Source organism: Sphaerodactylus townsendi, linkage group LG11 (genome assembly GCF_021028975.2).
Source record: "Sphaerodactylus townsendi isolate TG3544 linkage group LG11, MPM_Stown_v2.3, whole genome shotgun sequence".
In the NCBI taxonomy this organism is placed as follows: Eukaryota; Metazoa; Chordata; class Lepidosauria; order Squamata; family Sphaerodactylidae; genus Sphaerodactylus; species Sphaerodactylus townsendi.
This window is the reverse complement of record NC_059435.1, coordinates 56,358,380-56,480,275: the sequence shown is the minus strand read 5'-3', so window position 1 is coordinate 56,480,275 and position 121,896 is coordinate 56,358,380. Positions and strand designations below refer to the sequence as shown.

General features: G+C 46.1%; 3 protein-coding genes and 1 long non-coding RNA gene across 7 annotated transcripts; 1 reads left to right on the top strand and 3 right to left on the bottom strand.

Moving 5' to 3' along the window:
• Positions 1–22,069: 22,069 nt before the first annotated feature.
• Positions 22,070–70,500, bottom strand: SPAG6 (sperm associated antigen 6). 2 transcript variants are annotated; one of them, XM_048511619.1, is made up of 11 exons: positions 70,203–70,440; positions 69,598–69,693; positions 51,998–52,164; positions 48,292–48,475; positions 44,417–44,622; positions 43,104–43,277; positions 39,304–39,456; positions 33,665–33,856; positions 30,412–30,528; positions 29,165–29,310; positions 22,070–23,024 (listed from the first exon to the last, which is right to left on the bottom strand). In XM_048511619.1, exons 1-11 carry the CDS (start codon positions 70,225–70,227, stop codon positions 22,958–22,960), a joined length of 1,527 nt encoding a protein of 508 aa, XP_048367576.1. In that variant the 5' UTR covers positions 70,228–70,440; the 3' UTR covers positions 22,070–22,957. The 2 variants fall into 2 exon arrangements, with proteins under 2 accessions (XP_048367576.1, XP_048367577.1); XM_048511620.1 differs by lacking the exon at positions 43,104–43,277 and having other exon boundaries at positions 70,203–70,500.
• On the top strand, positions 23,253–27,359 carry LOC125441211. The gene is made up of 3 exons (XR_007245797.1): positions 23,253–23,331; positions 26,110–26,260; positions 26,366–27,359. It is a non-coding gene; the product is annotated as an uncharacterized LOC125441211 (long non-coding RNA).
• A 21,619-nt stretch (positions 70,501–92,119) lies between the features above and the next one.
• Positions 92,120–103,704, bottom strand: BMI1 (BMI1 proto-oncogene, polycomb ring finger). Of its 3 annotated transcripts, none has more exons than XM_048510895.1 (10): positions 103,585–103,704; positions 98,142–98,287; positions 97,796–97,892; positions 96,800–96,855; positions 96,656–96,706; positions 96,256–96,364; positions 95,975–96,020; positions 95,391–95,489; positions 94,271–94,351; positions 92,120–94,176 (listed from the first exon to the last, which is right to left on the bottom strand). In XM_048510895.1, the coding sequence occupies exons 2-10, from the start codon at positions 98,251–98,253 to the stop codon at positions 93,823–93,825; spliced, it is 1,005 nt and encodes a 334-aa protein (XP_048366852.1). In that variant the 5' UTR covers positions 98,254–98,287; positions 103,585–103,704; the 3' UTR covers positions 92,120–93,822. The 3 variants fall into 3 exon arrangements, with proteins under 3 accessions (XP_048366852.1, XP_048366853.1, XP_048366851.1); XM_048510896.1 differs by lacking the exon at positions 103,585–103,704 and adding an exon at positions 102,832–103,404; XM_048510894.1 differs by lacking the exon at positions 103,585–103,704 and adding an exon at positions 98,964–99,967.
• A 2,794-nt stretch (positions 103,705–106,498) lies between these two features.
• COMMD3 (COMM domain containing 3) lies at positions 106,499–110,841 on the bottom strand. The gene is made up of 8 exons (XM_048510897.1): positions 110,339–110,841; positions 108,869–108,980; positions 108,689–108,752; positions 108,547–108,581; positions 108,156–108,216; positions 107,999–108,055; positions 107,832–107,891; positions 106,499–106,908 (listed from the first exon to the last, which is right to left on the bottom strand). The coding sequence occupies exons 1-8, from the start codon at positions 110,478–110,480 to the stop codon at positions 106,849–106,851; spliced, it is 591 nt and encodes a 196-aa protein (XP_048366854.1). The 5' UTR covers positions 110,481–110,841; the 3' UTR covers positions 106,499–106,848.
• Positions 110,842–121,896: the final 11,055 nt, after the last annotated feature.

The following is a 121,896-nucleotide window of genomic DNA, read 5'->3' as shown; positions in this document are numbered from 1 at the left end:
GCACTATTAAGTCTGCAACAAATTTCCTGTTTTGTTTATATGAAGCCCTTTCTGTGTATGTCTAGCCTTTCTATTTTCTTAAGTTTCATATGATGAAAACCATTTTAAAAGATCTTTGTACAATATGTATTTCAGCTGCAAACCTTCCTTGTGTTTCATTATCTTTTGTCTGAAAATTGCGGGAAGATTTTTTTCCAACTCATTTAAAGGCTCCGGAATACAAAAAAATATTATTACCAAAACCAGCATTTTTCACATGGCCTCTGCAAAGTCCTTTCTTCTTCTGAGTTGGACTCTTTAGAAGGAGAACAAAGTATTATTAAATTTAATGGTAGTTTGGCCTGATATAATTCCCAGGCCTTAACCCCCTTAGAGAATCTCACGTTGTAAATTTCACGTTGGGTGTTTCTACTATGTTTCTTCCTGGAATATGACTGTTCATCATTCCTCATATAGAAAAAAAAATCACTCTTACGAATCACTTCAGACATTATGGTTTTCCTTCAGCAAACAAGGCAATGACAATATATTGAAGCTTGTATAGTTTATTAGATGGCCTCTTCTAGAATTGCATAAGCAAAAAAGGCAGATCTGTGCCCCAAGGAGCTTATAATCAAATGTTGACAGAAGGAGCAGCAGGCAAGGCAAGGCCAGTCCGAGGGCAGGTGTAGTGATAAGGCTTTGTCTGAGGTGGGGAGTGGGGACATAGATTTCAGAGCACTTTTCCTATAGGAAAAGCCATATCACTTATCACATGTATTAACTGCCCATTTATGCAGTTCACTGCATGTACATTCTCTGGAAAGCTTCCCAGTACACACAGTAAACTATTCACTTTTAATTGTAATGCATGATAATGTTGCTGTTCATCATTTTACACTCACATCTGACATGGAAATCAATTCCCATCTGGCTGCATCTCGATTCTCGCTTGAGCTTGTTGAACTGGCTGAAGGCATCTTTGAATGAAGAGAAGGAATGTAGCTTCACTGCTAGATCTACCAGTCACTGGGGTTTTTCCAACTATCCAAGGACTTTTGGCAGCTTCTCCCTCCTGCTGCAGCCCCCTCCCCATTTTGTTCTTCTCGGCAGACCTTTAGGAACATTATTGAGCGAGTAGTGGGGGTCTGCAATGAGAGGAGGAATTGGCGGGATTCTCTGCCTCCTCTTCCGCAAATGGAAAATGCCATTTGGTTGGCGGAACTACATGGCTGGATACACCTTTGTTATCTGTGGCATGAGTTGAATCAAGGTTACAGTGCATAAAGTGAGATATAATGGAAGGGTGACTTTTATATTTTCATGCAAGTTTGAGGAAAGACTATCAGTTTTTCACTTGTGTTTTATTTGAGTCTCTCTCAGAGGTTTTTAAAACACCCTGTTTCAATAAGCAGATTTTTAAACCAAATGTTTTTCTCTCGATTTAGTCAGAGTTTCCTCTAGTGTGAACCAACCTGACATCTGAGATCTTTGAATGTGCTCTCCCGTGTTGAGGCAAGATTGGCCTCTAACCCAAAGTAGAATAAATTTTTGTTCCTGCCCCCACACCAGTTTCCTCAGGAAGCTTGCTTGGTCCTCCCTGCTCTCTCTTTCAAAAGCAAGTAAAACCTTTTAAATTTTCATTGTGCTTAAGAAGATTAATATTTATTCCACTGTGAACTTTTATTCTATATTTTAAAAGCACCTTGTAAATGTTTTTTTTTAATGAAAATGGTGTGTATGTATGTGTGTGAATGCATTTTAAAATGTTAGTTCATTTTTCAGGACAATCCTGAGAACGCTTTCCTGGAAATAAACCACAATGAATAGATCTGAGTTGGACTCAGAGTAGGCTGGCTTTGGATTGCTTTGTTTGTCATTTGAAGCCTGACAGGAATGCTTCCTAAAAAACTGATTAGTCATTTATATTTTACTCAGACTAATTAATACTAGTGCTGAGTTGTTGCAGTAAAGTGTCTCCTTCATACGGAGAAAATGTCCATATGAAAACAAATGTTTAAAAATGTATGAAAACGCTCATCACACAATGCAATAAGAGATCTATTTGAATAACAAAGCAAGTAGAAAGATGGCTTATGAAAAGCAAATATGCAATTATTTGCTCTACCCATTTTGTTTTTGAATGGCTGTACATTGGATAAAGAAATCATATACATTTAGCACTCAATGGAGCGTTATGTATACACCACGAGAATCATTTCTATAGGTGAAACTGGATTCATGTATGCAGCTGTTTTTAGAGCAAACCTTTATGCTGTTGAATGCCTTTAATGAAACTTTTAAATGGTAGTTCCTAGTAATCTCATGTTTTTTCCTTGCAGATTTTGAAATGTCTCAAATTAATGATTAATTTGGAATTACAATTGTAAATTGTTTTTTCTTCAATTGACACAGTTCATCACTTTTTAATGCTGTTTTTTTCCTGTTTTTACCTCCTGCATTCATTGATATTTGAAGAATTTTAATGCTTTCAGCTGGGTTTTTTTTATGTAACACAACTTGACACTAGTCAACTATAGCCGTGATCTTTGGCTCTCACCTTTATTCAGAATTAGCTGAGGAACACAGATTAAAAGAGAAGTTGCTTTATTATCTTGTTTTTACATTTAGCACTGTTTTTTTTATTATGAAAAGGTTCTGTGATCTGAATCTAAAGCTTTCACATGGTTGGATACTGAAAGGAAAATCAGAAAAAGTGTTTGTTTTGCACTAAGGAAGAGAGCTTATTGTGAAGGACCAAATCAATGTGCCTTTGGAAATGTTCCTTAGCAGGGTGGTAACTTAGCTAAGATCACTACACTTTAAAAAAATCAAGTAACTTCACCAACAAAAGCCCTTTGATACTGATGCATGTCATGCACTAATTAAATATGTTATTTGTTTTAAAATAGCTGCAAAACACAGGGAAAGAAAAATATAAATTCATTTCCCAGATGATTCAAGAACTTGCACCTTCAATATTATATCGAAAGCCCACATAAAGATAGGAAGGGGGTTTTTTTTAATTGATCATCTGGGCGGCCCGCTATTTTGAGTTTTGTAAAATCTGGTTGCATGAGTCTTTTGTTAATTGTGCAGTGTGAGTCTAGCTCCCTCTTTTGGTTTTGGCCCAGAGTTGCATTCTCAGATGGTAATCCAGGGGTGTGCTGTGGGTGTTTCCCAGTGCAATCCACAAAACAACACAGCCCCCTGCTAAACTCATTGACTTAGATGGCATTAGTAGAGTTTAATTTTGTTTAGGATTGCACAGTTGGGCACTCACACTGTTTCCTAGAGGGCTAGGAAGATGCAAAAGGTCTGGAATAGCTGTTCAGCTTTTACTGCTGTCAGGCATTTTTGCCCTGTAGTCCTTTATGGATGGGATGTGAGATTTGCATAGCTCTGTAATCTGCCTGCTTGTCTGGCCAAACAAAAATGGCAAGAACTTGAGTGACTGAGTCCCATAGGTCAGGGGAAACAGCTGGAAACACTCCATCTTGCCCTGGGGCTCATTTTGCCTTGCAATCCACTCCAACGCTTTCTCTCCCCACCCCCACCCCAGACAGGTGAATCAACTGAAATCTTTTTGACTGAATGATAAATTGCCCTCGATTTAATCAGGCAACAGATTTTTTAAAAAAAAATCCTGGGTACAAGCATCTTTTACCAAATAAAAGGCAAAACTACCACATCAGCTAATAGAGGCCTCTCCTGTTGTCTGACACAAAGGAGGAAACATATTGTAAGATGGTGCCACCTGGGAGACTTTTGGTGTTTTTAGCACTTGGGTGTGTGTTTTTTTCAGACTTGTATTTTTATAATTTTAATTCCCATTTGTCCTCGTCACAACCTTGTGAGGTAAGTTCAGGCCAAAACACTTCTGGTCATCCAGGGAGCTTCATGGCAGAGTAGAGTTTTGAATCTGGTCTCTTTCTTCTCAATAATGATACTGTAACCACTACACTGCATCACCTCTCATTTATAGTTAAGTGTGGTGTAGGGATAAGAGTGGTTAGTAGGGCAACCAATGGGACAGGAACGTGAGTGGGGACCCTATCAGGTGCCGTACTGTCACTTCTGGGAGAAACCTAGAAGTGATGTCAGTCTGCTCTAGGAATTGCTAATTTTACCATAGAGTTTCTGGCAGTTCCTAGAAAGGCATTCCTAAAAAACGTTTGCGGATGGCTCATTTGTTTTTACATTACTTTTCTCTCACTGGCTGCAGGAATGGTGGCAGAGAACAGTAGAAGGGAACTTGGGAGCTTTTGTGATTTGGACAGGGATTTGGGAGACTCAGATTTGAATTGCTATTTTGCCATAGAAACTCCTAGACACCTTTATACCATATACACCTTTATACTATATAGGTGCATACTCTCAATCTGATGTGTCTTACGTGGACCAGGTTATTGTGTGGATAAAATGGAACAGAGGAAGAAAAAATTCCTGGAGCTTTGAAGCTTTCTACTACTTGGAGAAGTGAGGAGGGTGCAACATGACTTTAGTCCACCCAGTTTTTCCTCGGTCATTTTGTTGAAACTGTATCAGGTTAGATCTGAGTACTTTGCTGGCTCAGAGAGTATCTCTGGCTGTCAGAATGTTTACACAAAGAAGTAGTGGTACTGGTGTAGATGCAGGCCCAGAGAGTGATATTCCTTACCATGATGGGGGCTGGAATAGACATTCTCCATGTGCTGCCACTCCCCCTGCTAATAACTCCTGCCATAAGTAAACATGCCCGACCTTCTTTGACAGTAGCTAATAACACTGGGGGAACATCAACAGTGTTATAATTACCCTCCAAAAATATGACCATGTGTTGGTGACCTTACTTTAAGTCAAGGCTAGATTGACAGCAGCAACCTAGAAAGGAAGCTCCGGGCAGCTTTTAACCAAACCCCTGCACAATAAATTCTCCCTGTCAGGATGCTATAATCCAAACAAATTCCTGGAAGGTTTCAAGGTTTGGGAGATTGCAGGCTAGGTAATCATCAACCCCTAGAGATGGCTCTCCATTCACACATTACATTCCCTAGTTCCAGTGAGAAAGCTTAGTCCTCATCTCTCGCTTCCCCTCAGCTGAGATTTTAGAAAGGAACCGTCAGCTGACTGGCTTTTAATTATTGTTTTCAGTGACTTCTTTTCTCAGGAGTCCATCCTTTGCCTGAATCCTTCTGTGACAGACTGTACAGAGAGTGAAAGACACTCCAGTCTCCAAGGGAACTGCCGGAGCTTCGAGGAGCGACTTCTGCCACATCGGGGACTCTCTTTTGCTATTACTGTTTTCACAACCTTCGGCTTGATCTGTGCCTTGGGTGACAGCTGCTTGTTTAATTGGTTGTTGCTGACATTCCTTCAGGGATATCACAAATGAAGAGGCTGAGCCCATAGACAGAATATTGTATGTCCTCTTTCACTGCTTAAATATGGGCCTGACAGTTGCCTTCCTTATTCCTTCTGGTCCCGCTCGAATGTATTTCCCGCACGCAGTTCTTGGGGGTTGGGAAAGCAGCAGAATTTTATAAATCACAATGCCACTCATAAAAATGGTGTGATCACACAGGCCAAAGGAACAGGATTCAAACAGAGATAGGGGTATGTGGGTGGTGATGGCCGTGAGGAGAAAGCCTCTCGGAGCAGAACGGGCAAACAGGCCTGCATTTTCATTATGATTCCAATATAGGCGTTATCACAAAAGCTTGGCAGTTCTAATGACAAAGTGCTGTCATGGCATAAAGCATTTTAAGAAGTAATAAACCTCTCCTGAATACCGGGGTGAAGCATATTAGGATTCAATCCCTGAATTCATTAGCAAAATCAAATAGTGTATGGTGGGAATATATATTCAGAAATCTATTCAACATAACTTGATTCTCCACTGACGGGAATAACCGCTGGCGAGCGGCTCTCTCCTTCCGTAGCTTTCCAACCATCACACGGCCCACTCTGCCCTTTGTGTGTCTAAGCCTGTAGATTTGCATATCATTTTAGATTTGCATATTTTAATTTTCAGGCTTGCTTGTATTTCACAGTTGACAGGTCTGTGTTGCTTCCCCCCCCCCCCCACACACACACACATATACACATTAGTCCCTGATACAGAAGTTTTAAAAAGGCTGTACAAAATCCAGAAATCAAACATGGTTCATTTATAGTTGTTAACACAGAGAAGTTCTGATGCTGGTGCCATGTGGCTTACAAGGACTGAAGGCTAATGGGTTGTTGGGCTGGATGGGTTCTCCTTTCCTCTGGAGGCAGTTAGTGAAGGCAAATGGGTTGTAGGAGGGCTTTGCTATGTTTGCAGAGCGCAGTCAGGTGTCCCTTTGCAAGCCTTCAAAAGTCCACCCTGGGACATTCAACTGGGCCACGATGGAAATCTTGCATGATGGATTCATCAGGAGCAAACTACAAGCCAGGGTTAAAAACATAAAGCAGACTGTCTTTTTCTCTTCACTTTTCAGTTCGGTGCTTCTAGAGCAGTCCTGATCCTGAGCTATCAGTTTATTTAAAGTTTTAAAAATTGCCCGGCTCACGAAACAATACCTTTCCATCAGTGAGTGACAGTGCCCATACACTATCTTAAGCTGGCCTGGAGAAAAATGTGCTGTGAAGAAGAGGAGGTTTTTATATCCCTTTTTTTCTGCTTTCAGGAGTTTCAAAGCGGCTTACAATTGCCTTCCCTTGCCTCCCCACAACAGTCACCTTGAGAGAATTCAAAGAGAACTGTGACTAGCCCAAGGTCACCCAGCAGGCTTCATGTGTAGGAGTGGGGAAACAAACCTGATTCTCCGGATCAGAGTCTGCTGCTCTTAACCATGACACCACACTGGCTCTCATTTAAAAGAGGATTAATGTGATATTATTTACCGGGTGATGTTATTACCGTCATACCATTAAAAGTTTCAACTTCCAATTTCTGCACATTGAGGGACAGGGCCTTTTTTTCCCTAGGCCTGTTAGCAAAGGAATCTTCCTCCAATGTGAGGGTATCTTCTGTTGAAGGAAGAGCTGCCTAAATTGGAGGAAACCGTCTTAGATTGGAGGAAGAAATGCAGACCAGGCGCTTTGGAGAGCTCCCAAGCTCTCGTGGCCAATGGTACCGGAATAAATGGTTCAGGACAGTGTACCACTGTTGGGACGGTCATTCAGCCTGTTGCCTTTCTTCTTCTGTGTGATGTTCATCTGGTGAAAAAATACATAAGAAGAGCATAGAACCAGTGCATCATTGCAAATTTTGAAGACACCTTTGACAGAATTACCCATCTATGATCCTGGATCCCAATGGAATTCTTCCACTACATATAGCAAATTGCAAGTTAGATCTGTTGTTTTAAATTAACAGATTCCTCCCCATACTCAATCATCTTCTGACCACCTTTGATGCCCTAAAAATCTTGTCTCAAACATATATTCTAGAAACTAACTTTAGTGAAGGCTTTCACGGCTGGATTCAACTGGTTGTGGTGGGTTTTCCGGGCTGTGTGGCCGTGATCCACCAGACCACGGGCACACAGCCCGGAAAACCCACCACAACCAACTAACTTTAGTGATTCAGATTGTCACGTTGTTTTGCTAAGTGGTGATATGTGAGATGCAGTGTCTGTTGCATATTTCTACTAAATGTTTATATTGGTTTTATAGTATTTCATGGTAGTGTTGCCATCTTCCAGGTGAAGTCTGGAGTGCTCTCAGAATTATGGCTGATCTCCCGATCACAGAGATCCATTCCACTGCAGAAAATGGCAGCTTTGGAATGTGGGTTCTTTGGCATCAATTCCAACTGAACTTCTTCCACATACCAAATTCTGTCCTCCTCAGGCTCTGCCCCCAAATCTCCAAGAATTTCCCTGCCCAGCATGACTTACCCCAAAGAATCCTGGGAATTGTAGTTTAAGTGTTTGATACTTCTCTGCAAGAGAGTCCTTAACCTTTCACCAAATGACATTTCTCAAACTTGCCTGGGAAGAAGGAACAGCTGTTGAACAAGTTCAAGTCTGTTGTAAAAGTATCCCCAACTACCAATTCATCCAGCTGTTTGCTGTACATGATAGGAGATAGTGAGAGATAAAATAGTTCTTAAAAGTAAACAATGAACTAGTCCAATTTAGAAACCAACCTCCCTGCCTTTAAAGTAAAGAATGTGACATTCCAAATATCTATTTTGGCACAGTAATGATAATGGAAATGGTGTTATGTTAGAAGGGAAACAATGGCCCATAGTCCCCATTCTGCAAAGCCATACGGTAACTTGATTCAGGGTCTGTCTTGTTTCTTTCTGCAGTGACTCTGGGGAAAATGCTAGGCTTATTACTTCTCTTGCTCTGCCACACTGTGAAACCAGACACCTTAGAAGGGACCCCAGGACAAAGAATGGAAAGATTAATAAGAATATTGCTCAGCATTCAGGGTGTAGTCATGAGCTACCTTGCCATTGGCTCATATTACCTTTGAGCTTTCAGAAATACCCCGTTTCCAGCAATAATAGCCGAGCTTTTATACGGACAAAAATGAGGCTTTAAAAAGGCCTTGAGAAAAGTCCACGTTAGCTGTTGTTTTCCTCACAAAGGCATTAAAATGGAGTGAAGCAAGCATGTATTACAAGCTTATCTGAGCCTGTTCTTTTTAGAGTTGCATACTAAACAGGTATTGAGACTTTTGAAAATACATCCCAACAGTTCCATCAGAACTCTCTCAGCCCCACCTACCTCACAAGGTCTGTTGTAAAGAAAGAAAGGGATTGCGATTGTAAACTGCTTTGAGACTCCTTAAAGTAGAGAAAAGCAGGGCATAAAAACCAATTCTTCTTCTATGTCGAAAATATTTCAGAATTTTGAAAAATTCTTATTTTAAAATAGTGTTGGCAAGTATGTAGATACTCTGACTAGGAAATACAAGACAGTTTCTTCAGAATTAATAAGTGACCTGATACAGCTGTGGGCTGCAAATGGTTTTGCTCATATAAACCAGAATGACTCTTCTCAAAACTTTCTGTTTACTTATAGGAAATGGAAATCTGGATTTACCAGCATTTATGTTTTTATTCTTTACATACTTTGGGGTGGGGGAGTCTTGGGAAGCTGCCATATGACTGAATTCTTCGAAGAGGGATTTCTTCTGCAGCCCACTGGCAAAATTTGTAATCCCCCCCCTTACTATTAACCCAACCCTGACCTGGATTGCCCAGGCTAGTTCAATCTCATCAGCTCTTGGAAGCTAAGCAGGGTCAGCCCTAATTAATATTTGGGTGTGAGGCCACCAAGGAATTCCAGGATGTTATGCAGAGAAAGGAATAGCCTGAAGAACCAATAGGATCGCCCTAACTTGACAGCACTTTATACACTCACACTTTATCAACTTGCAAATGCTCCTTAATTCCATTGCATCTTTTCAGCAAGACTTTTGGAATGTACAGATAACTTCATCTTGTTAAATAGGCATCAGTTGTGGCAGTCTTCTCCAGAAATCAATGCAGGTAAAAGGGGGGGGGGGAATATTCGGTAAAATTCGGATTCGGCTTTATTCGGGTGTAAAAGTATCTGTATACCTGAATGAGCTGAATTTCATAGTCGGTATACCCGAATATATTTGGGTATCCTGAATAATTGGGGGCCGTCCGATTTTATTGTATTTTTGGTGGGGGGTTGGTTTTGGCCTGTAGAGGGCGCATTTGTAAATCTAGTGGCACCAAAATTTCAGGGTGTCTTTTGGAGACTCTCCTAAGGATACCACCCAGGTTTGGTAAAGTTTGGTTCAGGGGGTTCAATTATAGGAACCCCAAAAAGGATACCCCATCTCCCATTGTTTCCAATGGGAGCTAACAGGAGATGGGGGCTACCCCTTGAAAGGGTCCATAAAATTGGACCCACTGAACCAAACTTCACCAGATTTGGGTGGTATCATCAGGAGAGTCTCCTGAGGATACCCTGAAATTCTGGTGCTGCTAGCTTTAATAATGCGCCCCTGACAGGCACCCCAAGGTAACTATTGGTGGGGATTGTCTGGGTGGTGGTGGATTCTTTAGAGTTTTTTCCTTTGTTTAAAATCCCAGGGGTGTGTGGACTCTTCAATTTGTTGTTTTCTGTCTGTAAGCATTGTCTTAAGGGATTTCACTCCCTTGAAACAATGCTTACAGTTAGAAAACAGCAAACTGAAGAGTCCACACACGCCTTCCCCCGGGAAGCGGCTGCAAGCAAGGATATTTTACAAGGACAGTCCCAAATGCAGCTAGTTCCTGGGGGGGAGGGGGGACTCTTCAGTTTGCTGTTTGCTGTCTGTAAGCATTGTTTCAAGGGATTTCACAGAAAACAACAAATAGAAGAGTCCACAGAAAACAACAAACTGAAGAGTCCAGCCCCGCCCCCCTTCCCCCAGGAAGCGGCTGCATGCAGGGATCATTTAAAGGATCCTCAAAGGCCACTGAATCCCAAATGCCCATACAAGCTGATCTGAATACTTTGCATTCGGATTGGCTCGTATTTGGGCATATTGTATTCAGGCCGAATGTGGCCCGAATATGCCTGAATGTGCTGTGATTCAGCCATTTTAGCTTGGATTAGAAATATCTGGTTTCAAGTGCTCAATCTGCATTTTCTGAACTATATGCACCCATTATTTATTAAAGTACATTTTTATCCTACCCTTCTTTCAAAGAATTCAGAGTGGTATACTTCATTCTCCCCTTCACCTTCTCCTGTTCATCTTCACAATAACCCTGTGAGGTAGGTTAATTTAATAGAGTGACTTGCCCAATATTACCCAATGAGCTTCATAGCAGAGTAAAAATCTGAACCCAGGTTTCTCAGGTTCTAGTTCAAGAATACTATGGATCTTCTGGAAGGTTATTCCGCAAATATGGATTAATGTGTATTAACATAATATTAAAAATAGCTGAGACGACTGAAATTGTTCTTATGTTTTAAGATTACTGCAGGCAGACTGTTGCCAAAATACCAAATTTTATGTGCCAAAGTACTGAGAACAATCATGGTTTATTTCTTTATTCCTACGTTTAATTTATTGATTCTCTGTCTTTCCTCAAAAAAGCTAAAGCAGCTTATGCCATCCTCTCTATTTTATCCACACAGATTAAACCGAGATAGTAACCAGCCTGTGGGGATTCAAATTTGCACCTTTCAGACTCTGGTCAATTTGACTGTGAAAATTTTTAACTCCCGGCTTCAAGGCGGTTCACAAACGTCAAACACAGTTTCGGATGTGGCTTGTTGCAGCCTGTTATATTCCACCAGTTTCATTTGCCAGCTCTCGTTTTTCTCCCCAAACGGCGACTTCAGCTGTAGGGACCGGTCTCTGACGAGGGGGGGTGTCTGTTTCTCCTGGTCTGTTTTCTATGTTCCACAGTTTGAAATGCAATCTGTCTGCTGGCTCTCTTGCTTTGAAAAGTGAGATCATGGAGGATAGTCGAGTGATAGTTATGTTTATAATTCTTCCCTGCCTTGAGCTGAATTGTCATAAAGATGAGAAGCACATGTTGTGCGCATTGTGTGGAGAAAATATAAGGCTAGTAGCCGGAATAGGGTTGTCAGGAAAATATATTCCAACTGTGGAGGTTCCAGCAGACAGAGTAGAGTGTCTCAGCCATCTTTTGTTCTCACATCCTTGGCAAGAGGAAGCATGTGGGCCTCTTATGTTTCAAGGAAGGGTGCATAAAACGGCACCTGTGCCTCGTGCGGTTACTCGTTTATTCTGGAGGAGAAGTCTCTCATTGCTAGGAGCTAGGGCACTATTTAAATACGAGGCTGATCAGGCAAGAGAGTGCCTCGGTGGGAGTTGGCACGAGCTCCACTTCTCATTTAAACCCAAGCAATGCAGCTACCTGTGATTTGCTCTCTGAGATCTGTAGCTCTTCCAGACACTGTGCCGGCGCGCTGACTGAGCACTTGGAACTGCTTTGCATGGATTGCAGCACAGCTGAAGCAAGACACGGGCCTCTGTAAAGTCACAGGGGGGAGGTCTCTGCCTCACCAGCTCGCCACTTAAATCAGCTATTAGATGACGGCCAGCAGGAGAGCTGAATGCGTGGCTTTCCCTGAGCTGCCCCTTGCAGCAAAACATGCAGAGCATCACAGGATACATGTGCAAGATGGCAAACCACCCCTGTGAGGCTTTGCGGGGGGAGGAGAGGCAAGCGCCTTCTATTCCATTTGTCAATTTCAGTCAAGTGACAGAAGGAAAGTCTGTTAACAGAGGGTTTAATATTCTCCCCTTTCCCCCAAAGTGTTTATTGAAAATCCAATTTGAAGTAGCTGATTCATACGCTAATTCAGACAAATAAGCTTTCGGCCTTGAGGTGTTCATGAGATGTTTGTATGCACTTGATAGTTCTGTCGGCTCCTACAGGGCAAAGGCAATTGTGTTGTGGGACAGAGTTGTCTTAAGGGAGTGGCCATTGTAGTCACAGGGAGTGTATTCATGAGGCGTCAAAGGCTCAAGCAAGCCCTATAAGTAAGTTAAACTATTAAAATAGAATCAACTATTGGTGCAAATGTGTCTGATTCAAAGAAACAATAATGTGTTGCCTAGATCAGGGGTCAGGAACCTTTGTCACCCAGGGAGCCATTTGGACCCATTTTCCACGGAGGGGAGGGCACTTGGAGCCGCAGATACTTTTTGACATTTGAAATGAGCATAGCCCTGTATATGTTTTTTTTTGCCTTTACACTTTGTATAGAGTAGACAGTTGTAGTGTGTTGCTTGAGGAGTCCATGAGGTGCTACAGAGAAAATTGTATTTTGTGTAGAGAACACATTTTGAACATTTTTTGTGGGGGTGCGCGGGGGAAAGGGTGGAGCCTCGTGGGCGCGTGCACTGGAGGGAGAGAAGATGCTGTCTGAGGGAGAGACCCACTGTCCCTCTCTTAAGGGGAGTTTTAATAGTCGGATGCCATCTATTTTTAAACTTAAATTTAAATCGGGTTCGATAGCTGAACGCTGCTGCATTTTAAGTCTTAATTTAATTTATTTGTTTTATTGTCTGTTTAGTGTTGTACACTGCCCTGAGCCCTCCGGGGGAGGGCGGCATAAAAATGTAATAATAAATAAATAAATAAATAAATAAATAAATAAATAAGATGCGGACGTAGCGGATGGCTCAGTGGCGGCAGCTGCATGCCTGCTGTGGCAGCCATTGTGGCCACAGCTTGCTTGGGCAGCTGGGGTGAGGCTTGGGACACAAGGACCTCTGAGTTGTCTGGCACGGAGTGCTCCCTCCCTGCTTTTGTCCTCTTTCTGACTTTCCCTGGCATCACCTCCTCCTCCGTTTTCCCCACCTCGTCCTTTTTCCTTCTCCCGGTCTCTCATGTCCTTCTCCCTCTTCGTCTTGCTACTCAGCAAACTGCCCTCTTCCGCTTTCAGCCCTCCACCTTTTATCCCCTCCAGAGTTTGCCAAGTCCTCTCCACCTCGGCCCCCTTCTGGGCGTTGGGTTCCTCCTCCTGCTTCCCTCCTCCTCGCCTGTCCAGGCGTGGGTTCCGCTGCCTGCTGGTGCCCTCTGCGGCTGTGGCCATCGTCCCGCTGCGCGGGCGCGACTCCCCTTGCGCAACTCCCCTTGCCACCCACCGCCCTGGCCGATTCGGCCAAGTCTGCTGCCTCCACACCACGCCGCTGTCACCTCAGCCCCATCTGGGCGTTGGGTTCCTCCTCCTGCTTCCCTCCTCCTCGCCCGTCCGGGCGTCAGTTCCAGCGCCTGCTGGTGCCCTCTGCGGATGTGGCCGTCGTCCCGCTGAGCGAGCGCGGCTCCCCTTGCAGCCCACCGCCCTGGCCGATTCGGCCAAGTCTACGGGCTCCACGCCGCCGCCAGCGGCCCTGTCCTCCCTGTCGGGAACGTGCGGCTCGGTAGCCGCCTGCCACTCCCCCGCTGCTGCTGACCTTAGCAGAAGGAGGAGGGCTGCCACCAGCCGTCTCCATGGCGCTCTCACTTGCCGGAGAGCCCGCGGTTGGAGGCTGACCTCGGTGAGGTCCGGGGAGGGGAGAGTCCCTGCTCCCAGACAGCTGTGTTGTGTCCGGAGCCGCTGTGCAGGGGCGGGGGAGCAGCATGCGGCTCCCCAGCCACACGTTCCCGACCCCTGGCCTAGATAAAGAGGTTTTATTTCAACTTTTATTGACCTTTCTATTTCCTTTTCCTTTCCTTAAGGTCCACTTCCTAGATATGTAAGGGCTTTATATGCTCATGCACAGTTGGGACTGTGATGACAAGCAATATGCTTGTCTTCACGTATAAGTCAATTGAGCTTCCTGAAAGTGTACACCAGACACCTACTACCAAAACATCCTGACATTTGGTCTAAAAGCACTCCATCATCTGTGACTGTATCATAAGAAATCTTAGGTGTGACTAGGATTGTTGCCTGGCTATGTGTTTTTTAAAAACCCTTACAAATACCTTTTAGTTGATCCGCTGTGTTGATATTATTCATTGGCCCATCACATACATTTCCCAAAAAGAATTAAGCTGCCATCTTAGTTGGAAGGTCACACCTGCAAGCCATCCATCACAAGCATGCTACATTGGAAATGTTGCTGCATGCTTACTTGCTCCCTGACCACAGTGGGGTGAGTACTTTAGAAAAGCTTGAAGCTGCTTTCACAAGTGACATCTTGGTTGGTTTTCCTGTGTGGCCTGTGCCTTTCATCTGAATGTCAAATCTATGGTTGCTGAAGCAAAAAGAACCTTTCAGCTAAGGAAGGAGGCGTGGACTCAGAGTGGCTCTGTGGAGGAAGCTGCACGTAACATTGGGGGATATTTAGAATCGGTTTTGCCCCTAAGCAACTGTCTTCAACAGAAGGAGCTCATGAAAATCAGGGCCACTTTGCTGGGGAAAGTGGTTTTCTTTTCCCTACCTGTACCATTTCCCTAATGAAGAATGCCACCCATACTACTTTCAATCCTGGTAGGGAAAAAGGCCAAGACAAACACAACACAGACTGTTTAGTCTCCCATGCCTTTTGCAACTAAATTAAATGTTCATGGATCCAGTTAAGAGGCCCTGTGTCTCTTGTACCTTGTACCCTTCATGTCTTTTGTGAAAATGCTATAGTTGCCAGCCTTTGGGAGGGCAAGAGAGGGGCAAGGATGAAGGGAAATGACATCATGTCATTGACACAATGTCCCTTCTGGTAAATACCTGAAAGTGCTGTCCCATTGGTCACATAATGCTGGTATGACATGCTAGGATTCAGACAAAAATCTGTGGCAAAATTATTTATCCATGGGAAGTGATGTCATGTCATTTCCCAACTTTGAATTTCCAGGATTTTTTCCCCCTTGCTGCCCTGCTGAGTGGTAGTGGCCAACCTATGGTGCTCCAGATGTTCATGGACTACAATTCCCATCAGCCCCATCAATTGGCCATGCTGGCGGGGGCTGATGGGAATTGTAGTCCATGAACATCTGGAGCACCACATGTTGGCCACCCCTAGGTTAGAGCACCATAATCTAGGAGAGCAAGGCTTAAATACCCCACTCTGCCCTGGCAGCTTGCTGAGTGACCTTGGGCCAATCACTTACTCTTAGCCTAACCACCCTCACATAATTGTGATGATAAAATACAGGAGAAGAGAACAATGTACATGACTTTGCGTCCCCATTGGAGAGAAAAACATGGTATAAATGAAGTAAATCAGTAAATTATAGGCTGGCCCCCAGCGCCCATTTGCTCAATTGAAATGCCTTTTTAAAAAAAAATCAAGGTTCAAAACATTTAGCTCTAAGTCCAGCCCTAATCAGATTGTGCTGCCTACAGTGTAGATGGTTCAGGTTGTGATGCACCTTCTATCAGTCAACCCTAGATGCCTCTACTAATTTCACAGATCACCATGTGGACACTGATGGATCCTTTGGTTCAAGTATTAGGGGTTTTGTTATGATAACCACAGCTAGCAAATCTCTTGCCTGAACCATTTCTGAAAGAAAAGGCGCTTGAGCAGAAGTGGCTTGATTGCATGTCCCATGAAGCCGTTGCCAACCAGTCATATAGTGGGCTATTTTATAAGTGCTTCTCCAGCAGACGGAAAAATAAACAAATGTCAAATATCAAAGCGGAAACCATCAGGAAAGGAACCCTTGCCAAGACGAGGTCCTTTGGAAAAATACAAATTCTAATTATGAGATGTAGACAACTGATGCAACTTCGGCTCCGTAATTGACTTCCTAATTCTTCTGCTGAGGATGTACTAAATGCAGTCTTGAAATGCAATCCATGTGAAGTTCAGTCTAGCATGCCGGAGAAATAGCTGAGGGGTTTGTTCTTCTGGAAGGGGGTCACTTTCCCTCCCTACATCTTGGTGATCAAAAGCAAGCAAGCTGTCAGACTGATGCAATTCGTATATTTGCCTTTGTTTCACCTTACATTTGCCACCATGACAGTACAGCCAAGAATATATGTCCCACGCAGCTAATTGCTGGAAACTCCATCGGAGTTCTTTTAAATCAGATGTGAGCAGGCATTCAATGTATCACATTTATTTAATTATTTTTATTCAGTTAATAAATGTCATACTCTACCTTTTATAGCCTTGCCTAAGCTTCCAATGACCACCCCCCCATACACACACACACACCAAAAGGAATAGAAATATTAAAATCAAACATTTCTAAAACCAGTAATCTAAAAAAGCAATTGTTTAAAAGAACAGTCAGCAGTAATCTAAACGTATAATTAAAATAGCAATAAACATTAAAATATGGTAAATATATTTCAGATCCAAAAATCCACAAGATGGCCAGCTCCAAGTTGGGAAATCCCTAGAGGTTTGGGGGTGGAACCCTGGGAAGGGAAGAATTTGGATATGAGAGAGGCCTCAGTGGTGAAGGTAAAATGCTATAGAGTCTACTCTCCAAAGCAGCTAGCTTTTCTGAGGGAACTAATCTGGAGAGTCTGGGACTTTCAAATGTAGAAAAAAGACAATGAAGAAAATTTTTGGCAGAGGCAGAGGCGTAGCTCCAAGGGGACGGGGGGGCAATGCACCAGGCACGTGCCTCTGTGGGGATGTGACAAGGGCGTGGCAGGGGCGTTCTGGTGTGGGACGGGCATTCCAGGGTGGGATGGGGGCGGAGGACGCACCGGTGCACCGGGTGTTTTTCCCCCTTGCTACGCCTCTGGCCAGAGGCCAGTCATACACTCTTGGCTTAACCAACTTCTCACTAACTAATCTGTTGCAAGAATAAATTGGAAGTGAGGAGAATAATAAGAGCAGCTTTGGGGAGAAAAGTGGGGTATAATTGAAATAATTAATAAATAAAATCCTTGGATCCAGCCACCTCGTTCAGGGCCTCATTCAGATGTTATAGCAAAGGATGGAGGAGCACAAACACAGCATAGTTATTCATTAAAAGATTTACCAGTATTCCCTAGCTGTCCTCTTGGTTCAAGGTGCTTTTTTGAAATAGAGTTTCTCCCTTTCCCCCACCATTTGTATGCAAGTGCCATTGAAGTCTCCCTGGTTTGGGAAGCCTTGAACCAAATGCCAAATTGATGTTAAGTCTGAATGCCTCTGTCTGAAAAAACTGGAGTTTGTTTCCTCTGCACAAATAGAAGTATATCATGTTGGCCAAAAAGAGGAGGAAACGGAACAATTCAACTGATGAGGAAAGTATACAAATATATACAACAAACCACAACATCACAGAAATGCACAGGGAGTCCATGTGGGACGCTAACCATGACATATGGCAAACATGGACCATGATTCTTAAGGCACAAAGTAGCCATGTATGAAACAACTAAGCTGGAGAAGAAAAACAGGTCAGCGTAACATCCAACAGCTTCTACCAAAGCCCTGCTCCTTACCCAGGGTTTACTATACAAAGGCAAGTGCTGGCAAATCACCTCTAATCAACTCCTGCCTTGGAAACCCTACAAGGTTGCCATAAGTTGTTTGCAACTTTCCACCACTGTTACCAGTAGTGAAGGCCTCTTATGATTGTTTAGATCAGGGGTAGGGAACATGCGGCTCTCCAGATGTTCAGGAACTACAATTCCCATCAGCCCCTGCCAGCATGGCCAATTGGCCATGCTGATAGGGGCTGATGGGAATTGTAGTTCCTGAACATCTGGAGAGCCGCAGGTTCCCTACCCCTGGTTTAGATTTTAACTCACAAGATTGACTCCGGGAGTCTTCAGTCTCATGAACTAGATGTCTTTTAGTGTATATATTTACCAGTCACACCCTTCAGTGTTTGGGCCTTCACTTAATACTGGATTAATCCATGTTGCAAATGTCCCTTTTTTAAATTAACTTTACCAATATGTGAGACTGCAGGGGGAAAGGGAATATAATACTGGCCTCCAGCTAACAAATTTTCTCTGTTATCTAAACAGAATACCCAAATAGAAAGAAGGAGGAAGTGCTCACCTATATCTTCAAAACCCCGAACGTTATAAGCAACCTTGTGGTACTTCTTGAGTGGCATCAAGGTTGTTCCCACACAGGAATTTTTCCTTATGCAATTGGCTGGATGCCCATGCTTTTGCAGGAGCTTCCACACAACATTGTGCTCATTCTAAGCATGACTTTGGGGTCTTTTTTACCCCCCCCCCCCAAAAAAAAAACTGGAGCAAAAAACAAAACTCTTTGCACACAAAGATGAAACTGGGGCGGCTGCCGGCAGAGCGATTTGCTGGTTGCTGTTTCTGCAACAAACTTGGGTGGGGAGCAGAGTTAATCTTGCCCTTCAAAATGGCTCCACATGTCCTCCTCTCCACCCCCACCCCCGACTGTTTAATGGGCTCCCCGTCCTTGGCTGTGCCACAGTGCTGCTGTGAAGGCCTGGAGGTGGATTCTGACTGTAGTTAAGCCTCTACTGCATTCATTTCTGGTTCTTTGAACTGACCTGACAGAAAGCGAAGAGAAACTATTTATATATGCCGGCTTCACTCTCTCTCTCTCTCTCTCTCTCTCTCACACACACACACACACACACACACACACACACACACACACACACACCCCATGAAGCTAGCACAGGGGAGATCCGGTCAGACAATCAAAGTTGCCCTCTTCTCAACATGTTTTGCTGGTCCTTATATACATCCTCTAATTTGATCTTTTGTAAACTCTGCACAGTAGTAATAGTCTAATTGGTATTCACAGTAATCCAAATTATAGGTCTGAATGCAGCATGTGGCTGCTTATGCCAGCACCAATATTATTTATGCACTGTTTAAAAGAAAATAAGAAACTATTGATTTTTGTACAATAGAGAGAATACTGGCAGTGACTCTTACATTTATATTGGATTGCCTTGCTTTTTAAAAATACATTTGAGAATGCCAGATAGAGATTGTATAGTTTCCACATGTGTTTCAACTATCTCTAAAGGGGGGGGGGGGGGGCAATAACCAAATCTTTGTAGTGCAAAAGATTTATTGACCGTAATGTTGATAAATTCTTATCTTTGTTTTCTTTGGTGAGAAAGAAATGTTACAGTGGTCTAAATTTCTGCCCAAAGCTAGCTTTCATACAGCAATTAAACATCCTGAATCAAAAATTATTTATGCAAAAGTGGACTTACAGAACTATATAATTGTTCAATTGTGACTATGTGCTCCCACTATTTTTCCACTACCAGTTGGATATGGTTGAAACAGTAGACCAAGTGTTATTGTATTGCCTTTTTCATATGGACATTGAGTGTTCATACATATATCTAATCTTATCCAATTTTCCAGACAGACCTGATGAATTTTATATTTCCTTTAAGGAGGCCAAATTTTGTACCTTAGGATGTTCAGCAAGGAAGCATCTGGTTAAATCTTTTCACCAACCATGTCTGTTCTGCTGAAATCAGCCTATTATGTGACTTTGGAATTTTATTATATGTAGATAGGCTGATGAGACTGTGTGTCAATCTTGCATCTATGATCATAACAAATAAAGATTGTTTGAATGGCCACCAAGAAAGCCATCCTCATATCTCCCCTCCAGGCAGTCACTTGTTCACGGAACTGGCTATAGTAGACTTGCAGTCATATGAAAGATTTGTTTTTCACACCTGACCACAGATGTGTAATAGTTTTAGTCCTATGGAACTTCCAAGAATAAATGTAATTTCAGATTTATTTCTATGCGGGCTAGAGACAGGCATAGGCAAAGCACCTGTGAACGTGCCCTGCCTTGAAACCCATACGAGGTCACCATAAGTCAGTTGTGACTTGATGGCACTTTCCACCAATTAAGTGTGGGCTGGTAGTGTGGTTTAGTATGGAGCTTTATACTGAATCAGACCATTGGCCTATTATACTCAGTATTTCCTGACCTATGCAGACTGGCAGTGGCTCAGACTGGCAGAGAACCAGAATGGTATAGTGGTTAAAAGTAATGGACTCTAATCAGGTTTGTTCCCCCAGTCCTCCACAAAACCCAACTGGATGACCCTTGGCCTGTCATAATTCTCTCAGAACTCTCTCACCCCCACCTACCTCACAAGATACCTGTTGTGGAAAGAGGACAGGAATGTTATTAAAAACTGCTTTCAAACTCCTTAAAGGTAGATAAAAGTGGGGCATTAAAACCTATTCTTCTCTCCAGGATCTCAAGTACTGGCCTTTCAGGGAACCACTACCTGATTCTTTTAACAGGTGATAGCAGGGATCGAACTTGGCCCTTTCTGCATGCCAAGCATATGCTGCACCACAGAATCATATGGCTTCTTCTTCCTCAAAACAAAATCCTGAGAACCTAGAGTGCAATCCCAAGAACACTTTCATGGGAGCAAGCACCACTGAGTAAACATCTGAGTAGACACACTTAGGATTTTATTGCAGGCATACAGATTTCTGACAGCAGCGGTTCCTCAAATAGCCTGTGCAAATTTAACTACAGAAGCAGCCCCTGATTGGTGGAAAGAGATATTCCATCCTACTACGGAGCAAATCAGTTGCTTTCCCATTATATAATCTTCCATATGTAGAATGTGCAAATGTAGATAAATCTATGGTAAATTATGCACATTTTGAAAGTGTTCATTTCTACCCAGCCTGTTTCTTGCCCCCCAGTTGTTCTTAAGAACTAAAAAGGTGTTGCTACCTTGCTTTTCAGCAGGATTTTAAAAATTTATTTTTCATGGGTACAAATTACTGGGAAATTCTTCCATACAAATCATATATAATGCAGTTGTGCCAATCCAAAGAGCCATTTCAAGATCACTTGCACAGGAGAACTTTCCGGTAGATATTTAGCTATGAAATCAACATTTTATAGGAAATAGCATGTTTGTTGAGAAGTTGTAGAATGTACTCCAAGAATATGCAGAATCTGCTTAAATCTTGCTAATTGAAGGTGATGGAATTTAAAAGGAACATGCCTTAAGATTTTCCACCACCCACCCTATCTGAAAGAAGCAAAGAATACACAAATGCAATAAAGCCAGCTGGCACATGTACAGTTCTAATATGGGCCTGCAACAAAGATGAACAACTTCCCGCCCCCCACCTGAAGAGGAGTAATTTTTCTTTTCTTTTCTTTTTGAAATGGTGCTAAAATATCAATCTACAGCTGGAATATTGTAACAGTATGCTTGGGAGGTTCTCTGAATTCCCATCTTTCATTTAAACAAAAAACCAAGGCTCTCTATATATTGTCGAAGGCTTTCACGGCCGGATTGAACTGGTTCTGGTGGGTTTTCCGGGCTGTGTGGTCGTGGTCTGGTGGATTTTGTTCCTAACGTTTCGCCTGCATCTGTGGCTGGCATCTTCAGAGGTGTATCACAGAAAAAGTCTGTTTCACACTGTGAAAGTCTGCTTTCACACAGTGTGAAACAGACTTTTCTCTGTGATACACCTCTGAAGATGCCAGCCACAGATGAAGACGAAATGTCAGGAGAGAATGCTGCTAGAACACAGCCATACAGCCCCGGAAACCACATAGCACCCGAGTAACTTAACATTACCCGGAAGACAGGCAGGTAGGTGTAGGAGATGTTAGGACTTACTGAGTGATCTTCTTGCAGGGCCTGATGGGAATAACCTTCCCATTCCAAGTATCCTTTGGATTCCAAATATTATGGGTGCTTAGACAAACACTGAGACAAATATAAACACAATTAAGATGCCAGCTGAAGAAAACAGAAGAACATTGGTTTTGCTTGGTACTACCTGCAGGGTTTTATTTTACTTCATCAGGTATTACAATTTCAAGCTTGCCAGGATGCAATTTGTTTCTCACAACCATTCCTTTCTCAAAAGCTGGGAGGACTCTGAAGCAGCATTCAGCAAATTTCAAGCAAAATTCACAGCACTGTCTATTCCCAGTTTTCTTTTAACTACTTATCAGTCATTTATTACTGAAGTAAAAGTTCTCCTGAAATCCACTCCTAAAAATTATACAGTTGAAGCTATCCCATCAAAAACCTGGATGCTAAAAGGCCAGACGGTTATTAATTCAAAGGGTTTTACCAGTCACATGTTAGTTCTTCCAGATGCCTGAGAAACTTCTGCTGCGGAGGCCGTGGCAGCAGTTAATTAAGAAACAGGAGAGAGGAAGACGGTCTACTGCTCCTTTGCACATTTGGAGACAGTAAATCCTACTTTCCCAGAGTGAGCTGCAAACTGTACCTCTGTGCAAATTTCATTGTGATGAATGAGAACGGTTCAGTTCCTGACTTACATGCTAACATTCTTATCCGCTGAAACAACTCTTTCATCTCAAGCATCCGATCTGACAACTTCTCTGGCTGCAGTCTAAATGACTACATTTAGAAAAGATGTTGGACTTTACAGTCTCATGTCCTCAAGACATTCTGAGAAATGTGGACCTCTGGACACAGGTACATGATAACCTTGGCTCTTAGAAAAACCAAGTGTGGATTACAGGAGAAAAGGCTGTATCTTCCTATTGCCATAACTAATTGGTAACAGGACAGAAGACTAACTATCTTGCAGACTAGAGTTTCCCAAACTATATAAGCCTGCTACTCAAAAATAGGGAAATAGGGAAAAAAAACCCTCTATAACAAATGCTGAAGAGTTTATAGAACAGGCTGATAATTTTCTATCCTTTCCAGAAGTGCTTCAGAATATCCAGGGGAATAGTACCTGGAAAAGAAACAAGCATGCCTTGATTAAAAATAAAACTCATCATGCAAAATATCAAAGCTATAATCTAGCATGGTCCACTTAAGCCCCACATGGCTGGATTGCGGCCAGGGACTGCATACAGTACATACTGACATATTTATGGGGAATAAATTAAAGAGGCTCGGAGTTTGCCTGAAATAGTTATGTAATTATCCACTGATTGATTCTTGATGTCATGGTTTCCAGGTGATTGAGACGCCTCCATGCTGGTTTCCTTAGACTGGAACAAAGTAACAATTCAGGACCAGGATTCTTCAAACGGCAGGTGAGACATGACAAGGGCCCTTGGGACTCAGATTTTATGTATACCAGTATTTATTGAAGGCCTAAATTTTCCCAATTTTCCCAAGGCAGTTAGGGCGGGATAGAAATCCAAATAAAGTAAAAATTAAAAAGCTTTCTCAACCCACTAACAGTCAGTACGGGACAGTACAACGCTTCCATCTTAAAAACATAAAGTGTTGCCCTGCTACATCAGGGCAGTGGTCCATCTAGTCCAATATCTTTTATCAGAGTGGCCATTCAGTTGCCCTGGGAGACACACACCAGGGCATAGGGGCAATGCCGTAGTTGATATCCAGAGACTTACTGACTCTGAAGCACACGCTTCCCCACTGGGAACAATTTCTCCTCATTTGTTTGCAATTAAATAGTTAAATAAATAATTGCAGTGAACCAGCCCTCCACCAACCTCTGAAATTATGCTCTAGCATGCTTAGTGCTTTGGTTAGATGACGGAAGGGGGGGGGGGATATGCATAAAGATTTCCCCCCTATAGAATTTGTTTAATGCTGATCATCTCCTTTAAAAAAACTTTACATGGAACAGTTTTACTGATGTCTAAGCTATTGCCTCTCAGGTTGTTTCCCAACGGGCAAAAAAAGCCAGTAAAACAACGATAAAAACAGCGTTATGGGCGGAGACTTTGCACGGCCACTGCTGCAGAAACGACGATGCAGCAATGCTCCAATGGAGCCACAACAGTGTATTCTAAAATCACTCGACGAGCAAGTATTTTCAACAATGCGCTACCTGTCCACGGAGCGGCCGCCCATGCAAATGCTCCATTGCTGCAGTGTTGCCAATAACACTGACGGCACAACACTGTAATTGGCTGTGTAGAAACAGCCTCAGATAGGCAACAGAGGTCCCAGGTTTTCTTAGATGGAGGCCCAAAATGAAATGTGAAGCTGCTTCAACCATTCAAAGAAGGTGACAATGAAAAAATCAGGGAGGAACTCTACTGATAGAACCATATGAAAACTCAGTTTCTTTGGCTGCATTCAGACAGGACTGCAGAGGTTTGTCTGTGATGGATGCAAAATCTATGGTTGTCGCACTCATGTGCCTGCTGGCTCTTCCCCCCATCCCTTCAGGCACACAGCAGGATGGGACCTCCTAGGAAGCATCCAATATGTTTACAACTTTTGTCTGTGAGAGGGAGAACTTCACATTTACTCAGGCATCTGCCTTTGGACACTGCAGTGAACTGGAGCTTGGTTCAAGTTCCCCAAACCTAGGAGACTTCAATTGCATTTTACTCTTCAAGATGAAGAGTATTTAAGCATAGCAACAAGCAGAGTTTGTGACCATCATGGACAAACACCTGTTTCTCCATGGTATCAGCCGTTGCGTAAAACCATTCCTTGTGCTCCTCCTGTTTTTGAGCTAGAAGGCAAACCAAGGTTTAGGCCAGCTTGTCTGCTTTTATTTCCCATCTGTTGGGCCCTTCAGTCTCTAGGTGGAGTTAAAGCAGCGGCTTGCCTACTCAAACAAAATGCCAACCCAAAGTTAGTGAAAATAAGAGGTTTTCCATCCCATTCCAAAAGTGTTCTGGTTTACTGCCCATCACACTAAAAAATAGCTCATTTTTTGTTTCTTCCTTTCTTGAGCTTAATGTGACGACTGACTGAGCCTTCATGTTGCCAAACCACTCTTTTGCCTTTGGTTTCTATCATTTATTTATTATATTGATTTGTTGATGATCTACATACACAATGATGTTTTCCTTTTTTGTGCATGTGTTTGCTACTAAGTCACAGCTGACTTAAGGCGACTCTGTAGGGTTTTCAAGGAAAGAGGCATTCGGAGGTGGTTTGCCATTGTCCTGCCTCCATGTCATGGCTCTGGTATTCCTTGGTGCCCTCCCATCCAAATACTAGCCAGGGTCAGGGCTGGGAGTGTGTGACTGGCCAGTCACCCAGCAAGCTTCCACACTGGAGTGGGGATTTGAACCAGGTCCTAGCCTGATACCTGAAGTTACCACCACACCACAGGGGCCCTCTTTGTTTTCCTGGACAAACATAAAAGTGTTTGTGGCTACAAAGATGAACAACAGACTGACTATATTCCAAGGGAAGCTGTATACAGTTAAATACAAAACTAAAACAGTATTCTTTCATCAGACCAACTTCTGTTGATGTGACTGCATCTCCCCATATTGCCATGCCAAGTCCCTCCGCTCCTCGGAGAAGAACCTGCTTAGGATCCCTGGTCCAAGAGAAATCCGGCTGGCTTTTATGGGCCTGGCCCCTACTTGGTGGAACCGGCTCCCTAAGGAGACCAGGGCCCTGAGGACTTACAAAGTTTCCACAAGGCCTGCAAGACGGACCTGTTCTCCCAGGCATTTGACCAGCCGGGCTGAGAAGAACAATGGCCCTATTCCAACTAGGCCTCCTGTGGGCGCAGGGTCGGGATGAGGGGAGGGGCATGCCGCCATCTGTTTTGTTTATGAGTTTTAAGGAATTTTAATATTCGATATATATAGTATTTTATTACTTAGATGTGAATTAATTTTAATGTTATGAATTTAACTATGGTTAATTGTATTTTAATTGTTGTTCACCGCCCTGAGCCCTTCTGGGGAGGGCGGTCTATAAACAAACAAACAAATAAATAAATGCCTAAGTAATGGAATGCTACTTTACCATTGTTGTTTGAGGGCCCTGTAAATTTAAAGCTTCTTGGATTCACCTGCCCTGCCAGCAGTTTTTTGTCACCTGAGAATTCGCACTGTTATTACAATCAGTGCATCTTATTTCAGAGTAAACACGGGATAAGCTAATAGCTCGCAGCTGAAGCAGCATGAATTCCACCAGACAAAATGGACTGGCAGTTGGACCTAAGTAATCTCACTAGCTGTCTTCCTACCAAGCTGGTATCATAAAGTTTCTCTGACATCAGCCCAATAGTAGGTGAGTCACTGGAAGCAGCAAAGTTTAATTGCATTTTATTTTATATACTGGCCAGGTTCCTCCCTGCAGAACCCAAAACCTCTCTGACAAACTCTTCTGTTCTAGCTGGAGGGAGCTGACTTCAAAGAGGAAAGCCAGTGACCAGCAGAGGGAGCGCAATTGCATAACATCTTTGTGACCGAGACTCTTTGAATGTGGACCAACTTCTGCTGTGTGGGGGAGGGGGCTGGCATCAGCACACAGTGACATGGGAGCTGGTTCATCTTTATACACCAGAAAGTCAAAGTGGGGAAGCAGTAAGAAAGCTGAGGATTGTTCCTGTTTAGGAGATTAGCAAGGTAATCCTAAACAGAGCTGCACCCTTCTAAACAGATTGACTTCAACAGACTTAGAAGGATATCCCTCTGCTTAGGAGAACGCTGCAGGATTCAGGGAACAAATTGGGATGAGGCCACAGAGCCAAGAAACCAAAAGGAAGGGGCTTTAGCTACGCCTTTCATGTCCTGCTCCTATCCTTGATTGGCCACTGGGGGCCAGATAAAACAACATGATAGGCACATGGTAAATGCAGGCCACGGGCTGGCCCACTCTGGTCTAGGAAAATGAGAATGCTGAAGGACCTTTCTTTCTGCAGTCTTCCACTTTAGGACTAACAGTATATGATTCCCAATCATTCCCATAGCAGATTCACAAGGGGCTGTGGTTGGATATTTGAGACACGGGGGAGAAAAATAATTCTAAACATCCCCCATTGTTCTTGGCAGCTTACAATACATTTTTTAAAACACCCAAATTCCCCTGTAGTGAAATGGAATTGTTTAGGAAAGGGACAAGGGTGATAATTTGGGGCACCATTTACTGCCCGTATTTCTTGTTTTCTAATTTCTGTATGCCAATGTTTGCATTTTCTATTTCATGCCCTACACGGCTTTTATTTCAATGTTTTCTGACTTTGTAAGTACAGCCTCAGTACAGCTTTTATTATTTGGCTTATACTGTTTCTACGGCCTTGTGAAAGTTTGTAGCCTGCCTTGAGTCTCGGTGAGAAAGGCAGACCATAAAGTGAGCAATTTTTTAAAAAGACTTAATAAAATGCCTGCCTGCCATCTACTCTCCAGTTCAAGCTCTGGTGAATGAAGAAGCTTTATGAGGTCTCCTAAAAGATTCCAAGGATGTTCACTTCTTCGGGGAGCTGAGTCCACAAAGGGGCAGTGGCAAAAGAGAAAACCTGAGCCCTCAGCAGTGCCCAGTGGGTCACCCCTTTGGGGAGGAAAAGTATGCCTATCTTCTTAGCATGCATTAATACTTTCATCCTTGGGTCTCAGGCCCAGAGGAGTACCAGGGGTAAATGGCGCCCAGAGACAAATTGTCTCCAGGATGCCCCCCAGGCTCCTGCACCCTTCCGCCCTCAAGCTCCGCCCTAACGCCCCACTCCCCACTGCTCCTTGGACTCCAGCCTCCATGTGTCACTATGGACCACACCGGGGCAGGAGTCCTAGGGTGTCCACCTCCCGCCCCAGACTCCCCCTGCCGGCTGGGCTCCCAACCGGCAGCCTGCAGTCTCTTCTGACCTCCCGTCCGGGCTGGCCAGAAGAAACTGCAGTCCCGGCCTTGGAGACCTTCTTTTATAAGCACTGAGGCCAGGGGGTGGGGCTTGGGGAGCAGGAAGGGGTGGGACCAGAAGAGTGGCACCCAGGGACAAGGCCACTGCTCAGGCCTATTTCACAGTTCAGAACAAGCACATACAGCAAGTACATCCTTTTGTGATACAACAGGAGAAAAATGCATGTATACACAGAGGCAGACAATGGCAACCCCCTCTAAACTTCTCTTGCACAAAAACCCTACAGGGTCACCTAAGTAAGCTGCAACTTGACAGCAAAGAAAATCTTTTCCACTAACGCTACTCTCAGGACAGTGCTACAGGTAAAACCGTCTTAAAACCAAGGGCCTTTACCATCTCACTGCAAGATTTGCTCTCTAAAGCGGCACCAACAGCAGCACCAAGACCACATGGCAAGTATAATGTAAGTAGATGAATCGAGTCAGCGTCCAGGGTCAGGCCACGCCCTCTATCCATTTTGCAGTTGGGCCCTGGTCTACAAGCAGTAAGGGTGAGATGGGCTGCGCCATTCAGACTGTGGGTGGGCTACCATTTTGGAATGCCCCCATATTATTTGAAAAATCCTTCAGACAGAAATTCAGCGTAGCAGGGGGCAAGATTACAGCTTTCCGGTAGGCCGGGTCTAAGAAGCCTCAGAGGCTCACTGAAGTTGTTGTGTACCTCCAGGGGGATTTCTTTACTTCTTCCTGCTTTTGAACAGATCCTCCCTCCCTAGCTCATCACAGACTTGGGCTACCAGCTCTGGGCTAGGAAATACAGGGAGATTTTAGGGGCGGAGCCTGGGGAGGGGAGAGACCTCATCAAGATACGCCGTACGAGTAGCCCCTCCAAAAGCAGCCATTCTCTCCAGGGGAACTGCTTGATGTATTCTAAAGATCAATTGTAATGCCAGGAGATCTCCAGGCCCTACCTGGAGGTTGGCAAGCCTGTCACAGACTGTTGTTGCTATTGTTTTTGACACTGAGGTAAGGAGATCTACTCTTCAAGAAAGCCAAATCTAAAACCAAGCCTGGAGCTAATTACACTTTTCAAAATGTGGATCTTGGCAGATCGTTCTTTTCAAAAGGAAACTCACAGAACTAAACTGGATACAAATTAGACACACAGAAATCAGCAGAATTCTTGTGAAACAATAGCAGTCCGCCTGCTGCTTTGCACTCCCAACCAGATGCAACTGTTGTCACTCAGGGCACTTAAAATTATACCATAAATCTCCCGCATTTGAGGGTGGCTTGGAAGAGAGCACAAATTTGGACACCAGGGTTCTTTCCATGCCTCACCTGACTATCTCCTCTGGGTAACAATTGTTAATAGTGTGGATGTACTCTTGAAGAACTGAGCCGGCCTCTGCTTTTATCTCCTGGACCTTTTTCAGGCCGCCACTCGTTACGAAAAGGCGCCGGGCTTTGCTATCGTGTGGCAGAACCTATAAAAGTCACAATAACAAGTTCAGCCTTTCACGTCAAAATCTCTTCTCTGCTCCATTGTGAGTAAGAAATCAAAACAGGGAAACCGCAGAAGGTACCATCCTGTGACGAGTTCTCCTCTGCAAGACGCTGAAATGAAATGGGGGCATGATTTCAACAGGGCTTGTGCAGAACTAATTCCCAGGGGATTATGCCTAGAGAAGGTGGAGAGAGAAAAAGTATAACTATCCTTCAGGGCCTTTTCATACATCAGGCCTCACAGAGAAACGCTCAGCAAGCCTTCTCAGAATTATATTCCATCTCTTCAATTATATTCAGACTCTTCAACTCCCAAGTGACCTGTTCTTAGGATGGTGCTGCATACCACCTTTGGCTAAAATAGTTTTGTCAGGCAAATTCAGAGGGGAGAGGCTGTGGCTCTGGACTGGCCAGGTCAGTATGTGGGGGAAAAACCTAAAATCATGGCTGACTATCCTTGCCCAGTTGACAGAACCAGATATCAAAGAAGAAGAAGCAGCAGCAGCAGCAGCAGCGGAGGAGGAGGAGGGGGAGGGGGAAGAGTTTGGATTCACAACCCCCCTTCCCTTCTGTCCTGTAAGGAGATTCAAAGGAAGTTAAAAATTCCTTTCCCTTCCTCACCCCACAACAGACACATTATGAGGCAGGTGGGCCTGAGAGAATTTTGAGAAAAATATGACTAGCCCGAGGGTCTGCAACCTGCGGCTCTCCAGATGTTCATGGACTACAATTTCCATCAGCCCCTGCCACCATGGCCAATTGGCCATGCTGGCAGGGGATGATGGGAATTGTAGTCCATGGAGAGCCGCAGGTTGCAGACCCCTGGACTAGCCCAAGGTCACCCAGCAGGCTTCATGTGGAGGAGTGAGGAATCAAACTCAGTTCTCCAGATAAGTCTACCTGCTCTTAACCCCTATGCCACATTGGCTCTCTAGGTTCACAGCAACTGATGTCAGAGACCCAGTGATGGAAAGCTCTGGACATGGACACACTCTGAGAGTGGTCGTGTGATGGGAAACCTACCAAGAAGATGGGATCCAAGCATGGAGCTCTGAAGGAGAGGTGGTCAAAGTCCCATTTACCTTACTGAACTGCCCAACTATGTGCTTCAGAATGTTGGGAGGAGCGTCATGGAGCAAAGGCTCAAGAGCCGGCAGGTAGGTGCATTTCTGGAGGATATTCTTTAGTGCTTTCTTAGTCTGCACAAAAAAGAAAAAGAAAAGAAGCTGCTGCTGCTGAAAATTGTAATGTATTGATCTAGTCCACTTACAAAAACCAGGCCTCAGTTATTTCAGAAACTGCCGATTTTTTGTTTTTTGGAATACTTTAATGAAGATCGTTGACATGCTTATTTTGAAAGCAATCCATCCTCTTTGTTGTCACAGGTGGCTCACAACCTCTATATATCTCATCCGTGCGTTTTTCCCATGCCTGTGGATACTTAAGTCCGCAGATAGGGTTACCTCGATGTCTCAGCAACCAGTTGAGGGGAAGCAATTAGAGAGTTGAGGGCCCCCATGAAAAAGACCTCATCTCTCATTGCCTCCCACCTCACTGGTGTGGTGTGGAAAATGCACAGGGCACAGATTTTATAGAATATCTTGACAGGGTCACCAGGCAGAGGCAGGAAATGGCAAACCACCTCTGTTAGTCTCTTGCCTTGAAAACTCTATAAGGTTGCCATGTCAGCAACATGAAGGCATTTTCCACCACGAGTCAGTCCTTCAAATATCCCGGCTCTAGGCCATTTAGTGCTTGAACATTAAGAACCGGCACTTGGAACTCTGCCCAGAAACAAACTGGTAGCCGATATAATTCTTCTTAAACTATGTTTTCTGTAGCCTGTGCAAAACAGCAACAAAACCTTACAGCAAAATGTACATCCGTTAAGATGGAAGGCCATAAAATCATGAACATGTGCACAATCAGACTAAAACAAATTTAGTTGCAACACAGTGTACAGTAATATGCAATTATGTCTCAGCAAAATCAGTGGGATGGAAACAGGCATCACTCTAAGCCAAGGATGGCCAACCTGTGGCGCTCGAGATGTTCATGGACTACAATTCCCATCAGCCCCCGCCAGCATGGCCAATTGTGGCTTAAGTTTTAAAATTTCAGTGAAAATGGAGGAAGCAGGCAGCAGACAACAGCTGAAACGGTGTTTGTTCAGATAATCGTTCATCACATAAAATGAACAGGCTTAAAATTAGTGCATATATGCAATACAATGTTTACCACTAGGAACATCTGGAAATGGAACTCTAATAAGGATAAGGATAGGATATGGGACTGGGAGAGACTTTACAACGTTTCTTTTTTCTTTTCTTTTTTTGCTGACACTGCAAATATCAGCAGGAGCAGATATGACCTCACAGATACTACTTGTTTTCTGCAGTTCTACTCAGTATGTTATGTTGGACTCTAGTATGTTGCACTTTGTATCCTTAAATATTCCAATCATTTCTCCCCTCCTTCCCAGGTTTCTAGTCCTTATCAGGGGTGTACTGCCTCGGGTTCATACACTGATTTCAAGACCTAGTGCCCCCCACACCGCTCCTCCTTCCCTCGGGTCCATACACTGATTTCAAGACCAGGTGCAAAAAACGTTGTTGGGTCATGTTGGGGGAGGAGGGAGAGGGCGGGTGGAAAACTCAGATTTTGCACCAGGCTACATTTTCCCTAGATACGCCTCTGGTCCTCATGGTTGTAAAGCATTCTGAAAATATGCACAGTTTCTGCAGAGGATTTCATTAGTCTCAAGTGGAACTTCTACTGTAGGGATGCCTGTCCCTTCTGCATGACCTCTACCAACTTCAATTAGGTAATGACATGATATTCTATCCCTCTGTACTTATGTTGCAAGTGGATTAAAATGCTACAAACAGCTTGCATCCAGGTTCCCTTTCAAAAAATTTAAGGGGCAGCTGCAAGTGAGCTGGCTACAGCTGGGAGTTTGTCCTTCACGTAATTAACTAATATTTACCATTCAATTAGACTAAAATACTGTGGATGGTCTAGCAGTGACAGACTAAGCAGAGTTACACTTTATAAAACCACTGAAGGCAGTGGATCTAATCCCTGGCCTTACCGGCTTGGAAACAGAGTATACTATAGTGGTAGAGTCTATACTTCATAAGCTGAAGGGTCCCAGAATATCTAGCAAGAAGGGTCTCAGGAAATAGTGCTGGAAGAGACCAGGAGCAATCAGAATAAACAAGACAGCTAGACACAGAGGCGTATCTAGGGAAAATATAGCAAAATCTGAGTTTTCTGCCCCTTCCTGGTGGCTGGGCGGCCACCCACCCCCATGAATTTTCCCCCACGAGCTAACAACCTTTTTTGCACCAGGTCTTGAAGTCAGTGTATGGACCCAGGGGGGGAGGGGTGCTAGGAGTGGGAAGGTTGGCAGTTGGCAAGCAGCTATTCTTCTAAGGTGCACTGGGTAGCAAATCGTCCCTGTGGTGCCTAGGAGTGCGGGAGTGGGAGACACCAAGGCGAGGTCTCAGAGTGTGGAAGGGAAAATGGGGGGAGGGGGTCTTGACCCTCCCAATGGGCAATTCCTACAATAGTCAAGTGGTGGCAGCAGTTATGTGAGAGAGAGAGGGGGGGGAGGGGAGAGAGAGAGAGAAGCCTCTCCAAGAGAAGTTGGGAATCCCTGGGAGAGGAAAGAGGTGGAATAGGGCCTGCAGGTCAGAGGAGGCCTGTCTCACTACATCCCCTAAGGGATTCCTGGGAAAGGAAAAGGCCCTGACCTGACCACTGAACAAGCATGAACACATGAAGCTGCCCTATACTGAGTCAGAGCACTGGCCTGTCAAAGTCATTATGATCTGCTCTCCAGAGGTCTTTCACATCATATACTGCCTGATCCTTTTGAAACTGGAGGTCCCTGGGATTGAACCTAGGGGCCTTCTGCATTCAAGCCACAGCTCCTCCCCTCTGCTGAACTGTGCATAGACTGATGCTGTTGCCACACTTTCAACCATGAATCAAGGTTCCTTGGTCTGCTATTGCTCCAGGTGCAGAACCTACTGTGCTTCCTCCCCTCCCCAAAGTCTGTTGTCCCCAGGTCTCACCCCCAAGTCTCCAGGAAGGACCCAACCCAGAGAAGCCACCCTACCAAGCCTTCAGGAGTTGCATAATTTGAATGCCACTGGATGGCTGTCTGGGGCAGGGCGAGTGGGGTCATTGCTGAGAGTACCCCTCTCCTCTCCTACTGAACAGCTAATGGGTGTAATTAAGAATTTCTGATTAGAGCAATGTTCAGGCAGCCTTGACTTCAGGAGACTGCTGTGAAAAGGGGTAGGAAAGGAGTCTAATAAATATGCTTACCTTGACTTGAAGATCTTCTGAACTTTCAGTTGCCATATACAGGGACAGCAACACAGGTAAGACGTTGGCTACCGCAACTGCGCGAGCATGTTCTGGCGTATGCCTCCCAATCTGTCCCAGGGACCAAGCAGCTGCCGCCTTAATATGATCTTCTGGTTCTTCCAACAAGCACACGGCCAATTGCGGGACCCCCTGCAGGAGTCATCAAAAGAGGTCAAATGAAGGGAATCCAAATCGGGACTGTAGAAACTAGAGAGAGTTGGCAAAAAGGAGGAGGAAAGTTTAAAGCTTCTCTCTTGACACAAAACACCCAGGATGGCTCTCACTAGAACACGGATTATTCTTGAACGTGGTGAATTCAAGCATTGAGAAGAATATCACACCTAGGACCTTCTCTGACATAAGGGCAGTCAAAACCAACACACTGACTACTTCAAAGGGTTCAGAGATTAAGTGCCACAATTTGGGCCGCAAAAGAAAGTAAATCTGGCAGTTTTTATCAGGAATGCCGAGGTTTCGGGTTTCTCTCCCGGGTTTCTTGGAAAGCAACCAAACATTGCCTCTGTGTTCCTCCCCTGCATTTCTCTCAGAGCGGCCGAGGGTTTCCAAGCAAGCCCTACTGAAAATGAATGGACTGGGTGCAGCCATGAAGCTTGGGGGCAGGGGAGGACTTCGTCTCCCGCCGCCGCCACCCCTTTCTCGCTTCTCTCCCAGCAGGCGTCCTTTATATTTTTAGAGTCTTTCCCCCTCTCCTGCTCGCTGCACACAATAAATTTAAACACGTCCTCGTAACAAGTTATTATTCATGCAGGCACTGACCCTAACGGATGCTTATTGGAACTTTCATCAGTTAGACTGGCTTTTAGTAGTGACAATTTTTATAATTAGAACACTTTGCCCCCCCTCCCCAAAATCAATACATTCTAGTATTCCCTGAGACCCATTTCATACATTCTTTTTTCAAAAACGGAGGGAGGGAGAGAAAGAGAATACCATCAATACGTATATTTCAGGCACGTGGCATTGAAATATTAGATTTCTCTCTGCAGCATCAGGCTGTATCACAGAACCCATTTCAGGCTGAAAACACCCAGACACAAAAGCTAGCTTTGCAGTCTGCCCGTCTGGAGTGTAGGAAACCAAAATATATTTTGTTTTCCAGGAAAAGATTGCTCAGCTCCTAAGGCACTTGCAAATTTTGCAGGGCTCTTTAACTGCAAGGATTCCAGAAACTAACTGAAGCATAAACGTTAAGATTTGCTTTGTTGTCACTGTGGGTTTTTTAAAAAATATAATCCTTTTTGCCTCAAAATGTAGCACAGCAGGAAAAAAAACAGCCACCGTGACATGACAAAAGATGGCTTATTTTATAAGTTCTCGTTTTAAAGACAATTAAAGCTAGACATCAAATATTTATTCTAAGAAGCCATTTGCCGGTTTTCCTTTCTACAATTTGTAAAAAGGCAACTCAATTAGCATCTCATGAAAATGCAAAACTGCGCTAGCAAACTAATCCATAACCTTTAAAAAAAACACACACACAACTCCAAGATTACGCTTTGCGCTCCAGACACAACGAACAGGCGCATAACTCAGGTTGCAGAGTGCAATTTCATATAATCATTTGGGGGGGGGGGGGTGTTCATGGGAAGAACATTTTTAACGCACAATTTCCTTCAGAAGCTTCCTTTGCCTCAAAACAATTGTAGGCAGACAATCACGATTATTTTTAAGGACAGAAATCATGGTGGTGGCTTAATAAACAAATTGAACAACCCAGCCATGATTGCCACAGGAGAGACACATATTTCATGACACCTTTGAAAATCAGAGGGAATGAGAAGTATTTTGGCCGGATTGCACCTAAGACAGTCTTCCCGTGGGTGCTGAATACAGAAATGAAATGACTATTTTCTTCAAGAAGATACCATTTTTTTTCCAGGGAGAATTTTTTAAAGAGAAGCATTCTGTGAAGTTTATGAGAAGTGTATGCTTAATAACTACTGTATATACTCGAATATAAGCCAACCCAAATATAAGCCGAGGCATCTAATTTTACCACAAAAAAATGGGAAAATTATTGACTCGAGTATAAGCCTTCGAACTTGACTCAGTAACAGATAAAAACAGAAGATTTGGGAGCAAGATGAGATAGAGCTGCTTAACAGAGTTTGCATTAGGGATGAGCAGCTTTCCAGCACTCTAGGAATATAAACGAACCACTGTTTTCCTCCAAATGTAGAATAATTCTGGGATTCATAGCCATGCCAGCCTAAACTTTGCTCCAAAGAAAGTCTTAGTCTTCAGCAACATCAGTATTTGGCAGCAAACTACTGTATGAAGAATTGTAATCATCTAGAATGCAACACACCAATAACCCTTAGGAGAGAAACGCCTCGGTTTCTTTTAACACACACACACAACCTAGTTGTAATGCTATGCAGGCTGTCCTTACAGCTTGTTTTTTGGCTCTCTGGTGAGTGAGGAAAAAAGCAGCAACATGCTTATCGGATCCCTACAGTAGCCCCAGCTCCGGCCGCCATCTTGGAATTACCGTATATACTTGAGCATAAGCCAAGGGGGTCTTTTTCAGCATAAAAAATGCGCTGAAAAAGTCGGCTTATACTCTAGTATATACGGTAAGTAAAATCCAACCTGACCAGATTCTATTTGTTAAGATAGTTATTATAACTCATCTGAACGTGAGACTTAACTACATTCTGTAATAACCATCACAGGCTGTGAATCCCATTTAACGTCTCCTGGATGTTATCTGTTCTGCAAGGTAGGAGGCAACAGGAAGGGAAGAAGAACTAAGAACCCAGATGCACCTTACGCTTCCCCTGGGCTAGATCACCAATGTGTTCTGGGAGCTCTGTGCCTCCTGAGTTCCTGAGGATCTCATTTGGATTGCGGACATGGTGTGTGGGGAGAAGAGGCTTAAACCTCCCCCCACACACACACACACCACTTCCTTGATCTGAAATAGCCCAAAAGGAAGGACTGTATGTGCCCTGTTGGAAGCTGGATGTACTGGATGACAACAGTGCATCTTATCCCTGTTGTGCCAATACCCTAAGCAAACATTATTTGTTCATTATTAAAATAAATTAATATCCCACTGTTCTTTCAGTTCAAGTGTAAAATCTTTCTCCAGCCAAAAGAGCCTTCCTCCAACTTAAGTGGAATCTTTTCCACTGGAGGAAGGCCACTTAGAAGATTGTTGGATCCACTCAACACTTTCCCCAACAGTGAAAACAGTGGACCACTTCAGGTCAGGAAAATGGCATAAATGGGTTGGCATTCCTGTTGAGGCCTGGGTCTCTGTTCAGAATGATGAGATCAGGAAGGCCGCTGACATGATCGCTCCTGAGTACCCTCATCCCGCTTCTAGAGCCCTTTGGGTCTCATGGAATACGGGAGATCTGAGGGCAATGAAGCAGGAGGGATGATAGCTTGAGTGAAGGGGATGGAAATCATGTTGTGGATCTGATTGGAGCCTTTCGGGGGTGGGCAATTATAATAAATTTAACTAACTAATAATAATACCAGTGAGAGTTATTTAGGGTGGTTAATGGCTTGGTGACTGCGGCCAGGATGCCTCCTGGTATCTGCTGTAACAATAAAGTAACTCAAATCCACATGGGATTGGACTCCACCATCGAACAGCCATCCTGGGGAGGAGTCCACAGCACTGTCTGATCCGGTTTTATTAGATCAATTTCAGTTCTTGAAGTCTGAGGATGTGGACAAGTCACTTGCAGGGAAATGGTCTACTACTAGTCCCCCTGGACCCTTGTTCACGCTGGCTGATAAAAGCTAGCTGGGCGGAGTGTGTGTGTGTGTGGTGGCTGGCCCTGTGGTTTCAGGAGGTGGTAAATGCCTCTTTGATGGAGGGGATCGTGCCAGTGCTTCTGAAAGAGGTGGTGGTCTGTCCCCTTTGGAGCCCTCTTTGGACCCTATGGTGCTTGGAAATTATTGCCCAATGACCAACATCTCATATTTGGGCAAAATCCTGGTGATGGTGGTGGTGGCTTAGCTGCAGGTTTACTTGGATACAACTGATTTTCTGGACCCATGCCTATTTGGTTTCAGGAGTGCTTATGGCACAGAAATGGCCTTGGTTGCCCTGATGGATGACCTTTATCTGGAGAAGGACTGGGGAAATACCATCCTGTTGATTCTCCTTGATTTTTCAGTGGCTTTTGATACCGTAGACCAGGGGTAGGGAACCTGCGGCTCGAGAGCCTCATGCGGCTCTTCTGCCCTTGCACTGTGGCTCCTTGCACTGCCCTTGCACTGAGCCGCCGGCCCCATCCTTGCACCAACTGCCCACGGTTGGCTGGGCCGCGCTGCGGGCTTCCCCTCTCGCCCGCCCCATTGGAGCGGGGCGGGCGCTTTCCCGGTGGCTGGCAAGACCGAGCTGCTGGCTTCATCCCTTGCCTGCCCTGCAGGTAGCAGGGCAGGCGCATCCATGTGCTTCTCAGAATGAGCGGAGTAAAAGGTAAAAAAAACCCAATATATACAGTGTTATCTTTATTTTAAATGTCAAAAATTATTTGCGGCTCCAAGTGTTTTCTTTTCCCATGGAAAACGGGTCCAAATGGCTCTTTGAGTGTTAAAGGTTCCCTACCCCTGCCGTAGACCATGGTATTTTGCTGGACCGGCTCCAGGGAAAGGGGCTGGAGGGCACTGTGGTGCAGTGGTCCTCCATTTGAGGTCAGTTCCAGAAGATAGTCATCAGGGGATTCGAAGTCACGTGTCATCAATATGAGGATGACACACACAGCTCTATCTCTCCATTTCATCAGGGTCAGGAGAGATGCTTTGTGTGCTGGACTACTGCCTGGAAGCAGTTATGGACTAGACGAGGACCAACAAACTGAGGCTGAACCCCAGAGAGACGTGTTTGTTGTGCCTCTAATCACCTCCAACATAGGGATGTTTTCTTTTATCTGTCTCAAATTTGATATGAAGACTCCAATCCCGTGAGGGAGAGGTACAGTACCCAACATTTTATCACAGTTCAATGGGAAACAGGAAAAAGTGCACACGGAAATGCATTACCCAATGAAACCAATTGGGATGAATTAAGATTCCCTACCAGTGAAGAAAAAAAAAGTATTAATGAACGAAATTCACACTAAAAACAAACATCTTGTGCATATGGCTTGTTTGTGATCCCAAGTTCACTTCGTGGGAAGTCAAAGCCACTAAACAAATTCAGCTGATATCAAAGCAAACATGTTTAGGTATCACAGTAACAGCAGAACTCTGCTGCCAGCAGAAATTATATATATTTAGGCAGATATCTACAATGCTGTCCTGCTGATCTCAATGAACAGGTCATCCAAAATGTTAGGACAAGCAAATAACCTCCAGTGGTTTCTCCTCTGAGGTTCCAGTAACAGGAGGGTACACGAAGTGGCTGTGTTGAATTCAAACCATAGAAGAAGAGGAAATCTGTTGTATATTAGTGTCACATAAAAGCTCTTTTGAAAAACAGTCTGGCTCTGTCGGCCTTTGGTCTGCCTCACCAGTCAAGTGAACACATTGTTCCAGTGTTTCTGGCTCACCCAATTACACACACTGGCACCGTCTCCCTGACTTGTATTCACACCAGCGAACCAAGCACTAACCTTGGAGATTATTACCGCCATGGCCAGGTTCTCCGAATGGGCTGCCACGTAGCCCAGCATCATGATCCCAGGGAGCCGGACATTCCCTCTGCAGCTGCCAATGCAATCGATCACAGCAGCGACCCCCCCTGCATTCACTATCAGTTGCGAAAGCTGAAAGCGGATAAAGCAAAGAATTAGAGGTGCTGCCATTTCAAGCACCTGTCCAAATGCTACGGTCAAGTCTCTTTTTATCAGATGCCTTCAGGCCTACAGGGCTGCACAGTCAACTCACTGAAACAGAAATGATTTGAAGCCTCTAATGGCCAGTCCATCACCCCATTACATACCGTGTTTCCCCGAAAGTAAGAGCTACCCTGAAAATAAGCCCTATCATGATTTTTCAGGATTTTTGGAGGAGGCTTAAAATATAAACCCTACCCCCAAAACAAGCCCTACCGGTAGTTACAGATGAGGATGGTGTAATCCTGCAGACTGCTCCCTGCCAATAAGGATGCAGCTTGCATCACACGTGACAGGGAAGCAACGGGGCTGCCAAGAGCCCACCTTGATGAACTGTGAAGGTACTGTATTTCCCCTAACATAAGCCCTACCCCAAAAATGAGCCCTAATGCATCTTTTGGTGCAAAAATTAATATAAGACCCTGTCTTATTTTCAGGGAAACATGGTACTTACTGATGAATATAAATTAGCAAAACATTCTATCAGAGTGGATGCTTCCTCTATCCTACCACTCTGTTGAGTAAAGTGTTTCTAGTTGCTTATTTTTATTTCCATTTCCTTTTGGTTCAAGTTTGAAAACTGCCTCCAGTCTGAAGAGTTTTCCTCCCAAATAAGTGGCTCTTCCTTTGGAGAATGAGCTACTAAAGTTAGAAGAAGGCTACTTGGACGATGGTTGGATACACCCTATTGTCTTCTACTGGATGTGCTGGTGTGAACTCATTTTGCTCAAGGGACACCTCAAGGTGCTTGTTTGCACTCTGATCCTAAAGCCACCATTGCTAAGCAATGAGCAGGAAGGTACATGCAAGAACCATGTCTTGTATGTACACACACACACAGAGAGAGAGAGAGAGACAGAGAGAGAGGTACATGTCAATCTGTCCTCTCACTTTTATATTCTATTCTTCCTTCAAAGAGTGCAATATGGCATTATCCCACAGTTAATTAATATTATTTTTATGGCAACAGATGCCTTGGTAACCTTTAGGAAGCCAGAAAGGCAAGGTACAAATTTTCAAAATGAATAAATCTTGCAAAGCAGATTAAGCTGCAGCACCATCACTTTGAAAGTCAACTTCATGGCTAGCTTTTGATCTGAGCCCAGTTTTTATGTTTCAAGATCCTAACTATGGCAATGGACTCATTTAAACATTGCAACAAGGCTAAGAAAAATAGGTTTGGATCCTATACGGCACAGGTAAAGCTGAGACATACATACTATACATTTTTCTTCTTTTCCCTCCAACATCAGTCTTCTTATAACTCTTAACATTGTGATCCCAAGGGAAAGAGGACCCCCCAAAAACACCATGGGTGGAAAGGAGAAAACAGCTGCAGCGAGAGGGAAGAATTGGTACACATCTCCATCTTCTGCAAGAAGAAATGCCTTCCACAAACAGAAAGGCGGCAAGAATTCAAGTCACGATATTATGTGGTGGCCAGTGCCATGAAATCACAGCTGACATGGCAACACTGTAGGGTTTTCAAGGCAACAGATATTCAGAGGTGGTTTGTAACTGAAAACCAGATGGATTCAGGTTATTGGTATAATATGCACAATCTCTCTCTCTAGTGGGTGTGGGCTAGGGAGATCGGCACCCAGCAGCCCACTGCTGTTGTTTCTGGACTGGTGGCCATGATTCACCAACCAGGCAGAAGTTGAGTTTCTGTAGACTTGCACTTACTTACTCAGAAGCTGAAAACATTTGACGTCGATGGGACCAGCTAAAACAATATGGCATGCAGGGCCACATGCATAATATATTTGACAAATATTCGCAACCTAAGACTCAGTTTACACTAGAGCCTCTGCTCTGTCGCTGCGAAAGAGCCTTCTGATAAGTATAAAACTCATCTCCTTTAGTACTGAGGACTTTTATTCATTCAAGTAAACTGCCATAAGCGACGAGATTTGGCTTGGCATATTCATCAGCGTTCACTATGACTGAAGCCTCTCCACTTCCAGCACCAATTTGGAGCCCCACATACTATGGAACAAATTAATTTCTGAGTAGACCACCTCTGCCCCAGAAAGGAACAGAAGCCACAGAAACAGACATTGGAGCGGCATCAATTCTTCCATTTAGAAAGGGGAGTAGTGTCGGGATTTGCCTCATGATCAAATCCTATGTCTAATTAGAGAAGGGATATATAGGGTGAAAGAAATCCTCAGCTGAAGCACAAGAGCAGATTCCCTCTACGCAGACGGTGGCAGCCTGCAATTCAAACCAACCCTCCCACCCCCCCTCCTCTCCTTCAAATTCAGGAGCTTTTAGACACAGAGCGAGGACTCCCCGCAGAGACTGAGCGCAGTGGCACAAAGGAAGTTTTGACTATGGCAAGGATTCCCCAAATCCTTCTTCCTCCCCCCCATGCCTAGCAGAATCAGAGCTCCCCGAACGGCACCCCTCGGATTCGCCTCATGACAGGGAGGAGGGAGACTCCCAAACACCCCAGAGCACCTGAAATAATTAGAATATTGTATTTCAGTGTGGGGTTCAGTGGCTTAAATTAATAAACACTCTCAATAAGGAGACCCTTGTGTGCTCTAAGTGCATTCAAACCTCAAGAGAAAAGACGCTCTCCGTCTGCTTCTTTCAATGCATCATGACATTGTTGGCTTACTTTGGGCTACTTTTTAAAGCACTAGTTGTTATGTCAAGTTTTGGAGGACCTACTGCAGGGAATGGAGGTTCCGTAAAATCTGCCGAAGGAGAGAAAGAACCAGTGTGCAAAAATCTCCTGAGCTCTGATACACTGATGGGCATGCATGTAGAAAGATGAGGGATTAGCAATTGTGTGCTGTATAAATTCACTTTAGTTCATTCAGTGAAGGGGGAATTGTTTAGTATTTGTTTCTGTTGGTCCCACCAGACTCCATGTACACATACTGAGCATCACTTCACTATGTGGTTCAGAGAGATCTTCCCATCAGTTTGCAATGGAAGCAAGACAAAGCATTTGAAAAGCGACTGTTATCCTCTTACTAGGAAAACATGTCCATGAAAGGATTTTGTGCTGATTTAACATTCTGAGAAGTCCACGAGGCCACAATCCAGCACACTTGTCAAACACAAATAAGCATGGTTGTGGTGGCTTTTCCAGGCTGCGTGGCTGTGGCCTGGTGGATCTTGTTCAAGATCCACCAGACCATGGCCACACAGCCCGGAAAACCCACAACCAGTTGAATCTGGCCGTGAAAGCCTTCGACAATACACAAACAAGCATGTCGACTTTAGGCTTCATTGTACACAATGTGTTTTGGTTGAAGATTTAAAAATTTTGGCACTTCCTAACTGCTTTCCAGACATTAGCCATTCCCTCCTATCCATCAACAATAGTCTCTGCACTGACACCCCCAACAAGAAAAGTGGGTTTTGCCCCATTTTTTTCCTTTCCTATTTGTATTCCGAGCACATCCAGTAAAAGCAACAAACATCCCTCCCTTTACAACAGTGGAAATTCCACAGAGGTTTCTGTCTTTCCTAATGAAAGAATAATGCTAGGGATTTAAAAAAAATATTTAAAGAATAAACACTAATAACATGACCTTGTATTTGCATTCTCAAGGTTTTACCTCAGGCGTATGCCTTGCTATCTCTCTAATTAGAGTGGCTGCATTTTTCTTGACGTATTCATCAGAGTCCTTCAGGCATGTGAGTACAACAGGGAAAATTTCTGCTTCCACCACCATTTCTGCCAGATCCACAGAATGCTTCGCTATCTGGCTGAGAGCGGAAAGCACCTGACGCTGTGGTACATAAGAACCAATCATTTAATAAGCGGCTTATTGGGAAAACACTTTACACACACACACACACACAACACAGGCACATTCAGAACCACCAAGACAAGAAGAAAAACTTCCCTTCTGACTGGAAAGATACTGAACCATTCCGAAGGGTTATAAAATTCACAGTCTAGCCACGGTCTAATTCAGCAGTAAAAAAAAAAAACTCCTTTTCATTGATCAACACTATTCTTCATTTTGCTTCAGGAACACTCTTAAAAAGGAAAACACATTTGCATGATGGAAGGAAGTCTCTTTACATTAATTGCAACTACTTCTGAGTAAACGTAATTTTCAGTCAAAGCAGAAAAATATGCAATTATTATCCTAAGCATTCGAAATGGAACATATGCAAGTTCTTGCTGCCTTTTTGAAGTAGCTAACTGTGTGAGACAATTGTTTGTTTCTCTTTGCACAAATCCCACAGATCAGCGGTTGACGTTACAATTTTAATATTTGGAAATGTATACTAACACACTGCTGTTTTAATTAAATGGTAAAAAAAATACAATATAAAGAACAGTAATTTTGATCATTTTACAGAGTGCTACACTATTGTACTATGACTGTCTACAGAGAAAATCTATGAAAAAAGAAAAGAAGGACATCAGGCACGTTTCACAAACTTGCAGCCAAATCCAAATAAATGCCAAATAAATGTTTTTAGGAATGCAGTAGAGTCACTTGCAGAATATATTTTAAAAAAGTAGTTACTACTTTTCAGCCCAGATGATGCGTGCCGAATGTACAAAAACAGTTTTAGGCAGCATTCAAAAATAAAACTACTGTACCTCAGACTTGCTCCCAGCTCCAGAAACCTGCCGTGCAACCTTAGCCTGGGAACCAAAGGATCTCAACACTTCCCCCAGATTTGTTTCGCTCCTTCCTTTCTCGCTAGTTACACAAAGTCACACTCAAAACAGCCCAACCTCCCTTTTGTTTCCAATAGTTCAGTTAGCAATTTGTACTTGAGGGAAGGGGAGGTAAGACTCCTCCAAGAGCGATGCATTCTGATATCCAATCACAAATCGAAGCCCGGTCCTGTTTCTTGGCCCCGGGTGTGTGTGTGGTGGAGGGGGGGGGGGGATTTTGAAAAGTACCTTCAGTTTAGCATCAGGGTTGAGGATCATCTGAGCCAAGTGAGCAATGGCCCCCACGTCCACCACCGTCTGCGCCAGCTCCGGAGAATGCTTTGAAATATCACTGAGCGCTGAAGCAGCAATCCTCCTCAGGGCGATCTCGGGCTCTTGGATACAGAGCACTAAAAGAGGGATGGCTCCCGCATCCACCACCGCCTGTGACAGTTCTGTGGGTCGGAGGAAAGTAATTAAGCGACTATGGGTGACTGACCCTGGTGCGAGCCATTTTTCACCCTGACAGATCCAGGGGGAAGGGGGAGACGGAAAGGGGTGTGTGGGTGGACTTCAGTGGCTTGACATCTGCATTTCAAATCAGCTCTCCTGGTTTCATAAAACCATGCGGACCAATCCTCGGCTGAAAAGAACACAGGTCAATAGCTGGACCCGCATTTACATGTACACATTTGAGGTAGATTAGGCTGAAAGGGTTGGTTACATTGTGTGTGCCTGTGTGTGTGCCTGTGTGTGTGTTTATAAAGAGTAAGCAGATGTCAGCTGCTTAAGGCCTGACTGTTGTGCAGTGATCAATAGGCAAGCAGGGTTTTGTTTTTGGGAGGTTTTTCTTTTTCACGGCTGACAAAGAAAAGCCAAAATGCTAAAACATGTCCCTCCCCTCCCTACACCACGGCACTTTATCCCACTTATATGACAAGCAGGAAATAGCAGGCCTAGAAGATAGTAAGGCATCCCTTCAACAGCATGCAGCACATCTTGTGCAAACACCCAACATGCTCCTCTTTGACCATCAAAACACCTTTTTCAGAGTACGCCAGCCATTGCTCGCCTTCTCCCCCTCCGCTAAATCAGAGCCATAGACGGTTGCATTAAGCCCCCAGAGCTGATGGCTTGCATCTTAACCCGAGAACCCACAATTAACTGATACAGTTAGTGCACTGTTATTGAAGAAATTCATTACCGTCCCTCCACATATTTGTCATTAGCTTCTGTAGTGAAGTAGAAAATTATGGGATAGCAAAGGCAAAGGGATTACAGCCGGGGTCGTTTTGGAGATGATGAAAAATGAACCCCAAACCCCATCAATTTCAAATAGGCTATTATAGGTTCTTAAATAAGGTTTTGTTCGGACTTCTCCTTGTTATGCACAGAGCCTCTTATCTTTAACATTTAACCTGCCCCTGCACTGCCATGGCAACAAATAGCTGTTGTAATTCAAGGACCCAACTTTGATTTTGCATTTTCAGTCCATCAATCAAAGCCTGCAGTAGAACTTTCTCAATTAGGTTGTTAGAACCACCGACTCAGTACAGTTTCTTCACTAGTGAGCCATGTTCGTGAAGCAGTTAAGGATTATATAATCTAAAATGTACTGGGTGTTTTGTACCAGCACTGATGGCAAACCAGACATTTAGATTTGCTTTCAGTGCCCTATGCACGACAGTCCAGTCTCTAAATCTACCTACTGTACTTAGAATGCATCACTTTTTATCATGTCACCCTGTTCCTACAGTTTATTGACAGGTTGCATGGTATAATGAGAACAGCAAATATATGTACTATGATAACTAGGCATTTCTTACAGATCAAGAAAGTACTTTTTCCCATTTCCAAAATATGCCTGATGGTCCAATACATGCATACATTTATTTATTTACTTCAGTTATACATCGTCTTTCCCTCCCCAGTGGAGATCCAAAATGGCTTCCATTGTCCTCCTTTTATCCTCACCACAGCCATGTGAGATGGGTTAGAATTAGAAAAGGGGGAGGGTGCTGACCAAGGTCACCTAGCAAGCTTCTATTTCACAGCAGGGATTCAAACCTGGATCTTTCACATCCTACACTAACAACATACCATACTGGTTCTCAATATATATTTGCAATAAGATCTTAGGGTTGTTTTTTTTAAGCGTGAGACAATGATTAGAGGATTCAGGCCTTATCTTGGAGACCAAGGTTCAAATCTCTGCTCATCGTGAAGCATACTGGGTTGATCTGGGGCAGATTTTTCTCTGGGAGCTTAACCAACCTGTCAGGGGTCTTGGGGAGGTAAAATGAAAAGATGGGGAACAATACATGCTGTCTTAAGCTATTCAGAAAAGCAAACGATAAAAATGTGATACATGAAGAACAGCCTGTAGCAGATAAATTCTTGCCAAGTAACACTCTGGGGTGGCCAAAGGAATGGCAGTAACACGGTATGGAATTCTAGCACTAGTTTTCTTCTTGGAAACTGCTTGTATAACAAGTATAGGAAGCAGAATAAGATCTTTAGGATGAGCAGTATACCAAATTCCTTTTTTTAAAAAAGACCTCCCAAAATTACCAAATGAAAATCTTACAAAGTGATAATAAGCAGATAGACCAGATCTCTTTCACTGCAAAACCTTTCTTAATTTCAAAATCCCTCTTCTCCTCATTCTCTTGCTCTCCATCCAGATCATGGATATGCAGAAAGAAAAGGAAAAGGATTGGGTTTTTTTCCTGGAAGTGAAAAATTTTTAAGCAACGCATTCTTAGAAAAATGGAGAATCATAATGTGGTATTGGGGGGGGGGGGGGGACCAGATTTTGAAAAAGTGAACAAAAGGCACCAAGGACTTTAAAATTAAATCCTGCTTCTTAAGGTTTAATTCTGTAATGCAGAATGGCCTCACCTTTAGCTGGAAACCAGCTTGGTACCAGGGGAATCTGACACTTTATCAAATGTAACCAAACAGAACTTACAAGCAAAATTTCAAACAAGGGGAAGCAACCAGGAATAGCAAGATGAAATAATAGGGAAAGATGGGACACACACACACACACACACACACACACACACACACCATGATGTTGTTCTTGTGGAGATTCTGAGTCCAGCTTCTGTTAGGGAAACTTTTGAGCGTCTTGAAATGAGTTTCCATCTTGCCTGCAAAATCAGCATTAGGTCAGGAGGTGAGGAATTACAGGCTAAGCCTGTCTATATGAACACTGAAACCACTTAACACCTATTGTGGAAGTCCTTCTTTGAACTCGAAGGTGTGCTTTTCTCCCTGCTGTGATGCCCACACACTACTGGCTGGGCTTATCAAATTGAAGTTTTCCCCAGGAAAAAAACAAAAACAACAGAATATGTGCCTTAAGCCTTCTTTTCGTTTTTGCTAGAACAGTCCTTCTGAGTAATTCTATGCTGCCAAGTGCCTCAATTTCAACCATTTTAGTTTGGAATAACTCTGCATAGGATTGCACCATAATAGAGGCAAACCTCTTTTGAAAGTTCCCTGGTTGGTTTGTCCATTGCTGTATGGAGAATTATCCATTATTAACTGGGATACGTTAAACGAGTATTTAGTGACTAGCTGGGCCCTAAAGCAAATCTGATGCTGCCCAATCAAAGACTGCCATTCCTATGAGGAGGAGGATTCCCCAGTTGGCCATGTGGTTGGCTTTGCACACTGTGTACAGCCGTTTCCATGGACACGACTTCTCTGCATGTCTGAATCGACTACTGCTTCATGAGGAGAGAAGAGATACTGCTCGCTAGAAACATGTTCTGGCAATTTATGATCTCGTTCTAATAAGTATTTTGCCCTGCCTTCTAGACTTCATTGTCTAGTGTGCAAGATAGAAACCTATACCTTTTTTTATGTTCAGATGTACTTGATTTTTCGTTTGTTTGCTTTTCAAAATCATCTTTGCTTTAGTACTTCCATGTTTTGCCCCTACCCTATTTGGATGATTTGACACGGACAAGAAAACCTCCAGCCACCAGGAAAACAGATCATTTCTTACAATACAGGGGAAAGTTCGCAACATATGGGTCGGTCAGGGTTACAGCTACTCTTACTCCAGTGCTGCTTCTAAAGGCATTCTCAAATGCTGGCAGCATTGGTGTCACCTGCATTGTGTCTTGCAATATAGCCAAGAGCCCAGGATGCAGCTTCCTTTACTCCGGGATCAAAATCCTCCAAGCAGATCACCAGCGTGTCTAATGCACCGCAGTCAACAATGGCTTGGGCTAGCTGAGGTGAATGCTTCCCAACTGCTCGCAGGACAAACGCAGCTGCTTTCTTGTAGAAACGCTATAGGAACATGGAGGGGAGAAAGAGGGAATAAACTGCAGTTATTTGAGAAAGAGGGAACAAACTGCAGTTATTTGAGGCTTTATAACTTTACGTATAAACTTATCTGCCATAGATGTGCACTTCATGCATCTGATAAAGTGACCTTTGGTTCACAAAAGCTCCCACTGCAATCAATTTTGTTCATTCTTTAAGGTGCTGCTGTACTTCTGTTTCATCTTAGTTGAGGCAAAGGGATTACCACTCAGAAATACATTAACATCTTGATTATATTGTAAAACTTAAGTGAATGGTTAATTGATTTAGAACATTTCTAGGCTGCCTCATTTGAGGTGTCCCAAGATGTCTTCCTATCCAGAGTTCCGTTAGCAGAGTATGCCCAGGGAAGAACCTCCAAAAAAAGTACAGAGAGCGTCCTCCCAGTGTGTCCCTTGTAAAAGGGGCACCTGAGTGTTTGACAACCCCAGTCACCCACTCCCTCTATCCTGGGGGCTGGGCTTATGGGAGTAGGTAGGGTTGCCAACTCCGGATTGAGAAATATCTGGAGATTTGGGAGTTGGAACCTGAGGAGGGTGGAGTTTAGGAAGCAGAGAGACATCAATGAGATATAATGCTATAAAATCTACTTTCCAAAGTGGCCATTTTCTCCAGGTGAACTGAGCTCTGTCAACAGGAGATCAGCTGTAATCCCAGGAAATCTCCAGCTACCCCCTGGAACTACCACCCGGCAACCCTCGTTCTAGGCCCAATGGTCAGCTTCCTGCCTGGGATCCCATTTCCTCTGCCTCTCCCCTTGGGAAGCCCCTGCTGGCCTAAGGAGATCACTGCAACCCCCTTCCTGTCCCATTATTCCAAAGAAGCCTTCTTGGCTCCCACAACTGATGAGGGATGGGCCAACATCTGGGTGGGTTCTGTGGCTCCTTTGCTTGTTGCCCGGTGCCTCTGCTGATGGTCCTTGAAGGTTGGTTGTTAGCTGGCCCCAGGCTGTCCAGTGTCTCTGGGTGCCGTGGTTAAGCTGGGAAGCTGCTCCTGCTGTCCTCCCTAGATCAGGGCTGTCCAACTCTGGTGCTCCAGATGTTCATGGACTACGATTCCCATCAGCCCCTGCCAGCATGGCCAATTGGGAATCGTAGTCCATGAACATCTGGGGCAACAGAGTTGGACAGCTCTGTCCTAGATGGTTCCTATGGCATGGTTTGGAGGCCTCCAACTCTTCAGAGGTAAATGTAGGGGTGGGAGATGTGACCCTCGGACAGTGGCTTACAATTAAAATAATGTTATCAGTATAAGCAAAACCAACCCTGCTGATTCATTTCTGTTACACTTGGGTGTGAAGTCTAAACTCTGCTTAAGAGCTAGTTTGGATCCCCTTCCTACTGGCACTGCATGGTCCTCTGCTACGCAGCATGGTTCTTTCTTCTCATGCAACATTTTGCGGCTTGCATGCATGGAAAGTGCATGGCCCTTGGACAACCTCTTCCACAATTAATGCACTTTTCCCCCACCACTTTTTTTTTTTTTTGGCAAAGGGGGAAAATCCACACAAAAGGCTATGTCACTAGGGCCCTTTCTGTACGGGTGAAATACAGTGACCCAGGGACAGCAAAAATGCTGTCCCTGGGCTGCTGTTCGCACAGGAGGCCTGGACGCCCCAGAGCGGCGTGAAGCCGCCGCTGTAAACCTTGCTCGTTGAGTGAGGTTTTTGCAAAGTGGCATCTTCCCGTCGACACGGTGCAAACCGCACCAGCTGGAAGGCAGCAAGAGCGCTTTACTTTTCCCGTTGCTTGGATTCTCTGATTTCTCGACTCTTTCTTTCTTCCAGTGTCGCTCTGGAGGGCTGCAGAGACTTGCCCACGCTGCCCTCCGACCCCTGGAGGTCGAAGGGTCAGTGTGGGCTGGTCCCTACAGCCCTCCAGAGTGACACTGGAAGAAGAGATCAGTGGAGGGGACCGGAGGAGAGACGGCTCTGTGCAGAGCCGCCTCTCCAGCTGGGGAGGAAGTTGGGACTGCTCGCACACTACTGTGCGAACAGTCCCGGAGCCTCCACCGGCATAATTTATGGTTCATTTCCGCTGCCGTGTGGAAAGGGCCGAGGGGAGAAACAAAGATGCATGTCCAGTATCATCCCTCAACAGCATCAAGAAGTCAGAGAATACCAAAAATGGACACACACATAGCTTCTCCTTGACTATCTTTAATAACTCTAGCACTGAAAATCACAGTGACAACAAGATAATTTCTTCTGCCACAATAGTGTGTGCATGCACCTGCAGGTGAGGTGAGATGGCTGTGAAAAGGGAAACAACCAACAATGGTGAAGGTGGAACCCAGGTGTCGCAGATATTCTGGATTTTAACAAGGATCACTCAAGGTGTGATTTGAGGTATCTGACACCATTATGTTTGAACAGGACAACACTAAATGGTCTGTTATGGATACTAATTTTGCACTATTACCGAAAATGATGCAGCAGTTATTCATAATGTAAGCAAAAATTAAAGGGTGGAGAAACACACTATGAAATCATTAATGCAAACCGAGGCTTGAAACAGACAACTGCAAGAAATCATTGGTGGCGAAACACCAATGACATTATAAAGACTGAATGTAAAATGATGCAAAAATGTTGTTTCCTACTCAAAGGACAACAATTGAAGCTCACTGGCACTGTTAGTAGGAAGTAGTTGAGCGTGCATCAAAGCGTGCATATTATTACTTTCAGTTAATTAGGCTTTAAGCAGGGGGTTATATTCTCAAGGATTTTTAACATCAGTGGGTAGAATCTGTGGGGAGGATCCTCTGTGTAGTTCCCATTCATTTTGTTGGTGCACAGCTAAATTCCCTATGGACTGCATCCCTTATTGTTATTCAAAACGATCAACTTCTGAAATAATGCACCTTACAAACAGCCGCAGACACAGCGGCCAAAACAGTTTGGCCAATGTGATTCACACGAATAGAATCATCTCTGGGATGACTTAAAAACCTGACAGGAAATAAGTTAACCATGTTTTATTGTGGCGCCAGAAATGAAGTCCATACAGTCTTTACTTTTTATTCATTTAGTAGCCTTTTTCAATTTTGGTCCTGCTTTCTTAATGAATTTATTTATCCAAGCGGCATGGGTATATAAGAATATTTGGCCAACACCGGGCAAAATGAAGAAAGATGTCCAGTGGTACTTCAGATACTGATAAATCTTACTCCAACATAAGCTTTCAGGAGCAGAACTTACTTCTTCAGATGAGTGGTCTTCATTAAACAATTGAGAAAATAAAATTATGAGTAATATACTTCAGCTAATGAATTAAGAATAAAAACCTTTTTGAAAAAGACTCATTAAGTCACAATTATGGATACTTTCTATCCATAGAGACCTTCTATCCAGAGAGATCAATGCACTTACCATATATAACACAGCGATAACCATAGACAAATCTAAAGAGTCTTGTTAAATATCTAATTAAGACAGGAGCTTTGACAGCTGCGAAAGACATGTTTAAGAAAATCATAGTTCCTTACATTCTGTTCAGCCAATGAATAGACAAGTTGAGGAAGAATATCCCCCTTCACTACAGCTTCTGCCAGATCGTCATTGTAATTGGCAAGTCTCCCAAGAGCCAAGGCAGCTGTCTGTTGAATATTCGGAACCACATCTAATAGCAGTGGTCTCAGCAGAGCCATCACACCTGAGTTAGGAGAGAAAATCCACAAAGTAATTAGAAAAACAGCCCCAAAACAATTGAACACTAACTCTAAGAATGTCTAGAGACATTTGCACATAAACCTAAACAGTGTTTACTCTACTAGCCACCAACTGTGTGCCAAATAAGATCAAGAGGCCAATTTTTCTACATAAGAGAGAAGAGAAAAGGACCTTTTCCTGAACAGAGAGTTATCTTCTAGTTTTCTAAAGTTGATCTCAAATATCTGGTACAGGTGGGCTGATGCACCTAGCTCTAGCAGGTAATATTTTCCTTGAAAAATTAGGGCTTCTTGTGTATGACGATATGTTTCTGCTCCTTATGACTTTGAAAAGCCCTAGAAGCATGTGAGTAATAGGGAGATATTTGAACCCAGAGAGGGGGGCTAGCAGGATTTCCAGTGACCAGTAGTTGAACATCATCATCTCTAACAGAAGCAGGGGGCAGAATCAGTGGTGGGATTCAACAGGTTCACACCACTTCAACAGAACCGGTTGTTAAAATGGTGCTTGTAAACAACCAGTTGTTAAATTATTTGAATCCCACCACTGGAACAGGTTGTTAAATTATTTGAATCTCACCACTGGACAGGATCTAATATAAGCAAATCTTTTTAAATATTCTTACTTGCCATACTTTATACAGGTCACACAGTTCAATTTTGTGTAGTAAAAATGTGAATTACCTAGACTAGGGGTGGCCAACCTATGGTGCTCCAGAGGTTTCATGGACTACAGTTCCCACCAGCCCCTGCCAGCATGGCCAATTGTAGTCCATGAACATCTGGAGAACCATAAGTTGGCCACCCCTGACCTAGACATAATTTCTTTTGCAAAACACAGTACGCTGAGCCCTGAGCAAACAGTTTAAAATAAACACTATTCATGCCAAGTTCTTCAATCCGGCAAAGATCCCAGATCTCTTTTCAGCCAATAAGAGCATTTTTTTCATCACAAACACACCTCACATTCTATTGGTTGTTTATTCAGTTGTCAATGGTTCTTTTTTTTAAAGTGTGTGGTGGAATCTCTTCCTGTGTTGCATTCTCCATCGCAAAGCCCCAATTTCCTGACCTCAGGCAAGGTAGGGTCTACTCAAAGAAGGGCCGAAGTTCTGTCCATGCAAGGCATCCACTTTATGTTCCACCCTCCTTTCTTCTCTCAAGATCAATACAAACATTAAGAAGTAGTGCAGGTTTGCTAAACTCAACCACAGATGGCCAAACAGGCCTCAAGTGGAACAGGGCTTTGTGGCACACATAGACAAGAAGGTCCACAGGTTTTGCTAGGGCAGCAAGCCAGGACTGAGCTCCTTTGACCCTGTGCTATGATGTCCTCCTGCCAGGCCTCCAGTTCAGCAGACACCTGGCAAAACCACATTCAAGCAGAACAGGGGTTGTCTCCACACGGATAGCGCTCGGTGAAGGAGCTGAGATGGACTTGTGCCAGAAATGCAAAAAGGATTGACTTAAAATGCACTGTGTGAACACTGAGGCACTGAAATAGTCCTGGAGCAACTTGAGTCAACTGGCCCCTGTATTGCTGATGGGGCCACTTGTCTAGAGACTGGACCACTATGATGATGACCACAGGCAGTAGACTCACCAATAGGCAAATCAATCCTTGTTGTCACTGATGCCACAGTCTGAGTCCAAGCCAAGCATTCCTGGTCTCAATGCAGGGAGTCCTTGGCTCAGCTTCCTTCTGGCTAATGGTGACCCTCCAGAGCAGAGGCCTGCCAGTATGTTTAAGGGCCAGTCTGCCTTGTATTCTGAGGTGAAAGTAAACCAATATAAGCCGCTTTGGAATACCAGTGAGAAAGTGGCACCACTCATTTTCTACTCTGAGCCACAGAAGAGGCAGTACCACTGGAAACTTTCCTCAAGAGTCAATCCTCTCCAGAAAGGGTCCAGGAGCAGCAGTGGCGTAGGAGGTTAAGAGCTCGTGTATCTAATCTGGAGGAACCGGGTTTGATTCCCAGCTCTGCCGCCTGAGCTGTGGAGGCTTATCTGGGGAATTCAGATTAGCCTGTACACTCCCACACACGCCAGCTGGGTGACCTTGGGCTAGTCACAGCTTCTCGGAGCTCTCTCAGCCCCACCTACCTCACAGGGTGTTTGTTGTGAGGGAGGAAGGGCAAGGAGATTGTAAGCCCCTCTGAGTATCCTGTAGGAGAGTAAGGGGGGATATAAATCCAAACTCTTCTTCTTCTTCTTCTATTCGTCCTTCCCAGGTGATCTCACTGTCTGAGCAGATGCAGTCTAGTGTGGGTTGGGAAGCCTCATGGAAGCAGCAAGAAGAACACTGTTCTTATCCTGTAAGAATTAGATCTTCCATTCAAACAGACATTGTGATTTCAGCGAGTGCTTATTGGTTAGAGGTGGGGCAGAAGGCCCATACAAACCAAATCCTTACCCAGAAAAGAAAGAAATGCAAAAAAAAAATGTCTAAGGACATATTGGCAGAAGATCAAGGCTTGTATTCTTTGTTAATTAATTTGAATAGGGACAACCTCCCAGCTGTATACTCACAAACATTAACATGGATATGAATTTACCACTTCACCCATAAACATGTTCTGAAAGAGTGAGAAAAACAGTCCTTTGTGACTTTGACAGGGTGATTAAAGGGTGATTAATCTGTGTTGGTTGCCTTGTGCATGGACTCTCCGGTTTACCTTAGTGGCATCTTGGGCGCTGCACAAGAACCTAGTCCTAGACACTAATTTATCCAACTTACTAGGATGAATCATGAGCTGTTTGGCAATTGTTATAAATTACAAAAAAAAAAATATCAAAGTTTTACAAGGACTCTGCTCTAAGCAAACACAAATGGTAGCCTTACTCGGGGAGTGCTAAACCTTTATCAGCCATTGCCCAATCTCTCAGGACGTTCCTAATGCTAAAGATTGGCCAGATCTGTCACCATAATAATTTCAATGTTCAAGGAAAAGAAATGCAAACATTGTAACGTCCAAAGACATTTCTAAAAGCAGTATTTTGAAAATGGTAAACGATACATTACATCCAACTCTTTTAATATTCCCAGAGCATGTACAGCAACATGCCAATGATGTGTAAATATATATTTAATCTAGCCAAGTAACTTCATTAAATGCAGACAGTTGATCACCTTTTCAAAATGGTGATCACTGGACATAGTTTACTTAAGAAGCATTACAAAAAGAAACAGCATTTTCAGACTGTCACTGGGTTGCTCTTCTGAACCTACAAACCAGCTTTAACCATAAATAAAGGCAGTTTCATCCCACATAGAAGCATATGCAGATAGGTTAATGAAGAAATACAAAAAAACAAAGAAAGAAATTCCACGAAGGATTCCAAAACTTTAATGTGTGCCATATGTTGATTTATCAACCCACCATAACTTCTTGGATGGAATTACATCACGTTATGCTTACGTATATCAGAAACTACTAAGCTGGGGAGCAAACGCTATAATTTATGGCTTTTGGGGTAGCAATTATAAGAAAATGAGTCTCAGGGACTCAGACTTATTTATATGCTTAATTACAGTAGCTCCTGCTGCATTTGTGCTGAGTCAAAACTAGACAATGGTACGGTCCCTTTGTGAGAGCCCTGCTCTGGAGTGCCGGGCTCCGAAACAGGGCATTCTGCTGTTAAGCGAAACCGTCAAGAGAGATTACCCAAATTACTCAGCAGCAGTTTACAGGCAGTTTCTGCTATGTGCATTTCCGACATAAAAAAAAAATCCCCACCGATCAGAGAAAAATAAAAGGCAATAGCAGAACTGAGCACCATGAACAGAGGTTTTGAAAACATGAACAGGACAGATAGGATTTTCTGTCATTCTCTCTCCCCCTCTCTCACACACACAGCTAGAATTCATCCAAGGAAGTTTAATTGCAGTAGATTCGCCACAGACAAAAGAAATGTGGAGACAGCCAGTTGCTTGGATGGCTTCTTAGCCTTCTGTAACTTTCATGCTGCGTTACTGCTGCGCACTTTACATAGGGCCTCCCTTAAAGCTTTTGACAGGTGACGGCTGTTGGATGTACAAAACACTCGACATGTCGCAGCTACACAATCAAAGCAATCAGGTTTACAAGACAAAGCTATAAAATGCAAGACAGAAATGCTCAATGAAATGTAGGAGGACGACGTCAGGAGCAGGCTTGTCCACTGTTCTGTGTGTATTTTTGTGCTAAGATTTTCGAGGCAAGAGACGCTCTAAGGTGATTTGCCATTTCATGTCAAAGTGTGGATTTGAACCCGGGGTTTCCCAAATCCGACCCAGTCCAACTACACCATGCTGAGTGCCAAAGTAATAGTTCACCTAGCTTGCCAACACCCCTTGGGGCCACCACTGCTGCACGTGGCTCTCCAGGGCAATGATCCACTGGGAATTTACTGCCGAAGGCTTTCACGGCTGGACTCAACTGGTTGTGGTGGACTTTCCGGGCTGTGTGGCCGTGGATTGGTAGATCTTGTTCCTAATGTTTCACCTGCATCTGTGGCTGGCATCTCCAGAGGTGTATCACAGAGAGAAGTGTGTTACACACTGTGTCCACTGGGAACTTTTTCAGCAACTTTTAAAGAGTTGGCTGGCCCTGTCTGAGCATGTCTTTGAGCACATACCTTTGCTTCCTCCCTTGCAAGTAAAGGTCTGTCATTCATTCCTTAGCAAACAGTAATATGCTACATTTAGACTCAATATTGAAAGAAGGGCAACATCTACCCAATACCCCCCAGAACATGGGTGATTTTGGAGCTGGGTTGAGGACAACAGGAGGGAAGGCAATAATGCATTGTATTGTCTTTCTCTATTGCACTCAAATGCAAATTCTGCATCTGTGGTGTACTACCCTTCGGGGGTAGGGTGGTTTATCAAATCGAAATAATAATAATAATAATAATAATAATAATAATAATAATAGTAATAATAATAATAATAATAATAATAATAAGAAGAAGAAGAAGAAGAAGAAGAAGAAGAAGAAGAAGAAGAAGAAGAATGTATGTATGTATGTATGTATGTATGTATGTATGTATGTATGTATGTATGTATGTATGTATGTATGTATGTATTAAAAATTCCTTGGTGCTGGAAGACATTATTTTGTTAGGATGGGAATGAAATGGGAACAGGTACAGTTTTTGAAAAGCTGATCTAACCCCAGCCCTTCCTCTTAGTGTCTCATACCCAAAGGCTTCAACAGATGGCTTTGCTGTGTGGGGAGGAACAAGAGAGTGGGATTGTGAGAAGAGACGAGAAATCCTTATTCCTCTCCTGACAAACTTCAGAGAATTTTAGGCATTCTTAAGTCTTCATGGTTCCAAGTTCAGAGAAAAATAAAAAGCAAATGAAAACACTGCCATTCAGTAGGTGGCACCGAGTGGGTTGTGAGCAATACTCTTTTAGCATGAAGACTGGCCACCAGCTGCCTATCATAATACACACTAAGATTTAACCTCTGGGGCTATAACTGCCAAAAACGAACACACATATTCTTTAAAGGCAACGCCTAAAAATATAAATACAGAAACAAACTCAGCGCATAAATCACAACACAGTGGGAATAAAATTTGACAGGCAAATTGCTTACCAATGTCCCAGCTACATTTTCATCTGACGAGGTGTTTTCCCCCCCACCCCTACACACAAACACTCCATATGTCTGGACTTCAGGCATGAAGAGCCCAGCATCTGCAACCTTCTGTCAGTCGTGAGTGAGTGAGTGAGTGAGTGAGTGAGTGAGTGAGTGAGTGAGTGAGTGAGTGAGTGAGTGAGTGAGTGAGTGAGTGAGTGAGTGAGTGAGTGAGTGAGTGAGTGAGTGAGTGGGTGAGTGAGTGAGTGGGTGGGTGGGTGGGTGGGTGGGTGGAAGGAAGGAAGGAAGGAAGGAAGGAAGGAAGGAAGGAAGGCCATTATAGTCAATATCTTTCTAGAGAAGCCAGCATTCTTCTCCACAGGGCATCAAGCTAAGCTCCCAGCAGCATGGATATGAGAACTCAGCAGAATTGTGTTATCACAGAATCCTCTCTCTGAAGCTGCCTTTTTTCTCCCAGGCAAGGACGTAGGAAGAAGGGGGGGGGAGTTTCCTGGGTTTAAACTCCCCCATTACATGTCCAAAGCTCCACCCCCATTTGTGGGGGGTTTTGTATTTTTAAAGTGTTTTTTCCAGTTTTTGGCCTGCAGGGGGTGCAGTTTTTGGCTAGCAGCACCAAAATTTCAGGGTTTTTTGGGAGACTCTCCTGATGATACTACCCAAGTCTGGTGAGGTCTGGTTCAGGGTGTCCAAAGTTATGGACTCCCAAAGGGGGTGCCCCCATCCCCCATTGTTTCCAATGGGAGCAAATAGAAAATAGGGTGGGGATGTGGCCCCTCCCCCTGAACCCATCCCATTAAAAAATCTATATCTACGTCCCTGCTCCCAAGTAACTTATTAGTGTAGTCTGACCCAAAGAACTTTTCACAACCACCACGTAAAGAAACAGCTAGATTCAAGGCCACTAGTACCTTAGGGACCAACAACATTTTTAAAGGCTTTTGAGGGTCAAAGCTCCCTTCATCTGATACAAGTTGGAATGGAGATTCCTGAGTCCTTGTATCCCAGTTAGAAGATGGAAACTCAGGATACATACATACAATGTGGATAGTAATGAACTTGATTAGAGAAGAGAGGAAATACAGAAAATTAGCATCAGCAATACAAATTGTATGCCCCTATTCAGCCCATTGTTCTGATCCTGCAAATGAACTCAAGTTCAGCAATCTCCTGTTTCACTCTGGAAATGCTCATTAAGTACCAGTTATTTTAAAAAATGGAGACATCAAAGACTGCAGCAACTACTGGACCATCACTTTAATTTCTCATGTGATTAAGGTGATGCTTAAAATCTTACAACAAAGACTGTTACCATATATGGAATGAGAATTGCCAGATGTTCAAACTGGATTCAGAACAGGAAGAGGCACTAGAGATCATACTGAAAATTTACATTGGTCACTGGCACATATGTATGCCAACAATTCATTCACAATAAGAAAGGGATAGTTATGCAGGAAGTAATATGTGTGATAACTGGCAGTAGTGAAAAGTGGTTAGAAACAAATTTTATGCCTTCCTCTGACTCACATCATGCCTGGCTTTTCTGTTCTCTTTCACTGTGTGTATTTCCCTCCCCTGCTTGGTCTCTGGAGGGCTTGCATAACCAGCATCCTCTTAGCAAAGTCAAACCATTTGCAATTCTAGAAATGTGATCTCAGCACCACACTCCTGCACTTACAGAGCACCAGACAGCCAGAACGTGATCATCAGAAGAACGTGCACCTTTGTTTTATTTTTCCTCTAAATATACAAGGCCTGTAGAACATGCAGACTGAAAAGTTTTCATTCGCAATGTTTAAAAGTTGTTCACAGCACAATGAAGAATCTCACGGTTTGGCAGATTTTTCTCAAGGTAATGGACAACGGTTACCAACTGCTGCTTGGGAAATGTGAGATTAGGAGGTGGTGCACCCTGTAGAGCAGGGGTCTGCAACCTGAGGCTCTGCAGATGTTCATGGACCAATTGGCCATGCTGGCAGGGGCTGATGGGATTTGTAATCCATGAACATCTGCAGAGCCGCAGGTTGCAGACCCCTGCTGTAGAGGGTAAAGTTTGGGGAAGTGAGAGACCTCAGAAGGGAACAATGCCATGGCTCTCCACAGCATCCATTTTCTCCAGGCAAACTGTGAGATCAGTTGTGATTCCAGATGATCTCCAGCCCCCAACTGGATGGTGACAACTCTACATAGGACCAGAAAAAAACCCCAGCTTCTTAGCATGCATCTAGCTAGCGGATGGAACCACAACTGGTGGATCAGAGCCTTTGGGTTGACTGAAGGGACTGAAATACGGACAGGGCTTCCTAAATTCCTTTTAATGGGAACTGGTGCAGAGGGGGGGTAAGATTAAAAAAGAAGGGTTTCGGTGGCCAATGTATCCAATCCCTCCTCTTTTGGACTCGTGTTATATCCTCTCCTATGACAATTCTACCAAAGAATGAAGAAAAAGATGGAGAGAAGGAGGAGAGTCCTCTCCCATACAAGAGAACAACATGTCATATTACATCGGAATCTTTAAGAAAAGATTAGACAATAGCCAACAGTGCTATTGTGAACATAATATCCGAAGCCTGTACTACAATAGCCATTCTGAAATAATATATGTGAAACGTTCTGAATGCTTGAAAGGCAAAACGTAAAAGCTTGTAAGTATTACTCTTTAATAGACATATGCTGTGGCTGCCTGCCTGCCTTCCCTTGGGGAGATGCCAAAGCCCAAGCTTGGATGTCTCCTGTTCTGAAAATGCTACAAGATTTATTTTTATTTGGGTTGCCTTTTAACTGTTAGGGCAAAGAAGGCACAGGATGAATTTTAATCTGCTATTTAATGCCAGCAGGCTATTTCATTTACTAACCGGAATTTTGACTTTAATATGACTGCCCACCCAAGTTTCTCATGATGGGTGTGTGTGGGTGTGGGTGTGGGTGTGGGTGTGGGTGGGGTGTGGTGTGTGTGTGTGTGTGTGGGTGTGTGGGTGTGTGTGTGTGTGTGTGAGTGAGAGAGAGAGAGAGAGAGAGAGAGAGAGAGAGAGAGAGAGAGAGAGAATCCTTCTACCAGGCTTCCCCCTTCCTCTCCCTGCTTTATTCTGGAATGCAAAGTCCCACAAAGAGACCTGCAGGCGTCCCCCTGTAGGAGGCAACTACAGCTGTTCTATTTTTAAACTCTGCTCTGCTCTTCATACCATATATCTGTTATCACAACCGCCAACTGTTAGGAGGAGGGCAAACAAACCCTCGGCAGGATCCAGTATTAGCGTCCCAAGAAATGTGGCAGAAAACGCAACTGTACACTCGAAGCGCCACTTGGAACAGAATGTAAGCAAACTGTCTGGAAGCTGCTCCAGCAAAGATCCCCTCTGGCCAGCTGCCGATGGCCAGCCAGGGGCGAGAAAAGCAGCAAATAGCCTCAACCAACACATCTCCAAGCATTCATTTCCTAAATGCATTCTAATGATATTGCAACTGTTGTTTAAGAGCCAGTGTGGTAGGTAGCATGTTGGGTTCCAATCTGGGGAACCTGGGTTGAAATCCATATTTACCAGGTGACACTGAGTCAGTGTTTCTCAATCCAACCTACCTCACAGGGTTGCTGAGAGGATGATGTAGGGAAGGGATAATAATGTACATCAGGCTGGGTTCCCTGGAAGAGCAGCAAGACAATAACATGGCAGATGTTTGTGCTGGGTATTGTAGTAGGGTTTTGGCTGGAAAGCAGACATTAATCAATTATGTATCTGACATGCAGTTGCATTTTGTGGTATCATTTGTCCTAAAAAATTTCACCAGCAGTGCTGGGCATAAGGTCACATGCCAGCCACAGTGGTGCTTCTTCTACATAATGAGGGACTGATCCTTTCATGCCAAATATACTTGCTTAGAAGATTATTCTACTAAAACAAATTGAAGCGGCTCCAGAATTTTGAACTGACCAGAGGAAGGACAATCGGAACTCATTGCATAAACCACCAAATGAAACAGAAGTCACTGGATTGTCGAAGGCTTTCACGGCCGGATTCAACTGGTTCTGGTAGGTTTTCTGGGCTGTGTGGCCGTGGTCTGGTGGATCTTGTTCCTGACGTTTCGCCTGCATCTGTGGCTGGCATCTTCAGAGGTGTATCACAGAGGGAAGTCTGTTACACACTGTGTAACAGATAAAGTCAGTGTGTAACAGACTTCCCTCTGTGATACACCTCTGAAGATGCCAGCCACAGATGCAGGCGAAATGTCAGGAACAAGATCTACCAGACCACGGCCACACAGCCCAGAAAACCCACCAGAACCAGAAGTCACTGGATTTAAAACAATTTTGCTTCATATGTTCTTAATGGGAACCTTGACTGCACACATGCTTACATAGCACTGGTGTAGTTTAGTGACTAGAGAAAACAAGCATGCTGTGGGAAATCCAGTTCAGATCTCCCCTATTAACTTGTTCCCTCCTATGTACATGGCCTATCATGTCCTATGTGACTATAGGACATAGGACAGGCTTGGAGGGAAACAGACTTAATGTGTGGAAGTGAGCAGGAGAATCTTTCCATAGACTGGAGGCTGCTTGGCTTCTGAGATCTGACAAGATTGGGCTATACCACACTACCTTTCCTCCCACCTGACCAATAACATATGATTAAGCTTCTATTAAAGGGAGAAGACATTTCTTTTTTCCAGGTGGCTGGCGATGTTAATAGGACCAAATCCATGGGAAGTGCTTTGAACCATGAAAATACCACATCAGTGCTCTTAGTACCATTGTGTTCGACTGCATTTACCCATCTATTAGTGTCCGCAGGACTGAATCTCGGGCCAAGATTTGCTGCCAAGTGGTGAATGGTTAAACTGTTAAAACTTCTGCTTGTTCAAAGTGTTTGAATTTGGCAATTCTGGATGTCCCACTGCTACTGTAGGAACTATAGCTACAGTACACCAATAGAGTCTAACTGGTGTACTGGAACCCAAAACTGGATACTAGTAAAAGCAGGTCATGCCAGCAGAAAGTAGGATACTAAACAGGAAATAACTGGAGTTTCAAATCATGCTATTATCTCCATCAGTACAAACAGCATAAGAACTTTAACATTGCTATCGCTGAACACCTTGTGTGACAGCATGCGTGGTGTGCGGAACTTGACTTGGGAGAAACTTGAGTTCAAATCCCTGATCAGCAATGATGTTTGTGGAGTAAGATTAGTAACTTTCAGCCTAGTCTAAGGTTGCCAACTCGAGCTTGGGAAATTCCTGGAGGTTTGAAAGTAAAGCCTGGGAAGGCAGAGTTAGGGGAGGGGAGGGAACTCGGGGGCAGTGTGATTTGATACAATCCACCTTCCAAATCGGCAGTCTCCTTCAGGACGACTGTTCTCTCACCCGGAGAACAGTTGTAGTTCCAGGCGAATGCTGGGCCCCACCTGGAGGATGGCAGTTCTAGCCAAGCCTACCTCAGAGACTTCCTTGTGAAAATAAAATGCTACTCTAAGCTTTGACGGCAGGATAAAAATGCAGTGGAAACTAGTGGCAAACCTGGAACCTTCTGTCTTGAAACACGGATTTCAAATATGTTCCAAGTAGCACCAAAAACAGCCAAAATATATCTGTATTAAATGAAAGGCAAATATTTATATTCAGCATTTTGTACATTTAAATGAGTGAAACAGAGTTTTGAAAATATTGTAAAAATAAGGCCAGCAATCTCTGTTTGTTTAAAATACTTATATACCTGCCTTTCTTTGAGCGTCTCAAGACCCTGAAGGAGGGTAGAATTCTAAACCCAAACACTAGTACAGTTATTTAATGTATGACACATTTTTAAAAGCGAAAATGCTGTTCTGATTCTGAGCTCTTTGGGTAGGCATAGGATGAATAGATGTGTTATAATCCTTTGTGAAGTGGATCCCAATGTAATAGGAAAGGAAAATACAAGAAATTAAAAAATGTAAATGAAACTGCAAAAAAATGTGCTGCTTGAAATCAGGGACAGGGACTCATGAAAGAGTGAGAAATACTCAGAATGGCTCCTTCATAAGGTATCAGGAACCCTAATTTCTCAAATATTTCTGGCCGAGCCCTGCCATCACATGCACAGCCATAAGCAGCAAAAAGGTACCGTAAAAGAACAGAACAAAAAGTAATAGCACATGGCATGGAAACACAATTGTAAGGCTGCGTCTCAACTGTGCTGGATTTAATTACAACTGCACTTACTATTACTGAGAACACAACTGGATCCTGATATCCCTTTATACTTGCAGACTTTCTCCTAGGCCCCTTCTGCGTATGCAGAATAATCCACTTTCAATCCACTTCATAGCTGTGCGGAATACCAAAATCCACTCACAAACAATTGTGAAAGTGGACTGAATGTGTATTATTCTGCATGTGCAGAAGGGGCCCTAGGCACATTTGCCCAAAATCCCACTGATTTCATTAGGGCCCCGCGAATTTGTTTAAGATCTCAGAATTAATGTAAAAACAAAAAAGGGTACCTTATGAAGCCCTAAACAGATTTTTTTTTCAAAATTATGGCATAATGATTCATGGACTAGTCAAGCATCTGATATATACAGTACATCATCAGTTGGCATATATAAAAGTTATTATATAGAGATCTGTAATTGGAACACCGGTTAGGACCAATTTAGTGAACTGTAAAAACCCTCCATCCAGTGGTGGGATTCAAATAATTAAACAACCGGTTCTGAAAGGACTCAGTGGTGGGATTACAACCAGTTCTCTGAACAAGACAAAAAATTAGCTACCGGTTCTACCGAACTGGTGCGAATACGCTGAATCCCACCACTGCCTCCGTCCATTTCCCTTTGAAGGGATCAGAAACCTAAAGTACTCCACAGCTTTCAGAGTAAAGTGGATTCTTGAGCAGACTTTCTTGGAAGGAAGCCTCAACAAAATACTGGGCATTTTTGAACAAACATGGTAAGGATTAGACTCTACAAAGCTATGGCAACAATCCAGCACAGAATGTGCACACCGGATTGTGGCGTGCCTCTTTTTAGAAACTGAAATAATTGTTTACTTTTTAGAAAATACAATTTCTTTGCAGAAGAAGTTAATCGCTGTTTCTTTTTTTGTTAGTGCTATTTAGATAGCTGTGCCCCAGGTTAATAAAAAAAAAAAAAGCCGGAAAAGGCAGTGTAACAGATTTGTCTGGAGTCTGCTATACAACTGTGTCTCAAACTGTATTACATTTTTCTTTTTGGAAATAATTAGCTGCCATCAGCTTCTCAATTAGTAGTTTTTAGACAAAATATTGTCATCAAATCAACTAATTATAGCCAGAAAATTAGACGCGAGATTCTGACCGCATTTAAATGCCAAGATTTATCAGAACAATCGCATCATACTGGCAGGAAATGATGGGAACTGTAGTCCACAACATCTGGAGGGCCACGAGTTTGACACCTGTGTATTAGTGGCACAAGAACAAGCCATGTGTGGAAGAGATGAGTGTTCAGTCGCCAATACCACCACACTATAAAGAGCTAGCAGATGGTCTAAAATGGCACACGATGAAACAATCTTAGTTGCACTAAGCAGGCCTGGGTCCCATCCGGGCTTGGATGGGACTTTTCCTGGGAACACCTGTGTACACTGCCAGGAGTGGTGTGAAAGGAACAGAGGAAATATGTGAAATTTGCTGGGTAACTTTAGGACTATCCGACAGAGTTTTTGTAAGAATAAAATGGAGGAGAGGAGAATGCTTAGGATCTCCACTGGAGAGAAAGGTGGGGTACAAATTAAGTAAATAAATAAACAAAAATAGTAAATAGGTCAAGCAGAGTAATGGTTAGTGTCAGACTATAATCTGGGAGACCCAGATTCAAATGCCTATGCCATGAAATCTTGCTGGGTGCCCACAGGCTAGTCATGTTCTTTCAGTCTAGTCTACCTCACAGGGTTGTGGTAGGATGAAATGGAGAAGGAGGAGACTGCTGTAAACTACTGTAGATCCCCATTGTGGAAAAAATGGAGATGTAAATTGAATATACAAACAAATCTAGACTGAACACAGTTTAGATGAAGAAAGGTCTTGTCTGAACAGATATTCTTTAATCATTCAGTTCCAAGGTCTATGCAAGGGATGAAACTGAAAAACTGCTTTAGGGTTTTGTGATTGATACTATTGCAAAAAGAAAAGAAAAAGAGAAGCTATTTATTATTTGGCTTCACAGCTGTTGATAAAACCAACAGATCACCCCTGCTTCTCAAGCAAGTGCAGTACTTGTGGGTGTTGCCATTTCTGCTCATTTCTGTGAAAACCACTTCCTGTTTTGATTGGTTTCTGTTTGTTAATGTTGCCATGAAGCCCTAATTAAAGGGACAGCCCTACTCTTAAATGCTACAGCCTGCCACCTACTAAGCCAAATGGCTATGTGCTGTATTCAATTGGATCTAGCTAGGCATATACAATTGATGTTCCAGCCTGCAACATAAGAACATAAGAAAGAGCCTGCTGGATTAGACAAGAGTCCATCTAGTCCAGCACTCTGCTACTTGCAGTGGCCCACCAGGTGCCTTTGGGAGCTCACGTGCAGGATGTGAAAGCAATGGCCTTCTGCTGCTGCTGCTCCCGAGCACCTGGTCTGCTAAGGCATTTGCAATCTCAGATCAAGGAGGATCAAGATTGGTAGCCATATGTCGACTTCTTCTCCATAATTATGTTCAAGCCCCTTTTAAAGCTATCCAGGTTAGTGGCCATCACCACCTCCTGTGGCAGCACATTCCAAACACCAATCACACCTTGAGTGAAGAAATGCAAACAACAAGATTTATTAAAGCACCCAGTAAACCACCAGGCAGGGTTTGTGGGCTACATCTGGCTTGGTTGGTCACATGTGGAAGTCTCACAGAAGCATAGAAGGCAGAGGTTTTTGCAACTTTTCCGCTGTCAGGTCTTCTAGCATCTAATGAGGAGTTTTGAGAGCAAACTGTTTAAAACTGGGTCCATAACCAGATTTCGATTTTAAAAGAAACAACCCCTTCCAAGTTTAACCATTTTAAATTATATTGCCGTGTTAAACCAAATTATGACTGATTAAATTATATTGCAGTATTAAACCAAAACATAAATGTATTAAACCAAAATATAAATGTCAAAATATAAATGGTAAGTCATAATTAGAAATGGTTAGCTGAACAGAAATATTAACAGCCTCATATTTCAATAAATGGTGAATAGCCTCATTACATAATTTTAAAAAAAACTCCATACAGAACACACATAATACAGTCTTGGTATTTTCCGCAGGGCATCCTCAAACGACAGGACAGGCAAAGCAGGTCTATTTGGTGTTCACACTGAAAACCAACTATAAGAGCACATCTTGGTAAAATGGTACAAACAAGACAAAGCCTATGGATTTGGAAAGTATTTATTTATTTCCGTGGTCTTTTGCAACCCATTCTTGTATTTATTTTTTTTTAAGCCTGAGAAGTGTTTAAGGAAAACAATACAATTTCAGACATGTTTCCAAGCCTCACATTGTAAAAAAGGAACTTAAAAATATAAAAGCTCAATAAGATTCGGCCAACTTTCTATATAACCTCCTGTGTTAATCTAAATGCCTACATCTTGTTCTTAGGCCCTTGAATCTCTAATTATAAAAGAATCCCAAACAGCAGAAAAAAAAATAAGATGTCTTTATTAAATGTAATTTCAATTTTGCTGTGCTTTATTCAGTTTTTCTATCATAACAGGTTCTTTGGTTTCTCCCATTAAAAAATAATTCATCAGGCTTTGTGCAATTCTTTAAAAGCTTCTAAATCAGAAACCCATCCTATGAAAGACATGCAAATTGTGTGGGAGATTCTGCATGGCTTCCACTCATTCCACTGAAGTGTACACAGGAGTAACTGGCTAAAGGCCAGAGCTTTGGGGACGCATGCCAACAACCAGCTTCTGAAATAATTTACTGGGAAGTAAATTCAACAGATCAGTAAGCAGAACAAAGAGTTTTATGACATTTTAGAGACTTATACATTTGCTGTGGCATGTATTTTCGTGGGTAAGAGCTTCAGAAGTGCAAAGTAGATGAGAAATAGGGATAGTCTCTGTTTTTGCAAGGAAACTTTTAAAAACCAGAACAGTGAAAAAAACTTTCATTCAGAAACCTTAACAATCATTTCTACAAAAAAAATTAGCAGTCCAAATGTAATTGACATTTGTTTACAAGTGATTCCTAACAGCTGTGGGACATTTTAAAGCCATCATATATCTTACAGGCCATAACTAATCAGAATAAAACAAATACTTTTAGAGTCACAGGGGGTGAAACATGTGTAACGGGTAAGGGCAACATTCCAACAACATTTAAAAAGTGGGTTCAATGAAAGAATGATGCATTTAATTAAATACCTGCCATCAAAACCAATGGAACAAGAATATTTAACTTGGGCCGCTAGTCCATTTTCCAAGAGCATGGTTATCTTTTAAAACTGCATCACTAGAAGCAAATAAGGGCAAATTTTCAGAAAATGGTGCTGAGGTGGCTAAACCTACACCTGGACTGCTACACTTCACATTAAAATTCACATGGAATGCTCCCCCCAGAAAAACATTCCCACACATACAAAATGAGTATGTGAATCCTAAACTGCTCCCTAATATTTAGACAAAAAACAATGCATGGTAAAATGCTTGAAAGCTGAAATGTAACTGGAAATCCATCTCCCTGCATGGCCTTCAAATCAAATCAGAAACCTGATACAGTGATTTTAAAATGCCTGGTTTTCACATGCACACAGCCAAAGCAGGGGAGTATCTGATAAGTGCTTTAAATGGCACCTGTGGATTCAATCTTTGTTTTCTATTGCAGGGAGTATTGCTATTTTTATAGGGAGGAGCAGTCATGAGCATGTGAGGGGCCCCTGAAATGCAGCGCTCTTGGGGAGAACTAGGCTTCAGACCTGCAAACAGTTTCAAAGTTAATTAAGAAGACACATTGAAGATCTATTAAGGTCCATCTGAATTATCTGCATACTCATACCGCTTGCATACAAATCAGAACACTGATCAACCAGTGGAAAAGATATGGAAGGTATCCTGAATCAGATAAACAGTTTTAATTTTAAAAAATAGTAAAATTCTGATCACAATAAACCACCAGCACCAACATAAACCTTTAAAAACTGGCTAACAGATTGTAGTAGACGCTTAATTATATAAAATTAAGGATTAAAAAAATTAAGGATTAAAACATATCCAAAAAGACAGCATGAATTGCTCATTGGTAAATTGTTCTACTGATTCAATGGTAGCTTTGCTAGATTTATAAAAATTAAGCTATGTTAAGCATCTTTCCCTCTGCTTTATTGATATCACTTCAGTTCGAATCTGGTTAATTTTCTGTTTGAATGTGGGACCTCTCAAAAATTGACACATTTACTCCTCAGGTTAACAGTTTCAGTACCAAAATAACCTTAATTAAAACAGGAACAAAATTCATTGAACGTTTGATTCTGCTTTACGCATGTGCCACATTTTTCTTGTCCAACAGTTGTGCCGGGAGGAGGGAGGAGAAAACACAAAGCAGAGAACTATACCCCCTCCCCTCCTTGTCCTGGCTTCAATTATTCCAAATGGCCTGGAAACACTTGTGCAGGAGTCCCTTTGCTGCTATGAATGGCTCTATAAAGCTAATATACCAGATGATTTCATACTGAAACCAGATGCCTTACCTGAACATGTTCTTGGGCCTGCTGGAAAATGCCAAGGAACTGAAAGTACCAAGCCACTCAATCACCCCACAAGAGAACTCACAGACAAGAGAACTGGTTGCCTGATTATCCCTACTACTACTACTACTACAACTACTATTGTACCTGCATTCTGGAGGGTCTCAATGTTTTGAGGCCTAGTAGCAAGCTCCGCCACCGTCTGCACAAACTGCGTCCTGGCTCTCTGGTACTGCTCAAAGACTGTCAAGGGGGAAGGAAAGAAGTAGCATGAGTGGCTGGCAAAGGGGAGTTCTGCCCAGTTTAGAAGCTCAAACCTGGGGAAGTATCTCCAGAGCACCAAGCCAGAGGTCTCTCTGGATACATCAGGGCCAGGATTTCCCACCAGCGGCTTGGGATTACTTAACAGATGATCCCCCAGCGGTATCAGTGGAGGGGGCTGGAGAGAGGGATGAACTACAGGATTGTGTCCCAGACCCAATGTAGCTCCTAACAAGTGAAGGCCGGGAGTGCTTTTACGTGCTCTTTCCAGCGGATCATCGGGGGCTTTCCCTATCAAAAAGGCCGGGCAGAAGGACTGCCAGCTGCTTCTGAAACCTCTCCCCCTGCCCCACCCTGCCAACTAGGCTTTCCAAAGTGATCGGTCCCACACGAGCCAGCAAAGACCCGCCCAAAGCAAGGGAGACCCTGAACCCTTGAGCCCGAGGCCCTTTCTGACGACCAGCCCCTGACACGTGTCGCCCTCGGCCTACCTTGCAAGACCTGCCTTTGGCTCATGGTCGCTTCCTCCCTGTTCCCTCCCTGGCGGCTCCCTGCCTGCCTGTCTGCCCGGCGGCCTGTGTGTGTGTTTATCTCGGGCTCCTAGGCAACCCAACGGAAGCCGGCGCCACAGAGGAGGCCGCCGCCTCCGCCCCGGTTTGTGACATCAGAGGGGCAGCCTCGGTCGGCCGGCCTGCGAGGCAGAGGGGAGGCCGGGGCTCGGGAGGGCCTGGCCGGGGGGCCAGAAGGGCCCTTTGGCGGAGCCGGTGGGGCAGGCCCCGGCCGCTGGGGCGCCGAAGAAGCGCGGCCCTCTGCCCAGAAGCGGCGCCTTTGCCCGGAAGTCGGGCCCGACTCAGAAACCCAAATTTCGGGGAGGCCTGCATTGGACCCCGGGCATTCTGGGGAGGCGCCTGAGGACGCGCCCCCGACGGCCGCTCCCGGGACGGGCTTGCGAGCAGCCGGGAGAATCACACATCGACGGAGGAAGGCGAAGCGTTTTGCTCCGCTCCAGCCGTGCAGTGTGTTCCGCACAGCGGATTTATAACGAGTTGCAATCCCCAAAGGGAAAACGAGTTCATTTACAACGACTGCCACTCGTTATAAATATACGCTGTGCGGAATCCATCTTGGACTCACATGGCTGCACCAGTTAAAGCATCGACTTTGTTGGTCCTCTTTGGCGGACTTTCTCCACGCCGCCCCACAAACCCCCACGTTCAACGGGCGCGGCGTTGCGCCTGATCCGAGGTCAGCATGCTCAGGGCAGAAGCTCCGGAAAGGAAAAGTTTCCTTCCTCGACGATGAGCTGAACTAAAGGAGCCCATTCAGACGGTGGGAGCGGCGCTGGGCTCGCATCTGGCCGGTCTCCTGAAGTTCAGCGCGGCCGTCCTCTGAAGCCCCTTTCTGGCTGCACACCCAATTAACTGCATGCTTCGGAACCGGCTCATTCTGCGCCCGGCCCCGATCCTCAAAAGACACTAGTCTCAGCAGGTGCTCTGGACAAGTCCAGACTGGATTCGGTCCACGGGCAGAACGGGAGCTGTGAAGCAACCCAGTGAACCCGGTCCCGGGCCAGTCTACTGAACTGAAGATTTCCCACCGTCGGAGAGCCACGAGATGCGCTCAGAATTCTGATCCTCTCCCATTTTGCATCTTCAGCTAATATATATATATTAACGTACTAAATGAATGGCTTTCTGCCTTCCCGAGAAAAGACGTTTCTCACCTCGACAGTCTATTGATCTTGTCCTTTTGACTCCGTGACACAGAAGAGAAAGAGTTTAGCCAGTGGATCGCTCCCAAGGCGCTCAGAAGAAAGCTTTGCCAGCTCATTCGTCGTCACCACCCGTCAAAAGCCCCTTTCACTTCACACATTCAGAATTCCTCCTGTAGGAACACGTGTAGAGCGTTATTGTTGTACTCTGCGAGGGCAGGGAAGGGGGTTCCTGAGAGTTTCCCCAGCCACATGAACCGAATTGTCGTTTCTTCCCGAACGGAAAGGTGCCTGTCTGTCAAATGTCCAGGTATTAAAAGAGAGGCGGATTCGCTCGCCCATTTTGGCCAGGAGCAGACTTCAGGTGCCCTTCCGCCTCCCAGCCCTTTCTACTAGGCTCTCCGATCTGGTCCCGCTGAGAGACCCGGCTAAATACCGCTCTGTAACCCCAAGCACCCCACTCTCTATGCAGAACAATCCACTTTGAATTCACTCACAATTGTTTGCCAGTGGATTTTGCTATTCTGCACAGTAAAAACCAGCTGCAAAGTGGATTGAAAGTACATTATTCTGTATGAGACTTCAGCCAGAGAAACCCTTCCAGAAACTGTAAATAAAGCAAGGGACACCCTTTCTCCTACTTCTGCTGAGTATATTTTGGGCACTTCCATCCTACCTGTCCCCAAGGACTTCGTCCCTCCATCATTTGATTCGTACAACAACCGTGTGAAAAACTGTTTACCGAAGTATAGTGAAGTCACCGATTCGTTGAACCTTAATCTCCCCGGTCTCAGCCTAGTACTCTACCCATTAGACGATACTGCTTCCCTCGTCTGCTGTCATTTATTTGATGCACAAGTCGCGTGCAACTCTTTCCTTCTCTCTCCAGAGTGCTCGGTGGTAAAGTCAAGCTGACCATAGCTCCCGGCAACCAGGAAGAAAGGGCAGATCCACACGGATCTTTCTGTTGACGTCTGTTATTTCTGAACGTCTGTAGCACTTGGGGATGACGCAGAAATTATTGGCGTTTCATAGGCAGCTCGAATCCCGGGCACATTTGCGCAGCACCCCAGGAAGACTCGCTTCTGATATGTTTAGGGTTGAGATTTTGGATGACAAGCTGAATATTTTATTACATTTATACCCTGCCTAATCCCAACCCATGGTCAGGCTCTAGGCTGCCAGAAGAACAAATAAAGCCCATAGTGGGGCATCTGAACCTGGACCCTGCGTCCATTCATTTGCTTGCATTTCTGACTCTCCCACCATCCAAGGAGCTCAGACTGGGGTACATCATTCTCCCCTTCTATACTTTATTCTCACAACCCTGTGATGTAAATTAGGCTGAAATTGGGTGATGGGCGGGGGGGGGGGGTTATTTGAGCATGAGCCTCCAAATCCCATTGGTGCCCCCCACACACATACACACACACCCTATTTGGACTCCCCAGCAAAAAACTACCTTGGGGGTGAGGCTGCTCCTCCTGATCTTTGAAGACATTTGCACTCCTGTTATGACCTGCCCCAGAATGTCTAGATTGAACTGAGACTGACCTTTCACAAGCAGCCCAAGGCCCCTTCCGCACATGCAGAATAATGCACTTTCAATCCACTTTCACAATTGTTTGCTAGTGGATTTTGCTATTCCACACAGCTGCAAAGTGCATTGAAAGTGGATTGAACGTGCATTATTCTGCATGTGTGGAAGGGGCCTTCGTTTGCTCAAAAGTCCCCTGTGTCCAAGTAAAGTGGGAATAGGACTGCAAACATTTTCTCTTCCTCTCCCTTTCAAAGCAAGGAAAAGGCCCTCACCAAGCCTGCCTCCTCATTTTGACCTGGGGAGGCAGGATGAATCAAACGCTTGGTCCAGTCAGCTGAGGACTCCAAATGGGCACAGGTACCCAGTGCCCCTCGTGTGGAATGGCGTGGAATGGCCTGCCCCAGGAAGACTCCCAATCTGGTGGCTTTCCCCAAGCTATGCAAAACTGAATTATTCAAGAGGGCTTTTCCACTGCAGGCAATAGACTTGCTCTGCACCAAATGATTCACACAGCTTACTGGGGGCTGGACTCTGAGCTGCTGCTCTGACCTGGCTGAAACAAGAACCCTGCTATGGAATTTTGCATAATGGAATGTGTCATGTTCATACTTTGCTTCAGTTCTGCTTTTTGGGACTCCTGGGTGGTTTTGCAACACAAATCCTGTTTCATTGTTTATCCAGTGTCCGAGTATATTAACTCAGGCCCCTTCCACACATGCAGAATAATGCACTTTCAATCCACTTTCACAATTGTTTGCAAGTGGATTTTGCAGTCAAATCCAGCTGCAAAGTGCATTGAAAGTGGATTGAAAGTGCATTATTCTGCATGTGCAAAAGGGGCCAGAGTCTTTGTAATCCGCCTTGAGTCCTAGTGCGAAAGATACATGTAGTGGTACATAAGGAGAATAAATATTGTCTGACTGGTGGTGGGTCTCCAGAGAGTCATGCGCAGGTCTTTCACATAATAACAACCCATCGCAGGTCTTTCACATAATAACAACCCATCCGTTAACTGGAGATGCGGGGATCCCTGCAGGGCGTACACCGCAGCTGCTTTTGCTGGACTCTGATTTCCAGTTGTCAGGGGCTGCCTGGGAACCACACTAAAAATATAAGGGAGTTTCCCTCCTCCCTGTGTTATGCTGGGGAGCCTGCACTGTAGTGGGGAAAGCTGCTGTGGCTGCTGTGCCTTAGGTTGAAGGCAGGGGACTGGGGAGGAGGAGGTAAAGCGCATCTATCTCTAAGAGCGATCCTCTGAAAGTTTCATGGAAGGGGGTGGGGAGGATCTGAATAAGGAAGCAGCAGGGATTGGGGGCGAGGTTTCTGATTCCAGTGTCCCAGGAGGTGCCGACTCTGTCTGGAGGTTTCCTCCTTACCAGAGGAGCCCTTCAAGACCGCAGCTGCGCCAATAGAATGCGCAGCGCAATCTATGCACAGGTACCGGCGCCTAATTTCCAGCTTCAGAATAGACCGACTCTGGAGTAGATCGGACTGCAAACAGGCTAAGGCCCGCACATGCAGAATAAGGCACATTCAATCCGCTTTCACAATTGTTTGAAAGTGAACTTTGCCATTCCGCACACTAAAATCCAGCTCCCAAGTGCATTGCAAGTGGATTGAAAGTGTTTTATTCTGCATGTGTGGAAGGGGCCTAACCGGCCTGTGGGGAAACCGATAGTGCCCAGAAAGGGTGGGTGGGGGTAGGATCGGCCTCTCTCTGTCCGGCAGCCGTGGGATTTCCCCCCTTCCGTGGGGCTTTCGCAGCAGGGAAAAGCCCAGCGCTTGTGAGCAAACCGCGAGGGAGGCCGTAAAACTCCGGGGGGGGGGGGGGCCCAGACGGCCCTGGAGGGGCCGGAGGGAGGAGGATCTCGACGGAGAATCCAGGCGCAGGAGGAGGGCCCCGAGCCCCACGAGGGAGGGGGTCTGGGTGGGACGGACTTCGGAGTTCCGCTTGAGCGTCGGAGGCTGCGTCAGTGGCGTCCGCTTGAGCGACGGAGCCCAGGAAAGTTTGCTGCAATTGCGCGGAATCCAGTCGGGCCTTGGATGCCGAGGAAAGGTCGCAGCTTTGGCGACGAAGCCTGAAGGGCCCGGCAACGGGTTGCAGCACAGCCAATTCTCCCCTCCCTGACAAGGTCCATGCAAGGGAGTCGCACTCGCAGGGCTGCTCCGAAGCAAGAATACGCGCCCCTGTTGTTCGTAGCAATCTGCAACGCTACTCAGAGCTGGGGGGGGGGGGGGGGGTTTGCAAGGTCCTGGAAAGAGCCCACCCCAAAACCTTTACCCCGCGGCCATTAGCAAACCACCGTCCCGCAGCCGCTGGATCGGAATCGCCACTGAGTGAAAACCGCATTAAAATCGGGCGCGGGTGGAATCCAGCTTTTGTGCAAATATCCCCCGTTGCCTCCGGCCTGCAGTGCGCATGTGCAGCTCTAAACGCTGCCTTTTGTTTTCGAAAGTGGCGTTTCTTCCTCCTGCAGCTCGGACATGCGTGGCTGCAACCCCCCCCCCCCCCCCGTAAGGATTAAAGGCCGCCATCCGGCACGCACTTGCTCGCAAGTAAAGCACAGGCGGTGACCCATCTGCGCCCGTGTTTCCCCAAGTCTCCGGTCACCCAACGCCTCCTCTGGGCGCCCCGGAGGGTGAGACAAAGCAAGGCCGCCAGGAATCAGCCCGGACAGGCTGCTAGGCTGCTGCTTCTGCATCCACGAGGCAGTTACGCGGAAGTAGGTAGGGTGCGGAACAGGTGCCGGGAAATCCCTTATGCTTGGGTTTCCTGACCTGCGCTTGCACTCCCTCGCCCTTAAGGGCACGTGTGTCAGACTGAGTTTCCAGCGGTTTAAATTCCTGCACTTTTGCGCAGCTGCTTTGGGAGAGCAATTAATGTATTGGCCACGTGCCTGGATCTTTTTTTTAAAAAAATGCTCTCAAGAATGTCCAAACTGTCAAATAAATGGGGGAGGAAATCCTGCGGAGGAACCCATGGAACAGGCTTAAAATCCGATGTAAAATCGAGACTCTGGTCCCTTCTGCACATGCAGAATAATTCACTTTCAGTTAACTTTCCATGCACTTTGCATCTGGATTTTACTGTGTGGAATAGCAAAATCCACTTTCAAACAATTGTGAAAGTGGATTGAATGTGCATTATTCTGCATGTGCGGAAGCAGCCTCAGAGAGACTCTTCCAAGGAAAGGAGTTTGGGATCTTCCTAGAAAGTGGGAGATCCATGTAGCCACACCATAACAAACTCTTCAGCCAACCCAGTAACACTGGCGACATTCTTTTAGGTCATAAGAACATAAGAACATAAGAACAAGCCAGCTGGATCAGACCAAAGTCCATCTAGTCCAGCTCTCTGCTGCTCGCAGTGGCCCACCAGGTGCCTTTGGGAGCTCACATATAGGATGTGAACGCAATGGCCTTCTGCGGCTGTAGCTCCCGATCACCTGGAAGGTCATCCCTCCAAGAAGAAGATGGCTTTTACCATCCATCACACAAGATCGCATAACTTTCTCAGCATGATAGCTAGAAATAAAATAATTAAAATCAGCGAGCTGATCAATCGGAGAGACTCTCCAGTAGGGAAGAATGGGACTTCGGGAATTTCACTTTGGCTGTGTAGCGCTCTGTGTGTTTGAAAGGGGGGCGGGGGTACAAGCCAAGGGACCTGTTTGCCCTGGCAGATAAGAATCGGGTTGCTAAACTGAGGACCCAGATATTCATCAGGAATCATCTAACAATTAAAAGTAAGGTGGAATTAAAAGTTTTCCTACCCTTGAATATTCCTCAAAAATTTACCCTTTGCTTTGATGGCGATTCCATCTATTCAATATTTACTCATAACTTACAAATACAGATAACTTCTCCGTTTAATGTAGATAGTCCTTTCAACATCTGAGTCCACGCTACCACGGAATAACGTCAGAATTCACATTTAATTTTGATGCCACGTAAAATACCCCTCTTTAGGACCAGAAGTGTCATTACCAGGGGTACAGTTAATTTAAAAAGCGAGCTTAGGCTATGAACTTGCTCTGCGTTTTCTGCCGTGTGCTTTGCAGTGTAACTTTTTTCCGGCCGTCAGCCTCCCATTTCAGCGAGATCTCTCACTGTCCGGGCTTGCGTTCCCTTGTATGGCGTCAAATCACAGCACCCATAAGGATAACCAGTCAGAGAGGTTCAGTCTAACTTTATGGCGAACCTGCTTACAGAAGGGATTTGTGGCGGGTGTGAAGTGCAGGGCTTTGTCCCTTAGGAACGGAGGCCCCTTCCGCATGTGCAGAACTTCAAGCTACTTTCAATGCAAACAGACCGCTATAGAGGGCATTCTTCGCAGCCTCACTTCTCTACAGGTTTACCTGAGAATAAATCCCATTAGCCTCAGTGAGCGTCTCCCCCCACCCCTCCTCCAATCCCACTGGTCTCAGTTAGACTGTTTCCCCAAATCCCACTGGTCTCTCAGCAAGACTGCTCTCCACCATGAAGTCACAGCCAACTTATAGTAACCCCACAGGGTTTTCAAGGCAAGAGATGATCAGAGGGGGCGTAGAGACTCCACCCCATTTAGAGTCTGGAAGGTGGGAGGGGACTATGACCAGATCGGGCTAGTCTGAGCCATCTAGGGGAGCTTGCCTATTTCATAGTCGAAGGATGTTATTGCAACAAGCCGCCTTTGAGCCCCAAAGCCCAGTCAACAAACATGTGAATGTGCTCCTATTGAATCCATCCAAATCCAGAAGGAGGCCTCATTGATTCCGGGCAGAACTGGACACACCATTCCTGCTCCCAAGTGAATCTACTTCGTATCTGAATCCTTGGCCTGTTTAGAAGTCAAGAGGTTAGAAAATGTCTGGCAAAACCATTCCCCAACAATCCGCTGCAGTTCCTTCCTGTGCCTAAAAAGTCCCCTGTGGAATTAGCCATAAAGCCAGATCCACTGACACCTTTGTGGGTAGCTTCCGACCAACCTGCCCTCCGTAGGAATCGGTTTCATCACTGTTCCGCACATGCAGAACAATGCACTTTCAAACCACTTTCAATCCACTTTGCAGCTGTGCGGAATTGCAAAATCCATTTGCAAACAGTTGTGAAAGTGGATTGAAAGTGCATCATTCTGCCCGTCATGGTTCCACAGCTGCTTTAAACCTCTGGAGGTGGATGGCAGTTTGACCCTGCGTTGGTTGCCTTTGAATGTCTCCTTCCGCACATGTAGAATAATGCACTTTCAAACCACTTTCAATTCACTTGGCAGCTGTGCAGAATAGCAAATTCCACTTGCAAACAATTGTGAAAGTGGATTGAAAGTGCGTTATTCTGCATGTGTGGAAGGTGCCAATGTCTCCCCTTGAATGCTGGTTTCACTTTCAAACCAGCCAGTTCCTCAAACAGCAGGGGAGGCGCTCAGTGGAGTAGTTTCGGTCTGCGCACCACCCTTTCCTCCCACACGACCACTGACATTTATTGCGGTCCTCCCATAGCTCTGCACTGAAAAATGTGGGGGGGGGGCTCATTTCTTCCCCCCTTCCCACTCCTCTTTCCCTCCCCAGTCGGACTGACGAGATTGACATGGGAGGATCTTGGCTATGTTTGAGACTCTCGGTTTTAAGGCACCAAGTTTGTTTGTTTGGGTTTATATCAGCTTTTATCAGCTTTTGTTGTAGGATGGTGTCCACCATTTCTCCGTTGTAAACCGCCCTGAGCTAGTTTGAGGAAGCCGCCATAGAAGGCAAGCAAACAAATGGATTAAAGGTGCAGGAAAAAAAGATTCCTCCTAAACATTAGGAAGAACTTCGGGGCTGTTCGACAGTGGAATTCATTGCCTAGGAGAGTTGTGGAGTCTCCTTCTTTTGAGGTTTTTAAACAGAGGCTGGATGAACATATGTCAGGAGTGCTTTGATTGTGTGTTCCTTCATTGCAGGGGGTTGGGACTTGATATCCCTTGAGGTCTCTTCCAACTCTATGATTCTATGATTCCCAATACCCTGTTTATAAACAAGACAGAAACCTGGAAGAAAAACAGTTGGGGTGATTGTGATTTTTTCCCCCTCCTGTTTCCAGATCCAAATTGAGCATTCAGTCTGGTTTACCCCCATGCATCTCCCCCCACCCCGCCCCATTGCAACGCCAGGCAGCATTTTTGGACCTTCCAAAAGGCCAGCCTTCCATGTCACCCTTCTCAGAATCTTTACTGTGAATTAAACCGGGGTTCTTGTCCTGCTACTGAGATTCAATGGCAGCTAGTATACTACACCCCTGCTACACCCCTTCAGTGAGTTCCTTGCTGAGGTTAGATCAGATCCGGAACCCCCTCCTCTTCAGCACTCTGCAAGCAACTCCACAAAGGTGCTAGATTCTAGAACAGGGGTCTGCAACCTGCGGCTCTCCAGATGTTCATGGACTACAAATCCCATCAGCTCCTGCCAGCATGGCCAATTGGTCAAAGGAGTTGTGTGAGTTGTGTGAGTGGCCAGCCAAGAAATCCTTCGTGTCTAAACCAACCTGCTCATGCACACTGAAACACATGAAACCGCTTCCTGCTGAATCAAGTGATTTCCATCAGGGTCAGTGTTTTCTACTCTGACCGGCGGCGGCAGCGGCTCTCCAGGTCTATCCACCAGATCCTTTTAACTGGAGATAATGGGGACTGAGAGCTGCATTCCGAATGAACCAGAGTATTTGAACTCCAGCCAGGTTGCCAAGAAAGTTGTCCAGAAATGTCAACACACCTGTCCATCAAGTAAATCACACAGAAGTCCAGGGACTTCGCTCCTGGGTAAATGAATGTATTTAAGATTGGGGGGTCTAGCCAAGGATTCCCAAGCAGAGACCCTTATCTTTGGAAGCAAGCAGCCTGGCTCCCTTTGGCAGCATTAGGAGGTTTCAGGCGTGAGGTCTGACGAAGGGGGCTTCTGCCACAAGACAGGGGCGATTGATTTGGGATGCGACAGACTAGCCCCCACCCCACCCCCAATAAATGCCCATGCCTGGAAACTGTGGATCTGGAGGTGGCTGCCAAAGCCAAAGCGCTCTTGCTTATGCCTGGAAGGAGTATTGCCTCTCGTTCAGATGCGCGCCCAGTGCGGAAAGGAAGGAACGCACGCACGCACGTTTCACAGCTGTTCTGCTGCGCGTCAAGCCGATCCGGCCTGATCATCAGGGCTGCGGTGCGCATGCGGGTGCTCAGTTCTCTCGTTCGTATTGCTCCCGAGTCCCGCTAGATATATTTTCTTGGGCTGTCCAATGTCTTGTTTGCCCGCTTTTGCATGGCAGGGAGCTGCAACTTGGTCTGGGATTTCCGAGGAGATCTAATCCAAGTAGGAATCCAAGTGTGGGAATCCCATCTAGTATCCTACCTGGGCTGCGAGGCTGCATTTTTGTATGGAAGCCGCCCTGAGCTCCTAAGGGGAAAGGTGGCAGATGACAGACAGACAGACAGACAGACAGACAGACAGACAGACAGACAGACCCCCCCACCGGGGGGGGGGGGGGGGATAGTGGCTGATTGGCCATTGGCTTCCTTCGTCCATAAAGGACATCATTCAAATAGGAGCCGCGTTTGTCCCATGCACATCCTTGCTAATCCAGTAAGTTTGCTGAGCGCGATAAGGACCAGATGGGAGCTCTTCTTTCAGCCAGACTTCCTGATATATTTGCTGCAGGGTGTCTATGCAGAGTCGCCAGCACTCTGAACAGGGCCCCTTCCGCACATGCAAAATAATGCAAGTTCAATCAACTTTCACAATTGCTTGCAAGTGGGTTTTGCTATTCTGCACAGTAAAATCCAGCTGCAAAGTGGATTGAAAGTGGATCAAAAGTGGACACTGCTCGAATCACAACCCAGTTAATTTCACAACCCAGCTGGAATCACTAGGATGTTGTGGGTTTTTTGGGCTGTATGGCTGTGTTCCAATAGTAACGAGGCCATACAGCCCGAAAAACCCACCACATGCTTCGGTGGGGTAATGTTTGCAATGCGTATACGGAAGGAGCCTGAGCTCCTTGGAGGAAGAGAAGGAGAAGGCAAGAGGTGAACAGATAGTCCCTAAGGTGGACTCTGAACCTGGACAGGTCAAGAGCTTCAAAGCCAGATCCCTTCATCTTGACCTGAACTCTGGAGGTCACAAAAGCAACACCCCACCCCCATCTTTTTTACAGAGACTTTTAATCACCCCAAATCATAGAAGAGGTGGAAAAGAATTTAGGAACCCTCTCCTTCGCCCTCCGCAAGACTTATGTCCAAATGAGCAGGCATAAAAGATAGTCCATCAGTTCATTCTCATATCTGTTCACTTGGAAGTCAGCCTCACAGGAGGAGGAGGAGGAGGAGGAGGAGGAGGAGGAGGAGGAGGAGGAGGAGGAGGAGGAGGAGACATGTGTAAGGAGAGTCAAGGTGGCTCACAAGCTCCTTTCCCTTCCTCTTCCCACAACCGACACCTTGTGAGGTAGGTGGGGCTGAAAGAGTTCCAAAGAACTGTGACTGGCCCAAGGTCACCCAGCAAGTTTGTAGGAGTGCAGGAACACATCTGGTTCACCAGATGAGCCTCTGCCACTCAGGTGGAGGAGTGGGGAAATCAAATCCGGTTCTCCAGATTAGAATCCACCTGCTCTTATCCACTACACCACCCTGGCTCTCTGTAGCTTTTGAACAGCCTTCGAAACAGCCTTCTTCATCGCTCATGTTTTATTTAGGCCATTGAAATTGGGGTTGACAAATACCGAATGCCTCGGAAGCCTCCCCCAGGTTTCAACAGCCCGGAACAGGCAGTAGCACCTCCAGGAAAAACTGGGCTTCCCTCCTACATGTGTAGGAAGGCTGGCCTGCAAAGGCCTGGGGGGATGCATGGCTTCCTACTGAGTTTTTTCTTGCAGGCAAGGATTCCACGCAGAGATGGCCGGGAAAGGAGGCCTTTAAAATCATCATATATTTTTTCTATCCCTTCATATCAATGTCCTCCATCATTAACAGCCATGCTCACCTCTTGCAAAATGGAGCCGGTGGCTTCCTTGAGGGAATCAATCCATCTCCTGTGCGGAATAGAAAAATCCACTTGCAAACAATTGTAAGTGCATTATTCTGCATGTGCGGAAGGGGCCACAGTCTCCTCATCATGTGACCAAAGTGCAGTAGCCCAAATATCATGGCAGCTGGTCCTCATAAAAAGTATTCTGCTGCCCTTATTGTTGCCCTTGTTGGGTTTTAGACCAGAAGGGCTGCTGTCTACTGCAGATGCTCACCATCCAACCTTGTCACCTTACAACAGCCCTTTAACTTATTGTGGAAGGCTTTTACGGCTGGAATCACTCGGGGGTTGTGAGTTTTCCAGGTTATATGGCCGATGCGAAACGTCAGGAGAAAATGCTATTGGAACACGGCCATACAATCCGGAAAACCCACAACACCCCTGTCCTTTAATTCTACCCTTAATGCACAGAACCAACGTCCATTGGAAACAGGAAACTGGTTGACCTGCCTTGTTGCTTTTCTTGGGATGTTTCACCACAAAACGCGGAAAGCCAATTTGCAAAACGCTGTTTTTCACAGTGACCTTGAGGAGTTCCTCCAGAATGACAGGCATAGCGCGGTTTGAGACTGCAAGGTGACTTCGCGGGGCGGGGGGGGGGGGGCGGATAGACCCAGCATTGAGCGGCAATAGAAAGCGCAGAGGATAGCCTGACACACGCACCCCACCCCCAAACCAGCTCAAGCCAGGTGGAGTGTGCTGACCTCCATTCGAAAACAAATCGGCTCCTAAGCATATCCCGCCCCCCTCCCATATAGATTTAAGCCCGCTGATTTCAACAGTCCTAAAAAGCACTGACTCTGCATAGCCCCTTTCCTAACATAACGTGGGAACAAATCCCATTGACCCGAGTATACGGGCTTGACTCATCCATCCAAATACTTCATTTTGCTGGGATGGGGCCGTCTCGGGGACTCGTGGGGAGCGGGGAAGAGCAGACGTTCACGTGGCAAACCAGGAGAGGAACTTGTTTTCTCTTTGAGTCCCCGATTTGGGGCATCGCTAAGTTCAGGAAACCGAGGCGCTCCAGATGGGTGGGCGCCTGCTCAAGAGAGGTCTGGCTGCATTGGGAAAGAAGCAAATCGATGCGAATTAAGCCGCTGGTTTCTGAGGAACTGCAGCTGTTTCTGCAGTTATACATGGGGGTTTTTTTTGGGGGGGGGGTCATTTTTGCATCCCAAGGAGGGGTCAATATCTCCCCGCCTCTCATTGACGCCTTGGAATGCAAAAATGACCACCCAGCAAAAAAAAAACCCCTCTTAGATCCCTGCCTGTCTCCCCGGCCACGGACCCCAAAGGAACGAGACCTGGAAACCAGCAGACCGTCCCCAGATTTTTTTTTTCATCCCCGCCCCCATCCGCGCTCTTTTAGGCTCGCAGACCTGGAGAATGAGGTCCCCGAGCCCAGACAAAAGACCCCCGATCCAGCTCCCCTTTGGAGCCGAGGGGGGGAGCCCAGCGGAGGCGAGCTGCGGCTGCATGCGGCGGGTGTCGTTGCTCCTGGCAACCGAGCCCCGGCACGGGGGGGAGGCCGGAGCACGGCGCCCCCCCCCCCCCCAGCATGGCAATGGCTGGCCGGGGCTGCAGGCCTGGTCTCCGAGCAGGGGATCGACCCTGGGCTGCGATCGAAGAGGTTTCCTGGGGGAGCCAGCCGCGATCCCGCCTCGGCTGCCCAGACAATGAGACGCAAGATGGCAGAGGCGGTGGAGGAGCGCTGGAGGGTGGGGGGGGGAGCTGTTTCACTCCCGGGCTGCGCCAGTGCGGGGAGGGGCGCAGTCTAGGCTCTGCGCACCTCCCCACCCCCCCACCCCCAGGCTGGAGCGGCCGCCGATTTTACCCTGACAACCCGCCCCGCAGCAATTGTTCCGGATTAACGGTTACCACACTAGCTGTATTTACAATTCCTCTCCCGGATTGGATTGTTCTTATTCCATAACCCCCCACCTGACAGGAACCAGGAGCGTATCCTAAAATGAATGGGGGGAAACTGAAGTCTCTGCCGCCTGACTTTTATTGGGAGTGGGGAAGAATCTACGGCAAAGAGGAAGGTGGAAATGAAGGGCCATCATTCGAAAGGACGCCCATTCAGTCATTCCACACTGAGGTTTGAACCCAGAGCCCACCAGCGTCCCTGCCCGACCAGGCAAAGCGTCCATCACGTAGGCCAGAATCCTGCTTCTAACAAGGGACAAGCAGATTTTCTGAGCAGCCCACAAGTAAGACACGAAGGCATCTCAGATATACTTCTAAGAAACATGGAGGTTGCATCGAACTGTCATGGCTAAAATACCTGCTGAATGTATTGTCGAAGGCTTTCAGGGCCGGATTCAACTGGTTGTGGTGGGTTTTCTGGGCTGTGTGGCCGTGATCTGGTGGTCTACCAGACCAGGGCCACACAGCCAGGAAAACCCACCACAACCATACCTGCTGAAGTTATTTTCTTTACTTTGCCCAGCAACAGACTTTTTTTTTGGCCCTTCTTGGTTTCCTAGTCAAACGATACCTTCTCCTGGTGTGCACATAAATGGGGGGAATGTGGGAGGATCCATCCAGTCCTGCTCACTTGACACTCCTGCCTGTTTTGACATTGATTTCACGGGTTTGCTAACTAGAACCAAGGCAGGTTCTGTAGATCTCTCAAGAGCAGCAATTCCTCCCCCCCCCCCCCAATTGCACCTCTGGGGTGGTTTTAGGCCCTCCCTTCCCCAGCTCCTCAGCCAAATGTTAGGATATTGCTGCTGACATCCCTTACCCGAAATAGCATAAGGAAGCTGTCTGAACCCTCCCCAAGTGCCCTAGAAATGGCCACACAACACCTCCCACCGGTTTTCCTTGGAATCTGAAGGTTTGGGAAGGGAGGCCACAAAAACTAGGCCACATCTTCTGAGAGGGAAAGGGGAAATGAAGGGTCTTCTCCCTTCAAAACAGTTGGGTGACATTTTTGCCAGAAGCCACCAAGACCTTTCCATCAGGCCTTCCAGCTGACTGTTCCATAGGGAGACGGCTTCCAGCTGATTGTCTACCTGGCAAAGTCTTGCCCTGGTTTGCATCTTCTGAGCAGCCAGGGCTTCCAATATGCCTGCCTGCCTCCCTTCCTGACCCCTTGGACCGCGGATCCCCCTTGCCAGGGCCAGGCCCAGCAGAAGCAAGTCACGAGAAACAGAAATGTGTGTGTGTGTGGGGGGGGATGTTGCTGGGGACGACATTCCGCAAAGGTGTGCATCACTAAGGAAAAAGTTTCCCGCATGCCTGATAATCCAGCTGCTGCTGGACGGGGGCACTTAAAGCTGAGATATCTATCTATCTATCTATCTATCTATCTATCTATCTATCTATCTATCTATCTATCTATCTATCTATCTATCTATCTATCTATCTATCTATCTATCTATCTATCTATCTATCTATCTATCTATCTATCTATCTATCATCTGGCCAGCCTTTTACCTGCCCAGCCGAAGAGGGAGATAATTCATATGTACAGGATACCCGCAGATCTCTCGGACTGCCTGTCTAAGAGAGAAGGAAAGACAGAAACGGACAGACAGCGATTGGTTCCCTCGCTCTGAAACCAACCAATCCGATTTCCAAGCCAGGATTGTATAGCGAGAGCGCGAGGAGTTCCCTTTCCCTGCCCTTTGAGCCCACGGCTCTTCTCTGGATCTGCCAAATCCAGGCTTGGTACAGACCCCCCCCCCCACCTTAATGTATTAGAAATGGAACAGGTGAACCTCTCCCATTCCTGCATCACCTGTGCTTATCCAGTTGAGTTTCTGCCTAACAACACACAGCACAAGGATACTGTATGTATGTATGTATGTATGTATGTATGTATGTATGTATGTATGTATTTATTTATTTATTTATTTATTTATTTATTTATTTATTTATTTATTTATTATTTTTAAGAGGAGCCCCCCCGGAGCTGACTGCTTACTCTGAGGAGCCTGGTTCCGGGCACCGGCGTGGACGGGTGGGTGAGGGGCTGGTGGGGATCGCTGGGAGAGGAAGGGGACAAACTCTTCTCTTCTTGGGGAGAATTTGCCAGAGTGCAGCAACAGCAGCAGCTCCGGAGCTCCGGCCCCAAGACCCAGCAGCTTCAGCAGGTCTTATGAGAGTCCAGGGAAGGAGCCCAGCCCCACACCTCCACTGAGTTCTGCGGAAAGAAAAAGTAGAGTTTGGATTTATATCCCCCCTTTCGTTCCTGTAAGAAGATGTAAAGGAGTTTACAATCTCACACACACACACACACACACACACACACACACACACACACACACACTACAAACCCTGTGAGGTAGGTGGGGCTGAGAGAGCTCCAAAAAACTGTGACTAGCCCAAGGTCACCCAGCTGGCATGTGTTGGAGTGCACAAGCTAATCTGGTTCACCAAATAAGTGGCAGAGCTGGGAATCAAACCCTGTTCTCCAGATTAGAGTGGACCTGCTCTTAACCACTACATCACGCTGGAGGTCCAGGGTCCAAGAGGAGGCCGGTCAAAGAACTCTGCACCTCCTGCAGGAAGCTCCCTTGAAACTGAACCGAAGAGGTTCTGAAGCAGTCCGCGCTCTGGCACTGGGTTAAGGTCAAGGGCAAGAAAGCACTCCAAATCCTCCTGGGCTGATGATCCTCGGTGGTTGGGCAACGTGTTTAGGAGTGGATGCAAGTTGTATGAGTTCCAACTACAACAGTGTCCTAAGGATGTAATGGACATTCATTTAAAAAGCTCCTCTGGGCATGTGCAACGCGCTTCCCTGTCAGATCACGGCAGCTTCGTTGACCAAAGCGTAGCCCAGGAATGTATTTCCTGCATCCTTAACTTTCCTGGAGTCTGGATTTGTCCAATGCTCCGTTTTTATACTTTGCTAGGGAAATTGGCACCGAGAGCTTTCAGAATTTGGGTGTATCAGGATTATTTTATTGCGTACCACTATGGGGGAGGGAGGTGTTTGTGTGTAAAGTGCCATCAAGTCACAGGTGAGATCTGGTGAGTTATGATTTTCAAGGCCAGAGCCGGTCAGAGGTGGTTTGCCACAAAAGCCCCCCTAAAGCCACAAAAGTCCCCCTACGAGCAATGGGGCTGCGTTTTGCATCACAGGCTTGACTCCAATGCGCAGATCTTTGGGGCAGGACGGTCTCCTGACCCACCACGAATCTAACCAAAGATGCTGAATTGCGCTGCTGAGATCCGAATCCATTGTGTTCACTCGATGTCTCTTTAGCTAAATTTCGGAGAATAAAATGAGATACTTTCATTTTACTTGGCCGGCGGGCGTAACTCTTTCGAATAGTGGGAATCTTGGCCCTGTTCGAAGATGCCCATTTACTGCCGCGGTTGGAGTGCGGTCCATGGAGATGGTGAGCGACGGGCGGAGCCACCCTGCCGGGCCATGACAGCACCTTTTCGCCTGACTTCGAATGGTGCGGATTTCCGGAACCGGTCCGTGTTCCAGCCCTGGAGCCGTTTTTGCAAGTGAGGGATAGATTTTCTCCAGTCTGCCTTTGGGACCCCGCACGCCTCTCCCGGGAAACTGGCCCCGCGCAGCACCCTTTGTCTTGCATTTTCTTGTATTTCTCTTGCATTCTGCTGCAAAATGCGGAATCCCCCAAGATTTGTTGAAGCTCCCCCCTTCCCGGCCAAGTCAAGACCTGCCCGCCTGGCGAAGAGCCCCCGTAGCGCCCCCTCCCCCCTTCGGGCCCGGCAGCCCCTCCGACCGCTTTCGAATTTGGCGGCGGGGCCAGGCCGGCAGTGGAGGACTGCGCAGGCGCAAAATGGCTTCTCCTTCGCCCACAGCAGGAACAGCAGCCGGACGGGGGGGGGGGGGCGGGCGGCGGAGCGGCGCCGGGGAAAGGACCGTGGGGGCGCCACCAGGGACTCCCCTCAAGCCACACGGAGGCCGCGCGCAGGCCCCAGGCCGGAGGGAGACGGGGGCAAGAAATCGCTGCGGTCCCTTTGGGAGCAGAGGGCTCAGCTGCCCCTTCTCGCCTCAACACCAGAAGAGTCTTTCTTTCTTTCTTTCTTTCTTTCTTTCTTTCTTTCTTTCTTTCTTTCTTTCTTTCTTTCTTTCTTTCTTTCTTTCTTTCTTTCTTTCTTTCTTTCTTTCTTCTTGCCTGCCTGCCTTCCTCCCTCCCCCTTTTCTTCCCTCTCCCTCTCCCTTTCTCATTCTCTTTCTTTCTTCCTCCCTTCTTGTCTTCTTTCCTTCCCGCTCCCTTTCTCTCCTTTTACTTTCTTTTCCTTTCTTCCTCCATTTCTTCTTCTCTTCCACCTTTCTCTCTTTCTCTCTCTCTCCCTCCCTTTCATTCTCTTTCTTCTTGTCTTCTTTCCTCCCTTCCTCCTCCCTTCCTTTCTCACTTTCCGTCTTCCTTCCTTCCTTCCTTCCTTCCTTCCTTCCTTCCTTCCTTCCTTCCTTCCTTCCTTCCTTCCTTCCTTCCTTCCTTCCTTCCTTCCTTCCTTCCTTTGCATTACCGCTTTCAGAAATTACTATTTTTTCAGACAGGCAGTATATAAGCATCGAATTAAATAATAACCAGCCGGCGTCCTGGTTATTTCGATTCTTCCTCGCTGTACCCCCTCTTCCTCTCTTTCGCACCTTTTAAGCGCACCTGACTGATCTCCACACCCCACCCCACCCCTGCGGAGTATTTTTAGTAGCTTAAGCCAGGCAGTTGCCTCCTGAATCCGCCTCAGATTCTCTGTCTCCCAACCCACCCACCCCCAATGCCGCCCCCCCTCCTCGCCCTGTGGAACTGGTGGGCCACAGTGAAGGCGACCAGGTGCCCAGGAAGCCCCCCTGAAATGCTCCGCAAGAGAGGCGGGCGTCGCTGGCTCGGAGACCTGAAGCCACTAGGAGAGTTGAAGCTGCTTAATCCGTTTTTAAAAGCCCGACCAGTTTTGGGGGGTTAGTGAAGGAAATTCTTCTGAAGCAACTTTGTCTCGACGATGTACAAGAAAGTTGAGAATTAGCAGGATGGAGGGGGGGGGGAAGGCCGGCGTTGGGGGGCCGGGCGGGGGGGCAAGCATTAAAAAAGCGTCTCAGGATCAAGCCGGCAGGCACTGCGCATCCGGTCAAACCCCGCGCTCCCGCCCTCGGCGTTGGGCCAGGCGGGCAGCGCTGTGCCGCAGCGGGGCCGGGGATTGGGGCGAAGGGGGCGCCGAACTCTCGCCTGGCTTTGGGGGCCGAGATGGGAACTGCGAGGGAAAGACTCGAGGGCGCGTCCCGATGTCCGCTGGGAGGGAAGGGAAAACCGGTGGCCCGGGCCACCCGCCAGCCTGGGACCAACACAAGGCCAGGGAGTCGCCCTCTGGATCCGCAGTGGAAACTCCGCGGCTTGGCCATCTCCTTCGGGCAAGAACAGGCGAAAGACCAACAACAACTCCCCCCCCCCCCGGCCGCCCCAATGCTTGGACAAAGATCAGCCGGGAGAAACCGAGAAACCCCCCTCGGTACGGGACACGCCCCCTTCCCCGCGGCCTCTCGCCTCCAGCGACTCCTTGCCAAGAACCAGCAACTGCTTCGCTTTGAAAGACCCCCACCCGCGGGGGTCTTGGCGAAAAGCGTCGCAATTGGGAGACCGACAGGGCTGCTTTGAGGGACCCTCTCAGGCCCGGGGTGTGTGTTTGGGGGCGGCTTTCATTTCACCTTGGGACGCTAAGCAGTAAACCCCTTTTCATCCGTCCCTCCCAAGTTTAAATAGATAGTGAAAAGTTTTCCGTCGCGGCTCTCTCGGCTCAAGTCCTTCCTGACTCCCAGGACCATTCCTGAGGGCCAACTTCGACAGCGATCACGGAACCCCCAACCTCAAAGGGGTTGAATTTCAAAACAAGCCTGCGGTGTAGTCTCTGGGTAGGACTCCTCCCGGCCCGCCCCCACCAAACCAAGGGGACCAAGTTTGAAAAAAGGCACTCTGCACACGCTCAGAAGGCACGTGGTTCTAGAGGGGGCCCGAGCCCTGGAAGCAGACGTCTCCTCCAGTCCAGCCCGCCCCACCCCCTACTTAGGACGTCGTGCTCGCACTGGCGTGCATTGTGCCCTTCTTGCAGAGGGCAGAACCGCCCCCCCCCCCTTTGTAGGGGAGAATAATGCGCGGCGCAGCATTCCCTATTTAACGGTCTCCGCCTTCCCTCCGGAGCCTTTCTGCATGCACAAATCAGCGCGCAGTTGCATTTATCTTTTTGACTTCCTTTCAGACGAGGGTTATTATCTTGCTTTAAAAATGCGCGTGCGTTTTAAATCCCAATCCTTTCAGGGGTTTGCCGTTAGATTAAGCCGGCACGAGCTTAGCGTTTCCTCTCCGCCCCACAGTTGCATCTGATATAAATAAAACCTTTCCAATAACCTGTCTTGGGGGGGGCGGGAGGAGGTCTGGAAGAATGAAAGCCTGTCACAGGAAGCATCACCTTCATTTGTCTGCAGAGGAAGCGACAGTACAAACCTGAACAAAAATGCAGGATTCTACATCCATTGCGGTCAACCGCCTTCCAAAGCTTAATTTTTCGCTCTGGGCATCTTCAGGGTACTAAATGGGGAGAGGTGACAACGTACCTGTTACCTGTACGTCTAGCAAAGCCATTTCTTCGCTGCTGTTCCCTAACAAAGATGCTGGAGGTAGCTCGCAGCAGGATCACAGTTACAAAAACAGCCCCCATGTTTGATATCAGGCGTTTTCTGGGGGGTTTCTAGTTCTTTGAAGGGCTTGTCTCGTTTTTTTTTGGGGGGGGGACTCAGAGAATGGAGAGGGGAGCAAATGGCCAGCAGTGGCTTAAGAAGCCATCTAGAAGAAACTCGGGGGCTGCGATCCTGCATGAAATGCTGCTCAGAAGAATGAAACTGACTTCCAAGCAGCTATTGCCAATTCATCGGATTTTCACGGATGGGTTATAAGCACCAATATTAGGTCAGTTTTAAATGGCCACGTTTGACAGTATTGAACCAGATCCAAAATAAACAAGTTCAAGTTTGATTTATCTGCACTCCTGAGTTTGGGGTTCAATGTAGGCCTTTGTGTGAATTATTTCATATTTTTAGAGGCAAAGGAAAACGGCCAAGACAAACAGTTCAGTCGCATATATAGATTATCTTTGCCGTTTTTCTCTCCTTAAAAAACAGTCCATTGAGGGTTTTTTTTCCAAAGTAATCCAAACCAGGAGAAAGGACCTTATTTATTAGACAGGATCAAGTCCTTTCTTGGCGAGCGAGATGGAGCTTGGGCCAGACATGACGAACAAGAAAAAAAGCATTAGACATAGCTGCAAAAGATACACTGGTACTTAGGTAAACATTAATTATATGACACCCTTACAAAGTGATACAGTCAGAAGCACAGAAGTGGTTCTGACATACTGAAGAAACTTTCTTCCTGGAAACTTTATATGGGATGGGGATTCTCCAGGTTTCTCAGCTTCAAAGAAAGCGCAAGAAGGCCTTTTCGTTTGTTCCTTTGCAAACCATCAATAAAAATCAATGGGAAAAACGACAACTGTAAAAACAGGTCTGTCCCACGTGGAGCTGGACAGCAGGGCTCTCAAGTTGAGAGATGCACTTGCAAATAAATCTCATTAGCTGGTTGTTGTGGGTTTTCCAGGCTGTGTGGCCATGGTCTGGTAGATCTTGTTCCTAACGTTCTACCTGTATCTGAGGCTGGTATCTTCAGAGGTGTATCATCTTCAGAGGTGTATCACAGAGATAATTTGAAGATGCCAGCCACAGATGCAGGTGAAATGTTAGGAACAAGATCCACCAGACCACAGCCAAACAGCCTGGAAAACCCAAAAAAACCTGTTGAATCCGTCCATGAAAGCCTTCCACAATAAATCTCATTCACTTCAGGGAGGTGTTGATCAACCCGGCATGGAGGCATGGAGTCGTAATTGCTTGCAGACAGATCATAACTTATTCACTTCACCCTGGCCCCTTCCACACATGCAGAATAATACACAATTCAATCCACTTTCACATTTGTCTGAAAGTGGATTTTGCTATTCCTTACAGTAAAATCCAGCTCCAAAGTGCATTGAAAGTGTACTGAAAGTGCATTATTCTGCAAGTGTGGAAGGGCCCTCCCAGCAGCAGCCTCCTTTGGGAACCAGCTCCAGGCAAGTGATTTCAGTGCATTATCCGCAAAGAGCTTAACCCAGACATATGCAAAAAGTAATGATTTAATGACCATAAGCAAGACAAAAGCAGTAGAATTTGTGCTTCTTTCGCAGACTAGAGACAATGAAACGTTCAGCTACAAGTTCCCCGTACAAACATGAAACGAGAGTCAGAGTCAAAAATGTTGAACGGGTGGGCGAAGAACACACACACACACACACACCAGGCTGGACCAAAGCAAACCACAAACTGAAAAAGATTTTTCTTGGGGGATGGGGAGGGATTGCTAATTTTAAAACTGTCCCTTCTTGTTCCAGCACAATCTCTCCCCAAACCTTACTGCGGCAACAGCCAGTGGGAACTATTCAAAGTACCTGCGAACCTTCCACCGAGTTAGTACTGTACCATATACATACATACATATATATATTAAAACAATTTCTGATTAAAAGCCTTCATCCAGCGACTTGGCCGATTTCTTAAGAAAGAAAAGAAGGAGTGGACGAGATGCCCGCATGTTTTATGGCTTCTGGTATGGTTTTTCCTGTGCTTTTTTTTTTAATTAAAAATTAATAAAAAGTCGCGCGCACGCACAAACCCCATCACATCAAATCATAAAGCGATCGAAACAGTAAAAATCGCCCCCTCCCTTCCAACTTTGCCTTCTTGCCGCTCCACCCTCCCCCTCCCCATCTTTAAAACCATCAATCACATTGTGTAAAAGTAACAAAAAAGACTATACTACTCGAACAGATAGAGCCGGTAAAAAGATCGCCAGTGGCCTCCAAATTAAGGGAGAGCCTGGCTGACCCTCCAACCCAGGCAGGGAAGGGGGAATGGGTTGGAATCTCTGCTGGGGGGGGGGGCATCAGCAAGGATCCAAACAGAGGCTAAGCTCGAGGGTGGGGATCGAACCCACGGGTGGCAATGCCTGAAACACTCTCTCATATTTATAAATATATCGTACAATACTGCTTCCTGTTTTGTGTCGCCTTATACCAATATGGCATTGTTCAAACGAGGCTGGTGCCACCGGATTCTTACAAAAAGTGGAAATGTTCTTTTTTCTCTTAAAAAAAAAACAGTCGTGAGATAAAACCGCCAAATACCCGCTTTTTAGGAAAAAAAGGTCATTTCCTCCTACTTAAACCGGTTCTGCGCAGCAACAGAAAAGCTGGGGGCGAGGGCAGCAAACAAAATGGCCAATAAGCAAGACATAGTTGTTATTCACAGTGACATGGCTACACGTGTGTGTATTTAGTTCTATGCATATTCTTTCCGCTGCAAATACCAAGATTGGAGGGAAATGTACATATCCATTTCTGCTGTCTGCAAAAACCCACTCGTCTTCACGGCGCACTTGCAGTTAGCAAATCCGCAGTGCGTAACTGTAAATCCAGATTCGCAAAACTATATTCCAGATCTTGATATGCATCCGTTGCCGTAGCCTTCCCAGGCCAGGGACAGAAAGCAAGCCCTCCTCCGCCTGCCCGGCTGACCTGGCTTGACCCCTTGGTTCACATGGGGGTTAGTCCTTAAGAAGCCGCTCCTGGCAGTGCCAGAAAGCAATGTTCGAGTCCCGCCCTCGGTTGGTATCCAAGTAAAAATCCAAGTAAAGGAGTGTGCTGTCAGGAGCGCCCTTTGCCTTCCAGCCCACTTGCGGGAATCGGCCACAGGCGGACGGGCACGGGAGCCGGAGGAGGCTCCCGGGCCTTTGGGGAGTCCAAGCCCAGCGGGACGGGGCGGCTCAGCCGGAGGAGGTGGCAGAGGCGCCGTTGATGGAGGCTTTCCGCGCCCGGTTGGGGAAGGCGGGGTGGTGGTTGCCGCTGCCGGGGCTGCAGCCGCTGCCGGTGCCATTGAGGGTGCTGGAGATGTGCGGGAAGTGCGGGTGCTGCGACTGGACCGAGGGCTGCGGGCTGAGCAGGCATGAGGAGGAGGTGGAGGGTCCCCCGCCGGCTGGGCTGCCGGCCTTGTCGCTTCCAGAGTCACTTTCCAGCTCCCCGCTGTGGTTCAAGCCCTCCACGCCGCCGCGCTGGTGGCCACCCAGCTTCAGCCGCTTGCCCGTCGGCCGGACCCGGTACTTCAGAGGGAGCGGCCCGTTCTGCCGGAGAGACCCAAAGGACAGGCCGGTGAGCTCTGCTACCCCTCGCCCAGACCCCTCCCTGATCCCTCCCAGGGACCCTGACCCTCCTTACCCTCCTCCACGTGTAAATGTAGGCGATGTCCATTAGAGTGTAATAGTCCTTCAGCGGCTCCTCTTCGTACATCACGTCAATCTAGGAAAGAAAGCAGGGAAATCTTGGCTTGGAAAGGGTCCAGAGGAGACTGCCGGGCAATAAAAATCCACACTCCTCCCCCAGCAAAGTTTGAGTTTTAAACACCATCACACACACACACACATCCAGCAGGCTTTCACCCTACAAGCGACCCAGAATATGTTCTATGTTCAACTTAGATGTAGTTCTAGGTGGGAACAGGTATGTTCTCAGATCCATGGCCTTGAATGGTCTGTGGTCTGGCTCTTAATAAGCCAATGCAGAGCTTTTTTCCTTCTTTTTTAAATAAAGAAATTATTTCTGGGCGGCTCTTGTTTTCTACAGACCCTCACCATTAGAACAGAGTGTTTACATGAGAAAGGCTTCAAACGTTTCTCTCAAATGGCATCTAAAGCTACCTTGGCTCTGATCTTCAATAGAAGGAGACAAGACAAAAGAAAGAGCCAAATAACCATTTGATGCTTCCTTTTTTGCTTCTGAAAATAAAGGTCTGTTTTGACACAGGAATGTTTAAGGGGAAAAAACCTAAGCGTGTTGCTGAAATTGATAAGCATATTGCTAAAAAATGCCATATCTTACAAACTGACCTGTAGCCCTGAATTAGATAAGATTAGATAAAATAAGACACTTAACTGGCTTTTTAAAAAAAATAAGTACTTAAGTTTGAAATCTACAATGTATGGAAAACTTATTAGAACTTGACTGTTGTTCCTGTTCCCCCCCTCATAAAACAAAGTACCTGGAAAGTTGGATGTTGCTGTTTTTGTATGGCCGTGTTCCAGTAAGCCAATGGAACATGGCCATACAACCTGGAAAACCCACGACATCCTAGTGATTCCGGCCTCCGGCCGTGAAAGCTTTCAACAATACCTAGCAAGTATTGGAACATGGCCATACAACCCAGAAAATTCACGACATCCTAGTGATTCTGGCCATGAAAGCCTTCAACAATACCTAGCAAGGTATTGGAACACGGTCATACAACCCGGAAAACCCACAACATCATAGAGATTTCAGCCGTGAAAGCCTTTGACAATACCTGGAAAGTATTGGGTATATCCATCTTACTCCGCAGAAACTTTCTCAGGTGCATCACAGTCATTGCTGCTGGGCAGCGCAGATACCTTTTGTCGTTCACCTAGGAAAGCATTGAACAGGCAGAGAGAGATTATTCAGGAGGACTAACACTTGGCAAGGATTGCCACAGTCTAATGAATACAGCACAAAGACAGTCAAAAACTGGTTTTTAACTAGCTGTTAATTGCTGAACTGACAAGAGCCCAATGGAAGTGCAGATGGCTAGCTATTTGAGGCAAAATATTAGCTGTGACTCAGTGTTTAATTCTATAAGAAAGGTCCACATTCCTTTTTTTACCTTTTTTTTTAAATTAAGGAAAAATAGAAACAGACTCTAATGGCCAAAGTGCTTGGATCTTTCCTCATAGCACTTTTGTTAGGAGTTGCCAAGAAGGTATAATAAATATTTGCTCAAAGCCTGTTTGGGGCATTGTTATTCTTCAAGGGAATTTTTCAAAAAAGCAATTAATGTGGCTAGCCCACCAAAATAACAACTTGTTTTCTGAGGTCCAGATCTTAGTATATAGAAAAGTGAAGTTTGTTTACCTCCTCTTTGGATTTCTCTTTCTCTTTTGTTCCCTTCCGCTCCACTCTGGGAATAGCAACAATATTATTTATTTATTTACTTATTTATTGACTGTATATCCCGCCTTTCTCCCACAGGGCTCAGGGCGCCCACAACACAAACCAACAGTCACTCAATACAACTTTATAAACTTTACAAATACTAATACACATAGAATTATATTCTTGTTAACAGCTAGCTAAGGATCGACAGATCAAAAGGTAAAACACACACACACATACACAAGGTCTCTGAAACTTGCCTGTTGTGGTCAAAGAACTCAATGGATAAACTGATGATCTCGTCATCTGTTATGATGCGCTTGTCTTCGTCTGCCACCTCTCCCCTGTCTTCATTGGAGCCAACGGCAGCTGCAGAGAAACGCCCAGAGTAATTTACATTGGGATATTCAGTTCAGGAAGAAGAAACACACCTCAGGAAAGGAGGGGGGGTTACAGTGAGGGAGGAGTAAGCTATTTATGCAAAGATGATCTGGACAGCTATCCTGAGTTTGTATCAAATGTTTAAAGGAACCCGTGCTCTATATTAGCAGGTTACACTGGTTGAGATAATTGGGAAAGAGGGAAACTTTAGCAATCTTGAGCTTTTGAATAAGGGGACCATTTTATCTCCATTCAAAGAATAAACTGGAATCTGGTTACCATCAGTGGTGGGATGAGCAGCATAGAAGTCTCTTCTTCTTTTCATTTCATCTGAGTGAGAACAAATAAGGGACCACTTAGATTATCCCAGGAGACACACATTTGCCACCTCTGACTGCTGAAATCATTGCATGGCTCACTTACTTTTGAAAAGGCCTGGTACTAACTTGTACACAATGTCTTGGAGAGTTTTATCGGACCTGAAATATAAAATGCCAAGAGAGGTGTCAGTTTTCTACCCGAAGTTGCACCTCAAACTAGCTAAAACCCTCTTCCACAAGGTCTAAAACCATGAGCCAACACTTTGCATTCCCCACCATGAGAGAAGTTGTAAAGTAAATTTTCCCACCAGCTATAGATCTGACTGCAACTATTATTTTTGGTGGAACAGTAAGCTCATAAATGGCAGACTTTCTTTCAGGATCCATACAACTAATAATGAAAAGATCAAAATAAAAGTGGAAGGGAGGAATAAAGGAGCTAAGTAGTAAAATATGAGTAAAGGAGGAGCTCTGTAGAGAATTTAGATTTTCCTTGGGCCCCTTCCGCACATGCAGAATAATGCACTTTCAATCCACTTTCACAATTGTTTACAAGTGGATTTTGCTATTCCCCATGGTAAAATCCAGCTGCAAAGTACATTGAAAGTAGATTGAAAGTGCATTGTTCTGCATGGGCAGAAGGACCCTCTGACAGGCCGTTCTCATAAAACTGCTGTAGTTTTCTCTATGGTCAATTGAGATATTGGATAGTATTGACACTGAATAGTATTGTGGCTGTTGTTGTCCAATGAACAAAATGGATGCCCAGTGGCACTTTAAAGACTAGCAACAAATTTTCCCACGTGGTCAGTTGCTACTACTCTGAGCAGGAAAACTCAGCAAACTTTCTGGTGAAATAAAATTTGTTTACTTTTAAGAGTGCAGCAGAGTTTATCCTATGGGAATTGTTAACCTTTTGAAAGTGAAGCAGAAAAGAAACATGAAGTAAACTTCAGCAAAGACTCTTGTTCACTTATCAGCCTATATTTGTGGACTAGCCTATTCCAGTTCTTGAAAGGAACACTTGCGGGGCAAATACTAGCAGCACCTACACACACACACACACACACCCCACACACAGAGGCACTCTCTGGCCTACCTGATGTTCAAAAGCGGCCTGGTTTTGTGAACTTGAGCATCACAAATGGGACAGTACTTGCTGGTCTCCAGGTAGTGAACGATGCAGGTCTTACAGACTAGAAGAAGTAGAGAAATAAAAGATGGGGAGGGTTTTTCGAGGGGGAAGGTCGGGTCCTGGGCTGCTCCCAGAGGCGGGGGGGTGGGGGTGGGGGTGGGGGTGGGGGTGGGGGGAGGTCTAAGCCGAGCGGAGGCGACGGTCCTGCATCCCGCGCAGAGGAGCTGGCCCAGAGCCGACGGGGGTCCCAGCGCCGGAGCCAAGCGCAGCCCCTCGGGGCGCCGGGGCTGGGGGAGGCGCGGCTACTCACAAGAGTGGAGGCACTCGATGATGGTGGTGGCGTCGATGAAGTAGCCCCCGCAGATCACGCACATGAGGTGCGGGTTGAGCTCGGTGATCTTGATGCGGGTGGTGCGGTGCATGCTGGCTGGCTGGCTGGCGCAGGTCCGGGCAGCTCTGCAAGAGACAGGCGGCGAGGGAGCGTTGAGGGCCGGGGTGGGGGCGGTTCCGTGGCGCCCGCCTAGCGCGGCCCCCCGGCCTCCTCCAGCTCCCCAAGCCGAAGGGGGCCCCGCCGCATAGACAAGGGCGCCGCGCACAGCCGAACTGGAGGGAGGCCCGCGAGCGGGAGGGGGGTGACCATGGCCCCACTGCCCGCCCCTTGGCACGGAGGGGCCGCGGACTCAGGACAAAAGGCCCCCGAGGCTCGTCCGGGGCCCCGGCAGGAAGCTGGACACGGGCCGGGCGCGAGCGGGGAGAGGGAGGGCTGGATCCCGGTGCAGCTGCGGAGGCTGCCCTGGGCATTTCCGGCGAGGGGAGACGGGGCGGGGGGGGGGGTAGCGGCGGTGGCTGAAGCGGTGACGGCGATGGAGGGAGGGAAAAGCGAGCCAGGGAGGGAGGGGAAGGAGCCGGGGAGGGCGGGCGGGCGGGCGGGCGGGGGCTGCCTGCCTGGATTTGGGCCCCGCACCTCGCAGCAAGGGCCGTCGGGCAGGGTGGTGGCGGGCGGGCGGGCGATCGGGCGGGGGGCTGGGCGGCCCAGAGGTGCTGCTGCCTGCCTGCAGCCCAGCGGTCTCGGGACGAGGCGCCTTCGGAACCGTATTCTATCCCGGGGGTTGCTATAGCAACTTCCACTTACCCTTGGCATCCTGCCACCGCCCGGAGCGCACCAGGGGGAGGAAGGCGGGGCCCAGATCCGGGGCTGGAGGCCAGGCGGGGCGGGGGGCGGGCAGAGGAGCGCGCCCGCCCGGGAAGGTGGCCCAGAGGGTGCCCGCGCTCAGGGGACAGGCCAAGGGAGGGGGGAAGTTGCCCTGCTGGCCGGGAGCCAGGAGGGACCGCGGGGGTGTCCCTGGACTGGGTGCAACCGCGGGAAAGGCGAGGGGGCGTGGCAGGAGGCGCGGGGAAGAAAGAGGGGCTCTCCTTGGCTGCGGGGGGGGGGGAGATTCCGTTCCCTCGCCGTCCGGAGGGAGGGAGGGAGGGAGGGGAGGCCCGGCGGAGGTGGCGGAGGGAGGGGCGGCGTCTCGGGCAGCCGAGCCAGCGCTGGGGTCTGCGCCAGCCGAAAAGCCAGAGGCTCCTCCCGAACCTCCTCTCGGCCATGTCGGAACCTCTCGGGGGCCTCATCCACGTCGACTCGGGGCAAAGAGCCGCCCAGCCCGCTCCCTCCCCTTCCAGCTGCTCCCTGCAGCGCGCGGGGCCCCCACAGCTGCCTCCGCCGCCGCTGGACTTGGGAGTGGGGGGGGGGGCTCTCCAAACGGGACCGCCGAGACCGTGGCAGGAAAGGAGTGGCGGGGCCGGGCAGGGGGCTCGGTCGGGTCTGGCCACGGGTCTCCAGAGAGTCAGTCAAGCTCCTTCGGCCAAGACAGTCGCCTCGGCCTAGGTTCCCCGCCCAGCCCCGCAGTGCCCCCGACACCTTCTGGCCCGCAGGAGCGGAACACAAAGGTCCCCTCCCGCCCAGCCCGCGCCCCCTTTGCCCCTCTGGCAGCCGCAGCTGAGTGGGGAGAAAAACTCCCCGGCGACTTCAGCAGCCAAACCCCACCCGCAGCGGCAGCCCCGGCCCGGAATGGGCTGAAAGGGCTTTTGGGTGGGGGAGCCACACGGATCTCCCCCCGCCTCCTGCCCAGGGCAGGACAGGTGAGATTTCCTGATCTCTCAACTCCGCAAATGCCCCGAGTTTTCGCCCTGTCTAGGCAAGGAAAAACGCGGCGTGGCTTCCCCCAAAACCCCGAATCCGAGCCAGACTTGCCCAAAGGCGGAGGGCAGCGTTGCTTGGAGCCAAACAACCCTGCCCTCCGCCCCCCCACCCCCCCCCCCCCCCCCCCCCCCCCCCCCCCACCCCCCCCCCCCCCCCCCCCCCCCCCCCCCCACCCCCCGCCCCCCCCCCCACCCCCCCCCCCCCCCCCCCCCCCCCCCCCCACCCCCCCCCCCCCCCACCCCCCCCCCCCCCCCCCCCCCCCCCCCCCCTCCCCCCCCCCCCCCCACCCCCCCCCCCCCCCACCCCCCCCCCCCCCCCCCCCCCCCCCCCCCCACCCCCCCCCCCCCCCACCCCCCCCCCCCCCCACCCCCCCCCCCCCCCACCCCCCCCCCCCCCCACCCCCCCCCCCCCCCACCCCCCCCCCCCCCCACCCCCCCCCCCCCCCACCCCCCCCCCCCCCCACCCCCCCCCCCCCCCACCCCCCCCCCCCCCCACCCCCCCCCCCCCCCCCCCGCAAACATTGCTGGGTCCAAGCCACCCCTAAAAGACCCCATTAATTATTACCCAGGTTGGCCTTTCCAGGGCCATCTCTGAAATCCAGCATCTCAAACAGCCAGCGGTATCAAAGGAACGCCCCGCTCTTCCCTGAAATACTTGCACACACGTGTCTCCATTCACACGCAGTATAGGCATAAAAGACAGCCCATCTCTACGTAGCTGTCATCAGCCGTGAGCAGATATTCCCCTGCTTGCCTGCCCCACCCCCTCGGGCTCATAACATGTACGCGCATGGGCAAGACACGCTGCCCTTTCACACGAGACAATATAACATATTTTTGCTCCTGCTCTCTTCTGCCCACGCGCCTATTCAACCGTGAAACTCTCAAGGCAGCCCGTGAAAACTTGGAGGCCTCGCGCGGGTTACATCCCAAGGAAGAGAAACAGAGGGCAGCCCTCCCACTGACGGCTCGGTGGCACCAGCCAGCCCTAGGAAATGACACAAAACAGCTGTCCCGGCAGACCTGGACACGTGTTCGAGACTCCCCAGAGGCCGGGAGAAACTCGAAGAGAGCAACTGATCACACCTAGTGCCAGGCCAAAAAGGAAAGGAAAGCAGCAGCAACAACAACAATAATAGAACTGAAAGTTAGGACTTTGGGGGTGGTCCACGCTATTTGGAACTGGGGGGTGGGGCGGAGATGGCCCTTGAATCCAGCGTCCCCACAGCTATACCGCCCCCACCCCTGCCCGCTCACAGCCCCGATCTGGTGAAAGCCTCCGTGAAACACACAGTGGCCAAAGAGAGAAGCTCCTTCCTTCCAGCCCCCAACGGGATCTTCTGGGCGCTTTCCTGGAGGGCCACAAACCCCTACGCCAAGCGCAGAGGGTCGGGGGCCACCGCAACAGCAAAATCCCAACAGCAACAGCAGCAACCACCACCACCACCGTCTCTCCTAGAAGGTTGTGAAAACAAAGCAGTACGTCTCCCCCAACGGCAGAACGACATTCTCAGAAGTTCTCTAGCCCGGGAATAAGACGGGGGCTTCTCAACAGACAAGAGCCCTGAGTGCGCCCCCTCCCCTAAAACCCCCGCGAAGCAAGCACAGAAAAACCAACTTTTGCAAACTCCCCCGAGAGGCTGTGAGCGTTAGTCGTCCGGCTGTGCACATGTAGCTTGCAGGGAAAAGAGACCTGCTCTCCTGCAAGAGACCCGTTCCCTGCCGACCACTCGAACAGCAAAAAAAGCTGACCCGGGACAAGACTCTCCGGTCAAGGCCAAAAGGCTGCGCCCCGGTTTCCTTGTGCCAGGAGCCCCGAGTGTCCGCCACCAGCGCCCTGCAGCTCAGACCATCCCCCCCCCCGGACTTTTGCCCACCTTGGAAGGGCAAAGGGGGGGGTGGGGGGAGTCGTAGCATTAAGAGAAGAAACCCAGACAGAGACTGGCGCGCGCCCTGCAAGAAGGTCCCGTAAGTCTCTCATCGCCCCAGCAGCTTCCAAGAGAAAAAACCTCCTGCAACCGATCTGCACGTGGCAAATCCTCGCAGGAGGGTCTCCCTGGCCCAGGGACGCCTCTCCCCTCGCAGGGACCCCCGACTCCGCGCTGCCCGGTCCTCCCCGAAAGCAAGCAAACTCCGCACGTTGGAAGGCAACTGGCAAAGGGGCCCAGGGCGAGCAGCGCCAGACCCGCCATCTTACCAGGGCTTCCCTTCCAGCGCCCGCCTGGCCCCAACTTAAGTTCCTAAAACACCCCGCGAAGTCTCTCCGGGCCCCGCGAGGTGCCCAGCGGGCCGGCCGCGCCCCAAAGCGACCTGTCTCCCAAACGGGCTGGCTATGCCGCCCCTACCCTGCTACTTTCTTCCAGGCCCTGGCGGTCTTCAAGTGACCCAGGTGGCGCCGGGATTTCCTTGGTGTCCCTTGGTCCTTCCCCGCCTGCCGCGAAACAAAGCCCGCCGAGCCGGAGCCGTCCGCGGGGACAGCAACCAGAGACGCCCCCCGAACGGGCCAGGGGCCCAGAACCCGGTCCCGGACCCTCTGGAGGAAGAAAGGCACTCCCACCGGCCCGGGGGGCTGCGGAAGGGGAGTCGGCGGCCGGGCTGCTCCTGCTGCTGGTGCCCGGGCGGCGGCGGGAGCAGCGGCCGGAGCGGGAGGCTGGAGCGCCCAGCCTGTCAGCGCCGCCCCCCCCCCCGTCAGCCCGGGGGCACGGCGGGTCTCCCCTCCGCTGGTTCCCCCCGGCCCCCCTCCGGGACGCGCCGCCCGCCCCTCCCCCCTCCTGGGGCCTGGCCCGGGAGCCCCCCCCCCCTTGCGGGATACGTACCGGGGGCCCCGGGGCCGGCGGGGGACGCGCGGAGCGGCCGGGAAAGACAATGAAAGTTAAAAGTCGTTCAGCAGCGAATGAATGCGAGCCAAGCGGCCATCTTGAAATGAGCTGCAGACGCTGTCAGTTGCGACGAGCGGGCGAGAGAGAGAGCGAGGGCTGGAGCTGCTTCCTCCTCCTCCTCCTCCTCCTCCTCCGCTCCACGCTCCTCCGGGTGGGTCCCCAGCAGCGCCCCTCCACGCCCGCCCCCCGAAATCCCTCCGCCCTGCCCGCCTCTGTCCGGCGCAAGGGGGGGGGGAGGTCGCCGCCGGCTTCCCTCCGCCCCGGTCGCCTCCGGGCTGCCGCTGCCGGGCTCTCAGGCGCGGGCGAAGCCGGCGGGGCTGGCCATTGTCTGGCGGCGGGGGCGCCCCCCTTCCCCCCCCCCGGCGCGACTGGGCAGGCTCGGGGCTCTAGGGAGGCGGGGCGGCCCCGATCCGGCTCCTGGGCCGGTGGGGGTGGCGGCGCCGGAGGGAGGGAGGGAGGGAGGGAGGGCTGGAGGCGCCCCCTGGAAACTGACACCGTCCCCAAAATGGCTCGGAGTTCGCCCGCCCCGCCAGCGTCACGTGGGGCGCCTCATTCCTTAAGGGGGGCCCGCGGATAGGCGGCCCGGGAGGAGCCCACCCCGTCTGCCAAGCCCCGTGCCCCCCCCCCACACCGCCTCGCCTCGCACCGCCCGCGCCGCCCTCCCGTCCGCGCCCCGCGCCCGCTGCACACCCGCGCTGGGCCGCCCGGTCCTCCTGTTCTCTGCGCCGCGGCCGCCGCCTCCTCCTCCTCCTCCTCCTGCCGCTCTTCTTCCTCTCTGGCTGGCCCAGGCTCAGGCGCCGCACACACAATGCCCGCCCGCCCGCCCGCCCGCCCCCTCCCTGGTTCACACCCACCCGGCGCTCCACACACGGGCAGGGACCAGCCCGCGCCGCCCCTCGCCCCGCCTCCCGCCCGCCTTCGCCGGCCACACACCCTCGCACCTCCCCGCCCCGCCAGCCCGCCCCGCGCCTCCCTCTGCCCACCCCCTGCGAGCTCCCGGACCCCCCCTCCGGCAGCGGCACCCCCAGCCCAGCCCCTCCGCGCCCCCAGCCCCGCGCCACCCGGGCACGAGGCTGGCATGGCCGCCCCCTCCGCCGCCCGCCCCTCGCCTCACCTGCCCCTTCCTCGGCCCGCGAGCCCCCCACCAGTCCCGGGGTGCTCCTCAGGGGGCGACCCGAAGCCAAGTTAGCCCCACAACCTGTCCCGCCGCCTTCCCGGAGATCCCCCCCCCGCCCAGCAATCCCTATCCGGAGTCTGCCCGCACGCCTCCTGTCCGGGCTCGGCCTCGCCCAGCATTTCCTGCAACTCCTGGATCGCTTCCCCCTGTCTCGGTCCAGGTCTCGAGGGAAGCTGACCCTCGCGCTCCCTCCGGCCTCGCTGCGCGCCCGGAAGCCCTCTCCTTCACCTGCAATGACCTCGCTCCTTGCGCCCCTGGCTGTCTCAGGCCGTTCTCTCCCTCGGACGCGGGGGTCTTGCCGGTGGACAGCCGCCGCCTTCTCACGTCAGGCGGAGCACGAGGCTCTTGAACGGGGGCCGGGGCCAGACCCGGAGCGGGACCCTCCTCTGCGCAGAAGTCAAAGGCGGTGGGTCCAGAGGACGTCTTCCAAGCCCATCCAACCTTTCTCCCCGCTCCCCACCCGCAAACTACACCCCACAACTCCCCTGCTCACGGAATGTATTCACACGCGTCCCCCCCCCCCCTTTTGTGCTTTCCGACACTCGTCCCGCTTCTGCAGTTCACACGGGGTGTGCCACCGACTCGCGGCCCAGAGGACAGTGCAGGGGAGCTGCGGCCGGACGGGGTGGGGGTGGGGGCTTCCAGGAGGGATCTTTCAGGCGCCTCCAACAATCCCCACCGGGCCGTTCTCCACCCCCACCCTGTACTGAGAGCCCGCGGGATGCTGCTGGGCGCTGCCTCGGAGCAGCCGTCGGGCTAGCATTTCCCCTCCGTTCGGGGCCAGTTTTTCGGTTCAGGCCGAAGATGACTTGCTTGCACGACCTTCCTCCAGAAGACCGCCGCGCCATCCGGATTAGGCCGTCTCTGCCAACACGACCGGGAGAACCGGAGCAAGCCCCACCACCCGTGGAAAACCTGTGGCCAAACCCCTAGGTGTGGATGGATCTGGCTGTCTTCAGCGATGGCGCCCACGCGACCCCCCTTGAGCGCAGCCCGTTTATTCATTATGTGTTTTCACACATTCAAACGACCCAGAGAGAAGAGATCTCCGCTATTCCGATCCCCCGACCCGAGTTTGATGCGCGTGTGAGTGGCTGCTACTTGGCTGGGATGTCCTGGCCCACTCCCAAACGACGAGGACTACAGAACTGGAAGCAGCTAGTCAGACCCTGATCGTGAAAGGACAACAACCCCCTCCCAAACTTTTCGGGGAAGGAAGTTCTCAGGCACCCCACAAAGGAGTTCGGATCCTGGCTGCCCCGTGAAGAAGTCTACCTCAAACCCCGCCCCCCCATTGACTTCCACTCCCTCCACCTCGCTGCCAACCAGAGTCCTTGGAAGCCAATCTGAACTGACTACCAGGTCGTTTAGTTATTTCAGATGGTGGGAAATATTAGGGGTGCGTGGGTGGGTGTTCCGCTCAGCCGGGAATCTGTGCTTGAGGGATTGCTGCCCTACTCCAAAAAAACAGAACTGCCCCCCATCAATGAACAGCATAAACCAACAGAGAGAAACTGACAAGCTATGGTACTTCGACGACCCCCCCCCCCCCATCGCTAAGAGTTTGTAAGGCATGGCTGGTTTTTCACTAGTTCTGCAGAAGTAGTTAAGACAGCCCCAGAGCATTCGACAAGGGGGGGGGGGGGGACTGAAGGGAACAGAGTCAACATTAGATTTTTGGAAATGCAGTTGGGGTCAACTGGGGCTTTTTATTCCCACCTCTCCATACATGGGATGGAAAAACCTGTAATGATACCTTGCAACTACCAGTGAGCATTACCGCCTCCTGCGAAATAAAAAGACCAGTCCCGCTCCCCCCAAAATCATTGGTACCCTCAGTCCACACCCAGGCTCTTCCCAACTCAAAGGGAGATGCTGTCCTCCCTTTTGCAGGTTCAAATTTCCTCCTTCTCCAGGACTCAAGAGGACAGGAATAAAAATGCAAAGCACAGAACTCTCTAAATCTCAAGCAGCATCTCTATTCCTTTCCCAGTCCAGGCTAAATAAGCAACCAGACAAACTGCCACCTTCCCTTCCCCAAGCAAGTTCTAGGTATTCAACTGCTGCATTCAAGAGACAAGAGGGGCTTTAACATAATTAAGGGCAATCTGGCTGTTGCACTGTCTTCATAAACTGTTGAATATTTAGTGACTAAATCCCAGCAAAAAATAGACAAAAGAACGATAGATTCATTTTTACATTATCTTATCAAGATGTAACTTATTTTGATGAATTCATGCTACAGGCAGGCTGAGACCTGCAGGTATGAGAGCTTCCCAGCTTCATGCTCCTTTAAAGTCTTTTTATTAAATTACTGGATAAGTTAATCTTTCCATGTTGACCAGGGGAACCAATACACCCCTTGAGCATGGACATTTCTTCCTTCCCCACAAACCACTACATCACAGATAACTATCACACACAATGTTGGCTGACACGTTTTTTATTTATTAGACATTAGAAATAGATCAAAGGCTTGTTCCAAGGGACAGCAAGATGGTTATTTAGCATGGGTAAAGTTATCTGAACATCAAACGATTACACATCTCCGGAGGACATCTCTTTGACAAAATGTTGCAATCTCTTCTATGCATTAAAATTGCAATACTGTCTAGAAAGTCAGAATTCCATTTCAACCATCTGGTTTGGAATGCCCAAAATTCCATCAAATAAACACAGAACAAGAGGTTTCTTATATTCAAAGAAGTAACTATTAGATACAGGCAATTAGATATAGGAAATTCTTCTTGTATTTACAAGGCCGCTGGGGACTGCAGTTACAGCTGAGTTGTCCTCTCCAAGCTTTTAGCTGCATCTTTAAGTTTCCCAACTAAATCCTAAAAACAAGGAGTCACAACAATATATTACAAAGTACGCTGGGTTATCCACACAAATGAGAAGTGTCATGAAAATCTGTTCTCCTCAATACAGATCAAATTTACATGTGAAAAAGTGTCAAATGTGTTACAAAGAATTTAGCATTCTGCCCAAAACTTGACAATTAATATGTTCTACATCTTTAAGAAACACACAACTGCTCTGTCATATTTTAACAGAGAATACAGGCTGTTTTCATAGGAATGTCGTGCCAGTAATACTGTCAAATCCAGATACTGGTCCCAAACTTAACACACATTTTCTTACAATTGAATGGCCTTAAACCAATTATATGAATCCAGCAATTTTTGAAGGTTGCGGTCCCAAGTGAACTTCTATGAAACTTTGTTCCTCTGCAACCAATAGAACTTTAAAATAAATGCACTGTGTGAAACTAAAGTGACTCAACACAACTCTAACATTACAATGAAACTTCTATCTGCTACTTCCTCTTCTCAAACTTGTTTTAATCTTTTACACTCAAGTTTACCTTAAGTTCATTTCTGACAAACTGCAAATTTATACGGATAAAATGTTCAGTTTAAAATTCTTCAAATTTTTAAACAGTAAAACCAGTCAATATGGATAAGGCCAATTCCACAGACTTTTTTGATCTGTAAGCATAACAGGAGGCAAAAATCAAAGTCCTCTCTAATATGACATTTCATTTGGCAGTTTTCCCCTCTCAAAAGCTTTTACCTACAACATAGGACATCATGAAACTTAACTTTAAAATATACTATAGACAGACAAGCAAATACTTAAATCCTTTTTTAAAATACAGGCGCTTCAACACATTTTACTAGACAATTTTGCAAACCTTTTTGGTAAGATAATTCATTCTGATGAACCTGACTCACAAAAAGATGATATGAAGAAATACCTGTAATTGCTCCATAGAACAACTAAAATTAAGGTCCGGGTGAGATCTGGAGTCACTGCCCTAAAGAAACAAATCCCCCCAAAGTTAGATGTTGAACATCTGACAAACCTTAAGAAATCTTTATGCTGGATAACAGTGAAAACAGCAAAAAAAGTCAAATATATTACCTCTACGTTTAAGGTCATCAGATAAGCAGGATGATAATTTTTATGAAGCTGATTAGTCTGAAGTGATAACAATGCAGGAAAAAGAAAACCAATCAGCATTTACCAGAGGAAAAGGAAGCCAAAAAAAAAAAAGCAACACCCACAAGTTCTAAATTACCTTTATTTGATATTCCAGACGCCAAGAAACATCCGTTATATGCAGTGGACATCTGCCTACACTGAAGAACACAAGGATAATTTCTATGCTGTGCGGGACAGGCCAATAACTGCATCTGTCCTTCAGTACCTCAAATAGGTTACCTTACTTATATAAGAAGAGCTCAAAGCTGGGTTAAGAAAGGAAAGACACTAAAAGCATGTCTCCTCAAAACCCTGCTCAAGTCTAGTCAATAAGGTTTACTCCCAGTAAAGTGCCTTTCAGATTATACTACTGTTTCATTTTATAAATGCGTAGAATTATTGCTATTTTAACAAGGGCCCTGACAGCAAAAATTCAAAAATGCATTTGAAATGAACAGTAAATACTAACATCCACTTCCGTGACATACCTTCCCAATAAGATTTCCAAGGAATCTTTATTTTTCTGAAAAAAAAACAGGGGGGGGGGGGAGGGAAAGTTTGCTATCTGCTACAAATTCAGTAAACATAAGTTAATAGGGAAATGAAATAGGATCAAGTAGGCTTGAAAACCTGATATTCGGTGCAAAACTGTTCAATTCTTTCTCTGTCAAACTTACAGTCTTCTAGGTAAGTGCTAGAAGGGGAGTGAACAAAAACAAACCAAAGAATCAGGTTAGTTGTAGTGCCAGTATAACTGAAAACTGAGGATTTAAAGCAAGAATGCCTGTAGAAATTCCAAAACTGGAATACCTTATGACAGCTCTCTCAGCTCTGTGTTTTCCAGCTTCCACTATACAAGTTGCCGCTGCTGCGTGGCAAAATTTTAACACTGCTGGGTCAATGTGTTCCAAGTCTGGATGATCTAAAAATAAACGAGTGGCTGTTGATGTACTTCGTGGGAAGTTTTAAAATATATGTTGCTTGTATATACCACATTGCTCAAAACTTTCCCAGTGAGTTCAGGGACACTTGGCATACAATTAGAGAATGCATATTAGTGAGATTTATGGTTACAGCTATGGTGTACTGACTGCAGAATTTGTTTTCTTTACATACAGAGCCAACATTAAGACTGGGGGGTAGGGAAATGCTTCCCCAGAACTTCTCAACAGATAAAAGTATCTTCAAGATCCATAATATGACCTCTGTTATTTCCAGAGTTCCTTGCTTCAAATTTGCCCTAGTCAGAATTTGGGCGACCGAAGGCAGATCGAGGGAAAAGGAGTGTGGTTTTTTTTTTAACTTCACGGGACGCCCTGGTTTTCCCCTCTGCGCTTCGTTTTCACACTTAATTCCTGGGATGAACCGGCAAGCGTCAGTTTATGGAACAAGTTAAAGGTCAAGCGTCATTGCAAGAGTTAATGGTATTTTTAGAACTGGGAACACCCCCAAAGGGGAAAATATTTCGAGCCCCCCCCCCCCTCTTTCGCCGGCAAAGACCCGGGTCGAAGTGAACTTTTGCCAAGCGTCTACTCTACACGGAGCGCCAAGAAGGGATCTGCGCCGCTTCGCTCCTTCCAGAGCGGGTCTCCCGGCTTGCAGCTCGTCCGGGCTAAAATTGCGAACTTTGCGCCGAGGCTCCCTTCAGTCAACAGAGCTCTTTCCTCGGTCAGCGCCGCTCCCGCGAGTCCCCCGGAGGCCGCGCGTCGGCCAAGCGAGAAGCCGCCCCGACGACCGGCTCAACCCCCGCAGCCTCCCCGGCCCAAAGCAGCCGGCCCAGCAGATCGCTTTCGCCAGCGGCCGATCGAGGAGCGAAGCCAGGAAAGCGCGGGGCTTCCCTCGCCAGATCGCTGCGCCCCAAACGAGCCCAGGCTGTGCCAAACGGGCTGCAGCAAAGGCAGCCGCTGCGTGCAAAACAAACCCCAGCTGCAAAAACGCCTCCGGGAAGGTTCCGCTTTGCAGCGCCGCAGGGAGGGAGCACCGAAGAGAGCCCCTGTCGCCCGGGCAGCCAGGCCGAGGCAGCCAGGAAGAGGCGAGCAAGCAGCGGCAGCGGCAGCACCACCAACCGCGGGGGGAAATGGAGGCCGAGCAGCCGAGGCGGAAACAAAGAGCCGGCGAGAAGCAGCGGCTCGGGCGGGGGCTGCAATCGCGGCCAGCGGACCGGCGGGAAGGCAGAGAGGCAGAGCCGCCGAGAGACCCTCCGGCTCCGGGGGCTGGTGCGCCTGCCTGCCTGGCTCCTTCCCCGCGCCCGGTGCTCGTGCTGGGCCGGCGGGCACTTACCGAGCGCGGCCTGGTGGTGGGCCTGGCCGCTCAGCAGGCTCCGGAAGGCGGCCTGCAGCAGGGCGGCGTAGGCGCGGGCGGAGAAGCAGCCCGGGTCGGCCAAGCGCCGCAAGCCGCTCTGTGCCGCCTCCGCCAGCTCCATTGTGAGCCGCGCCGCGACCTTCGACACGCCGCGCACGTGATCCGCGCGCTCAGCTGATGCTGCCGCTCAAGGCGAGCCGCGGCCCAGTCAGTCCCAGGCAGAGGAAGGAGAGGGGAGGACAGGGGAAGGGCTTGGCTCGGCTCTCCCCGGCTGCTGGCTGCCTCTCTCTGCAAACCCCGCTCCGTGCACTCGAGTCTCTCTCTCTCTCTCTCTGTCTGCAAGAGTTGTTGTTTTCCCCTGCCGTTCTGTCTTAGTTTGCACCGTGCAAAGGCTTGGAGTTGGTCTCCTCCTCGCTCTTGCAGCTGCAGCTCTCACTTTATGGTTCTCGTTGACCTTCTTCGGGGACTTAAATGCCATCTTTGATTTATTTCATGCAAAATGGCTGAGGAAGCTGCTTTTTCCCCCCTGAGCGCCCAGGCAGTTCCCAGGCACAGGAAAATGCCTCCCCCTCCCCCCCCCCTTTCCAGCTTGTTATGTTTTTATAGGCAAATGGGGGAGGATCAGCTGTCGTTAGGAGTGCTGTAATTTTCCGTCAAGCAAATGGCTTCAGATATTAAGTGTCCATAAAACGGTGGACGGATCTGGAAGTTGCACGCAAGCGGCACACATTTTGTGTTTGGCGAAGTTGTTAGATGATCAATTTGGCTTGAAAAACAGGCTTCCTTTCTCGTTTGTTATGCTGCTAAATTTTGGTAGTCTGCAAAAGTTTATCGTGATAACCGTTTGTTTTTAAAAAAACGTTTATTGTATTAATAGCAGGGGGCTGTTTATAATTTTTGGAAGGGCTTACAGCATTTTCAGTCATTTGGTAGTCTGCAAAAGTTTATCGTGATAACCGTTTGTTTTTAAAAAAACGTTTACTGTATTAATTAGCAGGGGGCTGTTTATAATTTTTGCAAGGGCTTACAGCATTTTCAGTCATTCATTTCTGCAAAGTAGATGTTAAAAACAAAGGAGAAGGCTTACAAATGGAATATAGTTACTGAAATAGGCCACGGGAAGTTCTAAATCTGAAGCTCGTTTGTACTTATTTTTCGGTCCCCCTTTCCAATGAATTAATCTTTGCTTTACCAGCAACCTTATTTTGCACAGAGCCTGAAGTATTATCCTGCTGGTATTTCAGAGTAACTTTCTAGCAACTTAAGTTTTTATGCATCTGTTTAAGTAGGCCCACATATGCAGGATTCATTTGTTATTCTTTACGCTGCTTTTAACAATTGGTTTGGGGTTTTTTTTCTGCAATTGAGTTAAGGTGGTTGCCCTCTGGAATTTCTCGCTTCAGATGTGCTACTGCATTAATATCTCTCTATAAATAAAAGAAATTGAAATTCCTGAAAGGGGGAATCTGGGGGTCAAGTTTTCCTTTTGAGAAAGCTGACCTGCAATTACTAACAATGATTAAGAAATTTTGGATATTTTAATAGTATAATTTTGGAAATGTTCAGCAGTGTATAGCAAGGGCTTCATGGACTGGATTTGGAAAGATTAGCTCATTTCTTGTGGGAGGTGAGGGGTTGTGTCAACAGCCTTAATTTCTGCTAAATTTATTCTTCATTTCCTCATGGATTAAAATAGGATTACTCATGCGGCTACTTCAAGACCTGTGGGTTTCCTTGTTAGCATTAACAAAATAATTTTACTTGCCAACACAAAGTCCTTACTGTTAGCTATTAATCTTTTGATCTTCCAGTTTAACAAGATTTTGGCTTTGTTAGCCACCTTGGGAAGTATTTAAGTGAGATAAGGATTTTGAATAGATGATGCATATCTGTCAAAGATCAAAGATTTTTTGTGAATATGATTGACAATTATTTGTGTAGTTTTGCTACAAAAAGCCAGGTTATGCATCCGCTTTTGTCAGCCAGTTCTCCCAACTGTTTCCCCTTGATTATCAAAGTGGTCCTGGAGTGCTATGAATCTGCATAGCTGATACAATAGCTAGCTGCATTTAAGCTTTTTAATCTAGTTTAACACAAGCTAGCATACTTTTATGATTGCAGCCCAGCCTTCTGATGTAAAAAGCGTGCTTCTGATAACATGGCAGAAGCGATTTTCACTATGTCTGCGGAACATGGTCGGCGCAAATGCAATCTTGGTTTCATTAATGCTTCTTAAAAACCTAAACATTCTTTTAGTATGCTGCTGAAAGAAAACTTCCTTGAAATACAGCTCCCTTAAACATTTCCATGAAGAATAGTAGGCTGAGTATAGATAAATCAGTCCCTAATCATCCTATACCTTAACCCTCCCTAGCAAAGGCCTACCATTTTTCCCCTTGAAAATCTGAAAGGAAGCATTAGGCAGCCTCCACAGGCTGCTTGTTCCCTGCATTTAATGTGGACCCCCCCCCCCCGCAAACAAATAACATAATATTATTTGTCATGTAGAATTTGAGTCAGCATTGCTAAACAGACTGTCCTTCACTCAACCCTAATGATTTTATATAGTGCAACTAATGGTTGTTATGAAGTCCAGCAAATTAGCAGAAGCTGCTGAAGAGTATCGGCTTAATATTCCTTAAGTGATTTGTGCCTTTATGCCATTTCATTATGTTTTTCTCCAATACTGTTTTTACCTTCTTGTAGTTTATTCGAGTTCACATTTACCAGACATTGTGAATAGGTCAGGTCCTATTGGTCCAAGAACCCTGATGAAATCAAAGGTGTCCAATGTGAATACTATTCCAAATGCTGCAAAAAAAAAAAAAAAAAAAAAAAAAAAAAAAAGGGCAATAAAAAAAAAAAATGGGGAAATAAAAAAAAAAAAAAAAAAAAGAAAAAAAAAAAAAAAAAAAAAAAGAAAAAAAAAAAAAAAAAAAAAAAACATTGTCAATCTCCACTCTCCAGAGATGTGCTCAGTTGTTCATAATTGATGATTTGATGCTTTTTTTCCAGTTATGATTTTAAGTTTTGTTCTTAGGTTTGTTCACAGTTTTTGAACAAAAGATGCTCTTCTGCATTTCCATTTTGGGACCAAACTCACTCACTTTTATTCAGTCCAAATCTTCCTTCTTAATGTTATGACAATTAAGAATTTCTGTAATAGCAAGCAGCTGACAAACATACACAAATAAATAGTGCTCGTGTTTATAATTATGATCTATTCTTTAAGCTCCTCTCAGTTTCAAAAGCAGTTTTCTGTGGGTACTGAGGGGGGAATTCTGTTGAAAAAAAAAATCCTCCAGGTCTGGCCAAAGATATTACCTTTATGCATTAGAAGGTCTTAGATTTTCTGCTTTGTTTTAGACTGTCACAACTGATAATTGCTTCGAAGTAACCCCACAATCTTCAGTAGCAATCCTAAGGTGTGGTGGGGTATGGGAGGAGAATGTGGCCTTTTCAATTAGGAAATATTTTACTTGAAATTAAATTTTGATTTGCAGGGCCCTTTCCCCCACTTTAATCTGAAATGGCCCTTTACCAAATTATAAGAAGCTTTAGCTTTAAAGTGAAACTGTTGACTAAACAAGAGTGAAAATGTGACATGTGGGTATTTCCAGAGTACATGAAACTAAACAGTGTAGCACGGTGGCTAGTGTTATATTTATATGGGGAAAACATAGGTCCCAATCGGTGCTCAACCATGAGCCCAGTGGGTGGTCTTGAGCTTGGAAATCAGTCTTGCTTACCACATACGTGGCCTTGTTTTGAGGTTAAGACACTACTCTGATTTTTCTGGAGGAACGTTGTCATCAAAGTAATAAAGCATTCAAAATGGTTAAAGAGAATGTTTCTGTATTTTTGCAACGCTTACAGTGCAGTCTTCGAAGTAACAATCACTGTGTTCAGTGGATCTCATTGCCAAGTAAATGAGCAGTATTGAACAAAGTATATTTTCTTTGTCCTCTTACAAGCAGATGATATAAGGCTTATAGGCAGATGATATAAAGCAGATGATATTAAATGCTTAACTATACTGAACATCACTAGCAGCTTTCGTCCCATGAGAAAGGCTAACTATAAATAATGTAAATAATTAAACAAATGAATAGATTGAAAATAATAATGATTCAGATAGCCCTGACATGCTTGCTAGCAAGATTGTATTTTCTGATTTATTATGCTATCTAAATACCAATATTAGTATATTATAATGTTAAATCTGATATAACCAACAGCGCAATCCTAAAGAGAGTTAATCCAGTCTAAACACACTCATTTCAGTGGATTTTAACCAGCGTGTATCTGCATAGGATTGCACTACAACTTTGTTAATATATATAAAATTGGTTTTCTAAAGTACCGGTATACTAGTTTAAGGGTTTTCATTATACATTTACCTGGATAAGAAGCATCTTCTTGAAGATGGTTGCCTTTTTGGAGATGCTTGCCTGTTTCAGGATACTAGTTCTGTTTTGAAAAGAATACAAATTAATACCTGACATCTGTTTTGTTTCTAAAAGTTGTGGGTTGTTAAGGATACAGTTCAGCATTATTTATTCTGGCAAAACTGACTTTGCATAAAGAAATACTGTCATTTTGAAATGTGGTTTACAATTTTAAACCAGCTTTAAAAAATAAATCAGTCTTTCATTCTCTAGGTCATTCTGTGACTTTTTTCTGTCTTCTGATGCTTTGTAGAAAAAAAGACACGCCCCAATAGGACAAGGTACAAGGGTGTGCACATACCTTTATTACCTCAATGGACATATACTCCTAGTAGTAAAGTATGTTTGTGTTGGCCTGGTTGCAACTTCAGTTGTTGGAGCAGTGGAAATTGCTATGCACAGATTGTCAGAAAGAGAACGAATTAGACAAGGAAAGAACTGGAGATATATTATCTTATTAAGATTATTTTTGCAATCCTTGGTCTTTATTTCCCTCGATGATGAAAATAGTTAAAACATATGTCCACACACATCATGTTTTCTCTAAAATATAATAATTAAAATTCACAATTAGTAAATAAGTGACAAGTGCCATTTTGCTTGTCAACTGACATGCTGCTCCCGTTTTTCACTCGCCTGATGATGACAGGTTGTGGTTTTCCAACAGCTTGGTCGCCTTGTCGAGGAGCTGCTGCAAACAGAACGTTTTCAGCAACATTTTTAAATGAGCCATTTATAAAGCTCAAGGTGATTAGCTACTAGCATTGTCTCAGCTGTACTGGAAAAGGCATTCTGGAACATCTCTCTGTCTTCCATAAGTACACGTAGCATGTTGCATGCCACTCAGCGCTACTTTTCTGTTCTCGAATTAAATTGTGCCGATGCTTCTGGGAAAACACTAGTTCATGACACATGGGGAAAGAACAGTATGATGCAGTGTTTTGAGTGTAGAGTTTTGAGTGTAGATAGCTCATACTGTAACAACATTGAGATTAAAGTGTTTCCTTAGCCAGATTTTTTTTCTTTTTTTAAATAGATTTTTATTGTATAGAATATTTATACATTTGTTACATTCAATATCTTCATTTCATCTGTACATTTTTTCATTTTTCCCCCCTCCCCCCTTTTCTATTGATTGTTTTATGCAAGCAGCAGGAGATTCATTCTTCTTATTCTCTTATTCCATAGTTCTTTGTTAAATCCGGCTTCTTCCATCCATGTTTTATACACTGTCCATAATTTCATAATGTCTTCCAACTTTTCTTCCCATAGTTTATTTTTTGTCAGTCTCTCAAAGATCTCTAACTGTATTTGTTCCCATATGTATTCCATCCATTTTGACACTGTCCATTTTTTATTATCTTTCCAGCCCAACGCCAACACTGCGTGTGCTGCTCTAATCATTATTTTATACATTGGTTCCAAACTTCTATTCACTCTTTTATCATCCATTATCCCCACAATTAATAATTCATTATTTATGTCGATTTTTTACTTTTACTAACTGTTCTACATATTTCAATATATTTTCCCAAAACTTTTTCACCATTTTACATTCTATCCCCATATGAGTGTAATATGCTCCTTTTTCTCCCCAGATTTTTTTTCTTGAGGGGAAGGCTTGTGGAAAACTGCCCACCACCACCAACATTTTTTTTCTGGACTAGGCCCAAAAATCCCTAATGGATGTTGCAGATGGCTTTCTTCCATCTTCATTGTCCTTGGTCTGAAAATGTAACGGAATCTGTGACTGTCCTGCCAATCACCCACGAAAGATCTGTGGGCTTCATGCTCACCAGTGTTTATCTACTGGACCTTCTGCTTTAATTCCCAATTTGACATCACTAATAATTAGTTATATTAAAGGGAGCTGTCGCAAAGGGCCTCCCAGTCTTACTCACCATGGCATCATGTGGGGAGATGCTCCTCAACTACAGGATCAGGGTTGTACAAAGCACACAATGCTATGCTTTGTTAACAATGATTTCAAGGAGGAAAAAAAACTCTGCCATGCGTCTTGAAGCAGTATTTTTGTTTTGATACCTTGTCATCAAAGTGGAAGTCAGAAGGGTAATGACCCCTGAAGACCCAACCCACATATCATGGCCAGTTTTATTTTTCTCTCTGACAGAAAAGAGTAGAAGAAAAGAAGGGAACATCACAGAGGATGTAAAAAATATCATGGAATCTGCATATCTCTCTGGGTACTGTATCTGTTAAGCTCAGGAAAAAATGTTAAAAATTCAGGGGTGGGAATACAGAAATGAAGTGAAACAAAAGTAAAGAGATGAACACGCTGTAATGGCAATATGCATTGTAGTATAAATTTTCCAACATTTTCCATTGCGAGATTAATTTTAACTTTTGTGAGACCCTGTACTTCAGTTTAATATTTTCTCTCTTAAAATAAAAGGCAACATTCTAGATACATTTTTTAAAAAAACAGTTAACTTTTTCAAGAAAAGCCTTCTAGGCACCAGTGGTGGGGACCATAAAGGAAATGTACTAATTTATGCAACATGAATCACTCAATTTTACTAAATGCTACAAGGCCAATAGGAGGTTTTTAGCTTAATTACTGAATTCAAATGGACAAGTTGCCTTAAATCCAAATAAATTCTAATCAGAATTTGAAATTTTCAAGAGAAGATAGTAGACAAAGGAGTTAGGACAGAAGATAATGTAGGGAAAAAGGGGAATGCTTTTTGTAGATGTTTTATTTCAAACTATGAATGATGAATAATTTGACTGGCATACTGTTGTAAAGTCACTCTTTTTAATAGACATTTATTTTCTAATTGCAAAGGAGAAAAACAAGGAAAATGTGTGTCTTTCTCTTAATGACTGGAAATATACTCAACAAAACCAGATCCTCATATTCACAATTTATCTACTTGCATAGAAATAAAAAGGCTCAGAAGTTATCTGCATTAACTTTCCCTTCATGACATGTATATATTATAGGGAGCAAAATATAACTTTCAGAGCCAGTTGTATGGCACTGAGAAACGTTTTTCAAGTATAGAGTACAAAATGCATGTTCCAAAAATAGTTATTTAGCTCTTTTGACTTAATACAACTGTAAAAAAAATGGCCAATACATAAACAGAATTTAAACAAGATACATACATAATTATTTAGCAACAAGTTAAGTTTCTAAAATTCCACATAAATTCTGGTATATTTTGGTAACTTGTCTCAACTGCAGATTAAGATTGGTGAATTATACATTTCATCATTTCTTGTGCTAGTTTATTCCTCTACTATGTGAAATCTAATTTGCTATCCTATGACTGGAATTGTTGGATATAAATGTGAAAAAGGGGTGCCTTGCATTTATTTATAATAGATTCCACTCTTCATAACTTTGTATTTTATTCCTCTTTTCTTAGACAAGGAATCTAGATTGCGTGTTCTACATTTTCTTCTTTGAAAAAAGCCCAGATATTTGCACAAAGTAACAGGGACAAATAGTTGAAATGCACATTGGAATGAAGGTATTTCTCAAATCTTTCCATGCATCTATTTCATTTTAATACTTTTGACAAAACACAGCCAACCTTCCCTGGAAATGACACACTTTAGAAACATCAAAGGCATTTTCAAAGCACAACTATGTATTCAAGTGTTCCAAATACTAGAAGTTCTACCTTTTCTTCATTTAAGTGCAGATCAATTCTGAACAAGGTTGCTTAGAAATTCATTCCAGGCAACTGGTTTATATTTGAAAACAAGAGCACACAAAAGAGAATGTATAATTGAACTTTGAAAAAAAAGGTTATCAATTAAAATACAGTACTGAGTTGTGTTACTGGTTTCCATTAAATTACAGTATTTGTCAGCAAAGATGTCTGCACCCTATTCAGGGGCAGAGGCATGAAACAGAAAGATGAAGCTGGGTACATGTGTATTCCAACACAGCTGGAAATGTTTCAGATAGACCATAGTACGATGTTAAGACTGAGAGACCCAGGAGTAACCAGAATAAGCCAGGCCATGCTTCTGAGGGAAGGTAACACTTTGAACCTTTCATGATCTTGAATTTGGCCCAGTGTGGATTTTCTATGGGGCAATCTAGAATTAGTATTTCTTGCAGGTGAAATGCTGAGCATGTCGGCATGTACAGAATATTAGACCTAGAAATTATACCTGGCTTGAGGTGCCAGGGAAACAGCAAACAAAATGAACGCAACTGTTTCAGTTTTAGGCCGATTTATTGCAAATAAATGGGTACAGCTAATGTTTAAGTTTTTGCTACATATCTTTGCACAACAATACAGTGTAAGTGCTCAGTTATTCATATAAACTGTCTTGATGTAACCAGTATTGAATCAATAACATTACATTGCTGTACAATCATTGTTTCTTGCATATTCTAATACCACTCTGAATAAAGCAAATTAATTCAAAAGAGACACAGAAAATAGTACTGTTATTAAGGGAGAGCTGAAATAGTGATGACTCAAGGTTGTTCTTTGTATTTAGGTATTTATACAGCTTTCTTTTTTCATAGCACTGAAAGATTAACATTGGAAGTTGCCAGTGTGTTAAAACAATGTTATTGTGCATTTAAATTTCTTCAGTGCTCAAAACATATATTTTCAGTTAAAATCTTATGCAAAGTCATTCTGCTCTCCAAAGCTCCTGATGCAGAGCTGAGGATGCACATATGAAAAGGGGAGAGAGGGCATCATTTTGGAAGATAACAGCAAAGGACTACAAGGGGAAAAACAGACAAACTGAAAAGGAAACAAAGGGACGTTTGAGATCTGGGTGTTTGTCATGGTACTAAAATGTGATTTAGCATGAGGCCAAGCTGGTAAAATAGCTGGTGTTTATATAACAAACAGAAACGTGTTTTCCTAAACTCTGCTTTGAGTTAGCAATTTTCTTTGAATCAAGGCATAGAAATGAGTGATCTCTTTTGAGTAAATGCAGCAATGCTTGATCAATATGTGGGAGTACACAGATAACAAGGGTGTTTTTAAAAGGAGTGAATGTCTGAACGATGCAGGCTGCTCCGCCACTTTCTAACAACAATGCAAACCAATTATCGTTTCCTCAAATAGGCACTGTAAAACCATTTTTAGAATTTATGGCAGCATCTATGCAAGGATTGTGATTCAACTTTTACATTCGTGTAAAAATGTCCAAGATCCAAATCCTATGGGTTCCTTGGCAGAAATTTTAATTGTTTTCTGTGTACTTGCCTGACAAAATCATGGTATTTGCTGTGTAATGACATTGCCCCTTTGTATTTTTCATAGTGTAAATACCAATGCAACAATTTGGGATACCTTGGCACTCATGTTACTAGCAAAAGAATGATGAGCATTAATGTCAAAAGAAGAGGGAAAAACTTGCTTGGCTCTTTGGAACTAAATCCCAAAGACATTCACAGCACATCAAGACAATGGGAGAAGCCTGTGAATTAGGGATCTCTTTCTCTACAAATGAACCATTCTGAATTCTTGTGGCAATAATATGTTGGGTTCCGTTTGCAGTTTGCAGGCTTCCTGATGAACATATGTCAGCTGATAGGAGGTCAGAAGCTGGTTAAGGTTAGGTCTGGTTTAGAATAACTTTTGTGCATTCTTATTCAAGAACTATATTGGTGAGTAGTTTCTCATAAATCTAGATTGCTGGTTCTAGCCCTGCTTTTCCATATGACAGAAAGTAATTTCCCTACCAAGCTACCAAACTTCAGTTTGTCATTCAGCCTTGTATTAAATGGTCATGATAAAACTTACCCCATGCAGAGACTGAACAAGATGGGTTGAGAACATTGCTGTTCTCAAAATTCAAGCATCTCCTTTAAGCAGAAGAAATACCAACCATTTAGAACGGTGAGGAAAATTTTGATTGCAACCTGGGTACAAAATGAGGAAAGAGTCTGGGTACCATATATCAGAACATCCTCTGTTCAAGCTCCATTGAAATTATTCCTGCTTCCGTTCTAACCTTCCATCCAGAAAGCAAACTTTCCAGGCAGGTAACCGTGTTAAAAAGAAACACAGTATTATCACTAAAACACCACCCATTACAATAAAAATCCTTCAATTTCTTCTGTGAGCAGTCTCAGGAAAATCAGCATCATAAAAACACACTTGTAACTATTGTTCAGTAATAAAACTAGTGAAGGGTGTCCTAAAAAGAGAGAGAGAGAATATCTTCAGCAGATGATAGTTGGATAGCCATGATGTGGTGAGGATTACTTCCTTTAGAAAATAATTCCAGGAATTATGGGAGCTATACAAGAGCACCTTTTGTGTCAAATGTTCTGGTGGTTAATTCTTCTGGACATTCATACTCCGTTCCCTTCTAAAATTATTACATTATTTATGAGGATATTTTTTAAAAAAAATCTGCCATATGGAAGATATGAATTACAGAAATCCACTGTTAAAAAGAGGTTTCCTGATCAGTCATGGAAAAGCAATCCTGTGCTCATATTGCAGATATTGCAGAGAAGGTAGGAACATCAAAATGCATTATAATTAATATCACTGCAGATTGTCATTTAGTGTTAATAAAAACATGGATTTGTGCCACAGTATTTATTAACATAAAGCATCACAAATGGGTAACAATCAGACACAATTTGCATTTTCAGAAATACAGCTTGTGAGGAAAAATATTGCAAACATGTCCATCAAACTGATTATTTTACATCTGGCTATTTGGGGGAATTTCCTCAGACTTTAGGAAGCAAACTGTACAATTCTCCATGATGTGACCTGAGTTTCTCACAATAATGGTACATTCTTAGCAGGGTATTCTTTTGTTGTTCTTGTTCCCATTTAATTTTGTGTGTGTGTGCGTGCATGGGGGAAACTGACAAAATGGAAGCAGGTCTTGTGATCTGTATTTTGGGAATATCTGAATACTTCTATTTGATTTGTTGATTGAAGCACCTTGCTGAACTCACCAAAATCAATTTCATTTGTCTTCAGATTTTAACAAAGCTTGGGTTTTTTTGTGACAAGTCAGTGCTGAACACGAATGGTAGGCCAAACAGATCAACAGTTCCTCACACACAAGATCTGCCTCAGAGAACTGTCTCTATTGAAGTGTTCATACATTGTCTGT

Excerpts from the sequence above, each read along its gene's own strand:
- SPAG6 (XM_048511619.1), bottom strand. The coding sequence starts at position 70,227 with ATGAGCCAAAGGCAGGTCTTGCAAG. Across the intron at positions 48,476-51,997 it reads ATTCATTGGCTGAACAGAAT|CGTTTCTACAAGAAAGCAGC; the intron begins GTAAGGAACTAT and ends ATGTTCCTATAG. Across the intron at positions 29,311-30,411 it reads TAGTTGGGCAGTTCAGTAAG|GTTCTGCCACACGATAGCAA; the intron begins GTAAATGGGACT and ends TGACTTTTATAG.
- BMI1 (XM_048510894.1), bottom strand. The coding sequence starts at position 99,445 with ATGAGGCCCCCGAGAGGTTCCGACATGGCCGAGAGGAGGTTCGGGAGG. Across the intron at positions 97,893-98,141 it reads CATCGAGTGCCTCCACTCTT|TCTGTAAGACCTGCATCGTT; the intron begins GTGAGTAGCCGC and ends TACTTCTTCTAG. Across the intron at positions 96,021-96,255 it reads GAGTTCTTTGACCACAACAG|AGTGGAGCGGAAGGGAACAA; the intron begins GCAAGTTTCAGA and ends TGCTATTCCCAG.
- COMMD3 (XM_048510897.1), bottom strand. The coding sequence starts at position 110,480 with ATGGAGCTGGCGGAGGCGGCACAGAGCGGCTTGCGGCGCTTGGCCGAC. Across the intron at positions 108,753-108,868 it reads GCTGAGAGAGCTGTCATAAG|CACTTACCTAGAAGACTGTA; the intron begins GTATTCCAGTTT and ends CTCCCCTTCTAG. Across the intron at positions 107,892-107,998 it reads TGATGACCTTAAACGTAGAG|GGCAGTGACTCCAGATCTCA; the intron begins GTAATATATTTG and ends TTGTTTCTTTAG.